General features: G+C 30.5%; 9 protein-coding genes across 18 annotated transcripts; 6 read left to right on the forward strand and 3 right to left on the reverse strand.

Moving 5' to 3' along the window:
• Positions 1–7789: 7789 nt before the first annotated feature.
• LOC129911568 (alpha-amylase 1-like) lies at positions 7790–9471 on the reverse strand. Its single transcript, XM_055989400.1, has 3 exons — positions 9264–9471; positions 8735–9202; positions 7790–8668 (listed from the first exon to the last, which is right to left on the reverse strand). Exons 1-3 carry the CDS (start codon positions 9444–9446, stop codon positions 7847–7849), a joined length of 1473 nt encoding a protein of 490 aa, XP_055845375.1. The 5' UTR covers positions 9447–9471; the 3' UTR covers positions 7790–7846.
• Positions 9472–37710: 28239 nt separating this feature from the next.
• LOC129911807 (peroxisomal targeting signal 2 receptor) lies at positions 37711–38751 on the reverse strand. The gene is made up of 2 exons (XM_055989750.1): positions 37948–38751; positions 37711–37882 (listed from the first exon to the last, which is right to left on the reverse strand). Exons 1-2 carry the CDS (start codon positions 38748–38750, stop codon positions 37711–37713), a joined length of 975 nt encoding a protein of 324 aa, XP_055845725.1. The 5' UTR covers position 38751.
• Positions 38752–48608: 9857 nt separating this feature from the next.
• Positions 48609–50402, forward strand: LOC129912213 (phosrestin-1). Its single transcript, XM_055990359.1, has 3 exons — positions 48609–49701; positions 49761–49955; positions 50017–50402. Exons 1-3 carry the CDS (start codon positions 48843–48845, stop codon positions 50169–50171), a joined length of 1209 nt encoding a protein of 402 aa, XP_055846334.1. The 5' UTR covers positions 48609–48842; the 3' UTR covers positions 50172–50402.
• Positions 50403–54000: 3598 nt separating this feature from the next.
• On the forward strand, positions 54001–61961 carry LOC129909362 (uncharacterized). Its single transcript, XM_055986446.1, has 3 exons — positions 54001–54617; positions 54691–54808; positions 61893–61961. Exons 1-3 carry the CDS (start codon positions 54028–54030, stop codon positions 61959–61961), a joined length of 777 nt encoding a protein of 258 aa, XP_055842421.1. The 5' UTR covers positions 54001–54027.
• Positions 61962–68790: 6829 nt separating this feature from the next.
• LOC129910821 (putative uncharacterized protein DDB_G0271606) lies at positions 68791–74561 on the forward strand. The gene is made up of 4 exons (XM_055988392.1): positions 68791–69097; positions 69167–69262; positions 69363–69494; positions 74025–74561. The coding sequence occupies exons 1-4, from the start codon at positions 68858–68860 to the stop codon at positions 74358–74360; spliced, it is 804 nt and encodes a 267-aa protein (XP_055844367.1). The 5' UTR covers positions 68791–68857; the 3' UTR covers positions 74361–74561.
• Positions 74562–77411: 2850 nt separating this feature from the next.
• On the reverse strand, positions 77412–107152 carry LOC129908706 (PDZ and LIM domain protein 4). 9 transcript variants are annotated; one of them, XM_055985403.1, is made up of 10 exons: positions 106985–107152; positions 97706–97854; positions 97531–97635; positions 97243–97462; positions 82431–82637; positions 82277–82356; positions 81770–81823; positions 78250–78400; positions 77790–77843; positions 77412–77691 (listed from the first exon to the last, which is right to left on the reverse strand). In XM_055985403.1, the coding sequence occupies exons 1-10, from the start codon at positions 107135–107137 to the stop codon at positions 77605–77607; spliced, it is 1260 nt and encodes a 419-aa protein (XP_055841378.1). In that variant the 5' UTR covers positions 107138–107152; the 3' UTR covers positions 77412–77604. The 9 variants fall into 9 exon arrangements, with proteins under 9 accessions (XP_055841378.1, XP_055841379.1, XP_055841380.1 ...); XM_055985404.1 differs by lacking the exon at positions 106985–107152 and adding an exon at positions 102770–103112; XM_055985405.1 differs by lacking the exon at positions 81770–81823.
• LOC129908705 (cell division control protein 6 homolog) lies at positions 86074–87870 on the forward strand. Its single transcript, XM_055985402.1, has one exon. The coding sequence runs from the start codon at positions 86185–86187 to the stop codon at positions 87817–87819; it is 1635 nt and encodes a 544-aa protein (XP_055841377.1). The 5' UTR covers positions 86074–86184; the 3' UTR covers positions 87820–87870.
• A 5384-nt stretch (positions 107153–112536) lies between the features above and the next one.
• LOC129908707 (TBC1 domain family member 13) lies at positions 112537–118560 on the forward strand. Of its 2 annotated transcripts, none has more exons than XM_055985412.1 (7): positions 112537–112797; positions 112889–112962; positions 113023–113441; positions 117414–117612; positions 117678–117879; positions 117948–118070; positions 118128–118560. In XM_055985412.1, exons 1-7 carry the CDS (start codon positions 112667–112669, stop codon positions 118243–118245), a joined length of 1266 nt encoding a protein of 421 aa, XP_055841387.1. In that variant the 5' UTR covers positions 112537–112666; the 3' UTR covers positions 118246–118560. The 2 variants fall into 2 exon arrangements, with proteins under 2 accessions (XP_055841387.1, XP_055841388.1); XM_055985413.1 differs by having other exon boundaries at positions 113074–113441.
• An 854-nt stretch (positions 118561–119414) lies between these two features.
• Positions 119415–121314, forward strand: LOC129912269 (cytosol aminopeptidase-like). The gene is made up of 2 exons (XM_055990451.1): positions 119415–121023; positions 121089–121314. The coding sequence occupies exons 1-2, from the start codon at positions 119518–119520 to the stop codon at positions 121233–121235; spliced, it is 1653 nt and encodes a 550-aa protein (XP_055846426.1). The 5' UTR covers positions 119415–119517; the 3' UTR covers positions 121236–121314.
• The last annotated feature ends 6326 nt before the right edge of the window (positions 121315–127640 follow it).

Consider the following 127640-nt stretch of genomic DNA (forward strand, 5'->3'; position numbering starts at 1 on the left):
TGTAAAATATCTTTCATATTGAAAAAAGAAGAAAAATGTTACATTTGTCTCGTTGTTTTTTATGAAATCATGCAAATTTATAACTTTGATTATAATGAGTAAAGTGAATACGCCTGCTTACTTTCTTTTTTTTTAATGTAGAAAGTGGTACTAAATTACTAACATCAATTCGTTAACAGAGGACGGAAACTTCTAGAACCAGAATTGAAGGGTTATAAATTTCAAAATAAATAATTCAAGAACAAAGTCTTTTTCATTTTTTCAAATAAAAAGTCAAACTAATAGTTTGCTTTGAAAAAAAATTTATCTTACCTGAAATATAAAAGCATACATTTTTTCAAGTTTATATCAAAATCCAACCATTTTTGTTAAATAATAAATATTTTTTGTTGGGTAGAATTCACTCAAATCAATATTTTTCTAAGCTTACCTCTCAGACGAATTTTCTGACCTCGAAAATAATTAAAATGAACACGCTTCATTGATTTTGAAAATTTTTTTCCCAACCAAGTTCTGATTGTGTTTACAAATTTGAATCCTTTGATTTTCAAATCGTTATCATTTATAATGATTTGTTTTATTTATTTGTTCGGTTTTAATTTACTTGTGAAACAGAAATGTATTAAAATTTTTATTTCTATCTATTGTTTTTTCTGATTAAATAAAATAAGCTCTCTTAACTTTTCTTCTTTGTGCTCATTCTTCCTGTCCTTTTTAACAACAATTATAGAAAACAAATCTCGTATTGATTAATAAAATTGTTTTTTTGTTTTGTTTTTATTGTAAATATTATCTCTTTGACTTACCATTAAATATAAATTGGGTGAGGTAAAATTGAAATCACCAATCAATTGAATTTTAAATTTGCATTTCATTTAAATGTTTTTTTCTTTCTTAAAACTGCATAAAAATAAACTCCTCAATGAAAATAATCACATAAAATCTAGTTCAAAATTATTAAATCAACAGAATGCCGTTAAAAAGCATACATTTTTTTAAAAAGTTTGTGCATCAGCTCTTTCGTTTCAAAATCATTCAACTCATATTTCCCAGTAATCTTGCTTATATTCAATTAAAAAAATACTTCGCTATAAGGTGACACTTTGTTCAACAAGTATCACCTGCGAAAACCCTGTTTTTTGTTGTTTGTTTCTTGTCGCTGATGACATATCATACGAAAAGATAAGATCTACATGCTTCTGGATCTACCTTTTGTACCGCACATACCAATGCGTGTAAAACTTCCCAGATTGTGTTACATACTTTCTTGATTTCATTTCAACTTCTTATATAGCTTTCAATAATAAATAGTGAACGTTACTTTTCATGGTTACGTCCGAATGTCTGATCACCCTGAACAATTTATGTTCCACATGCCTTCAATTTGACTTTATGTTGTTGTTTTTTTATGGCTCAATGGATATTTTCATTTCATTTTTATTTTTTTTTTTGTTTTGTTTTTGTGAACTAAATTCCCATCAAGATCTTTCGAGCAGCTCTTGCTACAGCAATAATATATGCACTTCAAACTCATCTTAACAACTCCAAGATATACCTACTTGGAGCCTGTGTATAATAATGCACTCTCGCTCATCACCAAGTTGCAAAATAAAAAAAAAATCCCATCAAGAAAAAAAAAAAAAAAACAGACTTAAGGGTAAACCAGTTGCGGCTTCCACATCGGCACATATGGGACAATAAATTTTCGCATAAAGCACGCGGCTCATCGTTAGCTCGTCAAAGGACAATGCACGTATAATGGTTTGGTGCAGCCCCAAAGAAGCAGTGAAATTCCATTCTCGTTGGATTCCAGTTTTGGTTTGCTTTTTTTTTTTTGTTTTCTTTAAAAAATCTTTTTTTATCAAACAAATACTCACCTGGCGCAGCAAGTTCGGGTTGAAGGAGGTTGAGTCTTAAGAGAAAAATAATGGTGCTCTACAGCCTGCAAGCTCAAAACCGCGTAAGCCACCACGTCGCTTGCGATTAACCTTCAAAATAAATGCGATAAATGATTACAGCTGAAGTTCTTTGTCGTGCGTTGTTTTCACCGCTAAATTGGTCACGATAACAGGGTTGTTATTTTTTTTTTCTAAATAAAATTAAGTGCATTGTAGATCAGAAGAAAAAATCACAAGTTTCTTTGTGTCAATTTTGAATTCTATAACTGGTCGGTCCGGAAGTTTCAGGAAGTTTCTCAATTTTCTATAGTCGGCTGCTGAGTTTCGGCGCTCTGGGCTGCTGACGCTTTTAAAGAGGAGTAGGTTATTGCATCATCTATAAAAAGCACGTTCTAAAACTCAATGAGCTCAGGTTCATCGCGCTTTAGTAAAATATAGAGGAATTTTGAGAGGAAATATCTCCCCCTTGATTTCGTGGCAGCTCATGATACTTATCAAGGTAAGCTGTGATACTTTCAAAAGTAACCTGTGATATTTAGATGACCTGTGATATTGACCAAGGTGTACTGCGGCAACCAGTGATACTTACAGAGGCATCACGTGATACTTCCCGGAACAACTGTGATACTTTTGAGGACAACCTGTGTTACTTGCAGGTGCAACCGGTGGTACTTAAAAGGGAAATCCATGGTTATAAGCGGATAACTCTTGATACTTACAAGGAAAACCTGTGATACTAACCGAGCCAGCTTGTGATACTTAACTTATACTTTCCCGAGCAACCCTGACACTTCAGAGGACGAACTATGATACTAGCAAGGGAAACCTGTGATATTTAGGGGGCCACCAGTGACTGACACAATGTGATACTTACCATGACAACCCAAGATCATTACTTACAGCTTGCCAGGGCAACTTGTGATACTTATAAATGTAAACTGCGACCTGTCATACTGAACAGGGTGAACTACGGTACTCAAGGGAGTGATACTTACAGAGGCATCACGTAATACTTGCCGGAGCACCTGTGATATTTATGAGGACAACCTGTGATACTTACCAGGGCAACCCTTGGTTATCAGCGGGTAACACTTGATACAAACCGGGACAGATCATGATACTTACCAGGACAACCTGTGATTATTGGCAGATAATCCGTTATACTTTCCAGAACAACCTGTGATACTAACCGACACAATATGTGATACTTACCAAGATAACCCATGATCATTATAGGGGTTTTGATAAGCGGATAACCCCTGATACATAACAGGACCACCTGTGATACTAACTGGAGCAGTTCGTCATACTTACCAGGGTAAGTTGTGATACTTACAGTGGCAACCACAGTGATTATTGCCAAGGGACCTAATGATAATCACCGCAGTAACTTGTGATACTTTCAACAAAAGACCTAGATAACTATTAAAGCAAAGTACGATACTTACCAGGACAACCTGTGATACTTACCGACATACTATGTGATATTTACCAGGTTAACCATACAAGAAAACCTGTGATACTTACCAGGGCAAACCGTTATGATAAGTGGAAAACCCTTGGAATTTACCAGGACAGCCTGTGATACTAACAGGGATAGTTCGTGATATTTAACAGGGTAACTTGTGATTACTTACAGCGGACACCACAGTGATACTTACCTGCTAGGGATCCCATGAAACTCACAGTAGGAATTCGTGATACTTACCATAACCCGTGATAACTACCAGAGAAACCTGTGATATTTATCAGAACAACCTTCTACACTTTCGTTAAGAAAATATCAAAAATTGTAAACAGATATTCTTTAACAACACTGCTCATAGGTACTTTTTTTTCATTAAAAAAGGGTACCCATCGCTATATGCCCACATGAGGTAGGTAGGTATGTATAAATGGAACGCATGCGCAATTATCCGACCCTTTCGCGTGCAACATGGATGATTGGACAACGCGAAAACGACCACTGGCAAAAAAGTCCGTTAAGTACGAGTAAAGTGAATGTATATATTCCTGGGAACGGTATGGCTCCACATCAAGCCTCTCCAGTATCCGCAAAAAAGAAATTAATGTTCTTCGCACTTAAGTTCACGTCGAGATTACGATTGGCAAGATGCACCTGCCTTCCATCTTGAAGGAGGTCATCAATTTGTAATATATATATATGAATTTTTTTTTGGTAAGGTTTAAGTTACAACTGTGCATTGCAGGTTTTTTCGCTTAAAAATTGAGGGTGGGTCAAGCATGCAGAATATCAGTTTTAAGTAATTAACTAGACAGAATTCGAACTTTAAAGGTAAAAAAAAAACAAGTTGATATTTATGAAGCTTTCTCTCTCACAAAATTATGGAAGGTTTTATAGCAGATAGTTATAAAGTTTGAACTTATAGCTTTGGAATGAATACACGCTCTCAATATGTGGGTATAATCAGGAAGATGAAAATTATAGCCTTGCTCCTGCTAATTTAGTCCTAATGATACGTAATTTTGATTGCCGAACGTAATTTCGTATATAGAATTTCGGCACCTTGTTTGGAACGGATTCCTGACTCAGTTAACAATCCGCCAAAGCCTCACTCGCTCTCAAACAAGCATCAATGCGAAAGCACGTATCATTTTTACCCAATGATGATGAACTTGTTTATTACGCGTGTAGCGTCTTTATTTCGCTGATGTGCCCGCTCTGCCTTAACGAGACAAGTGTGAGGTTGTTTGCTGCTGCGGCAATGTTTTTTGTGTTAATACAATGAGGCTGCTGCAGCAGCAGCAGCGATATGCCTCTAGGCACTCCCAACCGACAACGACTTCTATTGCAATATAGTATGCACAACATTATTCAACTGTGATTGAAGCCGGAGACAGTCACGTATCTGGTAGAGATGTGAAAAATCACACCGCACTCGTACTTAATTACGCGCTGCCACACTGATGCTTAAAAACATATTCAGCGCGCATGAAAAAGACAGTAATTGGTCAGGCATTGTGTGATTAATTCGTATCACAGTCATAAAGCGTAATTAGAATGCGATTACCAACTGCGGACACATTTACCTGTAATTTGGTAGCACAAATTGAGAACAGGACTGACTCTAGATTGGCCCCAAGGGGGCTTTTTTTTAAAGGGTATACCTACTTATTGTTATATTGTGGTATATAGAGAGAGAGGTTGGCTCTTGATACTTTGCACACAGATACGAGGAGCTGTTTACGGCATCAAATATGGTCAAGTTTACGCTGAGCTGATGCTGGGATATTGCTGCAGATGGTTTCTGTTGATGGAAGATGGCCCCCCTCGGGCGGGTTATATATGCGCATATATAAGACACTTTGCATTTAAATGGATTGTAGGTATATGCGAAGAGTGCGCGGCAGGTAATCTTTTCGGATAAATCTTTGCACAAGTTTTGGGCTATTAATCCTTTTTATTATGGACGTGCTGCCGCAGTTTATCTGGGTAATCAAAATATGTATACAAAGATTTGATCTAAGTATCGTTAATATCACGCGAACAATACAATGTAGTAAATTTATATGGAAAATGTAAGCAGATGAAGTGGCAATATGTAGCAATTGTGATACAGTACTTGAGATTTAGATTATATCGAAATAATTATTGTTTTGTTTATCAAAGGTTTCAGTTAATAATTTGAAGCTAATCTTTAAAGAATTAAATGGTTCGTCAGCTTTTGAGAGATTTTCTGGGGGATAACAAGGCAACCCCGAAGGAATTCTGTCAAAGAAAATGTGCAAATCTGAAATGAAAACTTTTTTTGCTCTGCAGTTTTTCGATGAAAATTTGGTTTTTTTTTTTTTCTAAGCGTCATAAAGATATGGTTATGCTTTTAAATTAAAGCATAGGATGTAGGCTTTCCAGCGATATACAACTTATTATAGGTTGTCATATAAAAAATTGGAAAATTAAATATCTGAAATGAAAACATTTTTTTCTGTTCTGCAGTTTTTCAATGAAAATTTGTTTTTTTTTTTATTCTGATAAAAACCGACCCTACTTAGCATTATCAAATGGCCTTCTGAAAAAGAGTTAAGGAAGGTCTTGAAAACTAATTACCAAGTTCACCTAAGATATATCAGTTTCAGGTCAGATTTCCCGACTTTGTTGTTTTGTAAATTTGGATAAGCCCTTAAACACATCAATTTATTTTTATTGCATCTTTCGAAAAAAAAACTAAAAAAAGAAAGAAATTGCACACGAACCTTTAATTTATTTCTGAATTTTCTCATGTAATATAATCGCATGCAATTAAAAAATTTACTTCCGACTTAATAAAATACAAACACCAAAAAATGTAATGGATGTAAAAAAAGAAAACAAAACAAAAAAAAAATCAATGGAATCATCTTGTTACATGACGTTGTTTTTTTTTTATATGACAAGGAATATTCCCTGAGCAACATCTTCGTTATAAAATCTGGACACGTTTAGCCTACAATTAAGATTCTGTCTAAAGAGTATTAATTATACTTCACATTTAATAATTTTGCACCTCAAATATGCCCGTATATTAATTAAAATTTAATAAAGATACTACCGCCCTAAAGTCCACATGACTTTTTCTTTTATCGTCTCTGATCCAACCGACATACACCGACAACAGCTACACGATCAACCAGCATAAAATGAAGGATTTCGTGAGATTAAATAAAAAAAAAAGAATATAAGAAAAAAATAAATAAGAATACGCACGATTAAACGCACTGTACAGTGGGATAATTTAAAAGGGAAACGGGTAATTTAAGTTTTTTTTTTTTGTTATAATAACTTTTGTGAACTAAGGGTGGGCTAACGAAAAAAAGTGATGCAATTTTTTGGAATTTGCATGGTCAATTGAGAAAAAGTGGAAAAGGTCAATTTTTGAAGTAAAAAATAACAAATTTTGATTTTTAGGAGGTTGATAATTTGAAAAAAAAAATTTTTTTAGTGTACTAAAAAAGAAATCACTCCACACCATTTTATAATTACTGTTACTTTTGAAAAATGTTTGGATATATTTTACTAAGCATGTACCTTTTCTAGGTGCTTAAATGGCAAACCAAAAAAATTAATGATTTTTACACTTGAAAAAATATTTGTATGTTGTGGGTTTTCAGGTAAAATGTCAACTTAAGCTTCTTAACAGGAATGTTATATGGACTGCATTTAAACAAGTAAAAATTTTAATTCAAATAACATTTGAGGCACAATGCAAACACCAGTGGATTTAATTGTTCTTAATTATAAATTTTAAAAAGGTCACTGTGGTGTATGAGTACTTTTTACACTGAATAAAACAAAATTATTTTTTGTGATTTTTGAGGTGAAAAAAATAAATAATTCCGTTATAATTAAATTAATTAAAGGTGGGCTAACGAAAAAAAATCTCGGGCTCTTGGGCTATCCTGGGCTAACCTTGGGTAATCGAATCAGGCAGGTTTGAAAAAAAAATTACCATTTGGGGGTGCCAACTTCACATAAATGAGAGCGAATATGTTAATTCTTAAAAAAAAAATAGTTATATTTCTGGGTCCTTTCTATACCACAGTTTTCTTTCTATCGTATCTGCGAAATTGTGGAAACCCTATAATTTTTTTTTTTTTTTTTTTTTGTTAAAGGAAACTCAATGATTACAAAAATTATAATTATTTTACCGGATTAAATAAACGAATTTAAATTCGTATTAATAAAAATGCCACACACTAAAACTTCCAATGGCTCCTATTTGAGATGTGACTCTCTCATTAAAAAAAAATGCCATAATTGATATGTGATTTTTTTTACTTTTCTTGGAAAATAATTCCAGTAAAAAAGGTATTTTAAATATTTTGTTCCGTTGTTTTGAATGTTTTTTTTCTTAAATTTCCAATATAAGACTTACTTTTGAAAAGAAAAACTAATACAATTATTATACATCACAATGTTCTTTTATTACTTTCAAGTTAAAGATTCATTTTTAAATCCTTGATCCAATATGAATGGCTAAAACACCATCTTCATCGTTGTTGTTAATATTAATCTGAGCTCTTCCATCCTGACCAACATCAATCCGTTTACCTGTACAAGACGATCCAACTTTCTTTCCCGAAATCACATCACAATATGTACCAGCTGGCAAACAAGTATACAAACGTTGATTCAAATTATAATACTCTTGATTAAAAGCAACAAAACCCTTATTGCCACGACAGAATGCAATTTGATCACCACCATTATCCCACCAATTATTGACCGAAGTTCCTGCCACAGCATTTCTAAAACCAACCATGTTGTAAATTTGACGCCAGCGATGTTCACATATCCAACCATTTGCACATGAATCGTCAGCATTGAATTTTGGAGACAAAATATTCTGACCATCACTTGATGGTGGAGCATCATCGGAATTTCTAAAGTCAAAGGAGCTCATCACACGAGGATTTCCATAGGGGAAGGACAACATAAAGGCGACTGCCATCTTGTATTTTTTGGCTGATTTATAATTCAAAGCTTCGGCTCTTTGATTGTCATGATTGTCAACGAAAATCAATGAATATTTGGTGGGAAGGAAACTCCAACCTTCACCCCAGTTTCTCAAATACTTCAACTTGTCACCATTTCTGAACATATTGCCAATCTTTGCTGAATGACGGAACTCTGTAACGGCTCCCAAGGGGGTGTACTCATCACGACTTATCACATCGCCGCCATTATCAATAACTTCTTGAAAGATAAATGGTCGGGAACCAGGAGCGAATCCTTGTTTAGTGTTTAAATTATTAAGGGATTTCAAAATAACCTAAAAATTAAAAATACAATATTTGTTAATATTTCTGTGATCGAAATTAATGTCACTCGTTTTAACCTGCATATCTTGTGGCCACATATGTTTGGCTGCATCCAAACGGAATCCAGCAACACCGATATCAATCAGCTTGTTCATAATATCAATGAACTTCTTACGAACATAGTCCTTGCTTTGATCAAGATCCTTCAATCCTACCAACTCGCAATTGCGGACTTGATTGCGATCATTATAGTTTCTAATTGAACAAGTTTGGTGGAAATCAAGTGATGAATAGGGAACAGCTGGGAAGTTTTTGTTATTAGGTTGAGCTGAGGAACCAGCGGTTCCTACAACATTATTACCAGCACCCATGTGATTCATGATGAAATCTGGATAGATGCGGACTCCAACTTTGTTACAACGAGTCACCATGTCACGGAATTGAGCCTCATTACCGGATCGAGTGTTAATTATGTACGAAACAGGTTGGTAACGTTCCCACCAAGGACGTCCATTGACAACAACATTTTCAGTTACAGGAGAAACCTACAGTAAAATCTTGAATAATGGGTATTCAAAGCTATTTGGGATTTTTGATGAATGATACCTGAACACCAGCATAGCCTTTTGGAGCCAAGAACTGTTCGCACTCGTTGGCAATGTCTGCCCATTTCCATTCGAAAAGATGAACCATGGTATCACGTCCAGGCCAATAATTGGGATTGTGCTGACCATTGGTGGTAGCAACTACCACCGCGATCAGTAAAGCTAACACACTTGTAAAGGTCATTATAGTCAGAACTATTATGGGGCTCAATAAATCGTTCCGCACTATTTATACCAGTTTGCAATCAGTGTTATCGAAAAAATCAAATTTAATTTTTGAGATAGAAACGATAATTTACTATGATTTGTTCAAGATCGATATAAATGAAGCGTAACAGTTGATTGATTGTTATCAAAACAATCAAAAAGATAGGATAAGATAGATAACCACTTATTTTTTAATTAGAATTGTGCCTGTACACACCTTTTTCTTGCTTAAAAGTATGCAATTTTAACATTTCTGAAGTCCACCAACTACTTGACTTTTGAAACGTATGCTTGTTGTTTTTGGAATTTTCTTTCAAGTTGTTTACCACTTTTCTAAATTTCTAAAAACTACTTGCTACTTATGATAAAATATTTTAAAAACAATGCTCTCAAAATATAATTTTAATAAGAACATTGTGCATTTTTTTTTAAGTATGGATGACACCTAGAACAATTTTTTTGTCAGAAGATAGACCTTCTTTGGTTTATATGTACTTAAATGTCTGATTTATAACAGTGTTTCTAATTTTGGCTCTCCTTTTATAGCAAGAAATTTATCAAGTAATTAGGAGGCTTTGAAATTTAGAAAAATATAAATAATAATAAAATAGTTAAAGGCGACATTGATTTCAAACTTTTATAAAAAAATATAATATAAAAATAATAGGCAAAGGCGGTACTGTATGCTAACAACAATAATGTGTTGTTACAGTTAGGCTTTTTCACATTAAGTTCACTCTATCGCAAAATATAATCAACTTTTTTGCAAGTTAAATACCTACACCATTATGCAAATTTAATGCACTTATTTATATTTCAATCAAATCTACCTCTTTGCAAATCAAATTCACCTTCTGTGAATCAAGAATAATTTTCTATATTTATGTGAAACAAACATGCAATAATGTGAGTAATATGGGTACCTACATTTGCAAAAACTATTTTTGAAGTGAAAACTTCTTTAGTATCGTAGTGATTTGAAACAAGATGAAACGAAAACGCGACACGACTTCAACTTGTTATAACTTTTTTGTTTTAATAGATTGATGAATGAAATTTGTACTGTAGATAGGTAATTAAATAAATTATAATTGCACAAAATTTCAATTAATTTCATATTCAAAATTCGGAGATAACGGTAAAAAGATGTTCTTTTCCAACACACGTTATATCTTTTGATCTAGTGCACATACAAATTTGGTTTAACTTTAATACGCATGCTGATAACATAACCTTTTATTTGATATATTACACATAACGTTACGTGCAATACAAGTTACACAATCTTAAATTGAAAAAAATTTAAAAATACCTCAAAACACCTGTGGAGATATGTTGGCGATCTACCAGTGTAGGAAGTACCGTAATCTCAGTCTGGAAATTCGACATGGTTGACTTTAAAAAAATCTAACTTCTCTTGTAGACATCTTTAAAATAAGATTTATACATCATTATACAAGGTGAAACAATAAGCTTTCACATGGTATAAAATTTTTTATAGGATGTCAAACAAAAAAATTGATTTAATAGCATGAGAACATAAAAAGAAATGTTTTTTTTTTGCTTTTTGGATGAAATTTCATCGAGTTTAAAAAATTCTAGCTCTTTTTGTAGATGTCTCATAGGTCTGATCGATATATATATTTTGAGCTAAGACAATAAGCTTTCAGATGATATTAAATTTTTTATAGGTTGTTAGGGAAAAAATGCATTTAATAGCGTGAGAAGATAAAAATCCGTGTTTTTTTCGCTTTTTTTATGGAAATTGATCGAGTTCAAAAAATTCTAGCTCTTTTTGTAGATAGACCATAGACCTGATCGATATATATATTTTGAGCTAAGACAAAAAGCTTTCAGATGATATAAAATTTATATAGGTTGTCATATAAAAAACATGTACATATTTGAAGGTGATAGAATAAAAATAGGTAGATTTTTTCTATTTTTTTTTTCAAGAAAAATGATTGTTTAAGGTTTCACTTCTACCACGTATAAATTGCACACATGATTTGTTAATAATAAATAATCTTATCAAAACAACTTTTATATGGAGTAAGAATGTAATTTTTGAAGATCTCCCGTCTTGTATCATTGGGCAAAATATTCTTAGCTATTTTTTTTTTATAATCACGCAATAATTTGTTTCGCAATTTGTAACCAAGCAAATTTTTATTTCATGATTCCACTTTGCGAAATTATTATTTTGCATTTTTCATTTTGCTATTTTTATCTGATATTGCGCTTTGTCCTCATAACTTAATTAAGCTTTATATTATTTTGCATAGCTTAACATATAAAGTTTTAAAAATATGTGTTGCGTTTCATTCTAGTTAATTAGCAGATTTCCCCAGTAAAATCAAGAATGATTTCGTAAAAATACCAGTTTGGTTCAGTAAAATCACGAATTGTCAGTTTAATCACGGATTGTTCACAGTTTCCTTGGTAAGATCAAAACTATAGTAACATGAAAATGACGTTTTTCAAAAGTTCAAATGCGGGTAGCGTCCTTAAAAATTGTTGTAAACGAGAGCTGTGAAATTTTTTTTTTTTATTTTCTTATTTGACCTTTTAATAATGCAGCCTTATACTCGTTTTACAGATTCACTCTGGATTCCGAGGTATAAATCTAATTTTACTCCACTAATTAATATTTCTTCGATTTAAATCACGGTTAATTAAAAATCACAGTCACAGTGATTGAAAAATTACTCAAAAAATTTGCTATTGAAATTCATGACAAATTGAAAATTTGCGAAGTTAATTTGCGAAGCATAATACAATCATAGTAGTTAGTTTCGAAATAATTTTTGACGAAATTCCACGCTCACATTAGAAACTGATTGTAAAGTAAAAGCAATTTGAATTATTAAATAAACTATTATAAGATGTCAAATCAAACTTATAAAAGTACGACTTAACTTCAAAAACTTTCGTTTATTTGTATCTTTAGTTCAATATTTTCATATAACAATACAAACCAATCTTAGTTAGCAACTTTTAAATTAAAACGAAAGATTTTTTTGGTTTTGAAATTGTTGATTTTGTTCCAAATCTGAAGCATTTTTCCCCAATGTACAATGCCAGATCGTCCATCATCTTCGTGGGACCTCATTTCCTGCTGTGTTACTTCCAATGAGATCGAACAAGATTTTCTTGATGTAAATTATTAGGTTAAGCAATTAATCAAGAAATTCTCTGAGATGCCATTATGCGTAGCGCGTGTACACACAAACAAAAATAAAAACTGTTTTTCGTTATTTATTTTTTTTATTTAACTGAAAATCTGCCGAATTTTTTTTATAAACAACCAAAACCGGCTGAGAAAGTAATTTCTATTTATTCACGTGCGCATTTACATTGCCTGTCGGTGATATAGTCTTATACGCTTGCATAAGAATATTATAAGATAACCCTTTCTTCTTTAATGTCAACTCGACGTATTTTCGTCATTAATCAAATTCAATATGGTCGGTAAAAGTGTATAGTGGCAGGGTGCGTATGTGAGAATATTTATATACGTACTTGCGATCCTTTCTGGTGATATTGATCTGGCGCAATTTTATGCAAATTTAAATCACATTTCGACGGTGGCGGGACCCCAAGACTTAAAATATTATTATGTGCGCCTTTGTTGTGTGTTTGTTTGCTTTGACTTGTCATGCAAATTAACTTTTGCCACATTTATGACATCGTGATAATGAATTGTAAAATGTCAAAAAAAAAAATTACAAAAAAAAAGTGATAATGATAATTATGATCCTGCAGCGTTGACGTGGTATAGATTTTTGTCAATTAATTTAAAACATAATCATTTGAAAGATTTGACAGATATCAATCATTCACGTGGTTTGAAGACCTTTAAAGACAGTTTAGACTTAGCAAAAGGTGAAAAGAGTGAATTTATAATTTAAGGGAATCCTCATTTAACGAAAGTTGATGAGATAAAGGTAGAATTAATCCCACAAAATGCAAATTTTAAAATTCATATTCAAACGATACAGGGTGTCCAAAAATTATATATAGATTTGTTTAAACAAAATTGGAAGTAAATGTAAATTCACTGCATTTTTTTTCTTTGATTTCACAGACAATAACAAATTTTGTCCACACTTATTGGCTGTCTGCCGCCAAATAAACAATTTCCATCAAACTGACTGGTTGATCTGTGTGCAGTCCTTTCTTTCAAGTATTTATCTAAAGGATAAAGTCAAGATTAGCCTCTTGTAGTAGATCAACAGAAGCCAGCACGTCCGTGTCGGTAGTTTCGTGTAGGCATTTATATCCTTTTTGTAAATATTTAGATAACAATTTGCTCTCCCGACCGATTTGAATCTCAACATGTGTCTGGCAGCAAACCTTTTCTGCATATTTGCATTCTTAAATCATACCTCGCTATGGTCCTTCGTCACTTAAATAAACAAAACTACCGAATTTAACGTCTACATCATCCAATACTATCACTAAACCTATTTAATGCCCATTTTAAAGTGCATTTGGCGTCATGTTGTCCTTGTGCATACATTAATATTATTATTGTAACCATTTTAAAAGCCATCTGTCTGCCACGGATGCGTGTGTGTTCCATAATAAGTTTTGTATATAAACTTAAGACATTCACCAACATTATTATCGTAATCATTACATTGGCGCTTATTGCGTGAGAAATTTAAAATACTTTCTGATGTTATATTAACTTGGTCGATATCGGTGAGATCACACAGACACTTCGATCAGAGATAATAGCCACATATAAGATTTAATCACATTGCATTTGCATTGTTATTAAATCTTATAGACATATAAACCAACTGGAACAAGGACCTTGAACACATATGGAAGATAACAACTATGCATGATTTTGATGGGATTTAACCAGTTACAAAAAAGTTGGTTGTATCTATATTCATCACAGAGACAGATCAGAAAGGATTTGTGTATTTTTTGAAAACCACATTTCGTGTGTTAAATGTGGGCACTTAATGTTCAATTGTGGTGAACTTTTGTGCATCACAATATTTGGGATAAACTGACAGTGTGAAATCCAAAAACAGCAGATGTTGAAAAGTACAAATAAACAAAAGTTTTAAGTGAAACAGCATTGATTGAGAGAAAAAATTTTATTTAATTTTAAAATAAATTAAGCAACCACAAATTGAGAGTCATTTATTTATTTAAGTGACCATAATAATGGAAAATGTCCTGAGAATTCAATATTTCGTTGATACCACGTAAAATCGTTAAAAGTATAAGAAATCATTTCATTTTCTAAAATCTCTCGCAAAAATTCTAGATTTTTGAAAAAACTCCGTTTCCTCAAAATAAATCGAGTTTTTCATATTTTTGAGAAAAAAATCAAAGTTAACCCCTTGCCAAAAAAAGTTTCAACCAAACATTTTTTTTTCTTTCTTTCCCTTATAATCTAAAGCCGTTATCTTTTGACCAAAGTCTCGAAATAAGTTTTGATTTACAGATATGAGTTCACAGCCTATGCATTCATTTAAAAAAAATTAAAAATTAATTTTTTTTAAGATTTTTGAGAAAAAATCAAGGTTAACCCCTTGCCAAAAAATGTCCATTTTTAAAAACTTCCTCCGAATCCATCGAGTGAGACATCAAAAGAAAGGTCTATTGACACTCTATTCATAACTGCAAACCAAAAGTTTGTTGGATGTTTGGTTCCTGAGATATTGTTAACCAAACATTTTTTTTTCTTTCTTTTCCTTACAATCCGAAGCCGATATTTTTGACCAGAGTCTCGAAACAAGTTTTTGTTTACAGATATGCGTTCACAGTGAACAGGCTTATACATTCAGTTAAAAAAATTATAAATTAATTTTTTTCAGATTTTTCAGAAAAAATAAAGGTCCCCTGCCAAAAAAATGTCCATTTTTAAAAACTTCCTCCGAATCCATCGAGTGAGACATCAAAAGAAAGGTCTATTGACACTCTATTCATAACTGCAAACCAAAAGGTTGTTTTAGGTTTGGTTCCTGAGATATTGTCAAACAAACATTTTTTTTTCTTTCTTGTCCTTAAAATCCGAAGCCGATATCTTTTGACCAAAGTCTCGAAACAAGTTTTGGTTTACAGATATGAGTTCACAGTGAACAGGCCTATGCATTCAGTTAAAAAAATTATAAATTAATTTTTTTCAGATTTTTGAGAAAAAATCAAGGTTACCCTTGCCAAAAAAAATTTCCATTTTTAAAAACTTCCTCCGAATCCATCGAGTGAGAAAGGTCTATTGACACTCTATTCATAACTGCAAACCAAAAGTTTGTTGGATGTTTGGTTCCTGAGATATTGTTAACCAAACATTTTTTTTTCTTTCTTTTCCTTACAATCCGAAGCCGATATTTTTGACCAGAGTCTCGAAACAAGTTTTTGTTTACAGATATGCGTTCACAGTGAACAGGCTTATACATTCAGTTAAAAAAATTATAAATTAATTTTTTTCAGATTTTTCAGAAAAAATAAAGGTCCCCTGCCAAAAAAATGTCCATTTTTAAAAACTTCCTCCGAATCCATCGAGTGAGACATCAAAAGAAAGGTCTATTGACACTCTATTCATAACTGCAAACCAAAAGGTTGTTTTAGGTTTGGTTCCTGAGATATTGTCAAACAAACATTTTTTTTTCTTTCTTGTCCTTAAAATCCGAAGCCGATATCTTTTGACCAAAGTCTCGAAACAAGTTTTGGTTTACAGATATGAGTTCACAGTGAACAGGCCTATGCATTCAGTTAAAAAAATTATAAATTAATTTTTTTCAGATTTTTGAGAAAAAATCAAGGTCCTTGCCAAAAAATGTCCATTTTTAAAAACTTCCTCCGAATCCATCGAGTGAGACATCAAAAGAAAGGTCTATTGACACTCTATTCATAACCAAAAGTTTGTTGGAGGTTTGGTTCCTGAGATATTTCCAACCAAACATTTTTTTCTTTCTTTTCTTTACAATCCGAAGCCGATATCTTTTGACCAAAGTCTCGAAACAAGTTTTGGTTTACAGATATGAGTTCACAGTGAACAAGCTTTTGCATTCAGTTAAAAAATTATAAATTAATTTTTGGCAAAAATTATAAATTAATTTTTTTTATGCATTCAGTTAAAAAAATTATAAATTAATTTTTTTCAGATTTTTGAGAAAAAATCAAGGTCCTTGCCAAAAAATGTCCATTTTTAAAAACTTCCTCCGAATCCATCGAGTGAGACATCAAAAGAAAGGTCTATTGACACTCTATTCATAACCAAAAGTTTGTTGGAGGTTTGGTTCCTGAGATATTTCCAACCAAACATTTTTTTCTTTCTTTTCTTTACAATCCGAAGCCGATATCTTTTGACCAAAGTCTCGAAACAAGTTTTGGTTTACAGATATGAGTTCACAGTGAACAAGCTTTTGCATTCAGTTAAAAAATTATAAATTAATTTTTGGCAAAAATTATAAATTAATTTTTTTCAGATTTTTCAGGTTGTTTTAGGTTTGGTTCCTGAGATATTGTCAAACAAACATTTTTTTTTCTTTCTTTTCCTTACAATCCGAAGCCGATATCTTTTGACCAAAGTCTCGAAACAAGTTTTGGTTTACAGATATGAGTTCACAGTGAACAGGCCTATGCATTCAGTAAAAAAAATTATAAATTAATTTTTTTCAGATTTTTGGGAAAAAATCAAGGTTAACCCCTTGCCAAAAAATGTCCATTTTTAAAAACTTCCTCCGAATCCATCGAGTGAGACATCAAAAGGTCTATTGACACTCTATTCATAACTGCAAACCAAAAGTTTGTTGGAGGTTTGGTTCCTGAGATATTTACAACCAAACATTTTTTTCTTTCTTGTCCTTAAAATCCGAAGCCGATATCTTTTGACCAAAGTCTCGAAACAAGTTTTGGTTTACAGATATGAGTTCACAGTGAACAGGCCTATGCATTCAGTTAAAAAAATTATAAATTAATTTTTTTCAGATTTTTGAGAAAAAATCAAGGTCCTTGCCAAAAAATGTCCATTTTTAAAAACTTCCTCCGAATCCATCGAGTGAGACATCAAAAGAAAGGTCTATTGACACTCTATTCATAACTGCAAACCAAAAGTTTGTTGGAGGTTTGGTTCCTGAGATATTTCCAACCAAACATTTTTTTCTTTCTTTTCTTTACAATCCGAAGCCGATATCTTTTGACCAAAGTCTCGAAACAAGTTTTGGTTTACAGATATGAGTTCACAGTGAACAAGCTTTTGCATTCAGTTAAAAAATTATAAATTAATTTTTGGCAAAAATTATAAATTAATTTTTTTCAGATTTTTCAGAAAAAATCAAGGTTGTTAAAAAAATTTCCATTTTTAAAAACTTCCTCCGAATCCATCGAGTGAGACATCAAAAGAAAGGTCTTTTGACACTCTATTCATAACTGCAAAATAAAAGTTTGTTGGAGGTTTGGTTCCTGAGATATTGTCAACCAAACATTTTTTTCTTTCTTTTCCTTAAAATCCGAAGCCGATATCTTTTGACCAAAGTCTCGAAACAAGTTTTGGTTTACAGATATGAGTTCACAGTGAACAGGCCTATGCATTCAGTTAAAAAAATTATAAATTAATTTTTTTCAGATTTTTGAGAAAAAATCAAGGTTAACCCCTTGCCAAAAAATGTCCATTTTAAAAACTTCCTCCGAATCCATCGAGTGAGACATCAAAAGAAAGGTCTATTGACACTCTATTCATAACTGCAAAATAAAAGTTTGTTGGAGGTTTGGTTCCTGAGATATTGTCAACCAAACATTTTTTTCTTTCTTTTCCTTAAAATCCGAAGCCGATATCTTTTGACCAAAGTCTCGAAACAAGTTTTGGTTTACAGATATGAGTTCACAGTGAACAGGCCTATGCATTCAGTTAAAAAAATTATAAATTAATTTTTTTCAGATTTTTGAGAAAAAATCAAGGTTAACCCCTTGCCAAAAAATGTCCATTTTAAAAACTTCCTCCGAATCCATCGAGTGAGACATCAAAAGAAAGGTCTATTGACACTCTATTCATAACTGCAAAATAAAAGTTTGTTGGAGGTTTGGTTCCTGAGATATTGTCAACCAAACATTTTTTTCTTTCTCTTCCTTAAAATCCGAAGCCGATATCTTTTGACCAAAGTCTCGAAACAAGTTTTGGTTTACAGATATGAGTTCACAGTGAACAGGCCTATGCATTCAGTTAAAAAAATTATAAATTAATTTTTTTCAGATTTTTGAGAAAAAATCAAGGTTAACCCCTTGCCAAAAAATGTCCATTTTAAAAACTTCCTCCGAATCCATCGAGTGAGACATCAAAAGAAAGGTCTATTGACACTCTATTCATAACTGCAAAATAAAAGTTTGTTGGAGGTTTGGTTCCTGAGATATTGTCAACCAAACATTTTTTTCTTTCTTTTCCTTAAAATCCGAAGCCGATATCTTTTGACCAAAGTCTCGAAACAAGTTTTGGTTTACAGATATGAGTTCACAGTGAACAGGCCTATGCATTCAGTTAAAAAAATTATAAATTAATTTTTTTCAGATTTTTGAGAAAAAATCAAGGTTAACCCCTTGCCAAAAAATGTCCATTTTAAAAACTTCCTCCGAATCCATCGAGTGAGACATCAAAAGAAAGGTCTATTGACACTCTATTCATAACTGCAAAATAAAAGTTTGTTGGAGGTTTGGTTCCTGAGATATTGTCAACCAAACATTTTTTTCTTTCTTTTCCTTAAAATCCGAAGCCGATATCTTTTGACCAAAGTCTCGAAACAAGTTTTGGTTTACAGATATGAGTTCACAGTGAACAGGCCTATGCATTCAGTTAAAAAAATTATAAATTAATTTTTTTCAGATTTTTGAGAAAAAATCAAGGTTAACCCCTTGCCAAAAAATGTCCATTTTAAAAACTTCCTCCGAATCCATCGAGTGAGACATCAAAAGAAAGGTCTATTGACACTCTATTAATAACTGCAAACCAAAAGTTTGTTGGAGGTTTGGTTCCTGAGATATTTCCAACCAAACATTTTTTTCTTTCTTTTCTTTACAATCCGAAGCCGATATCTTTTGACCAAAGTCTCGAAACAAGTTTTGGTTTACAGATATGAGTTCACAGTGAACAAGCTTTTGCATTCAGTTAAAAAATTATAAATTAATTTTTGGCAAAAATTATAAATTAATTTTTTTCAGATTTTTCAGGTTGTTTTAGGTTTGGTTCCTGAGATATTGTCAAACAAACATTTTTTTTTCTTTCTTTTCCTTACAATCCGAAGCCGATATCTTTTGACCAAAGTCTCGAAACAAGTTTTGGTTTACAGATATGAGTTCACAGTGAACAGGCCTATGCATTCAGTAAAAAAAATTATAAATTAATTTTTTTCAGATTTTTGGGAAAAAATCAAGGTTAACCCCTTGCCAAAAAATGTCCATTTTTAAAAACTTCCTCCGAATCCATCGAGTGAGACATCAAAAGGTCTATTGACACTCTATTCATAACTGCAAACCAAAAGTTTGTTGGAGGTTTGGTTCCTGAGATATTTCCAACCAAACATTTTTTTCTTTCTTTTCTTTACAATCCGAAGCCGATATCTTTTGACCAAAGTCTCGAAACAAGTTTTGGTTTACAGATATGAGTTCACAGTGAACAGGCCTATGCATTCAGTAAAAAAAATTATAAATTATTTTTTTTCAGATTTTTCAGAAAAAATCAAGGTCAACCCCTTGCCAAAAAAATGTCCATTTTTAAAAACTTCCTCCGCATCCATCGAGTAAGACATCAAATGAAAGGTCTATTGACGCTCTATTCATAACTCCAAACCAAAAGTTTCTTGGAGGTCTGGTTCCTGAGATATTTTCAACCAAACGTTTTTTTCTTTCTTTTCCACAAAATGCGTGTTTTTTTTTAATAACTTTCCGGTATTTTAGCAAAAATTGTTGACAAAAAATTGATTGACAACGAACGCTATAAATTTTCACCTGGTAATTCGATTATTGTTATGAATTATTTTCCCTCAGTAAAACCAACCTTTACACTTTTGATTTTTTATTAAATGATTAATTGTAAGTAAATTCATTAATACTCATAATAATCCACCCCTATTTTTGTGATAGAGATTCGCACCACAACAATGCACAAAAATGTCGCTGATCTCTAATGTAACATCGACTGTTGGTGTTTTGTTTACCCTTAAATGATCTAATTTGCATATTTGTCATAGCTTTCTCTTCTAAGGGGAATCTTATTTATTCTATTTACTAACTATCACTTATTCATCAAATTGCACAATGACATCAATCACGAAGGGTAGTAGTGTTAACTATGAATTTCCTGTCAACTTATCATGATCTTCATCATTTCGGAAAATTTATACAATTTTTTCTAATTTATTTTTGTGATAAATATGCAAAGTAGGTTGTGATTGATGAAATAAGAAAATTTATTTTTTTTTGTCAGATTTTTTTACCAACCAAACAAATAGGAAAAGGTCAAATGTGTCACTTAAACCCATATTCATTATTAAGCGCCCTTGTCTCTCCTCATCAAGTGGACACAGAAAATATAACTTTATTAAGAAGCTCTGACCAAAACATTGAGCAAACCAACAAAAAACGAGGAAAAAAACAAGATAACGATTATGTGAAAGGATTACTGCAAATTAAACATTAAGTGACGGGAAGCCCTGTGCTGGTCAAGGATGCTGTAATGCTGACTGTGGCGGCAAATCATTTTTATCTTCTCTTTTTTTCTTCTCAACAAAAGTGTGTAAGCCTACTTTGCCTCTGCGGGAATATGGACAAAACAAATTCGCAATCATACAATCAATTTCCTTGCCAGTAATCCTCTTAGCAAACTTTTTTTTTTTTTTAATTTTTATCTAAAAGGCTCTCTCTATACAGCATCCAGTTTGGACTGGGTTTCGGTCCAGCAGCGCATGGCAAATTATACCGGTTGTGGTCATTCAGATCATATATACCTACTCGGGCGTTACCAAATGCGTTACCTTTTTTTTCAAGTCGATTTGGGGTCCTACAGGTTTTTAACAAAAGGTTTTTTTTTGTAATTTTTTAACCAAAACTCATTTTCGCAACATGACGTCTGTCCAATTCGAGATGATATATAGGAGCTGATTCGACAGGATTTCGGTAGTAATTCCTATAGACTCCTGGTCCATTTAGGATGACTGAGCTACTGTGACAGCTATCAAATTGATACATCGACACAATCGAAGTGACAATTTGAGAACTCATTGTTGTGATCGGCGATTGGTTTGTTTTTGGGTTTTAAATTCACCCTTTTAGACTGAAAAAGATATTAAATTAAATTAATCCTTTGTGAATCTACGTAACCACACGTGTTAGATTGTCATTTAATTTATTTTGAAAAAAATCCTTTTTTGCTTTCGAATGTTGCAGCTGTCTTTTCGTTTGAGATATCATTGACCAAACATTGTTTGATGTTTATGCAAATCGCAAATGACAAGCCATGGATGGAGGAGCTGTCAATCCAGACAGAGCCTATCAGCTAATGCAAAAAAAAAAATAAGAAATACAAAACAAGAAATCTATAGAAAAAGGGAAAATACTGTAGAAGGTATTCGACTGCTTCCACCGCGAATATCATGATGATGTCTGCAGACATTTATATATGCAAATCCTATTCTAGCGAGGCGCTCATGTGTCGTGCGACAGACAAGTGTGCCTGCCGGCCGGTGTGCGCTGTGTTGGAGCGCACGAAATGAAAAAAAAACTGAAGTCTTCCTTTTAAAGATTATATCCAAGAGAAGCTCCCAGAGGCTATTAAGGTTTGTAGACACCATCGCGCATCGCCACATCGCACACGGGCACCATTCAGTCGTTTTTTTTTTTTTTTTTTTTTGTTAAACAAAGCATTCTTCTATTGAAAGAGCCTGATTTTGCATTCATTTCATGTTGTGTGAGCTCGCTGATGATGGAAGCGAGTTGGTGTGTCGTTTTAAATGAATGGAATTGAATGAATGAAAGAGTTGAATATGAAGACTTAAGAAACGTTTATTTTTGCAAGACGGAGCGGAGTCGCAAGGAGACAAGAAAGAGGTGTTTAGAATTTGGCTATATATTTTGCCATTGGAGAAAATTCCAAGAAATTTCTGTGGTTTGTGATGTCTATATCATAACGCATGAGGTCGATCGCACTACCAGTCAAGAGAGTTACAGTCACCCGGGAGATATTAGCATAACAGAGCGGATGTGCATTTTTGAATGAAAAAAAAAAAAAAAAAAACAAGAGAAGTTTTACGCTAAAACGTAGGCATACGTTCTTAGTCATGCCAATGCCATTTTTTAACACTGTCACATAAATAATTTCCTCTGAAGAAGTGTGACAATTCATAGAACAAATAATTAGTGTTATGATTATTGATGGTCGATGAAAGAACTGTTGTGGAAATGTTTGGACGAAATCTGGACAATCCATAGAAAATCCAACGATTCAGCTGGAAGATAGGATCTTAAATAGATAAAATGACTTTTTTTTATAGTATGAATCACAACCATTTTAAAAACCAGTTAGTCAGCTAATAATTACACAATTTGTCAAGTTCGCAACGTAAACTTTTTAACAATGATATTTGCTGGTAATCCAATGTGGTAGGTTAAAAGTTACTGCCGACAATATTCGGAGATTTAATATTTTTTCCGAATTTGTGGAAAATGTTTAAACGATTTCTTCGCAAAAGGCAATAAACTGGAAGAGTATGCTTTATGTTATTCATATAGTTTTTGGGTCGCTGAATCCAGATTCGAAGTCAATTTTACTTTATCACGTCAGGTTCCCGAGATATCCTTAAAAAAACGGCAAAATAAAAAAAAACAAAAGTTCTTATCAGGGGATGCGAATATGTTAATCGTATGTTTTTTGGGTCGCTAAAACCAAATCCGAAGTTTATTTTGCCGTATCACGTCAGGTTTTTTAGATACCTATCCTCAAAAAATATCAGATATGAATTTTTCTGGTTTTGACATTTTTTGAGGATATTTCAAGAAACTGACGTGATACGGCAAAATAGACTTTGAGTTCGGTTTTAGCGACCCAAAGAACATACGACTAACATATGCGCATCCCCAGATAAGAACGTTTGTTTTTTTTTTGGGTTTTGACATTTTTTTAAGGATATCTCGGAAACCTCACGTTATAGGGCAAAATTGACATCGAATCTGGATTCAGCGACCCAAAAACTGTATGTTTAACATTTTTTTGTGACATTTTTTGAGGTTATCTCAAAAACCTGACGTGATGACTATAAGAAAAACATAGTCGCAACCCCAGGTCAGAACTTTTTTCTTTTTTTGTGTGGCTGTGTAACTCTTACACTTGACTAACGGCAAAAAAACATTATTATTAAACAAAAAATATGTAACTACGAAAGTATTACTTTTTTAAGAAAATTCAGTAGGAAAATGATAATTTTCAATCAAAATAATTTTAGCAGATCCGATTTAACCAAACAAGAGTTTTTAGCACACTTCCATAAGCCATAACTCAAAAACTGAAATAAATACCAACTATCGCCATTTCTTGCAACTTAGTTTCCGAAAACTCTCTATAGACTCCGAATTGATTAATTGATTATTTAAGATTAAATTATCTTAAAGCAAAATGGCATGATTCACTGATTGATTGTTATTATTTCTAGATCCCTACAGTCGTGTTGAGAACATCTACGCCATTTTGGGCAACGTTCGTTTAGTACAATTTTTAGTGTTATTTCAAATTTGCAGGATATTTAAGTCTATTCACAACTTTAATTAACCGTAAATTATAAATTTGAATAATAACAGATGACTGCAGTTAAACTGTATTCTGAGTCAAAAAGTCCAGTCGATTAACTGTGCCCAGAATGACTACAGTACCTACCTAAAAAAAGACTGTAGTTATAACAACGCTGAAATACATTTACACGCTGATTCTGAAATATTGCTACGTTATGTCAAACAACAATTTTGAGTGAAGAAAGTATCATCACATTAAATTTTCAGCGTGACCAACATCAAAATAACAACTATCCATAACCAAAGTGGTGAAATGTTTGGTAAGATAAACCTTCAATTTTAAGACTTATAACTATACTGATTCTGAGTCTATATCCAATTACAATACCACCAACTAAATGCACCGTGAAAAAGATGCCCTCTTAGGGTTGATTGTTTCGTATTTTGAAAATTGTCTGGTTTGCACATTCCTGTGAAAGGACCTTGAATATTTGTTCAATTTCAACACAAACATTATCTTCTATAATGTATGTGGCCAATTTGTTGGTTACGCAGCAGGAGAGGTTTAGGTTTTTTTTTGGTATTTTTCTTTTCATTGCTATTAGTTTCTTGTTTTTGGTGGTAGTAGTGTTTTGATATGGTTCGCGATGTTTTAACAAAGAAATGTTGCTTTGAAACTATTTTAACAAGAATCTTAAAGTCCTGGAAATGGTAATAGGTCTTTTATCTATCTTTTATAAGCTATTGATAGGCATAGAAAAAATAGTTAAAAAAGGCTAGCATGAATGAAATGTGACTATTTGGAACATTCCATCAAAATTTGACGAAAATCCCACCAACAATAAAATTTGAAGGCTTTAGTAATTTTTATTTTTATGAATGATAAAATCCACCTGAGTGGCCAATCACTTAACATCATACAAAAATTCACATCAATCGTCAGGAAGTCAATAAAACTTTCGAATATCCTCCAAAAATCAGTCAGTATGTAGATCTAGTGGGCGCATATTTTAACGGCTGGTACTTAAACACACACAAAATTCTATGAAATTCAAAAGAATTCGTGGGTGATTGTATTTTTCATTTTTCCAAAAGAATTAATAATAAATAAATGCGCATTTTTGTATATTAATCGCCTCCAAAGCTCCCACCATCATCAGCCGACCAAGACCAACAATAACAAAAACCATCAGTAGCGTCAGTACCACCTACCCACCTATATGTCACACAACAGAAGCAGAGCACGAGGCTCATCATTGACGCACCTCCCCATACCCCATACATATATCTCGTTGTTCGTTGTTCAGTTTTGCCGCCGCGTTTTCGTCGCTTTGGTCTTCTGTTCTAGCAGGCAGCTATAACAGCCATCAAGCCCCAAAGTCGAGTCGTACTATTACGCTAATCTATATTTAGGAAATGCCTCTCGGATAATATTGGATGGTATTTTTGGGATTCTCATGGGCAATTTGTGTCATGAATGAAATGTATCTAGTTTAATTCTTGGAGTGCGCGTTAAATATAGACGCGCGGGGGTATTTTTGGCTCGGCATGTGATCGGGCATCAGAGCACTGCTGGTGGTGGTGGGGTAGCTCTGTTGGACGCTCTATAGGTTAGGTTATAGAGTGCATGGGGCTCTTAAAAGCGGACTATTTTTGGGTGTTCGCGTAATTTTGGTTCTGAAAGTGTGTGTTTATTTATGTGCCTCGCATTCCGAAGATGGCAAAGTTGATGACGTACGCGTTCATATATTTGTAATTTGTTTTTTTTTTTTTTTTTTTGCTCACATGAGTTTTTTTGGGGGAAGAACTTTGTTTATTTTGTTTGTTTTTTTTTTTTTTTCTTCTCTTCACCCGTAATATTTTTTTGTATTTATTTATGCGTAAGTTAATTACCTATGGCACACGAAAATAACAAACAAATTCCAAATCATAAAAACCAACAAAACAGAGTGTTTTTCTGGTGAAACAAAAAATTATCATAGACAAAGTAAAAAATCAATATTTTTAAAAACGCCCACGAGGACATTCTTTTTAAACAAAAACCAACCTGCTCTAATAAAAACACGTCGGTCGAAATTAGACTGGGAATGTGTGTTTTGTTGTCATTTCTTAATTTAATTCTGCGAACTAATACCTACCTGGGGGAACTTGGACATTTTAGTTGAATTTTTAGATTGTCCACTTTTAAAGGTCATAATTTATGTTTTCTTTTTTTCTCGTCGTCATTCTTTTAGGATTTATTTTCCACGTTTTTAAGGAACAAAAAAGTTGTAAAAACTTATACATATACAGGCTGATCCTTGAAGATAGAAAATGTACAATTTTTTTTTTTTTTGAAAAATCCCCATTAATAGGAAAGATGTAGCAGGGTCATGCAATATTCTTTAAGACTATAGCGAAAAAAAAATAACGATCAGCGTTACGTAAGTGAGAACAAAGTAATTTTATTGCATAGCAGTTAAGCAATAATAAATATCTCTCTTTGTGTGATAAAGACGCGAAGATTTGTCTAAACCTCACACATCTAGATATTAGGTACCTGAAGGGAGAGAGTAGACTTAAATAGCATTCATTATTAGGTAAATGGCTAAGAAAGTTGTAGAAAATTGGCGTGAAAATAAGCGAGTAGTAATTAATTCTAAGAAATGTTAATGCCCATCTTTATTTATCAAAGAGAAATAAATAAATTAATGGCATTTAGGTTTTACGGAAAGAAATCAGTTGTAGGTACCTACCTAACTTGTATTTGAAAATTTTAAACACCAGCAATACGAGCTAGGTGATTTCAACAAAAACAAAAATTATGCCAATTATGTAATCTATATGTGAATTTTCAAAGCAATTTTTTTTGTTTCATTTAAAAAAGTATTTTTAAAGACATTTACAAGATTTTTTTGTTTACCTTTTTTTCTTGTCAGGACTCGTGGTATGATGATAAATGCGACTAACAGAAAAAAAGTTCACATATGAAGATTTTGCGGAGTTATTCTCTTTCTTAGCATAAAAACAATCTTTAAAAATCTGAAGAATAAAACTTTTTAAAGCGTCGATGGGCACACGTCAAAAATAAGTAAGATATCCATATGCATACTTCGAGCGAAAATATGAAATCACTTTCTTGCATTATATTACAGGGAGTGCAATTTATTGGTGAAGTACCTATTTTTTATTGACCTAAAAATTGAGCTGAATGACAGATAGTAAATTTTTCAGTGTAAAATTTCTATTTCTAATTTTTCAAGTTTTATGTTTAATAATTTTTATTCTAGCCAAACCCAACTTACAACAATACTTAATACCGCTTCTTTAGAAATCCAATTAACATCTAGCTGTTTAGATTACTAAGAGCCGATTTTTCAATCTTCTAATAAATAGTCAGTCAACTGTTCGACGAATAAAATTATAAGGCTCAGAAACAATCAGATAACAACATTGAATTTTTTAATTAAGAAAAATCTTTCTACAGAATAACAAAAAAAAAAAATAAATAAAATGCACGACTGGGGTCGCATGTACTTGCTCCTTTAAGCATAAGAGCAAGTACATGCGACCCCAGTCGTGCATTTTATTTATTTATTTTTTTTTGCTTCAATGTTACAGCTTTTTATTCAAGAAAATTAGGGAAAATTAAAAAAAAAAATAAAATATGTTTTTATAATTAAACAAACACCGTTTTAAATGATCTTTTACAAACAAAAAAAAAACAAGTATGCCATTTTATTTATTTAGAAAAAAAAAATCTGAAATAGTTTTTTAAAAAAATAATTTTTTATATATAAAAATTTTCTAGTATTAAAAAAAAAAAAAATTTTTGGTATGCCATTTTGAAGAAATAGTTAATTTACACATAAATACGAAATGTAAAAATTTTCATAAACCCGTTTTCAAAGAATTGATTTTTCAAAAAAAATTTTTGAAATATTTTTTAAAAATCCAAAAATGTATTTTTTGAAAATTTTCTAAAATTTTAATATTACTTTAACTTGAACGCTTTTGTATAAAAATTTTCGTTGAAATTAGGTTAGTCTTGTACGAGGTATTCATAAATCAAAGAAAAACCGTTCTATGACAGGTACCGTTAATAACGGCACAAAAAATATTTTTTTTATTTCAAAAGTTGGCTCTTATGTGTAAAAAAAATTTTAATCAAAATCGTTAGAGCCGTTTTTGAAAAAAGTTAACTTTTCTATTTCCGTTATATGGCAGGTACCGTTAGTTTTGGTCATAAAAAAAATTTCAATTTCTCCTCTAGGGAATCACCAAAAACTGCTAATTACCAAGTTTGAAGAAAATCACTCCTTTAGTTTAGGCTGCAGCTCCAGGTACTTACTGACGGACAGACAGACAGACAGACAGAATTGCCGGACCCACTTTTTTGGCATTCTCCATCATCGTAATGTCATATAAAATTATTATCTCAAGTTCGATTTTTTTACGAATCCTAAACTTGCCCTATAGTACCTATATCGCAAGTAAAAATGTCAAATTCATAAATATTCAAAATTAAACGTTTTTGTTTTCCCGTGTACCCCTGTATTTTGTATCGATAATTTTTTCAAAGCAGCTTTGACAGTTGACACAATTTTTTTAATTTTTTTATTCGTCTTTGAAAGATAGTTTTATTTCTGTATTTAAATGTTTTATTCTAGGAATAAGCTACATACATACATATGTATATCTGACTGTTGAAAAAATTTTTTTTCTCTATCTGGTTAATAAGTACTAACTGACTGTTTAACTGACTATTGAAAAATTGGACCTAAGTTACATTTAATTTATTGAAGTTAAAATGGCGCCCGGGTGACTAAATATGTTATATTTTTACTTTTTATTAATTTCTTATATTAAAGCAAGAAAGACGTATTTTGCCTTCTTCTTTAGATTACGTTGGTTTTGTGTTTGTTTAAACAAACTTCATTAAAAGAAATCCCTCCAGACCGATCAGACTCGAAATATGGAATTAACTTAGAAAATAACCATCCTGATCCAGTTCTCTTTCAATTCATCCAGATTCACATAAAATAAAAACAAACAAAAACAAACATCAAATACAGGATGTCCAAAAAGAGAGCCTCTCAAAGACGCCTCCAAAATCAGTGCAAAAAAGCCAAAAACTAACTACCAATTTTGGTGCGAATCTTCACAGTTCGCAAAAGTGTTTCTCAGAAATGTTCCTTTTTGCACCTGGAAATTGTTTTGGAATCTTAACATATAAGTAAATCCCACACCACCATCGTCACTTAAAAAGCAAACATCACATCTGAATGATCCTTCTTTACCAAGAGATCTGCGAGTTAACGTCGGAAACTTGTTGGATCAAGTAAAGTAGGTAGTATCCAAAATAAATATTTGTTTTTGGATTGGATAATATCTGACAGGAAAGTGGGAGATTCAACACATCTAATTGAAGGTTTCGTCAAGAACAAAAAAAAATTGCTATAATCCCACCAGAACGTATACCAAGAAAAAAAAAAAAAAAATATCAACTTAACCTTTATAGCAGTCACAATTTACCATGTAATTTTGGTCAAGATGCGAGAGATGCGAAAATTTCAAGAAAAAAAGAAAAACAAGTCAGACTTATTTTTGTTAAGAGTTAATTTTTTGAGCTTAAGTTCGCGCCTCCTATATATGTATTAAATCACTCATCTTTAGGCTACTCTCATAGAATGCAAAATTTACAATATAATTGCACACCACAGCCAAACTGGCCAACTCGGTAATTTTGCAGTCGAAAGTCATAATTAATTGAGAACATTTTATTACCAGCACGGTCCGCCATTTCGCAGCAAAACACTACCAACCAGACTCGTCATAAGGTTTATCGCAAATCGGTGGCTTCAGCTTCAACTATATCCGACAGAGAGTTAGTTAAGTGTAAGTTTCTGAAGAAGCACAAAAACGAATGCTTAGCGCTAAGGCGCGGTTTTAAGGTAGCCTGCAATAATTCACCCGCTGGCGTTTTAAGCAAATTTACAAAACAAAAAATATTATTAGCTCCCGTTGGATGTTCGAACTTCAACTTGACCATTCATATGGCAGTGGCATCAGAAGCTATTGATTTGCTCACACACTTCACTTCATTTGTGAGCGCAGTGGATACAATATTTTAAGGTCTTATTAAAATTCAAACTTTATGAGCTTGTTCCCCATATATTGAATGCCAGTGAAGCCAGCCCACTTGGCCAACAGAGATTGACCGAATCGTGTCGGTCGGTCGATATTCTTGACTTAAAATTGGCTTTGTCTTTTTTTCTGTTTGAACGAGTTTCCGCGAAATCCGTATTTAATCTGGTGTGCAGATCCGTGGTTTTAATAACCCCTTTAAGCCAAAATTTCCACATATTTGGCGTTGCTAAGTGCCAAAAACTGTTAATGATTCTACACGCGCTTAAGTTTTTTTTTTTTTTTTACTGTTCAGGCAGTGAAACGTGGCAGGAGGAGTCACACAGAAAAATAAGGGAAACAAAAAAACTGAATTCCATTTATGCAAGTCTTGAGTCTTGACTTTGATGATCGTTACTGATGATCATGCGGTCGTTCTCGTTATTGTCCTTCATTCATCCGCTTCGACGACCGGATTCGAGAGAGAGGCGTGCGACTGAGGCTATAATTCGTTTCGTTTAACAAAACAAAATCGGCGATTCATAATGGCAATGATCCGCTGCCGTCTTTTCCGCCGCCGCGCCAGCTTCTATGGAACTCATCATCGGAGGCCGAACTGTAAGGCGATTAAAATTAGAAGATATGAGAAAATATTGTGAAGTGATTTGGTGTTGTCTTTTATTTTATTTTTTTAAAGTTTTTTGTTGGCCTTGTTGCTAGCATTCGCGGTCTCGTGATTCTCCTCTTTGTAGACTGCTTTTAGGTTATACCGCCTTTGATTCTTAATTCAAATCGCTTTGGTGGCTACTTTTTTTTTTGGAATTGTGATTTTTGTATTCAAGTTGTGGGTTCCTTTGTTAGAAACAGTAGAGCAGACGTTAAACAAGTTATCGATACACACGTCAATGTCGCGTCTACACGGACTGTCCGCTGCCGCCAGTCGAGTAACCTTAGCCTCTCATTAGGACCTGGCAAATTATGATTAGTTTTTTTTTTAGCTTTTTTTTTAACCTTTATTTGATCAAACCGTAGGATTTGGACTTCAATTTGTAACTTTTGAATTCTGAAAATGTGTTTTTAAAATATTAGATGGTATGTAGCTGCATTAAGAGCTTCTTAATGTGGTATAGCTGATTAGGGTATTGTTGAATTTGTCTTTCGGCTGTCCTTGAAACTTGACAGCGATTCGCACCTTATTTGAGTAATCCTTTTAGTCATTATCAAAAGGATGTTATGAACAAGAGAGAAGGGCGTTGGTAATTGGAAGCCCAAAAAAAAATTACTTCTTGAAAAACTCAATAGGATAAGATTGATGTTTCCACACTATTCTTCTTGTTCATACCGAAAAAGACTTGACCTTTCAATTCAAACACCAAATCAATGAAAGAAATATTGAAAAATGAATCCTTTGTCTCTAGAAAATGAAAAAGAAAAAAATGTATAGGTATCCTTCACCGTTATGACCGGAAACAATTATCTCACGTAACTCAGTGGTTTGCTGTATTGCTGCTGATCTTTTTTAAGGAAAAAAGGTAGGAATCTAATGTTAATCAATAATTTTGTTTTGTTTCCCTTTCTTTTTGTTCGCATGCTGAGCATGGGAACAAAATTAATAGAAAGTGATTGAATCCACCCCTAAATTGAACAATGATATCCTATCACGGAGTACACAATGTGGTCAACAAGTGGTCCTTTTGCTGGACATCAACAACGGAAGTAGATGAAAAGGAAATCTTCACAAAACAAGTGGATACTGTTTCATCAATAACAATAATGGTTATGGCTATTCTTTTATGTAGTTGTGATCTGCAGAAGATTTGTAACTTCCAAGTCCAGTCCAGCGTAATATGAAACAGAAAATTTGTTTGATATTGGCTCATAATGTTTTTTACTGTAAATTGAAAAATGGGGTTTTATAGTGCACTGAAATAAACATCTAGGTACTTGAAACTTTTCACTAAAAATTGAAAAAATATGACTGAAATAATTCTAAGGGCAAGTCTTTAAGTAGGTAATAATTTACTCAAAATAAGGTTATCGTGAAAATAAATAATTAATAAGCGTTTTTTTTAACTTAATAAGCATTTTTTTCTGTAAAAGAGAGTAGGTACATAAAAAAGAAGGTAAGTAAACTATGAATAAACAGAATTCGTAGTAGTAAATCCTGACTTAATTCGAAAATTTAGATGAGATAATACATGATATGCATATAAAATATAGTAAATGCTTTTACTTGAAAAAGTACCTATGAACTTTTTATCCACATTTTGTGCATATCGAACCTAGTTTATATACTTATTAATTTCATATTGCTAGTATTTACTATATTTTTTATGCATACGGGCCAATGTGAGGAATGCAGAAAGATGTCAGGGAATCAAATTGAACTTTACGAATATTTTCGTTTTAAAAAACCTGGAAAGTTGAATGTCACAAATTGCAAGAAAATTTTCGTTCAAAGCCATAGATAAAAAAAAAAATAAATACCTAAGCCTTTATTTATTTAATGTACACGGAGATAAAAAAGGTACATGCTAAAAACAAACGGAATCTGTAATAAACTAAGCGTATTTCTGCATGATTTTTTGCCAAAAATACTGCCGTGTTAAAATTAGTGGACAAATCTTCTTAAAACCGTGTGCAGAATGTATGCACAAACAAAATTGAAATAACAGAATCCTTTTAAATACAGGTCAACATAATAAATTTCAAAAAAAATAATTAAAATTAAAAATTAACAAAAAATCATTATGAAGAAAATTCTTATAAAAATGAAATTACGCTCATTTTGATTTTAACAGAGTTTAATTTATTTTTATTATAGAAATCTTATCATTTTAAGAAAATGGGATTTAAGAAAAGCATCATCTTGATGTAAACTGCCTTATTTTTTTTCTCCATGTGGAAAGGAAAGAGGCGAACAAACAGACGTAAAATTGTTATCTCGGGTTCGACTTTTTGTACGAATCCTAAACATATTCTGTAGTGCCTATTGTCTATGTATATCGCAAATGAAAATTAAAATTTTAATAACTGAAGCAATTAAGTAGTATTTACGAGCAATGTTTAGATGAAATATGTAGTTATTTGTTATGATACGTTGCCCAGTCATTTTAGTCATTTTTAAGCCCAATCTGCGGAAAAATTCCTACTGGGCTGAATTTTGGTATACAGCTTAATGACGGCTTTGTTATAAAGATGTGAAAAATCGACATTGATATCGTGTCCGCGTTAAGAGTTATAGGGGTCAAAAGGTCACAAAAACTGGTTTTTCACGATTTTCAGCAAAACGGTAAGTCTTATCAAAAAATTTTCAATGCAAGAATTGTAGACTAGATTATTATATATAATAAGTGTCATGACACTTTTTTTCCTAAGACCCACCGTTTCTTAGGTATAACGATTCAAAAAGTTGAAGTTTAGTTGTAATCGTCATAATCCTATTCCTGAAAAAAAAACTCCTAACTGAAAAGTTCCTGAAATTTCATTATTTTTTTAGCTTGAATTTCGTTCCTCAACTGTTAAGAATATGGGGAAACCAAAAAAAAATGGAAATTTTCGCCATTTATCCGATTGGGGCCCTTCTCCCGAAACCATTTCCCTGGGAATTTTTGTTTAGAATATGTCTGAAAATATACAGGGTGTGCAATAGAGAATGGACAACCCTAAAACGGCTTATAGCTACACTTATGATTGTTCTAAAAACAGATAGAAAAAAGTTCTATCGCAACCAGTTCATAAAATATGGACTTTTTTTCGTTCAGTGTATTTTAAATTTTATCATCTTATGTTTTCGTTCACTACAACCACGAATGAATGAATTTTATTTATTTCTTTTTTTATAATTTTCTACAATAATTGGATGAGTACATAAACACTTTAAAAATTTCATAGCTATTGCACATTTTCGTAAAAAAAATTTTGAAATCTGTTTTTTGATGCAAAATGTAAAAAAAGTATTTTATGAAAAATTTTAAACACCTGTGGTATAAAATAAATCTATAGAAACCTAGGTGGCCATCTTTCTTAAAAATATTCTCCTTATACCAGAAACGGTGGGTCTTAGGAAAAAAAGTGTCATGACACTTATTATATATAATAATCTGGTCTACAATTCTTGCATTGAAATTTTTTTGATAAGACTTACCGTTTTGCTGAAAATCGTGAAAAACCAGTTTTTGTGACCTTTTGACCCCTATAACTCTTAACGCGGACACGATATCAATGTCGATTTTTTACATCTTCATAACAAAGCCGTCATTAAGCTGTATACCAAAATTCAGCCCAGTAGGAATTTTTCCGCAGATAAAACCTAAAATTACTGGACTAACGAACAAACAAATTTAGTAACATTCGCCTAGAAGTTATTAACCGTTTCTTTCAATTCTCTTGAAGAACTTATTTGAACAAAAAGTTGACTAATCTGGAGATATTTTTTTGTTTTATTTGCTCTTGTTCATAATTCAGTTTAGTTACCATCACAAACACGCTCTCGCTCCATTGTTTTGGGCAATGATTTATTCTTATTTCGGGCCGCACGCGAATTTTTGTGCAATCTTTGAAAAATAATACCTCCAACCTTATCCGAAACCCTCCAGAGATTTTTATCGCATTTTGAAATGTGAATGAGGTCTGCACAGATTATCTTAGTATAAAAAATAGTCTTTTGCACCTTCCCGAACAGCGTTCTCCCTCAATATTGGTCTGTGAAAAAGACAACCCAAAAGAGTTTGGTAAAAGGTAGGTATATCTACCCTCCGTTCAAGTGTTATAAATAAAATATCTCAACATTAAGCCGATTAAGTACGTTTCCATGATGATGATCATGATACGATCAGACATGCCGCTCACATGATGATAACGATGTTCTTGCTGATCGCCAAAACAAAAAAAAAGGACTCTATATATCTAGAAACCTACACTCATTTCTGCTTCTCTCTTTGGTGGTTTTTTATCTTATACATTCAATCGAACTTGAACGCATTTTACGCAAACACTTGTCTTATGATTTTTTTTGCAAAAAAATAAAAATACCTTGAGACTAGTAGGAGCATTCATTCTGCTTTTGAAGGCTTAGAAACTTGATACTCTCGCTCTTTCTCTGTCTTGATGGCAGATCGTTAAAATATTACGCCTTTCGAATTAATTTCTAGATCCTGGGCTAAGAAGAGCTTAAGGTGTGATATTTGAACCAACCAACCGTTCGCTCGTGGTAAAGTTTATAACGGGAATCTTTTATTTAATTAGCGAGTTTTATGTTAACTGACATTGATTTTTTGTTTCTCACATATACATGGCATATCGTCTTTCCTCGTTCTTATCCGGTTGTTGCTTCCTTTTTAGATTGCTTAAGGTTTGTCTTTTGTTTGAAACTTTCTTTTTGTTCGAACCACATAACCCTAAGAAAAAAAAAAAACAGATAAAATAATTAAGAGGCGTTACGCCTTATGCATAAAAATTATTCAGCAAGGATGTTTTCGTTTGAAACATCACAAGCGGCATCTTCATGGTATTGTTTTTCGGGTTCGTGCTGCTGACTCTGCAAAATGCCGCATTGAAATCCTGCTGTGTCCGGTGGCCCACAGTACATGAAACGAAACATGTTTGATGCAAGTGCATTTTGACATTGAGTCGATACGTGTTAGATACTTAAATCCTAGAAAATGTAGAAACCCGAGGAGTGGGCGATATGTGAGACATTTGTTACGGTAAACCCTAAGTAGTTTTAGGCACTTAACAAATTTGCCGACGCACGGTATAATATGTACGAACTTGAGCAATTTTCTTGTTTGCAGATGAGTCAGGAACGTGTGAAGGTCCTTATTAGGAAAAGGCCACACGTTTTTTTAAAAAAATAATTGTGTTGTAGTTACTCCACTGAGGATTCCTTAAACTGTGATCGTTAATTTATTTTTAGATTTGTAGTACGGAAAATAATGTTATTCGGACATGCAACCAACACAAACAGTTAGAATATTTTAAACAAAGAACTAATCTTTTTAAGAATCTGCTTTCGAATCCATCTTTTTTCTCTTAGCGATCATAATGTGTTTAGAATATTAAGGATAATGGATAGATAAATCAATAATCTAACTCTAAAACCATGAAATGTTTGAATACTTGCGCTTGAATTAGCGGTAAAAGGTTCTGTGACTCTGTTCGTTAACTTTATTTGAAAGTCACTGCAAACAAAATTAAAAGAGCTCAACTCAGACAAATATTGAACGAGATTTTTTGGAAAAAAAAAACATTATGTCTCAGACTATGTTAAATTGTGTCCAGTATTTAAAGTTGTAATTTGAAACTAGGAGCACGCTAGTTGTATTTAAGTGCACGTGCTCTTAATTTTTAAGAAACGTAATTTACAACTTTTTGACATTATATTCGGACGAGAATTCATTTTATAAAATTGTATGGAATACATATTATTAAAACAACTACATGTTTTCCCAAACCATGCGTGATTTAGTTTTTTTGTTGTGTTTTTTTATACACTGAAACAAAATATTTTTGTCTATGAGACGACGAAGTCCAACTGGTGGTTCAGCAATCTTCGGACTTGCTTTTTCGTATTTGTTCAGGAAACAAACCATTTAGAATATTAAGTGTTGGAATGCATAGTTGTAAAATACCATTTTTTTATGCATTTGTTTTCCATTACAAATTTAAAAAAATATTTATTGCAAATAAACAAAAATGCATTAAAAAGAAATATTTATTGCAACTGAAAAAAATTTACATTAAAAAAAATTTGAATTGCCAATAAAAATATTTTGCATTAAAAAAATTTATTGCAAATAAAAAATGTCTGCATTGAAAAAAAAATTAAATGCAAAAGTGTGCATTAAATAAAAAAAAAAATAGTCAAAATTTTAAGAAATTAGAAAAAATGTCAAAAGTTAGCTACCAAAAACCCATCAAGAAGGTTAAATGTCATATTCATTACCAAAATGGAAGATGTTATTTTGCTCAAAAGCGGCTTACACTATTTTGATTACAATGCCTGCCATTAAACCATTTTCTTGATTTCTGAATTTTTCGTTAACGGTTAAGGCGAAAAAACAGTTTTTGGACAAAATTAAAATTCGGAAATTATTTTTTTTTTTTTTCAAAACAGGCCCATGAATTGTCTTAATATTTTGTTTGTATGTGTTTATTAATACTTTCTTTACAACGGAATTCCAATTTACGCTCATTAAAACAACTTATATATGTACTAAAATATCATTCATCTCTTCCTTTTTTAATATGATTCCTGGTTAATTAATATAATTATATCTAATACAATTTCATTGGTTAAATTATTTATCATCTTAACTATTTTTTATATCACAATACATCTTCATAAAAATCACATTTCTAAAATCTACTTCAAAATAAATTATATCACATTTCTATAATTAATTTAACTTATCCTTGAGCGACTCTGGTGTGTAAACATTCAAAACTGAATCCCATCCACAATCGGCAATTTGATTAGGATTATTGACATTCCAATCAATACCGTAGACAAATTCTGAATGCTTTGCTATCGTCTCAATAGCATCATACTTCATACTTAAGTCCCAAATCCTAAAAAAAGAATGGCAAAAATGTTTTTAGTTCACGTTTCACAACCATCATTACTATATTTTTACCTTGTTGTAAAATCATAATTCGCCGCAGCTAAAAGTGTCGGCGAACACGGTGAAAATGCCAATCGCCTCACTGCATACTCGCCACTATACAACTCAAATGTATGCTGCCTCAAGTTCCTTAAATCCCAGCCCCTTACAACGCCATCTGATCCTCCAGTCACCAGAACATTCCTATCAAACTTGCTCCAATCACAAGTTAGCACCTCGCCCGCATGGGCTGGGACACTAATCAACGGTTTACCTGAAAAATCTAAAGAATTCCATAAATTCAAATGTCCATCAGTACTTACACTAGAAAAGATATTCGCTAAAAGTGGAGAAAATTTAGCACAATAAATCAAATCAGAATGACCCACAAATGTAGCCACCGAATTCAATCGATTGGAATCCCACAATTTCATCGATCCATCCCAACTGGCACTCAAAATGTGATGATTATTCCATTGTTCACCCCAATCAATGCTGTAGACTTCGTTCTTATGCTCTTGCATAACTGCCATAGGTTTTGTAGACTTTTCTCTTGCTTCTAGATCCCAGATTTGTAAACTTCCATCACCGGATGCTGTTGCTGCCACATTATCCGCATATGGACACCAGGCAACATCGAACAAACCATCTGACCATTCAAATTTACAAATCTCATCGATTTCCGAATCGGATCGTAGCTCTAAGAGGTATAAAGTTCCACCACCTGCAAGTCCATATAGCTGGCTAGAGGCTAGCAGAAGATGATTGCTGTCGAATGGAGAGTATTTTACATTGTAACCATGACGATCGGGGGTGATAAATGTTGAAGAAGACATTCTGTAAATAAAACCTGTAAATAAAAGAGTTGATAATAAAATGTTTATGTTTTGAAATGGTTTGTGTATTAGATTTATCGGTAATAGGTTTTGGTATAAACTATTAAAATTCACAAGTAAAAATATGCAACAAAAAATTTTAATGTGTTCAAAATTATGCAACAGTAAGAATTTTTTCACATACTCAAACCACACTATAAAAACATTTGCCCTTCAACTGTAAATAGGTTTGCATCATGGGTGTACTGTTTTTACGGCGAATTCGATTTTTTTTTAAATTTGACCGTTGATAATTAAAAATTGATTATTTCTGATTTTTAAATACAAAAATGGGCCTTATAGATAAATGAGTCTTTGAGTTGAAAACACATCGCAAGATCAACTAACTCCGAGTTAACTTAGCACCGAAAATCTAGAAATTTAGGTGGAACTTATGGTGGAACGAGCAATTCAGAAGAATTCATTCGTCTTGTCTTGTCTTTTCTAAGGAGAAAAAGCTATGTTACTACACCATACAAAATGTATTGAAACATAAACGAAAAAGCTTGTAATGAAAAATCTGGATCTTGACTTGAATCGCTTTTCTCAACTGAAATTAATATTTTTTCAAACGCTATGAAATGGCCTTCTTGTGCGCCATTCAATTTACAGTCACAAATGTCATTTTAACCATGACAGAATAATCAAGAAGAGAAAATTAAGCTTTAAGATTTTTCTGTAAAAAAAAATTACGTATACACCACAGTGACCCAATAATTTTAATCTTATTTAATCAATCGCTAAATAATGAAACAAACTAACTTTTGTTGACTAGTCACTGACTGTCATAATTATATATTTGTAAGGTCGAAATTTTACATTTGGTGGTCTAAGGCAAAATGGAGGGAGTTACGGATAGTACGAGAAATGAGTGGCAAGGAAATTTTGATACACACATAATTGTACAGAACGTTATATATCAGAAAATGGGTCTATTCCGGCACTTCCCGACGCGAGTGTAAAACGCAAAATTTTCAAAAACAACAAATTTTTTAAAATACCCCTTTTTACAAATCGAAATATTTTTAATAATTTTTTCAATGCTGTTTCTAGTGAAAATAGTCCAGTAAGTAGTTGATTTTGCCCATAAAAAGGGATTTCACTCCAATTTGTTGTATATATTGTTTAGAAATTGGTTCTTATGAAAATTCCATTTTCAATCAAGGATGCACAAATACGCATTTCATCAAATATCTCGGTAGCAATACATTTTACGAAAAAAAAAAATTGTTTATGTCCATAAGGAGAAAAAGCTTTCTGAGTCACAGTGAATAAGATCAATTTTTGAGTGTTTAGTTAAACCCGAATTAGAAACAAAATAAACCCGAGCTAAGACCAATCCTCAGGGGTCCTGATTGCAGAAGCTTTTTCGCACTGACTATTTTAGTCAGAGCTTTCTTCGTTAAGCTTTAGAATTACATCTTAGCTTACTCCTCAAAAGTCCTAGTTTTTTTCAGTGTGAGATTAAAGTTAACCTTGAATTAAGGATTAACTAACTTTGAGTTAAATCGTGGTTAAGCCTAATACAAAGATAGTTTCGCACTAAAAAATAATTGATCTTATTAAAATAAAAATTCTTCTGCTGAAAATTATAAATTCAAGCTCTGTCATTTACATAAATCAATCATTACATAAACGTAAACGTCAAATTATATCTTGATATCTTTTATATATCCATCAAGATATCCAATTTATAAATAAGAAAATAAAATATGTAATATCGATTCGTATTTCTTTTGCATTTTGAAACTTAATCACCTAATCGAAGGTTGCGTCTGTCTATAAACAAACAAAAAACAGACACCATCTATACCAACGCCAACGGTATAATACCTGGCCAATTTTTATGGTTTGGTTTGGTGGTATATCGATTTTTTATCTAATTTTTAATTGAAAACAAACAAATAAGTACAGGAAAAAAATAAAAATAAAAAATAAACAGAATAACTTGCATACGTTAAAGAAGCCATTGATGTGGTGATTGTATCTTTTAACTCAAGTGCAATCCGTAAGTAAAAAAAAAAAAAAATTATCGCATTCACACTGGCACCACCACAGTTTGCTATAGTCAACACAATACCTGCTCTAATATTTCCACATGGAGGAAAAGAGAATTCGAAATAAATAAAACCAAAAGAATGTTATAAAAGTAAACACGGAAATATGTTTTATATTAACCACCACATTAAGGGTTGATAGATAGACACACTTAGACAATTAAATATAACAAGTTAGTTTAGTTAGTTTCTAATAAGATTAAAGAGTTTTTTTTATGCGTATAAAATAAATCAATGGGGCGCATGCGACAAAAGGCTATGTTAATGAATAGCTACGTTTTTTTTTCAATTTTAGTATTTTTGCTGATCAAAGAAAAAGTCCTATTGCGGGGACAAATCAATTGTCCTTCTATATAGGTCGCTTTCATAAAACTTTTAAAATTTAGGCCAAGTTCACACCTTGCAGAATTCCTAAATATACCGACATAGCAAGGTTTTGATAAAGCTGAAGCTTTCAAATAAGGTGTGTTAGCTAATTGCACCATAAGGAAAAATATCGAAAAGGATTGCAATGAAAAAAACTCTAGATCATGGCTTTAATCGCTTTTCTCAGCAGGAATTAATATTTTTACACACTCTATAAAGTAGTCTTCAAGTGCACCATAAAATCATGCAATCACAAATGTCATTATTTTATCCATCACAGAATCATGAAGAATAGAAAATTTAGTTTTAAGATTTTTCAGTAAAAAAAAGTTACACATACACCACAGTGACCCTATAATTTCAATCTATTTTATTTACTACCTAAGTAGTGAAACAAACTAGTTTTTATTATATATATAGTTTCAAAGTCGAAATTTTACATTTGAAGTTCAAAGTTCTCGGAACCAATCGAAAAAAAATCAAAAATGAGGTAACGCTCATATGTAAATTGAATTGAAATCTTAAAAATCATCTGTGTAGGGCTCTGAAGGTTATAAATTAGCTTCAAACTTCGTCAGTGACTTTGAAATCGAATAATTTTTTCAAGACTGTTTCTAGTGCAAGAAGTTCAGCAAGTGGTTAATTTTGCCCTTCACACTGAAAATAATAAATTTCGTAAAATTACGAAAATTGTTTCATACACTACATTTTCGTTGGCCCAACGAAACTTTCGTTGGCTCAACGAAAATATGTAATTTTTCGTAATATGAAAACCTTCATCAATTAATGAAAACGTTTCATACACTTTTTCTCCCTTTTTAGTGCCAAAAAATCCAATTCAATGAAAAGATTCATCAATTAACGAAAAATTTCATACTCATTTTGAAGAACAAAAATAAGAACTTTTTCGTTACTTTATCAAAGTTTTAATTAAGTAACGAAAAAATTCATTAACTTATGAAATTCAACATTAACTAACGAAAATCTTCATAAGCTTATGAAAATTCTTCATATACTAATGAAATATTACATTGGCTTATGAAAAAATACATCAGTTAACGAAAAAATATCGTTGCCGGGTGCATTTCTGTTTTATGGACTAAAAATTTAATCTTGCTGGATATAGTTCACATTAGGTTTTTGTTTAAAAATCTATGTAAGTTGAGCTGAATATAAAAAATATTTGCGTTTTGACAAGGTGTCTCACGGATAAGTCAAGTGATGAGTCCAAGTGAGCTCTACCGGGTCGAAACGCCAATTTTTTGTTTGGACTGTTAATAATTTAACAAGGCCAATAAATATATACCTGCTATAATCATAAAAAAAAAATTATTAACACAACGAAAAGTTTCGTTAGCTAACGAATATTTTTTCGTAATTTAATTGAAATATTCATAAAATTTACGAAAAAATTCGTTAGCTAACGAAAGTTCTTTCATCAATTAATCAAAAAATACATAAAAATATCACCGTGTTTAATTAAATTTTACGTTAATTGATGAAAAACTTTCGTAAAGTGATGTAAAAATTCATTAATTCGCGATCGAAAATTTTAATGAAAAATTTCATTAAAATACGACAGTTTTCGTTAGTTGATGAAGTTCTTCATTAACGTATGAAAGCCATTTCGTTGAGCCAATTAAATTTTTCACCGGCTGAAAATTAATTAAATTTTCGTTGGCTCAACGAATTTTTTCGTTGTATTTACGTAAGGATTTGGTTCAGTGCAAAAGGAATTTCATTCCAATTTTTTGTAAATATTGTTTAGATATTAACTCTTATAAAAATTCCATTTTTTTTTAAGGTCAGTTCACCACTTTGAATCAAGGATTTCAAAAATGCCATACATTTCACGAAGAACGTCTGCCATAGTGGTTTTTGTAATCAGGGAGATTAGGACGTAAGGATCCAACTAATTTGAAGTTGTTTCCCCTAGCTAAATCATTTTTTCAAAAAAACTGATACTTTTGATGCACTTTTTCTTTTCATAGCTCAGATACATGCTGGCAGATGATAAGTTGAAGTGATTTATTTTTCTTGGACTCATCCATTTTGTATGGAATTTTTAGAGTTTGTTTTTATAATCGAACAATACATTTCGAAAGCAATTTTAGAAAATTCACTCATTGTAAAAAATTTAAAAACGAGGTTTGGTTTAATATGTCCACTGTTACTTTAGAAGATGCTAGTTTCTTGGAGAGCTTTCTTTTTAAAGAAAGGTAGCTTTGCTAAAGAGTAAAATGCGAATGGGCCCATCGATCTTTTCATTTATTAACTATCTATCGTTTGCACGAGGAGTTTTCCTGTATTTCAATGAAATAATTTGAAATTTATTGACTTTTTTTATAGGTATAATAAAATTTACTGAAACTAAGTGAATTCTAAAACATCCGAACAAACGTAGATTGGCATGAATCATTATTCTGAATTCCTCATACCGCAATTAAAAAATTTACAAAAAATTAGTTTTGCGCTACGGTCGCTTAAGAATTTTTAAATTAGTTTACTTTGTATTATCATACAAAATTTGGTAGCTCTAAAAAAAAAGGCATTAAAGTGTTAAAAATAAATAAAACTACAAAGCAATAATAGTAATAACCTTCAGTTCACTTCACTTAATAATTTCGCGTAAGTGCTTTATTAGTTGTTTTTAACTGAACTTAATACAAAGCTACTAAGAATCAGCACAGTAACTTTTTATCTCTCTTCTTCTAAAAACTTCAAAATATTGATTTCAAACACAAGTATCCAAGTATATTTCTAAGCGTGTGCAAACTCTAGAAACGTATTTTGTTTTTTCTTAAATTTTAATCTTGCAGTAAAACAAGTTCTTTTAAAAATGCAGAAATATTTTGCCAAATGTGTGTGCAAAATCTTTAAAAGAAAATCGAGACACTATATGGAAATCGAAAACAGATGGCGCCACTATTAATATTATCTTTTAATAGTAGAAGTAGCGATTTTCATTTTCATTAAAATAATGCCTCTTAGATAACTCGGCTTATGGATACGAGTCTAAGTTTAAATATTTCGCTAAACCAAATAAGCCCCCAGTCAAGAAATCGAGCGTAAGGAAAAACTAATCGTCATTCACTTCGGTACAAGATTACTTATAAAAACGTAAGACTTTTTGCAAAACTGCATTTAAAATCCATTGTTTACGCTTCATACCTCTTAAAAAAGGTTTAAAAAGGGGTGTTTTTTCGACAAGAACTAGTTTGTGTGCAACAAATTAAGGCTTATAATAATATTCATATAATCAAAACATTTAACAACATTAAAACACAAGTTCGATTAGAATGTAATTTTCCAACGTGATGTTAGTACAGGAAAGATAGACTTTTTCGTGGAACGAAATATAGGACGGCTGAATTTTTCAAATCTGAAAGAGGGGTATTAGAAAAGCTTAAGTCCTGGTTTTCGGGACGCCACCCCCCTGGCGAAATCCGCCATTTTGGAAAACGCGAATCGCTCTATATCTTCAAAACTATTTGTCCTAGAGAAATGGTTATTAGACCAAAGTTCTTGGAAATTTAATTATCTCTTTCTTTGTAATACATTATTATTCTGAGCGGGCAATAGTTTTGAGGTTATGTTGTTTTAATTTATTTTTTTTCGGTTTTTTTAAGATTTAAACCTTCCCGGTATTAGTTACATAATTTTTTAAATAGTTAAAGTTATAGACCATCAAATTTCCAATAATTTGCTATATTTTTGAATGTCATGCGATGTATGAGTCGAAAGTTATTGATCATAAAACTATAGTCTAAGTACAGGAAAGTTAGTAAAAAAACAGGCATTTTGTGGAACGAAATATAGGGAGGCTGATTTTTTCAAATCTGAAAGAAGGGTATTAGAAAAGCTTAAGTTCTGGTTCTCGGGACGCCAACCACCAGGCGAAATCCACCATTTTGAAAACTTGAATTGGTCTATATCTGCTATACTATTGACTTGACCGAATAAGTTACTCAACCAAAGTTGCAGGCAATATAAATATCTTTTCTTGTACATGCACTGTTTTTCAGCGAGGACAACACTTTTGAGGTTATGTTGTTTTATTTTTTATTTTTTCGGTTTTTAATTTTTCTCAGTCTCTATGATGGAAACATAATGTTAAGCATCATAAAAGTTGGATTTTGACTTAAAGCAAAATATGTGTACCACAATATTCTAAGTTTACCGTTACCCACCTTAATAACTCCCTCTCATATCATTTGTTTCTTGTTTTTACGTTACATAAAAGATTTAGCCTTTTTTTCATATCTTATGCAAAAACATGTTAGTATATTTTTTGAAAATATTGAAAGGGATTGCTCTTAAAATTCCGTATCTTTGGTTTAAAAATATAATCTTCAAAATTATACCAAATTAATATAAATTTGATGTTCTACAACTTTATTCATGCTAAAAAATTATGTTTCTATCATAGATGCTGAGAAAAATTAAAAAAAACCGAAAAAATAAAACAACATAACCTCAAAAGTGTTGTCCTCGTTGAAAAACAGTGAATGCACAAGAAAAGATATTTATATTACCTACAGCTTTTGTTAAGTAACTTATTCGGCCAAACCAATAGTTTAGTAGATATAGACCAATTCGCGTTTTTTCAAAATGGCGAATTTCACCATGGGATTGGCGTCCTGAGAACCAGGACTCAAGCTTTTTTCTAACCTTTATTTCAGATTTAATTTTAAAACGAGTTTTGGTTTAACCCTCTACTGCATGAATTATGATTGAAGTGATATAAAATTTTTTTTACAATTTTTTAGCTTTATTAGGGGTTGAAAAAAGGTATTACATAGAAATTTTTATTTTTTTACATGTATATACATTTTTGGAAACATAAACCATATATGGGTTAGTATGCACCAAGGTGATTTCCAGCAAAAAATTAATAACCCATATATGGTTTAGTATGCATTCAAGGTATGTTTTGTAAAGTATGTTTTTATTACACTGGACTTTTCTTATTCATGGAATTTATTCAAACTCTTTCTTTTATCATTGTAGCAGAAGAACACATTCCATTTTCTACACATTGTGTACGTCTTCAGTCCGCAAATTTGACATATTTGCGTTTTTTTTTTTGCAATTCAGAGATATGGTCGATGTTTCCAGTTGGCACTGAATTCAACGGCTTTTGCTCTTGGTTGTTGTGAGTGAATTGAAGTTTTGGGATAAGATGGGGATGGACTTCCGTGACTTGTATAACCGCCACCCCTTTGTTTTGTTCCATCTCTGCTTTGATCACCTGCCAAAGTTGCAGGTCGTCCTCTTTTTCGTGATATTGTATTTTATCAAGATTTACATATAAGTGCTCGGAGATGGCTTGTTTGATGTTAAAAAGAGCCAGAATCTGAAGCTAGATCATCATCACTTCGAAAGCAATCACGAGTTATAGCATTTACACACTTATTTTTTCTATAGAAAGACTTCAAATTCATTTTACAAAAAAATTAAAAATCGTACACAAATCAGTAATGTATATCGCCAACGCATGATAACCCATATATGGTGTTTTGGAAAAAATGCCAAAAAAAGACAAAAATTATTATAAAAACAAAAAACAAACTTCGTAAACATATAAAAGTATAATAAATACATACGAAACTTATTTTTAATTGGATGCAACTTAATTGTTTATTATAAAAAAACACCGGAAAAGTACACACTTTTATTCACTGATTTGCACTTTACACATGCTCTTGAAAAAATGAGTTTATTTCAGAATCACGACTCTCTTACTGATAATAAAAACCGATTTATTATAAAAAATAGGCGTAGTTTTATTATAGTTTTTTCTTTTTGACATTTGGTGCAATATAACGGAAATAAATCGATATGAAATCGATAAACCATATATGGGTTGGTATGCGGTAGAGGGTTAATATGTCCACTGTTACTTTCAGAAGTGCTAGTTTCTTGGAGAGCTTTCTTTTTAAAGAAAGGAAAAAGGTAACTTTGCTAAAAAGTAAAATGCGAATGAGCCCATCGATCTTTATCGTTTGCACGAGGAGTTTTCCTGTATTTCAAAGAAATAAGTTAAAATTTATTGATTTTTTTTATAGGTATAATAAAATTTACTGAAACTAAGTGAATTCTAAAACATCCGAACAAACGTAGATTGACATGAATCATTATTCTGAATTCCTCATACCGCAATTAAAAATTTACAAAAAATTAGTTTCGCGCTACGGTTGCTTAAGAATTTTTAAATTAGTTTACTTTGTATTATCATACAAAATTGGTAGCTCTAAAAAAAGAGGCATTAAAGTGTTAAAAATAAATAAAACTACAAAGCAATAATAGTAATAGCCTTCAGTTCACTTCACTTAATAATTTCGCGTAAGTGCTTTATTATTTGTTTTTAACCAAAATTAATACAAAGCTACTAAGAATAAGAATCAGCACAGTAACTTTTTATCTGTCTTCTTCTAAAAACTTCAAAATATTGATTTCAAACACAAGTATCCATTATAACTATATTTTAAGACTTGTTTCTAAGCGCGTGCAAACTCTAGAAACGTATTTTGTTTTTTCTTAAATTTAAATCTTGCAGTAAAACAAGTTCATTAAAAAATGTAGAAATATTTTGCCAAATGTGTGTGCAAAATCTTTAAAAGAAAATCGAGACACTATATGGAAATCGAAAACAGATGGCGCCACTATTAAAATTATCTTTTAATAGTAGAAGTAGCGTTTTTCATTGGAGAAGGCTGATTAAAATAATGCCTCTTAGATAACTCGGCTTATGGATACGAGTCTAAGTTCAAATATTTCGCTAAACCAAATAAGCCCCTGGTCAAGAAATCGAGCGTAAGGAAAAACTAATCGTCATTCACTTCGGTACAAGATTACTTATAAAAACGTAAGACTTTTTGCAAAACTGCATTTAAAATCCATTGTTTACGCTTCATACCTCTTAAAAAAGGTTTAAAAAAGGGGTGTTTTTTCGACAAGAACTAGTTTGTGTGCAACAAATTAAGGCTTATAATAATATTCATATAATCAAAACATTTAACAACATTAAAACACTAGTTCGATTAGAATGTAATTTTACAACGTGATGTGTGTTTTCTTTGAAATTTGTTTTCGAGCTGCAATTCCACCCACTTTTTTGCACTATTTTAACTCAAACCCTAGAAGAATTTTCGTTCGGTTCTTTAATATAAGAGGGTATTAGCATTTCAACTACGTCGTCGTCTTATATATTTCTTTTATTCTATACCCATACACATAAGTGTCATTGTTCGACATCTCTTACGCCAGCACCAAATCCACTTAGCCCCAATTTACGCGTTCCCCCCATTATATCCCCTCAAACAAAAACACAAAAACGAAAAAAATAGGAAAAAGAAACCCTTTCAGTGACAAAAGGTATATAAGGTAGTGTCCAGTACCTTTAAGACTGCATTGCTGGTTTGACTTTCGACAAGTTTCAAACCGACAATCTAAACAAAAAATTTACCGCAGACAAAAAAAAACTAATTTCGTGCGCAGGTTTTTCGCTTGGCTTTAATTCCGTCCGTAATCCAATTATTCTAAATTTTCCGCAAAACCACAGAACAGTGAATAGTTTCTTGGTTTGTCAAAATTTGTTAATTCATTAGTGTCGAAGCAAACAGCAAACATGGTTGTATCAGTGAAAGTATTTAAAAAAGCGACACCTAACGGAAAAGTCTGCTTCTATTTGGGTCGTCGTGATTTCATCGACCATTTGGACTATGTCGATCCTGTTGATGGAGTTATCGTTGTCGATCCTGATTATTTGAAAAATCGTAAAGTTTTCGGTCAATTGGTAACAACTTATCGTTATGGACGCGAAGAAGATGAAGTCATGGGAGTTAAGTTTTCGAAAGAATTGATTCTCTGCCGGGAACAAATTGTTCCTGTGGTCAATACAAACATGGAAATGACACCAATGCAGGAGAAACTCGTACGCAAATTGGGTCCTAATGCTTATCCATTTTTGTTCCATTTCCCACCTTGCTCACCAAGCTCCGTTACATTGCAACAGGAGGGAGGTGATGACAATGGAAAGCCTCTAGGAGTCGAATATACAATTCGAGCTTATGTCGCCGATTCGGAAGAGGATCGTCAGCATAAGAGGAGCATGGTCAGTTTGGTGATCAAGAAACTGCAATATGCTCCACCAACTCGAGGTCAGAGGTTACCAAGTTCTTTGGTTAGCAAGGGTTTCACTTTCTCGAACGGAAAAATCAGCTTGGAAGTGACTTTGGACCGAGAAATCTACTATCACGGAGAGAAAGTTGCTGCAACAATGCAAGTGAACAATAATTCGAAGAAAAAGGTTCAAAATATTAAGGTTTACATTGTGCAGCATTGTGAGATCACAATGGTTAACGCTCAGTTCAGCAAACATGTTGCATCGCTAGAAACTAAAGAGGGATGTCCAATTACTCCCGGAGCCAATTTGAATAAAACATTCTATCTAGTTCCATTGGCTTCAAGCAATAAAGACCGTCATGGTGAGTTTGAAAAGTGGTTTATTTTCAGTAGTTTTTGACCTATTATTTCGAAATAAAAGGTATTGCACTTGATGGACATTTGAAGGATGAGGATGTAAATTTGGCCTCAGCGACTATGGTGCAGGAGGGCAAGTCAACTGGTGATGCCATTGGTATTGTGATATCTTACTCTGTGCGAGTAAAACTTAATTTGGGCACATTGGGTGGAGAAATTCAGACAGATGTTCCATTTAAACTTTTGACACCAGCACCTGGTAAATATTTCTTTTTTTACGAAAATTATTATTTTTTTTTATAACTTAAAATTTTGTATAGGAACTGTCGAAAAGAAACGTGTCAATGCAATGAAGAAAATGAAGTCAATCGAACAACATCGTTATGACAAAGGACACTATCAAGATGATGATGATAACATTGTCTTTGAGGACTTTGCTAAAATGCGCATGAATAATGCAGAAGTGAATGATTAGTGTGGCGAAAGTAATAAATAAATTTTATTTATATTAATTAAATATTTTATTTATTATTATTAAACAAAAAAAATTATTAATTGTTAAGGACGAACAAAAGTTCTTGAAGAAAAGTGATATGAAAGGATATTGAGTGAATATATTTATTTAAAAATTATATTTATTTCAAAAAGTACAAGAATAAAAAAAAAACAATATAAATGATAATAATGCGAAACACAACATGTATCTAATGATATTTCATAAATAAAGGAATAAACATTCATTATATATTTATTCATTGTTGTTTATAAAATTCAAAATAATTGAGTTTTGTTTTTTGAAAAAAAAAAATGTCTCTCAAATATTTTATATTATTACATTCTCTTTCTTAGTACCTACCTAATAATAATATTACATCGCGTTCATTTTGAATGTAAGTTATGTTTAGGTCAATATTTTAAAGATGTGGAAATGGAATTATTTTTTACTACTTTAAACAAAAAGTGAAAAACAAACTTTTTACGGTTACAACTCTGAAAATACATAACAAAGATTTTATTTCTAAATAGGAAGACTGTTAAACTTTTTGTTTTATATGTCTTTCTGAAAATATCGATTTCAACGCATTTTTTTTAAATGGAGACATGCGACAAAAATCTTCCCCCCATTTTTCGTCAAATGATTAGTGAATGGGTAATATACCAGTATATTATACCTATTGGATTTTTTTTTTTTTTCAGGTAAAAAAAAAAAATATCTGCAACCGACATACAGTTTTGATTACTCATCTTATTCATAATAGTTTTATAAATGTGAAAATTTGTTTTTCTGTTTTTGGTGAAGATGTTCTGTTTTGTGTGTATTTTTCAGTCAAGGATCTGTTCTTAGTTTCGTAGTAAAATATTATTCACTGAAATTTTTCAGAATTTATAACATATAAAAAAAAACAATGTTGATAAGGAGGTTTGTTCAAAAATATGAAAATATGTAAGAACATAGGAAGGGAAAATTGTTTTCACAAAAACGGTCCAATGTCAATCTGATTTTAAAGCAATTTTTGTACGTATGTTCCCGAATTTCAAGCTGTTTCAAAACATTTTCGAAAACTTAATTTTATTGCAAAGATTCAGTACAATTTCCAGTAAGTTTTTATTGTCAGTCTCTGTGTTAAGATTTTACTGACTGGTGTTCTAAGACTCACGAAAATACAGTTTCTAATATATAGTTTGCAGATCTGCATGAATTTATTTCTGATACAAAAATCAGAACATATTTTATAAAAAAAACTGTAAAAAAAATATTTTCGTAAATCCCAGCAGACTAAATTTTTTCTATTAATTGTATGGGAGCTAAAATTTAGCTCGATCTGCGTACGGGACGTGAAAACTTTCTCACTTTATTTTGTACAGTAGTAAATTTTAAGTAAGCTTTTGGAATGCGTACCGGAAAAATAAACTATCACAATTTTTGAAATATATGGTTGGTACACGGAGAAAACAGACCACATAGAATCAAGCGGATCGCACCTTCATTTAAGCGGATTTCTGTATGGTTTTTTGCTAAGATGACTTTCACCTTAAATTAAATTGAATGCGCAAATTAAAAAAAAAAAAAAAAAACTGGCAGCCACCGGGGATCGAACCTACAACTCTTGGGTTACTAATCCAGTGCCTTACCACTGTGCTATCTCACTGTTGGAAATGAGTATGGATAAACTGCAAGTAAAGCTAAAGTGTGCATATAGTTTTAAAATTTTTATTTTTGGTCGGTTTTTTAAGATGAACATTCACATTAAAATAAGATGAAGTTCATATAAAATTTAACTGAGTTTAAGTGGATTCACCTTATTCTAAGCATCATCTTATTTTAAGGTGACATTTTTTTCCCCGTGTAAATAAAAGTTGAGCGTGCGTTTTGAAATCCACAAGAAATCTATGGATTTTCCAGAAAATGACTCAAAACATTCAACAATGTGATATAGTATATAGAATATAATATCGTCGCCAAAACCAAGAATCTGCATTTTTGGACATTTTCACTTTAATGCGTAATATTACTTTTTTATGGTGCCTCTATTCATTACGTCGATCCGAATCCTCCATCTGTTGCCTGGAAGCAAAACTATTAATTTTTGTTGCACGAGTTTCCATAAGATTGCATGAGTTTCCAAAACTTTGAAGCCGTTTTTCTCAAAACTACAATTATGCAGATTCGTGGTTTTGGCTTTGTGCCCACGATATAGTATACAGAAAATTTTGTTCAACATTAAAATCCTATCAAAAACACTTTCAGTTCATATCATTTGATCTGAAAGGTTTTTTGATAGGGTTTTAAATTTTAATGTTGGACTTCCGAAAGAAGATTACTTCGTAATCGGTGAAAATGAACCCCAGCGCGTGCGGTATCTGGGGGGGGGGGGGGGGGGAAAGAGGCGTCGGAATTATAAAAAATCTCTCAAATGTTTAAATTAACAAGTGCCTATATGATTTACACACCTTTTTTTCTCACTCGGTGCTGGGTTATACCAAACAGAACAATTTTTTTAAATAGATCAACGAACTTTAAAGTTAGCCTAAACAAAGTCTTCAGTTCGCAGACGATAATTTCCGGAGACTTTTTATTAAATTGCATGTATAATTTTGGAAAACTAAAATCACAATACAAATTTTTGTTTTCGATTTCGTTGATAAACTTTATTTGGCATCACTTATATTTTAGTTGGAAAGAAATTTATATTCTTTAAAATAAAAAAACACGGCCGTTGAATAAAATTTAACATTGAATTTGCTTTAAAAACTGAATAAATGGGAATTTTTGACAAAAAACACTTTCCTGAGAGCTCAGAAACAAATATGAACTTATAATTTCAAAATTTCAGTTAGTTTAGTACTTCCAACACGTTTTTTTTTTCACTCACTTGAAGAATATTAATTATAGACCAATTTATAACAACTCTAAAATAAAATACAATATTCAACAGGTATTAAAATGCACTTACCTAAAATAATAACTCAACACTCAAAGTCTAATTAAATTAGCACACAAATAAAATAAAATTTTGAAAAGTATCTGTTCTAAAAATAAAAATAATTCAATAATTAATTAATAAATGTTAATGTAGTATTTTTTCTTATAAGAAAAGTGTTTATCAAATGAAAATCAAAACAATCTATAAGAATGTCTTAAAATATCTTGAAAATGTTTATTCTTGTATCAACTTCAGAAGTTGAAATAGAATTAAAATTTCTTGGACTTGAAAATTCTGATTTCATCAAATTGCTCTTAGAAATTCTTAAGGGTTGTATATAATATTTCCTAGTAAGGAAATTCGTTAAAAGAGGGTTGCAGCATCATGTTATAATAACAAAGAAAATAAGAAAAAATGTAACCGCAGTTAAAATCTTGGCCAATCAGAGAAGAGCAATTACTTCTTATTATTGACAAAGTTTGAAAAAGGGGTGAAATTTATATAAATTTGAAATTCTCTTTATGTGAAACATTCCATCCATTTTAACAACTGTTGAAATACGAAACTGCGAAAAGAATATAGAGAAGGGATAAGGGGTGACCACAATTGGGTTATATAGTACAAAAAAACTGGCCGTTAAAATGCAGATTTAATAAGATGTTTGCCAATCACTGGTGCCAAGACCGTGACCATGCGGAAATTGGACAAAAACTGCGACTCTATTCTACCATGGACCATTGACTACAACAGTAGGTATTTTTTGGTTTTTTTTCTGTAACCGTCAGTTTGATTTTTAAACAGCATTACCTCCTTGTCCTTATATATACCACATTGCAAACAATATTTTTTTCAGTTGGACATTTTGCATTGTGACCCGCGCAACTAAATTACAATTTCAGTCTAATTATGAGTTTCAAAGTCCAAATAATATTAATTTTAGTTTTTTATAAAAAAGTCTCATCGAATGATTTCACGCGTTTAAGTCAATTACCAAAAGTTCCACCGAATTTATCACTTTACAGATACGAAGGAAATTTCTATCCTGTTTACACTGCAAACAAAATAAATTCAAATAATATAGGACTTGAAAAAGAAGAAAAAACTACTAAACCTATTCGATTTACAAGATATCTTAATCCAGTTCATCTAAGTCATCAAATTTATCATCATCCAAATCCCCATCATGCAAACCAACAGGCTTTAAGTAATAGTTATGATGATGATGCAACAGGTAGTGAATATCAAGTGGCAATGAAAGTGCAACCTTTGCAACAAGTTATTTCAAGTGGAAAGCAACCACCACAAAACATAGAAGAAAGTGGTAAGTCTCATCAGGCTAAGAGACAACTAAAAATAGATATCATGTCACCGGAGAAGATGCAATCACTTCGTAATGGCCAAAATGGTTTTTATAATAATCATCATCATGATAAAAATAATGACTTACGGATGGTGATTGTCCCGAATAAAATGGACACTGTTAGCCGACATTATCAGTAAGGCTCTAAGTTTTAATTGGGAAAAGATTGTGTCTATTATGTACGTTCCTTTTTTTTTAATTTGAAATAGTGACATTTTTGTGAAGTATAAATCACCACAGGAATTGGTTTTTGGTCATGTTTTGAGCTGGCCGGAGTTGGCACAAAAAAGACTGGAAAAACAAGGCAATAATAATTTCAAGGGTCAGGTAAGTTATTACTAGTTTAAAATTATTATTTGTCAAAAGTTAAATTAACTATCAGATATGAACTTTTTTTTATCTCCGTTACAATCAAGCTTGCAAAAGAAATTTTTTTTGGTCTGTTCAGAAATTATAAAATCAAAGGTATTTGTTATCTTGATTATCTAAGCGCAATTCCTTTACAAAATTGATCACATTTTTTATAAATCTAATAAGGGAGGGAATATATCTAATTATTCATACATATTTTCGCGGAAGAAATTTAGGATAACATTTATCTGATTAAAGTTATTTTATAGTTTATTCTCATAGTCATCTAAAAACTGTAGGTACCTATATTAATTGAAATTAATTGATTTTATATGAAATTCTTCGCTGTTTTTATTTCCCGCAGGTCCATCCACTTTTTTGAATGACAATTGATAAAATTATAAACTATGTTTCTTAGTAAAATATCGACATTGTGCTGTATATAAATTTGGATACAATTAAGAATAAAAATTGCCAAATAGTTGAAAAAGTACCCTGGTTTTAAATACGAAAGCATCACTTATAATTTTTGAATCACTTTTCATCTTGTATCTTCATTTCACTCATTCAAATATCGTCATTCAAAAACTTAAAAAAAGATAAGATTCCATAGCTGGAGGGAGGGGGTGTTCGATATTTGAATTAAACGGAAGAACTTATTACGTTGCACAATAATCAATAGCAAAAACTTCGTGAACTCATTTTCGGGTGAAGTACATAGATTTATTAGAATAGCTATTTTGATTTATAACAGTTTAGTAAAAAAAGTAAAATTTTTGAAAAATGGCTCCTACGATTTTGATTAAATAAAAATATTGTACTTTTTTCTCATTTTGGTCCATCTTTTGATCAAAACCGATTTTTTTAAGAATCGGCTAAAGCGATAGTCGATAGAAGCCCAATTTTTCTCCATAATTTATCGTTTATTGACTATTAACTATCACGTTAGCCAATTTTACCTCTGTATCTTTAAGAGATGGGCTTTAAAATTTATTTGAATACAAAAATGTTCGGCTTTAAAAAATTGATTTATTTAAATTCAAATTTTCGCAAATATAACAATCATAAATTTTGGTACTCTATAACTTTTAGTTATAGAGTATAATTTTTTATTTTAGCATTCAATGTTTTTACTAATTGGAAGTCATGTCTTTTAGTCTTGGAGAAAATCGAAAATAGCAAAAACTACTTTTGAATAAAACACATATTTCCTTAGTTTTAAAGATGATTAGACTTAAAGGACAATAAATTGATGGACCAACCATATTTTACCCTATTTTGCATATTAAACACCTGTATTAATTTTTTTTACTTTTACAAGTAGCCGTACTAAAGTGGTGCATTTAATTTGTTTGAATATTTTTTTTTTTTTTTTTTTTATAATAAGCGCGCACTAAAGGGATTAATGTACCCTTAATATGGTGAACACAGTACGAGCATTAGGAAAATAGGGAGGGGTTTGAAAGGAGATACCGATGAACATTAGTTTTGAAGTTCTGAGTTTTGAAATGGGATGGGAAAACAGAGGCGGGTAACGCGTTCCACATTCGTGTAGTGCGGCTGAAGAAAGAATCTCTGTATTTGACGGTACGTCCGAAGTTGGACTCTAGGGTAAACTGATGAGCATTCCTTGAAGCGCGAGTATTACGGTTGAATTGTTTCAGGGGAGGAATGCAACTAGCTATTTCATCGGAGCACTGCTTATAAAAATAACGATAGAACAACGTGAGACATGAGACGTTACGACGGTGCTCGAGAGACGTAATTGTATCAGTTATTGATCTATCACCTATCATTTTTATAGCTCTATTTTGTATTCTATCCAAGAAATTCAACGAGGTTATTGGAGCACCTGCCCAGATGTGGGAGTTATATTCAAGCTTTGGACGAATGTACGCCTTATAAATAATTGCTAGATCAGACGGGGAGAAAAATTTCTTGCATCTTCGGAGGAAACCTAAACATTTCGCAGCGGATTTAGCGGTGTCAAATATGTGTTCATTCCACAGGAGGTGGTTTGTAATGCACATACCGAGGATGGAAAGCTTTTCGGTTTCTTCGATGCAAGTACCACTCATGGATAGTGGCATGGGAGACATGTTCCGCTTTAATGATAGTAAGCAGCATTGAGTTTTGGAAGCATTAAATTCTACGCGATTTCTTATTCCCCATTGGACAATGCTATTAAGATCAGAATTTAATGAGTTTATCATATTTAGCCGTTCAAGATCCACTTCTGAAGAACTTGGGCGAGAATCAGGAAACGAATATGAAAAACTGAGGGTACTATCATTTGCAAAACAGTTTAGTGGATTAGAAGTTTCAGACAGGAGATCATTTATAAAAATGAGAAAGAGAGTCGGAGACAGAACGGAGCCCTGTGGCACACCAGCATTTATTTTGTGGGTTTCAGACTTGAATCCATCCAAAACAACTTGTATTGAACGGTTCGAAAGGTAATTTCTAATCCAACGAAGAAGAGATTCATCGACTCCAAAAGCACGCATTTTCGAAAGAAGAGCTTGATGCCAAACTCTATCAAATGCCTTTGAAATATCAAGTGCAACAATCTTACTTTCTCCAAAACGATGTAAAGATTTGTTCCACTGCTCGGTGAGATAAACTATCAGATCACCAGTGGACCTGTTGCTACGAAAGCCGTACTGCCGGTCATTAAGAAGCTTCCGATCCTCAAGATATTTCTTAAGTTGAAAGTTAATCAACGTTTCCATGACCTTGGAAAGAAGGGACGTAAGTGCGATCGGTCGGTAGTTTGAGGGTGAGGAAGATTCGCCTTTTTTAGGGATAGGCTGGACAAATGCTGTTCTCCATCCACTCGGAAAGAGACCTGTAGAGTAGGACAGATGGAAAAGCTTACGCAGTGGTTTTGCCAGCGTGGAAGAACACCTCTTCAGAACGATGGGGGGGATACTATCCGGGCCAGCGGATTTGTGTATGTCAAGATCTTTAAGAACTCTTGCTACTGTACGAGTGCGAAAGAAGATTTGTCCCATAAATCCGTTTACGCGCTCAAGTACTGGCGGAGTCATGACACTATCAGGCAGTGTTGAGTTGGCAGCGAACTGCCTCGCAAGTAGGTTAGCTTTGTCAACAGAGCTAACAAATGGAGTGTCATTGAAGACGAGCGTTGGAACCGACGACGAGGTAGTGTTGCGAATATTTTTTACAAATGACCAAAAATTTTTACTACCTTTGGGACATTGTAGTATTTTTTGCCTTAATTCTTGATCATGCAAAAATTTGGTTCGTCGAATATGGGCGTTGCTGGCCTTTCTAGCTTGTTTGAACTTTTTTCGGTTTTCCTCAGTGGGATTGGCTTTATAACATCGAAAGCTTGCCTCTTTAACCCTGATAACCTCTTTGCAGCTCGAATCAAACCATGCATTCTCTTTCGGTTTGATTGTTTTAACCCTATTCGGGATAAAATTTCTCATTCCGGAGAGAATTAAATTTGTTATCATATCAGCACTGGAATCAACGTCACTATCGAGGAAGCATAGCGACCAGTTAAAGTTTTTGAAGAATTCGTTGAGTCCCTCCCAGTTGGCTTTCTCGTATTGCCAGACGGTTCTTCTTGGTGCTTTTTCTTTAACTGGGTTTGTTTGACACGAGAAATTCGCTGATATGACACAATGGTCTGATGTGCCTAGAGGCGATAATACACTAACAGTGTATTTATCAGGGTCAGAGGTAAGGAACAAGTCTAGAGTGTTTTCAGCTCGACCATTAACGTCCGATATTCGAGTCGGCTCGTCGACAAGCTGAGTTAGGTGGTTTAACTCAGCAAAGATCTCGGCATACCTTCCTTCGGGTGTTGTCTGGCCAGAAAAGCGAAGCCACGAAGAATTGTGTACATTGAAATCGCCCGTAATAACGATTTCAGTGCGAGGATAAAGGGTAACAATCCTTTGAATGGAGTCGGACAGAGCATCAAGTTCGTTAGAAGTTGAATTACTGTCCAGATTGGGGCTCCGATAAATAAAACAGGTATGAATGATGCGCTTATTAACCGTGAATTTAAACCACATGAAATTAAAATATGTGTTTGTACATGGACCGTATTGTGGTTGAAGTTGGTATGCGACATCGTTTCTAATATAAACGGCGAGACCATGGTGGGAAAAGAATAATGGCACCAAGCTATACCCAAATAGATTAAATTCAGAACAGTCTGTATTTTCACCTATTTGCGTTTCACTCAGTGCCAAAACAGCTGGCCTGTTTTGTACAGTGTAAATATACACGTCACAGAAATTGGATCTTAGCCCACGAACGTTGGCATAGTCGACCCTGAATTCGTAAACCATTTCAAAACTCAAAAAACTATCTAAAACCTATTCGGACAATTACCTATAATGATTTTATTTACTAAATCCCAATTAGAACTTCACAAAAACAAATTGTCACTAGTGTTATGCCTAAGTGACAATTTGAGCTGATCTGCCCCTGTTGGCTATTCAGTAAAAAAAAAATCAATAATATATCCGAGTCAGATTTACAACAACTCTGGTACTGCAAGAAGAGTTACCACTCACAATACCACAGTTATTATAAAAAAACTAATTGTGAAAGAAGAACAAGAACAACTAGTGCCTTTAATTCACGTTTCTTTAACATTTTTCCATGACATTACGATGGTAGAGAATGCACAAAAAAGTGGGTCCCAGAAGTCCGTCTGTCTGTCTGTCAGTCTGTCTGTCTGTAAACGAAGCTACAGCCTAAAGGGATGGACCGATTGATGTCAAACTTGGTATGTAGCGTTATTTGGCAACTCTCCAGAGGTGTTTTTGGAATTAATTTTTTTGGACCAAAAATAACGGTACTTGTCATAGACCGATTTTAGTAAAATTGAAATATATCGAAAACGGCTCCAACGATTTTGTTTAAAAAATTCAAATGTTAGTTTAAAGCTAATGAAAAAATTTTTTTTTGAAAATCATTATTAACGGTACCTGCCATAGAACCGTTGTTTTCAAATCCGATTATCTCCGAAACTGCTTATTCGATTACAACGAAACTTTTTGTGAAGAAACATTTATATAATTATAATAATATAAGCCAAAAATAAAATTTTGAAAAAAAAAATTTTTGGATTTTTAAAAAAAATTTGAAAATTTTGAAATCAAATTTTCGAAAACGGGACATTGAATTTGTTTGCAATTTTGTTTTAAGATGTTGATTAGTGATTTCTACAAAATGGCATACCAACTTTATTTTAAAACTTTTTTTCCAAAAAATTATTTATAATAAATTGTTTTTTTAAAAAACGACTCTAACGATTTTGAAATTTTTTTTTCTAAAAATGCATCTTAATATATCAATCAAAACTGCATACTTGTTTTGGAGGACAATTTAATTTCAGATTTTATTTTATTTTTTTTTTTTTAAACGAATTTTATTTTTTTTTCCAAATTTTTATATAAAAAGTCTTAAAAATGTAAGCAACTTTAACTCTAAGAGCAAATTCGTGCGACCCAGTCGTGCATTTTATTTTCTTTTGTTTCATATTTAAAATTTCGTCATAAATTAACCCACACTTTTAACATTTTCATTTTGTTAGGCAATATTTTTAACAAGAGCTGAGCAACTATTAAAATCTCCTTTCTAAGAGCTCATCAAATTCTAACAATTATTTATAACTTAAAGAAAAAATTAATTAGTTAATTTGTTTAAACCTCATTTTAGTTTTTTTTTTTTTTTATTTAAATATATCACCATTACTTATACTCATGAGTGATGACTGATGAGTCATCTATTAGATCCAAAATATAAATGTTTCAGAACTTTTTCAATTTAATTAAGAACTAACTAACTAACTCTTAACTTTGGTAGCATTTAAACTCTCATGCCAACAAAATTTTCTACTGTGCAATTTATTGCTGAATAAGAACAAAACGGGTTGCCGGTCCACATTCCGGCAGTGGTAAGGGTTGCCATTGCCAGGTGGTAAGAATTAAGTTTTTTTTTTGCAGATATACTTCTTCTCCGGAATTTTCACAGAGTGAAAAGGTACTTTTTGACAAGAATTTCAAAAGGATTAACTTCTAGTAAATCTTGAGTTCTTATTGTTGTTAAACAGTTTCTTTTTTTGGTTCTGAATGATTTTTTGAAATGCGTTAACCCTATGTTTTCTATTTTAAAATACAGCAATCTTGATTCTTTGAAACATTTTTCTATACATAAAAAAATATAATATGGACCTCGATAAATAAAGGTTAATATGGATAGCTCTCGTAAGACCCAAAGTTTAAACTCTGCTTAATAAGATTGTCAAATTTTTACCCATGTTTTCTATTATTGCTGTTCATAGTTCAAGCTTACAAAAACTCTAGTACATGTGCAAGCCTTTTCTTATTACTTTAACTTTATAAGGCAAATTACTAAAGTGCATAATATTAATAAACAAACTTAAACTAAAACACATAATTTTAAATAAACCGGATGATTAATCACTGATTAGTATGTATTTCCATTACTTAACTGATCACATAACATTACCATATACCCATATAGCAATTAAATGTTCATTTATATAACGAACTTGTCCGGAACTGTTTTTTTTTTTACTTTTTCTTTATGCACTCTAAAGTGGCTTTTATCGAAATGCGCTTGTGCATTGCGTGTTTTTTTTTTTGTATATGAAAACAAATATGCACTTGCTTACTCTATTGAAAAAAAAAATTGCTGGCAATTATAAGTTCAATGGCGGAGAAAATAAATCCATCATTCATAGTCATTGAAGAGAAAAAGATAATCATGGTGTCGAAGTTATTATTAAGTTTCTCCCTTGTTTTACCTTTAACTTAGAAAGGATCAGGAAAAATACTGATCTTGAAAAGACTCTCGTAAATAATAATTGTCTTATGCAAATTTGAAAAATTTGCATAGAAACGATATGGAAATTCAACTTACTTTCAATGAAATGAGATCTTAAAATATTTAACCCACTCATAAAAAAACTATTAATTATTTTGATGACTTGTGCATTTTATCGATAAAAAAAATGATTAATGATCTATATATTTCTGTTTATTTAAAGGTAATTTGGGCTGATAAGACAGGCGGTTACGGTGAACATTACTGGGACCTTGCTCAAGGAGCTCTGTGAGATAATAAGGAGTCTATGAGATATACAATGTGGTGCTATTTACTATAAGTCCTTATGACGAACGTGACTTTCAAGGATCTTTAAATATTATCAAATGCAAAATTTCAAAAAAAGTTAAGTAATGTACAGCTCTTAACTATTAAAAACCAAAAAAGATAATAAACATCATTCCAATGAAGACACGAACAACAAGCGGATTAAACTTTATATAATGCAACCCTTAATTTACTCTCCATTGTATGAATATGAATCTAAACGAAAGGTCACACACAACACAAGACAACATTTCCTTAGCCATTATCCTTGACTTGAAGAAAATATTCCCACGAAAAACTGGCCAGTCCGGTTTTTTAAGAAAACAAAAAAACCCTCTTCCACCCTTTAAAGGTCATCGTCGTGTCGTTTGCACAAAGAAAGCCCAAGCATTTCTGAAGATCACTAAAAGTGAAACCAGTTGTAATGATGACCCGAGATGTCCTTGTCCATAATTTTATCACACACTAAAAAAAAAAAGTGTCAAGTTGGCCTGCGCGGCGAAGGGTTGTTTGCTTTTATACTCAACGAATATCCTTAAAGGGTTGAAAAAATGACATGCATTGTAGGTCATTAGGATGATTTGCATATGCATCGCAGAGAATGTCCAAAAAACCGGACTTGCTTCCTATGCACACACATTATGTGTGTTTTATGACCGATATAAGGAAATATTGTGCAACATCTTTAAAGAAAATATTGTCCTTGCAGGTCATTCAAATTAAGGATGTCCAGAACCGGTTTAAGGTATAGATATGTCTTTCCTTGAAGAAAAGGGTCACTTTTGTGTGGAAGACATCACACTCGTTGTTGTAACATCTTAGATAAGGCCCTCATTGCGATGTGTCTCTGAAGTTAACCCCTTTTTTCCCATAAAAAAATAAAAAAGATTTGAATAAAGGATGTGAGGTCCTTCGAATGTGTCTTTGCTGGGCATAGATAGAATATTATTCCCATTGCTCGGACTTTGATTTTCTTCTTTTATTTTGTTTAGAAATTAAATTTATGCAAAATTGTATGATGGTTAGTTGTTTGGTGTTTTGAAAGATTTTTAAGGAACCGGTTTGACCGGTGTGTTGACCAAAGATAAATACACGAAGGATCTTTTGATCTATTATTTTTGGTTTCCGTGTATGGGAAGAACTGTGAGATATTTTTTTTTTATTGAAGTGAAAGATTTTTTTTAAGGAAGTTCAAGTTAGGTACCTATTTTTGGATTAATGAAAGTTGTTTTGTCCAACATATATTTTTTTCTAGGGAGGTGATATAACATGGATGTAGTTTGTAATAGTAAAGCTGATAAAGAGAATAAAATTTTAAACCGAAAAAACTTTTTCGTGTTTAGGTATTAAAGTAGGAAATATAAAAATAAAGAACGAATTCATCTAAAGGTTTTGATAGGCATAATCGTTGACAGTTTAAATTGATGGAAATATTTATTTTGATATTATTTATTTCTAAACTTGCTCCATTACAAACGTTTTAAGGTGTATAAAGTGCTACAAATGTTGTGTGCGAAGACTAATTGCCCCTAAGCTACCTAAAATCCAAATCCAAAGACAACCAAACGCCACATTTTTTTTTAAGAAATCTAAAAAATACCTATACCACCTATATTATATTTTTTTTTAAATCATGAAAACATTCTTCAAAACATTAACGGTTCTTTTTTTTGTAATTAAAAAAAAATCTTTTCTGCGACAATACATAGAACTTTTTTTATCAAAATGTTACGGACGCATCAGCAAAAAAAAAAAGAAGAAAACTAATCACTTCTGTTAAATGATTCTATTAAATTTTTTAATGCACGTGAATTGTACATTGAATTTATTTTAAGAAAGTTCTTTGGTTTTTACTTGCTCTGCCTTTACTCCTGTTCAAAAATCCAACTCTTAAAAATTCTAGTTTAGACAGAATTTTTGTGTGGTTTCTTAATTTATAACAAGTCGAAAAAATGCTAAATGCTTCTTTGAAAACACTTTAACACTATGAGCTGGGACATCAAAACAAATTGTTGACTAATTTTAGGGCTTATTGGAAGATATCAGTCCCATAATTTTGTCGATGTCGGTCTGTCTCTATCTTTCTTAAATGGGAGCCTAACACTGAAGCGATTCCTAAGAGGCGAAATTGAAATTTTATTTTTAGTACAAAATTAACGGTACTAGACATATATAACGAAACTGAAAAAATCTCTTTTCTCAAAAATGGCTCTAACGATTTTGTTTGAAATCTTTGTGATTTATGGCATCATCGTATGTAGTTTTGAAATAAAAAAATATTTTTTGTACCCTTATTACCTGTCATAGAACTGTTTCCTTCATTTCTACCTGATATTTACAAAAAAATTTATTCAAAGGGAGATTAAGGCCCAATTTATTCAAACTCCATTAAATTTAAAGTCGCCATTAAAAAAGGGAAATTTTAAAATTTGTATGCGATCTGACAGTTTTATAATTTTTAATGAAGCTTTTAAATATAATGGAGAGTGAATAAATTGGGCCTAACTTTAGTATCCTTAAAATAACAAATAAAATAAAATTAAAAAAAAAAGAATTTTCGAAAAAAAAAATGAAGATTAAAACCATTTAAGTAGTAGATAGATTTGTTTCCTCCAATAACACTGTTCTACAACAAAAAACGGTATTGATAATTGCGAATGAGTAGTGTAATACGCACACAAAAGTAATTTTTGGGTACTTGTGACGTTGAAATAAATCGTAGTCTTATTGTATTTACTTCGTTGCTAATTAATTTCTAAAGCATAATGGAAATACAAATGTATGATATTTCAAAATTTGAGTGGTACCTTAACATAAGCCCATAATATAGTTGTCAATTATAATTATTAATTAATAATTACTAATTTGGTAATTGATAAATGTTGAATTTTGCACTTGCAATCTCATTTTATTAAGAACAATGTTTTAAACAAAATTTACCAATATTATTACAATTAACGATAATCTTCTTATTCTTAATGATGAAAACCTTTAAAAATTGAGTTTTTAAACATTGAATTAAAACTTTTATCAATTGATAATAATTGTAAAAGGGGTGACAATTTTATAATTCTTGGCAGGAAAACCCGATTTTCAAATTCTGAATTGGATTTATGTACACAAATTAACATATATTACAAAGGCACAAAAAGGAATTTCATTAGTTTTTAAGGCTTTATAGCGGAAATAGTAATGAGGATGGCTGTAAGTCCTTATTTATAAGAGTGCCTAATATTATGTGCTGCATCGTTCATATACGTAGTTACATTAATGCATAAAGCGAATTAAAACTTCTATGGCCAATAATATTATTAGTCCAGTAATTTTAGGTTTTATCTGCGGAAAAATTCCAACTGGGCTGAATTTTGGTATAGACCTTCGTTACGGCATTTTGATGAAGATGTGACATGCGACATTGATATCGCGCTTCTATAACTTCTAACGCCGCGCCGCACAGTGGAACGAGTGTATGGGAAAAACGGCAAAATTAATATCTAGGGAATAATATAAGAAATTCAGCCAAATATGCTTGAAATAGTATTTTATCACTTATATCTATGATTGCAACCTAAAAACAAAGGAATTGATACACTAAAACATATAAATCTAGGATTAGATTAGATTTAGATTAGATTCTTCCTTTATTCATTAGATAAATTACAATTTTTTTACTTGCGATATAGGTACTATAGGGCAAGTTTAGGATTCGTAAAAAAAATCGAAGTCGAGATAACAATTTTACATGACATTACGATGATGTAGAATGCCAAAAAAGTGGGTCCGGCAATTCTGTCTGTCTGTCTGTGTGTCTGTCTCTATCTGGAGCTGCAGCCTAAGCGAGTGAAGTGATTTTCTTTAAACTTGGTAGTTAGCAGTTTTTGGTGATTCCCTAGAGGGGAAATTGAATTTTTTTTTTTTATCACCAAAACTAACGGTACCTGCCATATAACGGAAATAGAAAAGTTAATTTTTTTCAAAAACGGCTCTAACGATTTTAATTAAAATTTTTGTGTGTAGTACTACACATAAAAGCCAACTTTTTAAATAAAAAAAATATTTTTTGTACCGTTATTAACGGTACCTGTCATAGAACGGTTTTTTTCGTTTCTGAATATCTCGTACAACCTTAATCCGATTTTAATGAAAATTTTTATACAAAAGTGTGTAAGTAAAGATAATATTAAAATTTTAGAAAATTTTCAAAAAACGCATTTTTGGTTTTTTAAAAAATATTTCAAAATTTTTTTTTTAAAAATCAATTTTTTGAAAACTGATCAATGAAAAATTTTTAAATTTCGTATTTATGTGTAAATTAATTATTTCTTCAAAATGGCATACCAACTTTTTTTTTGAAAAATGTTAAAAAATTTTTATATATAAAAAACAATTTTTTTAAAAAACGGCTCCCACAATTTTCGAAAATTTTTTTCTAAAAATACCTTTTTATACAAGAAATAAAATGGCATATTTGTTTTTTTTTTTTTAAGATAATTTATAACGGAGTTTAATTAATTATAAAAACAGATTTAATTTTTTTATACTACTTATGAAATTTCTTCAAAATATCAAATTTTAAATTTCTTGAATAAAAAGCTTTAACATTATAGTATCTTTAAGCATAAGAGCAATTACGTGCGACCCCAGTCGTGCAATTTATTTTATTTAAAAGAGCTGAGCAGCGAACTTGTTTTTATTTTAATTTTAATTTATAATTGTTTGCTTATGTTTTGCTATCTAGATTACATTATTTTAATTGCTAAATAAATAGTTAAGTAAATTTATACTTCTATACATAAAGTAATCACCATCACTTTCGGAAGAGTTATGCATATTACTAAGATTATTTATTGCTATGGGTCGTTCCACTGTGCGCCGATATCAATGTCGATTTGTCACATCTTTATAGCAACGCCGCCGTAACGAAGGTCTATACCAAAATCGAGCCCAGTAGATATTTTTCTGCAGATTGATGCAAAAAATGCCTTAAATTACTGGGCTACATGTTAATTTTAATATACAATTCTATACATTTAAATCAAGTATCATAGATATTTTATTCTAATTGGTTTCATTTGAATCTTGAAATTAATTTAAAATTGAATAAAAATTTCTCACCAATTTAATATTCCTCTACATCTCAATTATGGTGATTATTATCTTTAATGTGGGTTCAATTATTAAATTTTGTTTTGGGGCGGTCTAATTTAACTATATTAATCTGTATTTATCCAATCATAAGTATGTATCATTATAGGGAACATACCTACAAAAATACGATGCTTGACCTTCTTGATTCTCCCATATGGATATAGAAAAACCATTTCGAACTACCTTGCCAAAAGCCAATCAATTTATTAAAGAGTTACAGGAAAATCAAATAAAAATAATGACCTAATTATGCACACCATCTCATTTGTATTTTCTTGTTTGATTGGGTTAAAAAAAAAATGTTTATAATCTTTTCTATTGGGATTATTGCAAACACTTTTTTTTTTGTAACGAAAAACTTTATGGTTGGCAAGAAAAATACCTACACATACATTTAAGTGATTAACAGTCAGTAAAATTTTAATTTGAAAGAGTTCTAATTTTTTTCAAAAAAATCATACAATAAATTGAAATTGTGTTAAAGTGAAAAATCGTATAAAACTTATTAACAGTTTTTCACCTGAAGTATCTTTTTACTTATGTATCTTTTTAATTTAACTAAATACTAAACGATTAAACCATTAAAGATGTTCACTCAACTATAATAGGAACTAAATATAACAACTTTATTAGTGCCATGCTCCATTTGTACAATGCGGTAAATCTTGAATTTAACTCCAATAGAAAAAATTCCTTGCGTGCTTTGTAATAAACCTATACACAAATAATGCAAAGGCATCCTTCCATGCGAAGAAGAATAATCGTTAGCCTTTCATCTGATGTAACACATTTGCAACTCTTCACATAATAAAACAAAAAACCAAATAAGTTCAAATTCAAAAACCCCAAAAGTCACGCAAACACAATAAACTCGTATTCAATTACACGTAAGAAAAAAAAAAGAGTTAAGGTAGGTACACACATCAATTGTATACAACACGTCTTACCTGAATTATTCAATAAACGTCAAAAAACGAAAAAACAAACTAACCATCGGCAACAAATTCAATGCCGTAATCATATTGAACTCATAAAACAAATCTACAAATTTCTTATTGTCTTCAAATTTAATACTAAAAACCTACAAATCATTCAGAATGCAAATAAGTATATCTTGGTTATATAATAATTCGAATAGAACACAAAATACCCATAACTACCACAAGGTCTCAAAGAAATGAAAAATTAAAAAAAAAATTAAAGGAGAACTTACCACCACCTCCTCTTTAACCACAATACAATACAAAACAATACCTCCAACAACTGACGTCATGTCAGTTGGAGCAATCTTACCTACAACAAACTCTGCAATGCAATACCTCGTGCAGACAAAACGAAAGTAGGTACCTACCTAGCTTCAAGATACAAAAAAAGTATATGCCAACTACATGTCATGTGGGTTTATTACCCCCTACTCAATGCCTAGTACTTACCACCACTCAATCTTGCAGTACTCGAAACTGGGGGGCTTCGCCAAAGCGATCGAAACCCTCATATAAAAGGCCAATACCCAAGCGGCAGATCACATCTCTGAGTGACTTTCGGTCGGTTGAAGCAATATCAAAAAATCTGTGCTCTTGCCTTACACAGATACTTTTTTTTTCTTTCTTTCTTTTTTGTTCCTCTTTTTTAAAAAAGAGGCCCTTTATAACAGTTAATTTTAGTGGGTGTAAAAAGAAAAGTGAATTTTTAACAAAAAAAAATTATATCAAAATGCGTTCGTTTCAAAAAGTGATCGTTGTGTTTAGCGCCCTCTTGGGGGTTAGTGTAATTGCCCAACAACAACAAGCTGTTGATCCTGCATACTTACGACAATATTACCAGCAGCTATCTTCACAACAATCTGGTGGTAATCCAGAAGCCACTCCTATCTATGAACAAAACGAACAACAACAACAACAATATGTTAGTCCTGGACAACAAATCAGGGTTAAGGATAATGTACAGGAACAGGTAGGGTGAAGCAATTTCAAAAGAGGGATGAAAGACGAATTATATTCATGTACTTCATTCAATTATTAGATAAGAGCACAACAGCAACAACGTAATTCACAAGCCTATGTGGCACCATCTGTAAGGGATTATTTGCAACAACCACAACAGCAACAACAACAACAAGTAAGTTAAAGAGTTTCATTAGTTTTTTTGTTCCAAAAATTTCTGTCAATTGGAGAGTTCCGATTAACACGATCAATTTTTCTATATTTTCAATTTCAAGTATCAGCAACCTCAACAAGTTGTTTATAGACAATCGCAACCAGCTCCAGCCCCACGTCCACGTCCACAACCAATTCAATATCAATCTTCAGCTGCAAAACTTAAGCAGCAAGAGGATGAGGAATACGATGATGTGAGTCAATGCAATAAATTTATTTTAAAGGAAGTTATATCAGTTATTTAAGACTTTTTGATGGTTTAAGTGGAGTTTATCGTGAATTTTATAGGAAAACATAGAAAACTGACGGATATAATATCAGTTTGTGAAAGTTTGCAATGGTTTTTTGCTGACCCGTGCAATTTTCGTAAATGATTTAATAGGTGGACGACGTTAAAATTTTGGTGAATTTTGATTTGCCTACAAACTTTGATGTAGTGAACAAAAGTGATTAATTGCGTTACTTGGTGAAAATATTTCCCTGCTCTTTCTGCTATTTGGAATTGTGCAACCTATGTAGCTTGAAAACGAGCAATACAAAATTGCCTGCAATGTTTGAGCAAGTTACATTATCAGTTTTTCTGATGGAGTCCATCTTTTTCTGTCCCTTTTTTCGAACTGTTTTCTATTAATTTTTGTAAAATTTACATTGCAACTATTTTAACGTTAGCTGCAACTGGAAACAACTCTCGTCAATACCATTATTTTTTTTTTTGTTATTTGAATAGTTTTATTGACAAGGACAAATAACCCATTTAACGCAAAACCATGAAATACAGTTTAGTGCAATAATTTCTGTATAACTTTGTTTGCTAAAAATACGCACTTCTTTACCATTTTCACACTAAAGTCTTGATTTTGATATTGACCTGTTCTTTAATGATGAGCTTATTGCTATTATTAACATAAATTGGCATCTCTGCTTTTGCATCACAACTTTTTGTATGAAAAGAAAACACTACCTTACCTACAAAGTTTTTTTTTTGTTTTGTACAAGAATTTTTTGTGATACAAAAGCGTAAATCATTAATGAATTCACCTTTCTTTTTCATTTAATTGATGCATTCTAGGTAATATAGTTCTTCAGCAAGAATAAGAAACACCTTATCGACCACAAACAGATCAAACTGAGAAAGGTAGGTAAGGTAGTTTTGCAAGGCTTATACAACTTGGCAGCGAATTTTGATTGGGTCTAGAAAAATTACACTCATTTTATCAATCTTTATATTGAGTAAAATATTAGTATATAATATGCAAATGGATGATAAGGTAGTTTTTTTTTTGAAAGGAATGGCTGAATTCAAAAACGCAATACTTTTTTTGCATCACACCTTTTTGTATTGAAAGAAACCACTACCTTACCTACAAAGCATCACGTTTGCACCTTAAATATTTAAATTTTTGATGCGGTAATGAATTCACTTAAGTCAAATTTTAGAGTCGAGTGCGAGAACTAAATGATATTTAACTTGTTCAAAATCGAACTACCTTATCATTTTCCACTTAAGTGTTAACAGGCCCCTTAAATTCGAATATTAGCCTCTTAGGTATCATTTATATCGACTGTTAAAGTAACGAGTCATCTTATAACAAAGGAAATAACTTCAAAACTTTAGGAATCCGAAAAAAAAAACTAATCAAAAGTGAGGATTGATTTTTATTAAGCTCATAAAGATCATTATATAACAAAGGCTGTAAAGGTCGCTATAAATATTGCACAATCGAAAAGCAAGCATCTATAATGTGCCTATGTCCTAAAAACCAAAAGACGAACGAAATTCCAAATCAATGAAAAACAACGCCGCCACACAAATCACATCCATCAATTTGTTGAAACAATACCGACACACACACAACATAACAAAAAAAAAAAACTCTAACAACACAATTGCCTGCTGTTTAACATTTAACAAATGGCCGCATTGGAATGAAGTTTAAGTCCAATCGCAAAAATCTTCATTGAATCTTAGATCTATTCGAAAAAAAAATAACCATTAATGCGCAATGAAGAAACTTCAAACCAAAAAAAGAGGAGAATAAGTAAAAAACGAAATGCTGTTGAATGGTATTTTTTTTTTTTCTTTTGCTATTGGTCTTCAATGTAGCAATCAAAGGCCAAATTTTACTCATGCGAAAAATCGGTACCCAGACGGGTAATTTTACCACAGTGTGGCAGCTCCGTGTGTACACGTAATAGTCATAGCATGAATCGAATGCGACTCCCAATGTGATAAAAGAAGTATTATAGGAGATTTGAAAAAAAAAAATTTCCGGAAGGAAATTTTGAATTTGTTTATTGCTGCTGCATGCAATGTACAGCGCACTACATGACCAGCACACACTGGTGTCGAATGATTAAAGAAAGTCTTTATGCAAGTTCAACAAACTTGCAACCAATATGCAGTCAGTTAGTAGTGACGCAATAGTGATGAAAAAGTAGATGTTAAAAAAAAAAATTTACATAATCCAAAGAAATTGAAAGCTAATTACTTTTTATGGACGGTTTTGTGGGGATTTTCATGTACCATGTCTTTTAATTATTCCTTTCCCGTTTTTTATTTTGACGTTTCAATGAGAAAATCGTTTTATACATGACACGTTGTTGGCTATGCAAATGTGAAATAATTTTTGTTGCCAACAACTTTCTGTTGAACAAAGTTCAAGTGCATGATATTATAGGAGCTAATAAATTTACCGGCATATTTTTAATGTCAAGAAATGTAAGATGTTGCCAATGAAGTTTGCCAGCGCAAAAAGTAACTCGACAATGTAACGCACATTAATGACAATGACAATTGTCACGCAGCAAATACTTTTTTTGTGAAGGGATGGTAAGGTAGTGCAAATTTTAATAAATGAAGTTTAAAGCTGAGTCCAGATTATGTTGAGTTTTGTTAAGTGTGAGCGAGTAGCATGCTGGTCAACAAAGAAAATAGTGTTGATCGATATAATTATGGAAACAGCTTAACAAGTAAGGATAAGTTCGCATTTAGTTCCAAAGTGAAGGGATGGTAATGCAGTGTATATTATTATTTCAACACTTTATATTATCCCACTTGATCCATATAGATCAATAATAACACATTAATTAAATCTCATCCATTTGCACAAAAGACCATTCTTAAATGAAAGTACTAGATTAATGTTTACATCTTTATGAGTAAGGTACTTCGCCACCTCCACTGTCCTACAAAACTCTAAACACGTTTCAATCGCATACGTTCAGGAGGTTTCAAATGTGATTTTCTGTAAAATCAAAAGACATCAAGTTGTAAATCTTTTTGTTAACTATTTTTATATACGTTCCATTGTTGTCATGCATTAAAAGCATTCTTTTGGTTTATGTGAACCAAGACAAAAAAAAAATCTGTCCAATTAAAGGTACGTAGCCACAATTTAGCACATTCCTTCTCCTGTCAAGTTGTTCATAACCAAAAAAAAAATACAAACCACTCATAACAAGTTTGTTGAACTTAATCATATGTACCGATCTTTTTAAAAGGCATAAATATTACACAACACCAATCTCGCGTGCGTAAAGAAATACACTTATATGTTCATTGCGTATATATAGACGAGGCGACTCAGACGAAAATTGATCGCATTAATTATGAAAGTGGAGTTCAATTGCAAAGCGTCTATACCTAGATTGTGTGCGGTTGGTTACTGGCAGCCCATATTTGTTATGGAGCACCGCACAAACTGCATTTAGGCGAGGAAACAAAAATTGCACAATCACTAAACCGCGTTGATGTTGATGTCGTTGGTATATAGATGGATGAAATCAAGAAAAACGGCAAAAAAAAACGGTTAAAGAAGTAAAAAAAAAATATGTCTGAAAAAAAACCTCAATCAACATAGTTTTGAATCACTTTTCCTCTCTTCGATAAATAAAAGTGAATGAGCCCAACCCAAAGAACTGCCTTAACCTACTTTTAGAGCAGACAGCAGCCGTGCTGCAGTAAGTTGTTGTTGAAGCCGCCCTCAAGACTCGTCGCAACCTTTCGAAATACTTATACCCAACTGTGTACTATCGCTAAATGAAAATGTGATTGAAATGCAATTGTTGAAGTGTTATGCCCGTTTATGATATGACCTTCTTCCAGAGTGACTGGTTTTATATTTTGGAATGGGTGGGTGTAATATATTGGTTTATAGGATGCTTATACAAGTTCTTTTTTAACTTTTGTGTCTGGATATGAGAAAGTGCCAACTTAAGCTTGGGTAAGCCATAAATATGTACATTATAGTGGCCGGTAATTTGAAACGCTTCCAGGTGGTGTGTCTTTCAAATACACACACACACATCTCAAGTCCGCGTCGTCGCGGGATCGTATTTAAATTCACCATGCGTATTGGGTATTCGGTTTCGATTGCATAACAATCTGATTGTCGTTAGTGACTATTTTGCTATATGGCGACATAAAATGGGAAAAATTTGATCTGATTTACTTTCACTTGAAACCAGTTAGACAGCGTGGATGTTTGTTTTTGTACATTGCAACTTAAACCACAGAGCCATGCAACAAAACGTGATGCTGCTTACCGTGTGCGTTCAATATTACTTTTTCAGGACACTATAACCATCACAACCGGTCTTAAAAAGTAGTTATAGGCTTTTTTATTTTTTTCTAGGCAATACACTGATTAAATAAATAGTTCAAATGCATGTCGATACTAACTTAGTTAATTTATTTTTGTATTTTCCTTTCACATCATTTTCAGCAAAACTCATCATACCAATTTGGATTCGATGTTAAGGATGACGAGTTTACCAACTACCAAAATCGTAAGGAAGTACGTGATGGTTCAGTAATCAAGGGTAGTTACTCGGTTGTTGATTCGGATGGTTTCATTCGAACTGTTAAATATACTGCTGATCCTAAAGAAGGTTTCAAGGCTGAAGTTATTCGAGAGCCAACTGATATTGTTGTTAAAATACCAACACCTGCCCCACAACAATTATTGCGTCAGCCACAAGGACAAAGTGGTCTAAAGCCACAGGAATATACTAAGGCACAACAATATCAGCCACAACAATTCCATCAATATCAACAATAAGCTGCCACAATTTAGATGATTTTGGATGCTATATTAGGAATGCAACAAGTCGCGAGCAGTCTGTAAATAGGATCCAAAAACGAATAAATTATGCGAAATTTTAGTCTGACAAAAAACTTTTCGGATAGGTAATGCAAATAGAACATTTACCTTTTTTTTACTATTTGTTAATGTGTGTGTAAATTTAGTTTAAATAAATTATAAAACAAAAAAAAACCAATAGAATAAAAAATAAAATTAAAAAAAAAATATTTTGATTGTGTTTGAATGAAGAAATCTTGAGGTTAAAGTTATTGCTAGATATCATCACTCTTGAGTATCTAACAATATCAAGCGTTATTCAGAAGCTAGTTAACAAAATTACCCAGTTGTAAGTTTTAAGTTGGTTATCTGATGCATTGGGGAGACCATTCTTTTAGTTCTCTAAAGCATGCTATTTTTTAATTATTACCCAAAAATTTGTTGCATACGTTAATACAATACACAGTTGGGTTGAATCTTATCTGCTACATTTAACAGATATAACTCTGTATTTCTTGCAAGATGATACAAAGATTTCTGCATTAATATCACCACTTTTTAACCTTGTTTCCACATCGGAGGTGAAGACACATAATGTATTTTTAGTTTGGTGCTCATAAGTGAGTTAATTTGAAGTGTTTTTTTTTTAATTAAAAATTGATTTTTTTCTAAATTAGATCTTAAAAATTAGGTTATGGACAATATTTTGATACCTTTTTGCAATACTTTTTTTTAATGTTAAATCGTTAAACCTCAATTGAATAGTTGTATTTTTCTTTGCTTTCAAATAAATTTATATAAGGTATGGTATTAGTTTATTCCTCCACCATCTTCCGAGTTGAAATGTTGTCTTAATCCTAAATGAAAGTCCTAACTTTCAGAAAAATATTATTTTAGCACCCACAATTATCCACTTTGCATTTTCCTGTTACAGACGTTTTTTTTATTTTTGTTTTTATTTAAAACTTTATAAGAAAATGTTTATACATATATGCACAATTGGGTGTCCGTTATTTTCCAAAGTGATATTTTTGGGGGAGACACCACCTAGGTTAAAAGCTTAGGCCCTAGATAAGGATGATTGAACAAAAATACTATCCCTTTAACTTTTACCTCAAATTTTTTTCTGTTGAGATAAATCATATACATATTTTTAAAATGTTTATTCATTGTGCCTTAAAAATATAATTCTTTTGAAAGACCAAATTCAAAATTTCCCGTAGTAAAATGTTTTTATCTTTTATTTCAATTTTTAAAGTTAATAGTTGTTTTTTTGTGGTCTTTATTTTTAGATTATATGAGGCTATGAGAGCAATAGTGGCGTAACCGGTTTTTTTTTTCAAAAATGAGTTTTTCATAAAAACTTGGTCTCTTAATATATCTACTTTATTACAAAAATAGATTTATGCAGCTTGATACACTCAGAACAAGATGGCACTCAAAAAAGTGTTGTTTTGAAAAACCCTGTATCTTAAATCACTCGTAGCTCAAAACTTCCTTTTTGTGGCTTACGCCACTATTGTTCTCATAGCCTCATATATTCACAAAGTTAACCATCTATCACAAAAAAAAAAGAATGTTCTTAAAATATTGCAATCACAAATGTGTGTATAAATCAAAAATTTTAATACGTTTACGATTTTCAAATTATTGTTTTAACTTTTTGGAGTTTTTTATAGGGTTTTAAATTAATTAATTATTTCCTTAAACAACAAAGATTTTTTTTACAATTATTTCATTGAGTTTTTTTAGTATTCAGCTAAAAATAAAATTTAAAAATTTTTAAGAAAAAAAAATTGAAGTATTTTATATAAGTTTGTTTTTCCTACAAAATTTTATAAAAATTCTTTCCTAGACCTTCGAAGCCTCATCTCCCTCTCCAGGATATTTTCACCACTTTTCTCCTGTCTTGATACGTATACTCTCCCTTTGATTATCTTGTTTTACGTTGAAGCATCTTTCGCCCCGTCAAAGTCTTAAACTTGTACTTGCACCATATCTACGTCTCATTAACAATGGTATAAATATGGTAAATTAGTGTTTTCTGTCAGACAATCCGACTCAAAGCATTTCGAAATAAACTTTTTAATGGTACACTGGGGTGTATGCGTACTATTTTTTTAGTAAGAATTTTAAATTTGTTTCTTCAAAAGCAGCAACCCTTTCTCGCAAGAAATCTGCTTCGTACTCTTAACGGAGGCATGTTTAATCACTAGGAAAACATGTTTAACTCTCTATATATCAATATCTCAAAAACGGGCCTTGGTGAACATCGCCATCTTGATAGCAAAAGAGCAAATTTTCTTGAATTATGTTATGCTTTTTTTGAAATTGATTCTATTTTTGAATTTGTGTATTTAAGGCACAGGAGTAAAATTCTTCAAAGTAAATAAATTATTAACTATTCGTTTTCGGAAAAAAATTTTGTTGTCCCAGAGAGTGCTTTAATCAGGAGCCACAGCTGATTCTTAACTTTGTGAAATAATAAGCGCTTTTTAGTATTTAAATTAAGTTTTTATTGAAAAATGATTTCTAAATATTAATGTTTTTTTTTTTAAATAACGAAATTCAATTGCAAGTAGTTAAGTACATAATAATCTATTACCAATTATATATTTTTTGTAAAATTTGATTTGACTAGATTTCACCCATTTTCTATTGCCATACACACATATGGATGACAAAAAGATTATTTAACACCTAAAATTTAATAATAATAATATTAATAAATAAAAATAATTAAAAATAAAGCTTTATTGTTTTTTTTTTTTTTTTGTTCAATCAAATTCAATAATAAGTTTATAAATGAATTTTATAATTAAAATACAAGAAAAATAAAATAAAAAGTTTAATTTAAAAAAATAAATATATTCTTGTATATCTCTGTAATTTGATTTTTAATTTAAAATAAAGTAAAAAAATAAATGATTCGTTTTGTTTTTTTAATTTATTATATCTATAAAGAAAAGTTTTTTTTTGGTTTTAATATTCGTTTTTTGTTTTTAATACAATAAATAATTTAACTCCAGGTTTCCAACACATCAGTAAAACATTTTCATTACTATATTTACTTTACTGTAAATAAATTCAATGTTTGATTGTTATTTAGTTACAGTTTCTCAATTTTGTTTTTTGTTTATTTTTATTTTGTTTTGTGTTCATGTTAGTTATATTTTTGTGTAATTATGTAAATTATAATTTAAAAATTGATTTGGTTATTATTTTAGTAATCAGTTGTTCCTAGAACGCTGTACATCAAGCGATTGAATGATCCACTTTGGCGGATTGAATCGTCATGTGAGTTTACCACCTGTCAAAATAAAAAAAAAATAATAAATGTTAATTTATTTTATTTTCAATTAAGTTTATTAAAATATTAAAAGTACATTTATTTCATATTTTACTTACATTGTACGGCGAGGCACTTGAAACTGGCGCTGGATGGGGCGAGGAAGGTGGTTTCTATAAAAACACAAATTTAAGTCAGTAAATTTTAAACAAACTATTTTATTTTTAAAATCTCTTCAACATGGATTTGTTAGTAACGATCACTATTAACGTATAAATTCTACTTAAAAATATCTAAAACATTATAAATAAAACATACATTTGTATTTGTTTTTCTTGTTTTGTTTTTTTTTTTCTGTTTTTTTAGGGACACAACAATGCACTAGAACACAATTTTTTAGGTACATCATAAAAAGACTTATCACATGGAGCTTAGGCTTTTTTTCAAACAAACGTCAAACTTTACGATTAAACTCTTGTCAGTTTTATTTTTGTTTTTGTGGTTGTTTTGTCTTTTGTTTGTTTGTTTTTGTGTATTTTATGCATAAATAAAACATTCATCAAGCAACATCGATCTTACCTTTCCCGGAACCATTCTATTTGGATGGAAGACCTTTGGTTGCACTGGATTCGACAATTCAGACGCCCTATCGCCATATCCATAACCTTCTTCTTGAATTGCTCTGTATGTTTCACTTTTTGATGGATCATATTGAAGTGTTTTCTTGTAACTGTCATAATTTTTTTTATTTTCCAAATTTATTTGATTTTTCAAAAATATTTTCCAAAAGTCCACATCGTATCCATATTTTCATCCATCATTCAATGTTGAATTATTATTTTTACAGTAAAGTTGGTTTTTGTTGTTATGTGGATCAATTTTAAATATTATTTTGTTTATTTTTTTTTTTTTTTTGTTTCAGTATAATTTTTGTTTATAAAATTGCCAACAAAAAAAAAAAGTGAAGAGAGAGAGAGAGAAAATGTGCACAATATGTTAGAATTAATTTTAGGTTTTTTTTTTCTTTCTTAAAATTGAAAAAAAGTGTTAAAAATAAAAATGTTATAAAAATGATTAAAAATGAAAAAGAGAAGTAGATAATAGTGAAAGTTCAAAATGTCTTGTCTCATAATAATGTGTGTTTTTTTAATGAACAAAAAAAAAATATAATAATAAATATATAAATCTTGTGCTTGTAAAATTTTCTATAGGAACTTTTTATCACAATTTATTAATTTTTTTTTTTAATATTTTTAAAAACAATAGGAAAGATAAAACTTGATCACAATTTTGGTTCAAGGCGTTATATTAATGTAAGCTCGTATTAAAAATCTAAGAATAATCTAATTTTCAAGCCTACAGTTATAAATTGTATATGCTTAAGATTGTTATGTAAATATATTTGCATGGCATTTAAGCTTTTCTGACTAAACAAGGCCATGAGCCAACCTGGCAGTTTGCTACTTTTTGTATTTCCGATTAAATGGAGTTTTAAAGGAGTTTTATAGAATCAATAAACTGACAGATTGGTGCCTCTAAGACCAGTAAAATTTTCTAAGTTATAAAATTATAGCAAAATAAAAATTTAACTAAGTTTATTTACATTTGAGTAGTATTTTCGAAGGATTTTTAAGTGTTATTTAGTATTTGTTAGTAATTTAGGATAAAAGTTGGTAGGTATGGGGAAAACTTTTTATATTTTTTTTTTTTTTTTTTTGTTTGATTTTTGTTTTTTTTTTTTTTTATTGTAAACGTCTTTTTCAGTTGTGATGGAAACGATGTTGCTGTTGGCGCTGATTTCGTTGCTCTTGTTCATGTAGTTGTTTTTGTTTTTGTTGCTCCAGGATTTTATGTTTTTGTTCCAGGAAAGATAGATCGATGAAAATTCTAATATTAATTGTGCAGCAATATTCTTTTTCATTTATACTTAACTACTTTTATCTTATAGAAAAAAACAAATTAGTTCAAAAAAAAAAAACATCTAATTATTTTTCCTCTAGATTAGTAGTTTTTAAAAGGTTTTAAGTTTTTTTTTATTTTAAAATTAATTTTAAAATCGAAGTTAGCTTTAAAATATTAAATTATTATTTCTAATTTTTTACTTTCGACAGATTTAAGTTCTATATATACTTTTTTACTTTTTGAAAATTTTACAAGATTTGAATGTGATGGGCTCAAATAATAAAAATGATGTTGTTGTTGATGGCGAGATTTGATATGCATAAAAGCAACTTTCAAAAGAGTGCACTGGACGATATATAGTAATGATGATGTGTGTGTTTAACACATTTTTGCACATAAAACGAATACGTGTAGAAACGGTTGTGACATAGTTGTGATTTGTCAAAAACAAAACTGAATTTCTCACAAGGAGCAACAAAAGCCTAAACAAATACGCAGCAAATTAAAAAACATAAAAGTTGAATTTAAATTACATATATTGTATTTAATCAAGTTGAAAAACTATTTTGTTTGAAAATTGACATTAAAAGCATGTTTACACTGGACATCTCGCGAATTTTGATACACAGACTTTTCTTTTATCGGTAGATATCCTATACCAAAGTCATTTCAACCAATTTTTTGACAGATTTTGATAAAAAAAAAAATATAAATATTGCTATGCAGTAACCGTTCATTTATAAGTTGAAAAAAGTTTGACATAAGTTTTCATCCCGAATTCTTTATATTGATAAATAATTAACATTTTTTACTCATTTTACAGTTTACACCGTTCCTCATAATGTATCTTAATGCTGAACTAACACGACTAAGAACTTGTTAGAACTTTATCAGTTTACTCAATGAACACAGAATGCATCAATATTACAGACCTGGTTCAGTATTGGTTAAAATTTTGATGGTATAAATGTTATTTAACTGTTGATGAACCCTGTATTTAACTATTTTAAAGCTAATCTAATGTAATGGACCAAAGCTTTACTTTAACTAAACCACCCATTTTACGGTGTAACTGACCGGCTCATTTTTAAAATTCAGCTTTTACATCCCAACGCAAGAAACATAAATCTCTTGGAAATTCACGACACAATTTTTGTTTCGCATTAGTTCATTCTCGAAAACAGTAACAACAACAAAAAAGACCGCACAATATGATCCATGTTTTTTTGAATGTGCAAAAGTACTAGATTTCTCCTTATAAGTAGTCTACCATCTCCAAGTCAACACAGCTAATCTAGTACCAACTGCAAATATCCGTCTACTACAGCAGAAGTACTAGATCGATTGTAGGTGACGGTAAGCTTCTCAAGAGTAGATAATCTATTACATTATGCCCTTCTTCACGAGATTATAGAAATTGCTTTGATTAGCTTGAAAGTGCGTTCATTGGAAATAGTTTGTAAAAAAGTACATAGTTAACCATTTCCAAAGGAATTACAAGTAATACAAGGATAAGTAAAATGTAATTTAAAATTTAAATTAAATATAGGTGAACTTATTTCTCTACTCTCCTGAAGACAATTTTAGACAAGTTTGTTAGTCGTGTAAATTCAGCATTAGGTAGAATATCAAAGTATATATTTTCTTTATTGAAATAAACATTTAGCATACACATAAACATAAACGTAACTATAACATTTAAAGCACATCAAACATTTAACTCAAACACAAAAAATATTGGGACAACACACAAAAGGGATAACGTTTTGTTTGAATAAAATTTGTTTCAAACACATTTTTTGTTTGTGCATGCTATGGAACAAAATACTGTGTGTGATGTTTCTAAATGTTTGTTTTGTGTTTTTGGCTTGAAATAAGAAAATTGTTTTTGTGTATAATTGTGTGTTTATGAAAACTAGAAAAGCATTTTTCCATCAATTTCAAAATTGAAAGAAAGAAATTATTATTATTACAAATTTTTGCTAAACATTTTCGAAAAAGAAAACTAAAAATTTAATAAATTAAAACGACATTATAGTGCTGATGATAAAAAGGAAGAAAAAAATAACCGTGAAAATGTGACGAAAAAAAAATTAAAATAAATAAAAATTAAGAAGAAAGTTTAAAGAAATAGGAAGAAGAAGAAAAAAAACTAATATAAAAGCAAACAAGTTTTTTATTTTTTTATTATTTTTACCGGTCAAGCTTTGATGGCAAGGGACGATGTAAAGGACTACACCATTGTCTGTCGCTTAGGTTATTTTTAAGTTATTTTTCAAAGAAGAATATAAATATATAAATAAAATAGTTTTTTTTTAATTTTTATAAAAAGTAAACAAATAAAGAAAGAAATATTTATTAAAAACATTTTATAATGATTTTTTTTTAATATGAATGTTTTTCTTTTTATTTTTCTAAGCGCTTTGAAAAAAAAAAATACCGGAATCATTTATTTTTTTGTTTAATTTCATTGCTTCCTAAGCTCAAGCTTGTAATATTTATAGCCATACAATATTAAGATACAAAGCTTAAGCTTAAACAGTATTATAAATATTATTATTTACTAATCTAGTTGAATAAAATTTGATTTTCAATTTAATTTTATTATACAAAATTTTTGTTTTATAGATACATTATGTATAAGCTCAAAAGATTTTAGAATTTTTTATTTTGTTAAAAAAAATAAAATCAAATTGAAACTTACGGAACGGTTTGCCTGATTGTGTTTTCAATATTGTTATCTGAGTACAAGCCAATTGGTGAGTTGAATTGTTTATGAAAGACCTTCAAAGTATACAACAACACGAAATTCCATGAAAAAATGTTCTGTAAACATGTATTTACCGATTATTATTTACCCTTCCGGTGTCGGCGTCCCTGCCAACAACTTTGTGCAACATTGTATCAGCAACACGTTGCTTCATTAAAACATCATTGTAGTTGTATTCATGACCGGGTGGGGCACGTACAGCTGGATTTGGGTAGTGTCTCAAGTAAGAATCTGTTGTTGGAGCATCCTTCTTTACTTTAGCACCGGGAAGAACCAGTGGAGTTGTTCGGTATGGCTAAAATTATAAAAACAACAAAAATATATCTTAAAAATCTAATCATATATATCTTTTTTTTTGTTTGTCATTAAAGTTAATTTTTTTTTTATATAAATAACCTTGGACAGAAAAAAAATAAACTTATTTAGCGCATGTTGTTGTGTATTTGTGAATTTTGCCAAAGCTTTTTTTCTATAAATATAAATATAAATTTATTTATTTTTCTTTTCTTCTTCTTTTGCAATTTGCCCCTCCCTCAATAAGAATCTTAAAATAGATAATTTAACTTTGTGTCATAAAAAGTCTTGGTATTCTTCGTATCAAATTTAAATAAATTCTTTTGCTATAGCTTCGGATTCAGATAAAAAAAAACTCATACAATGTATGCTTGTACTTAAAAAAAAAAAAACATTAATTGTTAGAAGTTATACCAAGTAATGGAAAAAATCTGGAAGATTGATGAAGATCTCCACAATATTGAAGAAAATTCATCAGAATATTTGTTTCAATTCCAAAATATACTCTGGGATATGTATGCTTATGCTGTATTGGTTATTTTTGGATGTTTACATAATTTGTGTTTTTTGGGAAATATTTGGCACATAACAATATATTTTCAGTTTTAGCTTTTGGAATCTCTTGGAAGGTCAGTGATTTTTTTTTGTTCCGTTAAAAAACAAACAAATAATAAGTTAATTTGGTAAGTTATTCTGCAAGTTAGGTTGTGACGTTTTATAAATTTAATAGTACTCCACGAAGGGAAATCTATTCATTACCAACATTTTTAACTAAGTAATTGACTGCCCCGTTAAAGCTTGTTTCAATTCTCCAATATCCTAGCTTGCTTTGAGATATTATATGAGCCTTAACTCATATAACTATTTGATTTTCACCCAAAAGTCCATAGAAGTATCGATATGAAATAAAGAAGACAATTCCCAACAGCTGTGCAGCTTGTTAAGTTATTTCAAAGACGGCCTTGAGGCGTCTACAAAACCTCTTCGGTGTTCATATTTAAGTTGTATAAACTGTTTTATATCAAATGGGATGAAAAAGTACAGATTTTTTGTCACTGCAAAATGTCACGTTGATTTGAAAGATTCTCTAAGTAACATTTTTGATATTCCAAATATCAGTCTCTTCATGATATTGGATCACCTTTTCGAGTCATCAATTTTACCAACATCTGAATTTAACAATCGATAAAGGTTTACCCCAAGCCCAAGAGGATTGGATAAATGACTGCTTTTAAACATTTTACAATGTAAAGAAAGAAATATTTTAATCCATCATTGATGCTGATCATAGACCCGCAACTGGTCTATTAACTCGTTAAAGAGGTTATAAATTGGCAAACCTAAAATATTTGTTTGTCAATTGAAATATCAAAGTTTTCGTTTCGATGAATTGTATAAAAACCCAAGAATTCGAATGAAGAAAAAACTTCTTTCAATATTGTTTTAGTAAATTTAAATGGTTGAAAAGTTTCAAATTAGTATTGAACAAATTTTCTAACATTTAAAAACCAAGGTTTAGATGCGACTTTAGACTTTAGAATTTCCTTTTATGTGATTATTAAGATTGAAGTATCTTTTTCAAACACTTTAAGAGATGGCCTTAAAAGTTTTAGAACTTTTGGTAAGAACCTTTTAATATTGTTGAATTTATTAAAAATACTCGTGTATATTTTCTTATACATTTATACCGTGATCTTTGAATTGTTAAATTGGTCTAAATTTTTATTTATTTTCCTATCCAAAATTAAATTGTATTAGTTTAATTTTGTGATCCCTTTAAAAATATCAAACTAAAGAAAAAATGTTTATCTAGCAAATCCATTTTTCTTCTCAATAAGTTATAAATTCAAATGCAATATTATTACACATTTTGACAAGAGACTGTAAACTGTACAGAAATTGTACACAAATTATATCATTTCATTTCACAGTCCATTTATTGTTTTCTCTATATGACTCATTCTGTTATTCATCTCTTTCAATATCTGTACTACACTTAGTTTTCGTGCCTCATATCCTAAACTAATTAAGAACTTATTCACAATGAATTGAAGGATGTGTTCGTTAAAATGTGATAACCGAGCTAATTTTGTGCAAATGAGGTAGACATTTTTCTCATTTCTAATTAAAATTGTATGTGGTATACCTATTGAATAAGCTTCAACCATTTATAACGAATTACAACACAATTATCTTATTTTTGAAATTGTGTATAAAATATACGATGTACGAACTTTTTTCTCATAAAATTTAGATCATATAGCCTTAACTACATTGGCCATTTTTTTGCAAAACTACAAAAAATAAAAATATTTTTTCTCTCTCTCTCTTTAACGCTACCGGTTTGTGAAAAAATTAGTTTTTTTAACCAAAATCTAAACTTTCTCTATTTTCCAGTCGAAAAAAAAACATCGAAAAACACGTTTTAAAATTTTCACTTTTGCATTTTTTCACTTCATGGGCCCTTAATGCTTTATTAAGGTCTTTTTTTGACTTTTTGCAATTTCTTCTAAGGCTTTATAAAAGCAAAATTGTTCAAAAACGACATCTAACAAAAATGTTTACTTTTGTTATTATGCAAAAGAAAGTAGATGTTGTTAACCTTAAGATTTTAAATCAGGTCTCTTCTATTTTAAGGAGTTTAGGAGTATATAGCCTTTTCCCACCAGACTCAAAACGTTGTTTTTTAAAACCAGAAATTTTCAGGTTTTCGTTTTACGTTTTAATTATTTTAATTCTGCAACACTTCATTCCCCTCCAAATAAATGGCAAACAAAGTAATTATTATTTTATGGCCTTTTCTTCCAAACGTCATAGTTCAAGTCAGTAGACAACATCTTATTCTTGTTTCGTGTTCTTTTAAAAAAGAAAAGGACAAAGATAGTTCAGTTCATCCAAATTAATTTTTAGTACACCGCAATAGAGAGCTGAATTGTTTCACTTTTCAGTTTTTGAGTGGTTTTATTATGAAACTTGTGTTTTACGAACAAATCTGGTGGCAAAAATTTATGTTTAAGTTTTGGAGGTTTTTGATAACTTTTGGAGTTTTATAACTTTTCTTTGGCAGTAGTAGCAAAATATCTTTCTTCCATAACTAACCATAACTAAACTATGCACTTTGACTTTAATGAACATCAAGAATAATGTTCAATTTCTAAGCATTAGTTTGCTAATAAAACACACAAAAACACATAACAACAAAAAAAAAAAACAAACAAAAACTTGTGTGGATTTTGTTTGAATTTATTATTTTCTAAGTGCAAACTGCACCTTAAAAAAATGTTTGTTTTTCATGAAATTTTATCACTTGTGTTTCCAGCTTTATGTGTTGCTCACTTCCATTACTCCACACTACCCTACCGACTAATATAATCTGTCATTAAAACTGTCAAAATCATATGTGTTGGCTTCTGCAGCTGCCAAAAAGTATAAAAGATTCCTCCATCCAACTTTTGATTCATGTTTCGCGCCTAAACTCAACTTAAATTTAACAAAAAAAACTTATAATTTTTATTAATAAAAAGACTAATTAATATAATTTATAAAAAATGTCCTCAACCCGCAGATCAACAAGACTGAATAGCATAAGTAAAACACCAACAAAACCCGACAACACAAAGTGGCGATCAACAACAAAAAATCAAACAATTACAATCGACAGCAGTGACGACGAAGAAATTGAAAATCGTAACATGAATTATACACCAAAGTGTCTTTTAAAAAGTCCCAAAACACCTAAATCTAAACCTAGACCGAAATCAAAAAGAAAAGTTATAGAAAATTCCTCTGACAGTGAAACAGAAGAATCTTCTGTTGTTGGTGTTTCGCCACCGAAACAAAGTCGTATCCAGAAATCATCTAATAAAGATGATTTACTTAGTCCATCGAGACTTTTAGATCGATTAAGTATTGACGATGAAAAAGCATTTGAAGAAGAGCGAAAAATTGACGAAGCTAAAAGAAATAAATTTCAAAATGCTCGACGTGTTTTAAATAGCGCCGAAACGAATTTCTTACCTGGACGAGAGAAAGAACTCGAAGAACTTCGTGAATTCTTTCTTGAACATTTGATAAATGAGAAATCTGGTAGTTTGTATGTTTCAGGTCAGCCGGGAACTGGCAAAACTGCTTGTCTATCGAAATTACTTAAATCTGACGAATTTGCAAAGAAATTTGTTAAAGTTTATATAAATTGCACTTCGATATCGACAATTGGTAGCATTTATAAGAAAATCTGCACCGAACTTAGTCTTAAAGTCGTTGGGAGGACAGAAAAAGACCATTTAACTGCTCTTCGGAAGCATTTAACCTCAAATCACAAAATGATTCTGATGGTTCTTGACGAAATCGACCAACTTTGTGGTCAGAAACAGTCTGTTCTTTACACGATCTTTGAATGGCCATCCATTGCCAACTCGAAGCTTATTCTAATCGGGATTGCCAATAGTCTAGACTTGACTGATCGCATGTTAATGCGACTGAATGCAAAATGTGAACTCAAACCACGTTTGATGCATTTCTCGCCTTATACAAAGCAACAGATTGTGGATATATTCAAATCCCGTCTGGAGGAGGCACAAGTTCTTGATATCTTTCCTCCTGTGACAATTCAACTACTCGCTGCCAAAGTGTCGGCAATAAGTGGCGATGTTCGAAGAGCCCTCGACATTGGTCGGCGAGTAGTTGAAATTGCCGAGCAGCAAAAAAGAACTGGAGGAACACTTAATCTCTCCGAATTTGGGATTGACACTAACTCCGAACAACAGCAACAAAAGCCAGTTCAAGTAACTCAAGTTATGAGTGTATTGAATAAAGTCTATGGAGCATCTCAGAATCTTAATGACGATATTGAGGAGTCTTTTCCTCTGCAACAGAAAATCATTCTCTGCTGTCTAATGTTGATGTTGAAGAAAGAAAAGAATAAGGATATTACAATTGGACGACTTCATGATGTTTATAAGCGAGTCTGTTCGAAAAGGAATATACTCGCAGTTGATCAAGCTGAATTTGTTGGATGTATGGATTTGATTGAGACTCGTGGGATTATTCGAGTAATTCGAAGGAAAGAGCCGAGATTGAATAAAGTCCAGCTGCAGTGGGATGAAGAAGAGGTTAATGGAGCTTTGCAAGATAAACAATTGATTGCGTCGATATTGGATGATGCTTCGTGTTTGGGGAGATGAGGGTTGGGACATTTTTGAGAAAATAAATAAAGATAAATTATATTTTTTAATTAAAAAGACTGTTGTTTTCTTTTTATTCAAAAAATGAAGGTCGTTCTTGTAAATTTTGGCTCAACTTTCCTTTAGGTGTTTCCTAACCTTAATATTTTAAAGGTATTCTATTGAGACCCTAAGCTCACTGTAAAAAATAAAATCAGAACTCTAGGTGTGCACCCTTAATGGAAAGTCGCCTCTAAATTTTTCTCAAAAAAAATAGAATTTTTTCTTTGTTTTAGCTGATGATGACGGTTGTTATTGTTTCTTTCCATCACTGACCGAAGCCGATGATGGGAAAATAAAAATAGTTTTTCTATTTGTTTGTTCAAATTCTAGCAGCTGTATATCGTCATTGTTTTTTTTTCTTATTTGTGCAGAAACAAACAAAAACGTTTATGTGCTGGTTGATGGGGGAAAATATATAATGTAAGTTCTCACTTTTTATTGGCTCAGAATATATTTTTCGGTTGGCACACGATACAAATGTACAAGTGTCGATGAGTATGAGTAAGTATAAGATGGCATTTGTGGTTTTGATGATGATCTTATGAAATAGGGTTCTTAAATTTTGATTAATTTAAAAAAAAAAAAAGTAAAGAACAAAGGGAAAATTATAAGAAGGTGAAATCCTAAATATATTTTGGCCAAATTTGGCTCTACACATACATAGTTGGCATATGTGTTGTGAGACAAAAATGGAATCGAATATTTAGATGGCGAAATTAAAAAAAATATTCTGTTCAAAGGTCAAGATTATCGATCTAGACACAAAGACTTTACTAATTCATTTAAGGAAGTTGTTTTGTAATTTTTTTTAATGTGAATTTGTCACGTTTTGGCAATAGAAACATTTCAGACATGCTTCAATATAAAAATCATAAGTGTGTTGAAAGGAAAAAAATAGAACAGAGCTAAACCTACAAGTACATTGCATGAAACTATACGGATAAGCGATTAGGTAAAGCTGAATTGATCGTTGCATATAATTTTGAAATCTTAATTATTGTAAGCTTAATTTTCAAGATATAATTTTTCTATCTTACTTGTGGAAAACTAATAAGCTTCAATTTAATAAATAATTTTCTAACGGTTTTCGGTACTTTGATTTCGTATATAATATTCTTTGTAGTACGCTATCATACAGTATTTTCTAGTTACTAGAATCTCAAAGTATTGTTTGGTATGCAAACGATTAAGACAAATTCAAAATATTTTAGGGCTAACACTAATAACTGAAAATTTTCAACAAAAAACGAATATCAGATAATAGTAAAATCTCTCGAAAACTTGAACTACTAGATTGAAAGGTCCTCATTATGAATATTGAATCGAACTTTTCAAATGTTAATTTCTTTTCCACGGCATTATGGGGAGCAGATATTCCCTAATTTAAACACTCGCATTTATTAGAATGCGTTTGATTCGATATTCATAATGAATGCAGTATAGATTCGAAATCAGAGTCATCAAACAAGTGAGAAGCAGCAAATATGAATAATTAACATATATGTAGGTATATGTATTTTATACGCAACCAATTTTTTAACGTATATTCGTAGATTTAATTGATGCCTTAAATATAAATCTACAGGAATATTTAAGTTGAATGAAAAACTTTCGTCAAAAATAGTCCACTAATTTAATTTAGTAATAAAAACATTTGGATTTAAAAGTAACAACAAATTTTATCAAAAGAAAATCCATAATGTTTTTATAAAAGAGCATTGAAACTTCTATGATGCCCAATATAATTTATGTCTACACTGAGATAAAAAAAAATGACATTGCAGGATTAACAAAAATATGTTTTGAATCAAAGTATTAATGGATACAATGTGGGACGAATGCAAAAGTTTTTAAGTCAAAGGAACAACAGTTTCAGCCATTTATTTTTGAAAAAAGGCAGTTTTAAATACATATCGATACTTTCCCGTAAGAATGTATTAAGCGACATTTTTTCGAAAATGACTTTTTGATTTAAAACTATAATATGATTAAAGCCCAACGTTTTCGTCCTGCCCTATCATGCATGCAAATGAAACTAGAATGAAATTAAAATTGAGAAACATACATTTCCTCACTAGAATAATGTTGTTTCCTGAACAATTTTAGAAATTTCTCTTAATACATTCTTACGGTAAGGTATCCATATTTATCAAACAAGTTTCAACTTTAATTTAAATAAAAAAATAGTTTAAATAGGTTTTCCCTGAGTGTATCTATTACTGTGCTCCTATGTCAGTTACTGTGCTCGTATAGATATAAATGTTTAAAAGCTGTGTGTTAAGTTCTTTTATCAAAAACGACATCTACATACCGATAATGTAGATGTCGTATTTGAGATACAGGATCTCTAAAATAACAAGAGACAGTTATATTTGAAAGGACTTGTACAAAACTGTTTCATTTACAGCTAAACTTTGTAGTTTATATAAATTTTGCGTAAATTTTCGTACACCTAATTTGATTCTCACAATGTTATTAACAGGACTTTCTTTGCTTGCTCTTTTAAGTGAAAGCTAAAAAAATACAAACTTGCATATCTGTCCTAACTCCGCCTACTCCCTTCAATTTTTATATTGATTTGTTTCAATTCATATTAGAGAAGTAGAGAAAAAGTGTGAGCAAATTAAATTAATGATTTCTTTGCTCTTCTCCATTACCCATTACAACTCATTTTTAAAATTTTATGTTTTACAAATGTACATGACTCGTTAAAGTGATTTAACATTCGAAAAAATCTTACGAAAAAGTAATTTTTTGTTTTCCAAGAAGGAATAACAAAAAAAATCATGAATTTAAATGATACAAAAACTCTGGTGAAAGCGTTTAATAAAAGTTATTTTTGTTAAAAACCACTAAGAAGTCTATTGATTTATTAAAACCGGATACTTAAACCTTTTTGTGGCTCTACTGCATAGACATGTTGCTGTCAGATTTTGTTAAATAGCACCGATTTGCATTCTATTACATATTTCTTTCAACTACATACATATATTATATTTCTATATTCTTTGCTAATAAGTAAGTTTGAAAATTGCTTGAATTTTAGTTTTCTATAAGAATTTTATTAAACTTAATTTTATTTAAAACAAAAGCATCATATTTTGTTCATTATTTAAAACAAAAGCATCATATCTTGTTCACACATTTATTTTTCAGCCCCATTAAAGAAGAGCAATCTTTTGTATACAAAAATATTATTTGTATAAACAATTTGGTATTTAAAAGAGGCAGCCGTAGTTTTTCACGTATTTTGCGTGGTCAAAAACAACAAGTATACGGCCTTTAATATGGCACAGCCTGTCTATTATCGTAGACACAAACTCGTATAAATAATAATAAGTATATTACATACACTAAGTAAAAAAAGTACGTATACACCCGGGTGTACCATTTAAAATCAATTGTTATGGTTGAGATTGTTAAAGAAATTGTACGTAGCATGGTAAAATGTGTTAAACATTATAAAAAAAATATCAATTATTTATCTTTAACTTCTCCTAAACAACCTATTCATCAAATTAGATTGTAATGGATCTATACAAAATCATTAAAAACACCACAATGTTGTCTTGTTCTTCTGACTTATGGTATTGTTGAATTCTTTTGTATTGTATGCCAGAAAAATGAAATTTTATCGACAACTACTTAATTTTTTAAACTCTTTAAGTTAAGTGTTTAAGTCCGTTATATTTAAAATGTTACCAAAGTTTGAGATGCCAATTAAAAATTCTGTTAAAAATGGAAAATTTGCAGCCTGTTACTTATAATCTTGAGCTTAGCTTTTTGAACTTTTGTAATATGTAAGTTTAATTTTAATTGAGCATATTAATTAATAAATCTCATTTTTACGAACTTAATACAATAAATTAAATGTAATAATTTGAGTTTTAAATGTATGTATCTGCATATTCCTATCTATCTTATAACATCCAGAAAAAGTCCTACAACTATTTAGATAAATCATATTGAACCCAATCTGTCATCCCACTCAACTCAAAACTCTGCAAATTATAATCCTTTCACATTTAGAATGAATTTACGTCGATGAAGCAAAATTTCTCAACCACCATCATCAAAAAGATCACACCAACTCATATCAATGTCACTGCGATGTTTCCTTTCATTAGCATTTAAATAAAGACGTTTTCATAAATCAGCAAGTATTTTCGGGTATGTGAATGTGAACATTAAAATTAATTATCTTTTCTCCCTCGCACCTCTCGTATCCTCAATTCAAAATCCAAGATAAATTTTATATATTTTTTCTTTTAAATTTTCTGCGCCATCCCTCTCATTTTTTCAATAAAAATAAAATGAATTTATCTTATAACGTAAACTTATTAGGTTTCACTAAATACTTTGATCATGCGCATGGAAAAAAAAAGAACAATACGAACGAATAAACGAAGAAGTGTGCTGCTGGTGGCTGTTCTATCCGAACAAATTGGAACAATTTATAAATTAGTCATCGATGGGGCTTTAATTTATTTTTGTATCTATTTGTCAATGTTTATAGAATTTAATAAATTAAAAAAAAAAAATAAGAAAAAAGATTTAACACACTGTTTGTCCAACAAACCACGTCAACAGAAAAGAAAGGCGTTATATAAAAATGTTATATAAACATCATACTTTGTATTCAAATTTTTTTTTTTTTTTCAAGAAGTGAAGATAAATGGAATACGAGTGTTTCAAAAATCACTTGAGCGATTTTAGTTAGATATTCGATTAGTATAGAAGGAGGCAAGTTTTAATCCTTACTTGATATTGGATGGCTTCATTGAAGTCTGGAGTATCTCTGTAGTAGTGAGGGGTACCATTTTTAAATTGAACGTATTCCATTTTTTAATGTGTTTTGTTTATTTTTGTTTTTTTATTCTCTTTGATCAAAAACGTCCTTAAATTGAAGAAAAAAAATAGTCACTTTTAAAAAATGCACTTTAAAAAAAAAAAGAAAAGTTGAATTGAAATTCTATAGAAATCACAAAATTTTGCACAAATTTATTTTGACCTACAATTATAATCGTTTTTTTGTTTTTGAAATTTCAAAAAAATTTCACTTCGAGATCGTGTGGAATTATTATTCACTAAAAGATGATGTTAATTATACAATTTTCCGAAAGCAACTGAATATTAAAACGAATATCGAAATGTTTTGCTTGTTGTTTCGAGAAGGAAAAATATATAATTTTCCCATGTATATTAGAAAAAATAAATAGAAAAAAATCAGTTTTTATTACTGAGAATAATTATATAGGCGGTGCGATGACGCAAAGGGGGTATTGGAACATATCACCTTCCAACAACCCACACCAATAGCGAAAAATATTTATTGAATTTGTATATACATAGTAGAAAAGTCTTTATGTACTGTTAACTAAGCAAAACTTAGACAAGCAAATATTTCAGAAAGAAAAACATAATGAATCTTTCAGGTGAGTGTGTGAGTAAAAGATACAAATGTATAGATATTTTGGAAAATATTATTTGCCTGTACCACAAAAAAATTCCTCCGACGAAAAATCAAAAACAAATGATCTTGAGGGATAGTTTAATTGAATGCCAACCTGAAAATAGAAAATCAAAATAACTGCGTAAGTCAGTGTCCCGCTGTTAAGTATTTTGTACTTGGCCCTTCAAATATTCTCATAACACACGGTCAAACGCGTTTTTGAGTTTTCAAAAACAGAAAATTATTTCCCTAGCCTTTCCTTAGCCACTCTGGTTATCAAGGTTAATAAGGCGAAATACTTTGAACTCATTTTTGTTGTTGAAAACGGTGTTTTTGAAAAATAGAATACAAAAAAAAAATAAATAAATAATAAAAACAACACTGTTGAACGGAAACCATTAGAGGCTGTGCGTGGGGACACTGTTGCATACAGCAGTGGTTATTTTTTCTGATTTTCACAAATGTTTTCGATGGCGACGACGTGTTGTGAATTTTGGTAGAGGAGGGTGTCTACTCTGTCTGCACACTATAAGTTTGGCCAAAAGGTAAATATAAAACACCTTGATTTTATTTTAGTCCTCTATTTTAATGTGCGAGTTTACCTTGATTTTCAAATTTTGATAAATTCATGACAGAGTGCTTATGTTTAGGTCAGTCGCATTATGTGAAGAAAGAGAATTTTATGTTATGAACGCCCTTGACCAAGTATTTTAGAAAGAGAAGATGAATTGATGGCGAGTGTGTTACGTATTGTATAATTTTTAGTCAATTAATGATAATTAAATTGCGGTTTATAAAAATGATATTATATTTATCAGTTTTTTTGCAACGATTGCTGATTTAATTAGGACACACATTTATATGGCTGTCATGTTTTTATGATGACTATAAATTTTTTATACGTATCTATGGATGTAGGTGATTGAAAACATTAATTTTTTTTGTTGACCAAGTTAAAAAAAATGAAATCTCAAAAATTTCAGCATTTCAACAAAATTCCTGGAATGTAATGTTTAAAAGCTGAGGTTGTTTGTTGGAAAACTAGGTTATTGATCATCAACGCGATTTTGGTTTAAATAAAATTAACAGCCAACTTATTGACGATATAATTAAAGTGAAAATTTGTTTTGTAGATTATGTAATATATTTTTTATTATACTGTCAAAATTTACAGTGAAAAATATTTTTTTTTTCACTGCTGCACCTATAGTGATATAATTAAGATAAAAAAAGACAAAATACTAAAAATAAAACAAAAGATTTTTTTGTGATTGTTTTTAATTTTAATTATAATCGATCAAGCCGTTAATTACGAAGAATTATAAAAATATAAAATTTGTTTGTTACCTTTGAAATAACCAAAATTGTAGATTTGCTTGAATCATTTAAAAATAGAACATATTTATATGAATCAAATTGGTGATAAGGCCGATTATTTCGGTGTACAGCTTTAAATGCGAGTTTCAATCGTTTTCACCGAAACCGTAGCCTAACTTTTAAAAATATGCATAAATCGTTTGCGCCAAATTTTAAGTCAAACTGTATGTAGATCTTTCATCCGAATTTTAACTTTATTTATACCCATTTGAAATGGCTAATTGTCTCCACAACAGGAAAATGGTTATAAAAATGCCCATATTTAGGGAATTGCTCTTCTTCATGAATATAAATTATCTCTAAACCATAAACCAAAAATCCATCCCTTACATGTAATTTTCGTTAAACGTTGAATCGGTCTATAAAGAAGACAACAAATTTTCACTTTGTGAAAAAAGTTAGTTTTGTTTTATATGTATGTAACTAAGGCAATTTGTGTTCACAAAATTTATAAAGATACATACATAAGAGTTATTTTTTTTAGGAAATTCCATGATCATTTTTATTCGATAGTAAAAGTCTTTCTCGAAATTTGCATATTTTTGTGACTTTTTGGCATAAACGCGTCGAAAATTTTAAGGTTTTTGGGATTTTTATTGTGATTTTCGTAGGAAATAGCTAGATATTCAACAATTAAATAACATAAAATACAATTATGAACCAATTTCTTTATTTTTTCCTGACAACACTACTTTTACTTAGGTAAGATTCAATTATTTCAACTTATAATTGTTAAAAAAAAATGTACTTTCCTTTAAACAATGTACCTATACCTACGGAAAAATAGTAGGGATCGATTCCGTCTTTTAATGCTCGCAAAACAAATTTCAATGTTTTCAATGTTTTCAAAATCCCCTACAATTTCCTGCACGGAATAATGTTCTAAAAATTCGAAAAAAAATTTCAAGTTAAAACATTCAAATGTGCTAGAGTTATGCTACGTGCAAGATTCTTTATCAGCAAGGATTTTATTAAAAGTCACCTATTTTAAATATTATCTCACTAGCAATATATCTAAGAAGTTTTTTGTTGCCAGGTTTCTATTAATTTAAAAAAAAAATCAAAAAAACGTAATTTAATTGATATTTTTTTAATTTTATAGCTGAATTCAATTTATTTACTGTCTTGTTTTTTCTTAATTCAACACAAACTACACGCTCTGGTTTTTTTGTTAAATCACCCAGTGTAAAAGTATGACTCACACCTATTATATTTGTTGTGAATATCAATAATAGCTGTGTTTATTTTGATCCTTGTGATCCAGATCAGATCATTATATTTATTTGCAAAACAATAACAAAACAAAATCCTGATTTTTTTGTAAAGCTAACAAAAACAATGATCTGATCTATATCACGAGAAAAATAAAATGCAGCTAATGAATCATCTTTCTAAATGAACAAACATACAATTATAAAACAATTAAAGAACCTTTATGGTTAATCAATAGTCTTCTAATACAACAACATTAGCTGTGTTTTTTTGGTATTGTTATCCATACCCGCAAAAAAAAACACGCCTATTGTGTTAAAACATCAAAAAGCAACAAATATTTGATTGTAATACAAACGCGTTGTTGATAATTTGATATATGCAATCATTCATAAAAAGAAAAACTGATATGGATGAAATTCAGGATGTTAAGTAAGTTGGATTAAAAATCCTTTTTTTATACAAGCTATGGCTCAAAGCATTTTTCTTCTAATTTAACGTATTAAGGTGCCTCAGATTCCTTGATTGGTAGTTTATAGAGCTTCAATCCTGCACAAATAAGATATTCACGTAAAACAATTACAAACACTTAACACAAGAGAAATACCATAATTTACAATTTGAAAGCAAGTTTTGGGCTAGTATTCAAAACCTAAATAAATTTCATCATTTACTGAGTTTTGATGCAATTCCCAAAATAATTATTTTTATTAAATAATAATAAATAAAATATAGAAGTTGCACAAACTTTTAAATAACATATCGTTAATTTTAATTTAAATTCAGTCAGTATTCCTCCGAATTTTGATCATGACCAATATGTGTATGTATCATCATATTCTGTTAAGATTTGTGTTTGCCAATCGGTAAGTTTTCGTTCAAGAAATTATGCCTGTAAAAAAGAGTCAATTTTATGCGCATGAGACATTATTATTTTTGTTGTTCACAGGACACGTAGTACAAACTACAAGACAATTAACAACGATTCAAAAACATCACAATTAATGGACATGATATGAAGTGACTCTTCCTCTATCTGGTCAGTATTCTTTTAGATTTCAATTCAAGACTTCAAGAACACTTACTGACAATATAAAATAACACTCTGAGATAATAGGGTACTGTTGCAAAAAATTATTTCACTTCAAACAGCAAATATTCGCAAAGTATCGCAAAGCTTTTTTAACTTAGAAACATACATTAGGGAGACAATTCACAACATTCCCCCAAAAAATATGCAATTATTTTTTTTTTCATTTTTTGTTCATCGAAAACCGTAACAATCCATAATACCCAACATTTAAATTGTTTTTCAAAATACATACAAATAAAACTCTTACCTGATTAACAATGGCTGCTTGTTCTTCTTTAACATCCTGTTGATGATCTCTAGTTGGCATTGGACTAAATCTTTGTGATGCTGATGAATCTGGACGATATGGTGGAACATAACCACCAGATTCATTCAAATTTGGAAATACTGTGTGTGGTAGAGTGTTCACTGGTGAATGCATTGCCCTATCATATGAACCAGGTCCTGGCAGAAATGGTGATGGTCCTCTAAAAAAAAATAAACAAATTCAAAAATGTATAATTTTCAAAATAGGTAGCTTTATTTGTATTCTTACCTATGGGGTGTATTTCCGGTATTGACGGGACTAACTGGTGGAACGGTAGATGAACATCTAGATGATTCATTACTCAAGCCTTGTGTGTAAGCAATTTTACTGTCCCTAGATGATTGAAAACAATTTATTAATTTAATTCAGTTCAAATAGATGACATTTTACTCAAACTTAATACCTTGAAACAACTATTCTAATTTCATTTCCTGCTGTTCGGAATAGCATTTGAGCATCTGAGTGACGTATATCGCGTGAATCATATTCACCAATTTTAGTGACAATATCTCCTCGAAGTACTTCTCCATATGCTGGACTACCTAATTGAACCTAAAAAAAAAACAAGGGGGTGTAATGAATTTATAGATTTTTCTCATATATTTAGAAAAGAATCTTAAAAATGTGTAGGAAATGTCAAATATCTAGCACTATAATCTATGGTAATTTATTATGTATCGCTCTGGCTAATGCCAAAAACAATTGCATTGCATTTCTTTGTGGTATGTGGTAGATATGTAGATATATTTTAGAAAATTTAGATTTTTATTCCAAAAATAAATCTCCGTCTAATAAAAGTGCCAACAAGTCAAAATGGTTTTTGGTCAATTAGATTTTGTATAAGAGTTGATTTTTGTTTTTTTTTTTTTTTTTTATAAATATAAAAATAAATAAATTTAAATGCATTTACCATCTGGAATTATATGGGATATTGGTGTTGTCAGAATAAAAGAATTGCTGACGTACATACATTAATATGCCAAAATATATAAAATATCGAGAGTTAATTAATTTAAATAAAATTCTTTTCACACACTTATGAATTTTATTGAGGACAGACTATGAGTGATCTTTTAAACTTTTGCTGCTATAAATTCTCAGCCAAAGACGAACGGAGGAAAACTTATTTTTTTTTTTTTTTTTTTTTTGATATTTTGTTGTGTTGGTGTTATGGTCTGCTTAGTTAATTGTTGATTCCCAGATTCCGGAAAAAGGTTTTAAGTTTTTATTTCACAATTGTAAAATTACTTAAACTACGACATTTAACAATTTAAAATTGTATCAGAATGAGTTATACGATAGTTTTGCATTCAAGGCATACAAACTCAATACAAACTCACTCCAGAAGAAGTTAAAATAGACGTTTGGACGAACTTTTTACCTTTGTTATAGATAACAACCAGACGTGGCATTGCGTTGACGTTGTTTGCGTCTTAACTTCGGGACACTGTGGCGTATGTGTAACTTTAGTCATATTGAAATATCTAATTGGTTAATACAAATTGTAAAATATGGTAACTAATTTTTGAATTTATTAATTCCAATACCCCTATGTGAGACGTTTCTTTTGATATCTCATTCGTGAATTTGAAAGAAATTTAATTTTTATCGAAAATTCTGAAAAAAAAAATGTAATATTTTTACCTAAATTCATAGGCCTCTGTTTATTGTGAACTCATGTCTATAAACCAAAACTTGGTTCAAGAGTTTAATCCGCAGATATCTGTCTCCAAATGTAAGTGCATAAACAAAATTTGACTCAAATAAATTAGAAACCAGACCTTCGAGAAAGACCTTTCTTTTGATGCCTCACTTGATAAAGTTAACAAAATTCGTTTAAGGTTCAAAATCAACTAATAACAAATGTTTTTTGTTGTTTAAAAACTTTTACATTTTTTTTAAATATCTTATAAATTTCCATAGCTATCTTCCCTCTCCCATGCCTGTAGATTCAAAAGCCCATGCAATGACTGGTATAAGGTATATAACAGTTCTGTAGTTGGTTTTTGTATGCTCTCGCAGTGTACGAAAAATAGGTATGGAGTAGTAAAGACGCACCTGGTTAAACATGTGTGTTTGAACTATCTCCCCATTACCAGACCCGTAGAAGAGGTTCTTCATATTGATTTTAGAATTTAAAAAAACCATAACTTTTATGTTTCAATTTTTGAAAATTTCATTACAACAAAATCGTATCCCAATTTTTATGTGTAAGTGATACCAAAGATTGATTGAGTTTTTGAACCGGACTTTCGATGTATTGTAATGTAATTGTAAATAGAATCTATTCATTTTTCTATATAAAATGTTTTTGAAGACAATTGTTTGATGCATGTTAACAAGATCTATTAATTTATTAGTTCCGTTTTTTTATAAACTTCTTTTTTTGAGTTTTGAATCGAAATGTTATGAATTATTTGAAGTTCTTATACATACATTATACTCTCCATACAATTTCGTTTTATTTTTTTTATAGACGCAACAAAATTTACGATTTTTGAAGTGGGTAATAAATATGAAAGGTAATGCACTATAAGTTCAATTTATCAACATCAAAGAATTCTATTTCTTAATAAATATTGAAAGTATGAGTGAAACAAAAACAAAAAGACTTGATAATCCCATCCTTCTTATGCCCTTAAGTTCTCACTTCATTAAAATGTACGCATTTTTGAAATATTTCTTATCTTCAAATGCATTATAATTTCCCTTGTCAAATATGAATGTTCAATGATTCACTTAATTATCTGACCTACAAACAACATTGAAAACAACACATTGTTTATTCAAAAGTAAAATAAATTTAAAAATGGAATAACAATTTAATTTCAAAAACTCTGAATGCAATATAAAGTGCTTCATTCAAAAAATGACATAGAATAAACAACAATGTCTTTTCGAAAATCTGCCCAATTGAATGATTTATCTCTGTCACAAAATGATAAATCGCATGCAATTTTCACACTTTTACTTTTCAATTCAAAAATATAAATAATACAATAAATTATTTTTACTTCGATAAATAAAAAGAAAATCTCTCTATGTCAACATTAGCATCACCTTTTTTAAATTAATACAATTTATTAGTACAGTGATAATGACAATAAACAGTGCGCAGTTTTAAAGTTAAAAATATATTTTAAAAGTTTCTAAAAATACACTTTACTCTAAAAGTGTATTAAAAAATAGTTTCCTCAAATTGTAACAGAGACTATACAAAAAACACCACATGTTGTTAATGTTTCAAAAAAAAATGATTCACTACATGGCACCATTCAGGCAGGTGAAAATTTACCCAATGTTATAAATAAATTACACCCTAAATCGATTAACGGTTTTTTTTTTTTGTTTTGCTCAACACAAATGTCAAGGCCAGACATTTTGTAATTTTATAAATATAATAAAGTTCTTGTAGTAAAATGTTGAAGATTTATGAGGCAGAAGATTTAGTTAAATCATAAATGTTTCTAAAGTAAATAACTTAAATATTTTCACAACTAATAAAAGAAAATATTTTTTATAATTAAGAAAATTATTTTTATGAATTTTTTATGAAAAATGTTGTTATTTTTTGTAAAAAAAAAATTAAAAAATTTTTTTTCAATGGCAAGTGACAAGTTCATGCATACATCACCAATTTTTTAGTTTCAACTTCAAATAAAAATTTTTCAAAAAAAAAATGTTAAAGATATTTCTTTGTAAAATATACCTTGACCACACACACATGTGTTTCTGTCATAAATAACACTGGTCAACAAGGTTTTTGCCACAACAACCAAAATATACTTTTCTAGTAGTTTTTGATGTGCTGAACTCGAATCTGAAGTCAGAAAATTGTTATTGGCCTCCGTTTTTTAAATATTACCGTTAGAAAATGTAAAAAAACGTAATTTTGGCTGCTTTCGAGGTTATGTTTTTTTGTGGGGTAATACATTGTGAGTAAATTTGTAACGGTGGCTATAAGAACTGATTTTATTCTTTCAAAAAATGTTTAAATCTTTCCGATATCTGTTTTACTGCCCGAGATATTTAAAATTTAAGCAGCGGTCTTTGAATCAAAAACAACACTGGCCAACCAAATTAAACTTTTTTTGCCACAAGAACCAAAATATACTTTTCTGAATGTTTTTGGGTTGCTGAGCTCGAATCCGCAATCAGAAAAATTTTATTAGCCTTAGTTCTTGAAATATTACCGTTATAAAGTGCAAAAAAAAAGGTTTTTTTTATAACGGTTATATTTCAAGAACGGAGGCTAATAGAATTTTTCTGATTGCGGATTCGTGCTCAGCAACCCAAAAACCTTCAGAAAAGTATATTTTGGTTCTTGTGGCAAAAATTCTGTGATCAGAGACTTAATCTTTAAATTAAGTTTAGTTTCTCTTTGGCTTATTAACTGAAATTTAAGATATCTCGAGCAATAAAAGAGATATCGGGAAAATTTAAACAGTTTTTGAAAGTAGAATAACCGTTCTTATAATAACCGTTACAAATTTGTTTCTAATGAATTACCCCACATAAAAACAGAACCTCGAAAAGAGCCAAAATGACGTTTTTTAGCATTTTATAACGGTAATATTTCAAAAACGGAGGCCAATCAAATTTTTCTGACTTCAGATTCGGATTCAGCACCCCGAAAAATACTAGAAAAATATATTTTGGTTCTTGTGGCAAAAAAAAAAGTCAAATTTTGTTGACCAGTGTAATTGACAGCATAAACATGTTGTGCTGTCTTCAAGTCACTTATTGACATAAATCTGACTAATTGCAAAAAAAAGCATCTAGGTGCGTGTTCGGCCTTTTTTGTTTGTGTTTTTTCAAGATGATCTATCACAAGGCACATTTTGCATTATTTAATGTAGAGAGATTGTATCAAAAGACCTTCATTTTTTCGCCAACTAGGCCATGGATCAGGGCATACCAAACGAAATAATTAAAATTATTTCATTACACATATAAAACAACAAATCTAAAAATCTCAATGCATGAGTCTCGCCTGAGATTCCTTGTGTAAACAAAATCTCACACCCCTCCCTTTTATAAAAAAAAAAGGCCCATATCGTTCATCAATCGTTAAACAGACTTCATGTTTTACCGGAAATAGACATTGATTACTCTAGAGATCGCTTGTAAAATTGCAACCACGAAATGTTCTTGCAGATACTTGTAATTTTTAGAAACAGCGGCGCGCAAAAACATTTAAATGCGGTGCCAGAATCAAAAACAAAAAAAAATTTGAAATACTAATGAAACAATGGGATCGAGGAAACTTGGCAGCGAGCTCTTAAGTGGCTACATGAAACACAATTAAATCCACTTATTCAAAATCGAAGAAAAACACTGTCACTGTTTTTTTCTTATTTTTGTTTTTATGTGAAAAACTATTGCGAAATAATTAATTGCCTTTCAGTATAGTCAGTCCAATTATATCGAATTACAATAAAATTTATTGCTTATAAGATTGATTTACTTTTGTTATGATGAGAGGAGTATCCAGATCACTCCCGCCAACCAAACGAATACCCCATGGAGTATCGGGTCCATCGCGTCGAAGAATCACCACGAATTCATGTAATTTAGGGCTCATTTTTTCGATTGCCCAACTTTTAGCCTTCGCGCGTTTCTGTTTCACACGAAAAGTCCAAATTTATCGAACAATAAATAGACGGAAATTCGAATTCGTAATATTGTCGTTAATTACACCAAGAACTTTTTTCTTTTTTTGAAGCTATTTTATGGGCGGCACTTTACGGTTTTAACGGTTTGTTCGAACTGAATGCTGCTGAAATACTAATTTTAAATCTACAACAAGCATTGGTTCTGAAGTTCTGATACGATGTACAGATTTGTTGTTGTTGTTGTTTGTTTTTTCAATTAATTTTTTTTTGCAGCAGCAGAAAAGTCCGTACTTTTGCCTCTCATTTAGTTCTCCCCAAAAAAAAATTCTTCTTGGTTTTTCTAGTTAGCGATGATGGTGTTGTGTTTTTGCCATCCTTTGCTCATTGCCGAATAGTGTTTCTTTTGTTGCTGTTTTTCGAAATATGCAATTTATTGGTAATAAAACAAACAAAGGTTTTTTGTTTTTGTTTGTTTTATTTTGGTGCAATCAATCAATTGACTGACTAATTAGTTCGAAATTCTTTATGGGTACATTAAATATAAATCTTTTAGGCATTGGTCTACATTTAAGTTGTCATCATTCAATGACCCTCTACTGTATAATTGTAAATTTGGTTTTATTTTATTTATTTTATTTAAATTTTATATACACAACAACGATTGCCAATTTGTTTACGATGAAAGCATCATGCCAGCTGATTGAGAAGAAAACTCATTAAGTTTGCTTGTTGTTAGCAATTATGTTCATATAAACAATCAAATAAATTTTGTACAAAATAAAATAAGCTTTGGATCTTTCAATTCAATTATATAAAAGATTTAGTTTATTAAATTAAACCGCTTCCTTCCAAAGTAGGTATACACAAGATACAAGATACCAACACAGTTTATTAATTTTTTATTAGCTATAAGATCAAAAAGAATGAACAAATTATTATGATATCATTCGGTTCATAATAAATTAATTATCCATGGTTCTGTTGCCAAGAGTTGCTCTAATATAAAATGTTAGTGTAAAGTAACAAAATATTGAAGATATTAAAACATTATGGTCAGGAATCTATTTTTAAATAAATATTGTGTATAGACTTTTTTAATACACCAATTAAGTTTACTTAGTAAAGTTATAGCTATTAAATGACGTATAACATATACGAGAAAGTGTAAATCGAGTCTGGAAAATTTTCTTTTTTCTTTTCTAAATTTTAACATATTAACTATGCTAGGGTTTGAAATAGTCAAAAGTCGGAACTAATCCATTTGATTATTTTTAGGATACTTATTAATTCTTACAATACTTTATAAATATATGAAGAACGAAAGCGGCCGGAACTTTTGCAAAAGGCGCCCCTATTTTTAGTTCTACACTTTTTGATAGAGTGGAACTATCTTTAAATTTGTACATAAAAAAAGTTAGAGATAAAGGTAATCTTACCAATTGAGCCAAAGATGGGTTGGGGTCAAAATTCTGCGGGGGTCAAAATTCTTTTGTCAAAATTCTGCTTTCAAAATTCTGTTTTTAAAATTCTGATTTTCAAAATTCTGTTTTTCAAAATTCTGTTTTTCATAATTCTGTTTTTCAAAATCCGCAAAAAATTAAAAAAGGGTTTGAAAAATGTTAAAAAGCGCGCGCTTTTTTAATTTTTTGCAGAATTATGTAAAATCATCTTCTTGAAAAATGATCTGCTTATTTGATTACTTACCTTAGTAATTTGTCATTCTTTGAATGCATATTAATTTTTGTTTTATAAATGAATAAATTTGAAAATATTAAGAAAAGGTTTTTAATACTAAAAATTTCCGAAAATAATTCAAAATTTTTTAATTTATCAAATAAAGATGAATTATTCAAAAATTTGAATAAGAAAAGGAATATTTTGTATCAAATAACATCGGTTCCAATAATTTATAGAATTTATTTAAAGAAAATCAGTCTATGCATTTTAAAAAATATTTGCGACACTTAAACAAAAAAATTTAGGAAAGTACCAATGTTGAATTACATTAATGAGGTGTATTTTTCTTTAGCCAACGCATATGCTATAACAAAAAAAAAACAGAATTGGCAGAATTTTTTTGGTTAAGTATAATAATGGCAGAATTTTGAAAAGCAGAATTTTAAAAAGCAGAATTTTGAAAAACAGAATTGAAAAAAACAGAATTTTGAAAAACAGAATTTTCGTTAAAAAAGCAAAATTTTGAAAAGCAGAATTTTGAAACCAGAATTTTCACCCGATCCTGCCAAAGATACATGAACACATAACTTTTTTGTAGTTAAAAGCTCATATTTTAATAAACTGCACTTTGTTCCATAAAAACATTAAAAGATGTTATATATGTAGGTACATATTTGCAATTGGGTTTTTTCGTGATATTGAAAAATTTAAAGAAAATTAAGTTTTAACTCTTAGCGAGGGTGCCGCGTGAAATCTTGTTCTGGGGCGCCGATAGTGCTAAAACCGGCACTGGGCAAGGATCTTTCTGACATATACCTTGAATATATGTACATTGTACAGCCAGCTGGCCAATGGTAATGTATGTAATGCTTTTTCCAATCATAAAGATCCTTGCAATTTTTCTGTGCGAATCGTCGGTTTCGATATACATATTGAAACTAATGAGGTTTTTCGAAGTAATGGATACCCCACAAGAGCAAACATGATGGACACTGGGATTTGTGCTAACAATCAACGCTTCTTCAATACGATATTCAAATTTTTGCTGAAGTCTAAGCTTTTTTTCAGATTTGTTCCCATTTACTGAACTTAATACACTGATAGAAAATTTCTCATGAGAATCCGACGTCAAAAGAGTACTTTTAAATAATTTATACACTAGTGACATAAATGTAAGGGGTATGGCCACCATATTGTCAGAAAAATAGTTTGGGTGAATAGGTGTTTTTTTTTTTTCTGTTAAACTGAATTTATATTGGATTTTAAAGGTTGACAAATATTAGTATCCTATTAACCAATTAACACCTCTCAATACTAATAAATTATTATATTAAAATTCTATATAAATTGAAAAAACTAACTAAAAAATTAACTAAATGGACCAAATTTGTTTGCTAATTGCTTTTTTTAAAACTAAAATCTAGAATTTGTGTGAATAAAAATTTTGATTTCAAGAATTTAAAAATTTCAACCCAAATGACTTAGTTCCTGGTACTCAATATGAAATGTCGAATCTGTTAAAATTAAGATTTGGGGCCATTTCTAACAAACAGAACCAAAGGCCAAATTATGAAATTAAGGGTCAAAAGGCACGATCGGGAACATTATGGCATCGTTTTTTTGTGAGATTGTGGGGGAGACTATATTTGGAATATGCCTCATTGAAAATCAAATAGAGATGTAGGTACTAATCCGAACAGGGAGTTCTACTTTCCTAGTAGTCCTGTATCAATGTGAGTCTTTAGTTTAAAAGTATTAATATTTTTCAAATACTAAAAGATAGTTGAATTGCATTTATGTTTATGTTTAATCTGCGTTGAATAAGACATGATTCCGTCGTAAGTTATGACGTTCTTCAAACACTATGTTAAACTTTTCAAACTCTTGGATAGGTATGTAGAATAGACGAATTTGTATGATCCTTTGTTCAAAGATTTAGTCACTCTCTTTCTTGAAATAATAGATATACTCGTATTTTATTATAATCCTTTTTTTTTTGTTGCTGTTAAAATTTTTTTTATTTTAATGCCCATTAATTTCTTTCAGATTATTTTAAAACATGGCGTGTTAAAACATTGTATTCAATCTTTGAATGAATATTATATTTCAATTTTGAAAATAACATTCACTTTATTATAAAAATAACACAATGAAATTTCTGCAAATAAATTAATTTATCAATATTTTTTAATTAAATGAGGACACACACAAAAATTGTCATAAACATTTTCGATTTCAAAAACCAACAAATTCAGGTCATTTACACTGACGTATGCTCTTAACAACGAGTCTAACATAAACATGTCTATGTGTCGTCGCACATGTTACTTATAAATTACAAATTATAAATCCTGTGTTATTAGCAGCACTCTTAATTTAAGAACATGTACCTCATCAATGAAATGGACCCGTTTTTTTGTATGACGTTTCTTTGGAAGACACCCCCATGTATGCGGGGGAGGTTTCAAAATGTTATCCTTTGCACCATTACACGTAGCAAACTTGGACCAAAAGGGCGGACGACTATACGACAGTGACGACATCTATTGGTGTTTGATGTTTTTACGGTTATAAATTTAACAAAACAAACCAAATCATTCTTAAGATTAAGAAAAAAAAAAAAAAATAAGAATATTTTTATTTAAAAGATTAATAGCACAAGGTGAATCACGACGCACTAACGGTTACGCGCACACGACCCATACGCCACTATGGTTCAATGAAAAATCACATTAGTTTATGATCGCACAAAAGTCTACGAAACGCTAGGCTTTTCAGGAGCAGGACGGACCATGCTTCTTTTTTCTATACGTTATTCAATATTTTCGTGCTACACATGAAAGCGAAATCGTCAGGAGGTATGTACGCCAAGAAAAAAAAAATGTAAGAGAAATGGAAATCTCAAGTAAAAATTTATTAAAGTCGAAGCAAGACAGCACAAAGCATATACATTTTCAAGACTCGCAACAGCACTAAGAAATTTAATTTTAAATTTAGATTCCTCCACTGACGTTCTTCAAGTGAAATCAGATAAAAGTTTTGTAAAACACACAAAAAAAAAATTAAACACAAATTGCAATGCTGTATCGTCAAGTCTCAAGATATTTCCATTCGGCTTTTTGAAAACAAATTACCAAAGATTCATGTTTTTCTCGGTATATGTATTTATTTTTTGTTTATAGGTTTTGTGAGGAAATAAGATTACATGAAGTCGGATTCGGATGACCCTGAGCGGAAATAAGTTTGATATTACAACGATTTTGGCGATTTACAAGTAATAAAAAAAATACTTTCCTTTTCAACATCATCATTATGCAAAAAGAGCTTAGGGTTTAGAATACATAATTAATTAATGTTATAAAGTGTTTAACATTCAAAAATTGATGTTTGTTTACTTTTTTGTTTACCCAAAGAAATTTTGACCTCTTTTTGAAATCTCGATAGTTTGCTTAGCCACTAAGTGTACAAACAATTTTTTTTTAAAGAAAAATTTGGCCGTTATTTTTGTATTTAAATATTTTTTTATTTGTTTAACTCACTTTTGATCTTACCTTCCGTAAACTGAGAAAAACGAAGAAATACAAAATTCATTGAAAAATATTTTTGTATTAAAAAACAAGGATGTTCTGTTAAATATTAACAAAAAATTGTATTTCTTTTTTAAAAGGACTGCAGCTGTAGTTTAGGTTTTTAAAACAATTTTTTAATAATTAAATATTCTTGTATTAAAAAATCAATGAAGACGATATAGTGTTTGATTTCAATTCTAACGAAGATAAATTTAAAATTTAGGTGGCTAGGAATTAGCTAGTTTTTAATTCTAATTTCTTTTATTTTACAACTTTTGGTTAACTTTTGATGTTTTAACTTGCTCTACTGTAGCCCAGGTATTGGTTTTGTGTTAAAAAAAAATTTACTATAATGTAGAAGTTTTGTTTTTTTACATCTCGCCGCCTCGTACCTCCAATAAAAAAATTTCAAGTTAGGTATACCAAATTACTTGAAAACGGCTCTAACGATTTTAACTAAATCTTGCCTACGTAATGTTCAAATACAAGTTTAATAAGATAAAAGTGCTTTGAACTGCAAGAGCAAGTACGTGCAACCCAGCCATGCATTTTATTTGTATTCAAAATAAGGTTTTTAATACAAAAATATTTGAAATTAATAAAAAAATGTATTTAAAAACTGCAATATTAACAATTAATTTTTCTATATGTATTGAAAAAGACCTAATTTCAAAGACTGTCTTAAAAACTAAAGTTGTAATTTTTTTTAAAACATAATAAACAAAACAACAACAAAATTTCATTGAAAAACAAATTCAACAAAATTTTGATTCAAAAGATCCGCAAATAGATATAGAGTTCATCTGTTTAATATTGAATGGGACATGGCAATACTTTTTACATTACAACTTTTAATACTTTTTTAAATTTCATCGGCGGAAAAAAAAAGTTGATGTTCTTCATACCAATGATTTGCAAAGGAAAGGAATAATTTTTCTTTCTACCGACGATTTCTAACGGATATATGTAGGTACTTTGAGCAAATTGTCGTATCGAAATTCAGATTCTGAAATTCTATAAATCTAAAGTTCTGTACAACTTCCAAAAAGCAAAAGGCAGTGATACGGTAACATTTCATTAAGCCTTAATATACCAGTGTCAATCCGATTTCAGGGCAAAAGAAAATATTACCCATCATGAGGGTGGTGAGAAAATTTAGCATAAATGTTATATGAAATTGTTCGAAATTGAGCGAAAAAATGGGGTGGGTGTCAAAAACGTGTTTTCCTACGATCTATGTCAAAAGTTGCAAAAAAAATTATAATACAATATTTTACAAAAAAAGATGTACAAATTTTACTCAAATCGTTTTTTTTTTTTTATATAACCGCAAAAATAGTAAGAAAATACAATATATTGTTTTTTTATACTTGATTAAGGTCCAATTTATTCACACTCCATTAAATTTAAAGTCGCCATTAAAAAAGGGAAATTTTAAAATTTGTATGCGATTTGACAGTTTTATAATTTTTAATGGAGCCTTTAAAAATAATGGAGAGTGAATAAATTGGGCCTAAAACTTTCTTTTTTGTTTTTTACCTAATTTTATTTTTTTTTTTTTTTTGTATTTTTGACCAATTTAATTTGAAAAGAAATAGTCTAATTTTCAATAAAAAAATTTAACGAAAATAGATACTAAATTATACTTAATAGACTTTAACCTTCTGAATTCGAATCAAGTATCAGAAACAGAATTGCTGTAACGTCAAAAATCTCAAAGATATCGAATTTAAAGTCTATAGATTAAAAATTGCAGCTGTTGCCGTTTTGATTTTTTTTTAAATTTAATTGAAGATTTTTGTGAAAAAAAAAGATTTGTTTTTAAAATGTTTGCGTAAATTTCATAAATGAATTGATGCCAAAAGGTTGTCTAGAAATTAAAGGAAAAAAAATATAAAGGAGTGAAGGACAATCTTCCATAGTTTAAGCGATAGATGCATTTAATTGACTTCAAACACAAAAAATAAATATTTGAACACAACGGCAACATCTATAATATTTTAACATACATTTTTAAAAAGGTAGAAGCTTATTCATATTTGTAAAATTAAAATTAAGTAAATTGAATGAACAGTTTGTGAAAAAAATGGTAATTAAACACATTTTTGAAAAAAAAAATTATTGAACAAATTTTAACATGTCGTTTTTAAAACTTTTTCGTAATATAAAATGCATTTATTTTATCAAAATTTGTTGGCCACATTTATTATGATTTAAAATTGTAAAAGAAAATGTCAATATGTATTACAGTTTATGAAAAAAAAAAAATTAAAAAGTATTTCATTATCGAAGAAATTTGTTTATATGTATAAGTTTAAAAAAAAAATTAACTTATTTTTTTTTTAAGTCCAACATTTAAATATAAAGTTATTTTTAATTCATTTAATAGCCCTTATAGTTGAAAATTAAATAGCAAAAGTTTAAAGCTCTTATCTGCCAAAGTCTTTAAGAAAATCAATTATTTCAATGCATACATACAGTTTTTATAAAAAAATCTAATGAAATTGAAGTAATTTTTAATTTTTTTTTTTTCAAAAGTGTGATATATGTACCTACATATATGGCCAAACATTTTTTTAAAAATAAATTCATATTTTATTACGAAAACGTTAGGAAAAAAAGTTATTTTAAATTTTTTTAATACAGTTTGTTTTTTAATTCTGAGTTTGAGGACAATTTTTTTAAAAACTCTTAATTAGATTTAGTGAATTTAAATTTAAGAGATAAGAATGAGCTTCTGGCTTTTTAAAAATGTATTTTAAAATATTGTAGGTGTTGCCGTTGTTTTCAAAATATTTTTTTTTTTTTTTTTTTTTTTTTTTTTTGAAGTCAGATTGTGAGGAAATTGCATTTATCGCTTATACGATAGAAGATTGTCCGTTACTCCCATATATTTTTTTTTTTCCTTAAATTACCTAGAGAATCTTTTGGTATCATTTATTTTATGAAATTTTAGCAAATAAAATGCACGACTGGGGTCGCACGTACTTGCTCTTATCGTAAAAGTAGATCTTATCTTAAAGCTTTTTATAAAAAAATGAGGCAAAATTATAATTCGATTTAGTTAAACATTTTCCATAGTGTAAGAAAGTACATAAAATCTGTTTTTATAATTAACAAAAAACACCGTTTTTAAAAGTTTTGATCACAAAATGAAGTATGGCATCTGATTTCTTGTATGAAAAAGAATTTTGAGAAAAAAAAAATTGAAAATCGTTAGAGCCGTTTTTTTTTTAATAATTTTTTGTACCTATATAAAAATTTTCTAACATTAAAAAAAAAAAGTTGGTATGCCATTTTGAATAAATAATTAATTTACGCTTAAAAACAAAATTTAGAAACATTTCAAAAATCCGTTTTCAAAAAAATTGATTTAAAAAAAAAAAAAAAAATTTTAATATTTTTTAAAAATCCAAAAATATGTTTTTTTTAAATGTAACATTTTAATATTACGGTCAACTAAAAGCCGATTTCGTTGAAATCGGGTTAGTCTTGTAATAGATATTTTAAAACCAAAAAAACGGTTCTATGGCAGTTACTAACGAACCTTCCAAAAAATATTTTTTTTAAATCAAAAGTTGGGTCTTGTTTGTAAAATTATATACAAAATTTTGTATCAAAATCGTTAGAGCCGTTTTCGAATTATTTGGTATAACTTGAAAAATTTGTATGAGAGGTACACTTTCTAAGTGAGATATAAAAAAAAACAAAAAAAAAACCAACTTTCAGAATTCTATAAAAATCATCTGTACCAAATTTGAAGAAAATCCGTCCACGCGTTTAGGCTGTAGAAATGTGTACAGATGGACGCACAGACGCACAGATGCACAGACGCACGGACGGAATTGCGAAACCCACTTTTTCGGAATTCTCCATCAACGTAATGTTGGTTTTGATTAAAACCTCAAATTTTTTTTCTACACGAAACCAATACTTGCCCTATTGAGCAAGTAAAATATGGTTTTGTAAAAAAAAAATCTAATTTTAATTAAAAAAAAAAAAAACAATATGTCAACAGCGGCAATTTCTAACCTATAGACTTTAAAGTATTTTTAATTACCGACGTTTGAAAAACAAAATGATCATCCAAAATCAGAGCTGTTCTGCAAGGTTCCCTAATAATTTGCTTTAGTTACTCCACTAAAATTGAAAATTTTGAAACTTTCTATGTATATATATCGATTTCCGGGAATGGAACTTACAAAAATGATGTAGAAAGTTTAGATTTAGATTAGCTTTGAAAAACTATTTGTATAGTATTTTTCACAAATCAATAGCGCTATAGCCAGAAATAAAATATTTTACTTTGTGCAAAAAGTGACCAATTAAGTAAAGGCTTAAATGTTTAATAAATCAGTTAAAAAATTTTAATTAAAGTTTACTGAACCAAAAAGATTTTAAATATTGAACCTACCAACCGCCACCGGAAGCGAAATTCAATGGCCCCTAAACTGTTATTCGGTATATACTTCCTCCTATTTCCGAATTCCAATTCGGAGTAAAATGACAGTCAGCTGCTTTCTATCAAAAATTATATTTATTTTTTTTTTTTTACAAACCACACACAAATCAAAATCAACAAAAGACGACCAGGAAAAGAAAGAATCTAAACAAATGTCAATTTTTAAAGCAAGGTATTTTAATTTATTTATTAATTTATAAACTTTATTAACTTAATTACAAATGAATAAAATAAATAAATTCCAATGCATCAAAATATTCCAGAGTTAAAGAGTTTGAAGATGCTCTTTCACAAGAAGAACTGGAAATGAAAAATTTAAGAAATTTATGCTTCCATGGCAAGTAACTTAAATAATTAATAAATTTATAATCTCTTATTTGTGGGTGTGTGCTATTAGGCATTCCTGATGTTAATGGCTTTCGCGCTTTATGTTGGAAAATTCTCCTAGGTTATTTGGGTCCATCTAAAAGTTCGTGGACATCCACACTGGCTAAAAAACGAGCTCTCTATCGTCAATTTATTGATGAACTAGTTGTTCCGCCCGGGTTAATTGATATGAACGAATGCCATGACCATCCTTTAAGCGAAGGTCCAGAAAGTGCATGGAATACATTTTTCAATGACAACGAATTTTTACTGCAAATCGACAAAGACGTTCGTCGACTTTGTCCAGACATATCATTTTTTCAACAACCAACCGATTATCCATGTGAAATTGTTGTAAATAGCAAAGGAGAGAGAAGACTCCATCAACGTGTTGTTCCATCTGTACTGAATTCGGCAAATGTGGAACGTAAAGGACTTGGAATGACTAAGGTAAGAATAAAGAGGTTTTCTTTTTAAAGATGAATGTAAATTTAATGATATAAATATGGCTTGTTGATTTATTCATGCTTCTGTTGATAACCCAGCAAGTAAGTTAGTATAAAATTATGTTATTTTGTTGTATCTATTATTTTTATAATTATTTTTTATAATAATGTAAACTGTTACTGTAACAAAAACAGCTAAAATTTCCTTCTAATATAAGGATAGTGAATCATTTACAGCTTGACTACTCACAGCTCACATCTTTCTTTATTCTAAAAAAAAACCCAAACTAACTCAATTCCAGCAAATGGACACGTCATTATATTACTTTTAGATTTTTTACTATTTTATCGACCTGTCCCGTGTTTGGTTAAATTCAGCTAAAATTTTAGACCTTCGATTAGAAAATATTTGGTTGGAGCACTTTTTTTTCAAAGAAATTGATAAAAAAATTAACCATTAGACCTGTGAATGTTTAGCCTGTAATTTTGTTTGTACATTATGTATAATAAGTCCCTCCAAAAAAAAACATGTTTTCTTTTAAAAACAAATGTGGTCAAATGTAACAAAGGCCAACAAGACAAGCAAAACAAATTCGATTCATTTATCAAGAAATTTCAGTCAAGAATTAATTCCTGAGTGCTTAATTGTGTGATCTGGGTAATGTAAACAATTCTGAAATACAGGTCATCTAAAACGAGGAAGGTTTCATACAAGTACTCGAGATTTAAACGGAACGCAGACCCATATTAAGTTAACGACACTTTCGGATAGACGTTTGTACCTACATAATGATAATAATGTACCTACATAAAAAATGTATTTCAATAAAAAGAATAATTTAAAAGAACGTAGTTCTTATAGTGTCTTTTTTTTTTTACTAAAATGCAACTCGCAATATTTTATCATGACTTATAGGCAAGTCCGAGGTATTAGCAAGAGTGTAAATGATTTCCCGGTCGAGAAATTTAAAGATCATCTTTCCTGACTTGGCTTTCCTGACTGGCCTGACTTGGCTGTCACTTTTAGGAAGATCGAACTTTTTTTGGTACTTCTTCATCAAGAAGTGTTCTCTTGCTTATTTTTCCAGTTCCGGCATTGCATTCGTCATTTCAAGTGTTTTGGGTAAATTTTTAAAAATCGTTCCAATCATTTTAATGATTGGAACGATTTTGAAAATTACATAATTAATAAATTAACAAAAAACATTTTTCAAGCGAAACAATACCCAAGAAATTAATAAATCTGGCAGATTTCTCTTAAAAAGAATCAAATTCATTGCTTTTTTCAAGTACTAACCGCTAGACTACTGATTTTGAGGTCTTAACAAATTACGAGTCCTAACTAATACTCGGTACCAATTTGACAGTACTTACTAGGGCTTAGTACTTTTGTGAAGAAATAACTTGGTACCGATTTGAGTACTAACAATTGGTATAATAACCAGGTACTAGTCGATTTTGAGGATCTAGCTAGGACCAGGTCCTAACTAGTACTCGGTCCTAAACTGACAGTTTTAGGACTTAGTACTTGGGTGAAGAAATAACTTGAAAGCGATTTGAGTACTAACTTTAGGACTAAAACCGGTATTAGCGTTAGGACTCTGTGAAAAAATTGGCCGTTAGTCGATTTGTATAAGTTGTCCTCAAGAAAAGTCGACATTTAAAAAAATTGTATAACGAGAGTATTGTAATTTTTTGTTGTTTAAAAAAACGCTGATGAGCGTTAAAAATACCTTTCACAGTGAAGGGCTACAAACTGCCAACATGAATAAATTTTTGGAAAAAATATAAACTAACAATCTTCGAAAAATAAAATGTACCAAAACCCTGTGAGCTAACACATTATTTGAAATTACAGGGATTTTACATTGGCAAGGCCAAATCGGCAGCGCATATTACAAAAAAAAAATTACAAAAAAAACTGGCCATACATATTTTTAAAAATTATTTCCGTTGAATTATTTTCCTTTTCCACAATACCTACGATTTTGTTCTAAAACCCCGTGGCCCTGAAGTATGTCGAAGAATAAACAAAGTCTCCAACTGTATGATTTTCATGAAAAAGTGCATCTCTGCTTACCCGGTCGGACTCGGTGGTTAATTGTAGGTACTTTCTATTTTTGTTCAAAATAGTTATTCGAACTTGATCAACTTGTTGTCGAGAAGCCACAATTGAAAAATATTGAAAAGAATTTTTTCAAGTACAGTCTTGTTCACGTTTAACTCATAATAAGACAAATTTTTAAATTTCTAGTTTACATATATAGAGATTTGAATTAAATGGATTATGGGCCATATTCATAGAAGCTGTCTTAGTTGTTACTAAGAAAGACTAGAGTTTATCCTATTCAAATAACATTGAATAAACTCCAGTCTAAGATAAACTATGGTCTAAAACGTCTATGAATATGCCCTATTGCGTATAAATTGGGCAAGTCTTAAAAAGAACTCAAAAGCTAAATTTTGAAAACGGCTTTTTTATTTACAAAAAAAAATCAATTTTTAGAAAATGCTATTTTTGTATAGCCAAAAATATCAAATATTTTGTTCTCTAGATACTGTTTATTTTAAAAATACTTATTTATTAAAACAAATTTGCTTAAAAAAAACTATTATTAAAGATCACAAATCGCATAGGAAGGTTCAAAATGTGGAATAATGGATTAAAAATGTATTGGAATATTATTTGTTTGAAAATGTGATAACAAAAATAAAACAATGCAGTACTAATGGGACGTTAGTAGTTCCTCATATCATTTTATACATCTTTTTTAATGTTTGCTTAGATAATACAAAGGAGTGTAATAGCCTCTTTTTTTCACTAGAGCCAAAATGAAATAATTTCGCAAATTACCTAATTGCGTATGTCAAATCGTATAGGAAATGTTTAAATTTGAAATTCAAACTTAGCTTATTTGCAAATATGCCTCATTTAGGCTGTAGTGAAAACAGGTTATAATAACAAAAAAAATAGGCCCCAATTCTATTCATATCATATTTAGAATCGCCACTAAAAAATATTAATCTGTTTAATCTCATTTTTTTTTTTTAAAGGGACTATGTGAGGAGTGTGAATTAATCAAGACATTAACATATCGCTTAGATAAAAATAATAACTGTTTTAAAAAATTTAAAATTATTTTAGAATCCAAAAATTTTCCTTTTTTGTACTATTTTTGTATAAAAAATAGTTGAAATTAATGGCGTTTTCGATTGGCAGTCCGGAAGCGTCCGGAATCATTCTGAAAGCGATTTATTCGTACAAAACTGACAGTTTTGTGTGAATAAAATTTTTTCAGAATGATTCGGGACGCTTCCGGACTGCCAATCGAAAACGCCATAAGTAAATGAGATATATACCGTTAAAAATTATTAAATATTTTTTTTTGCACTTGCTAATCGTTATGTCATTTTTTATTTTTATTTGAAGTTTTTACGCTGTGGCATTTTTAGCCTGTAACCAAACTGCCCAAGATGCAGATTTGCAGAAACGACCGTAACCCCTGGCCAATTTTAAATATACATATGCCATATTTCGATTAGAAGGAGCCAGTGAAGCGCTGTCTGAAACAAGGTGTCCCTGGATCCTCTAGTTAGAACTCTTATTTTGTTAAATTGTAAGCTCACAGCAGTCTTTTTTCCGCAGAAATCGAAATCCACTGCAAGTTGTCTATTTACAGTTTTAAAAATTAAAATATATTCGCTAGGTTCAATGTTAATTTTTCGTGTGCGAGTATAGTAAATTTATTCGTATGTGAGTTGTATGGTTTGTAACTCAGATGCCTACATTTCAGAAATTTTATGTACTGCGTATTCTTTAATTTTTCCAACCGTTGCATTCTAGATATCAGAATCCTTCGCTAAATTGATTATTCATTCTTCTTTTATGTTCTTCTTTATTAGTTAACAGATCACATTACAGAATACTGTCAATTTTTTCAACTATAAAATAATTTTTAAACTATTTTCGGTTTAGATAAATCTCATCACAAAGCGTTCCACCGAAAATTACGAAGCGATGGAAGAAGGTCAAGAAGCGCACTGGGAAGTCGTCCAACGAATTTTATTTTTGTATGCCAAACTTAATCCAGGACAAGGATATGTACAAGGAATGAATGAAATAGTTGGACCTATTTATTATGTGATGGCATCAGATCCCAATATAGAATATCGAAGTTTGTTAAGCAAATTACTGCTATTTTCAATTTAACAATAATTCTTACGAATTCGTCCCTTTCAGAATATGCCGAAGCAGATTGTTTTTTCTGTTTCACATCGCTTATGGGTGAAATTCGAGACTTTTTTATAAAAACTCTCGATGATTCAGACTGTGGCATAAAACATATGATGGCCAGATTATCAACTATGGTCAAACAAAAAGATCCAGATGTTTATGAAAGATTGAAGGAACAAGAATTACATCCACAATATTATAGCTTTAGGTACCCTACATTTTTTATTTATTAGAACTTTAATTTGTTTTCTCGAATAATATGAATTTTTTATTTAGATGGATAACTCTATTGCTGTCACAAGAATTTCCACTGCCAGATGTGGTTCGTATCTGGGATTCGGTATTTTCCGATGAAAATCGTTTTGATTTTCTCATAAAAGTCTGCTGTGCAATGATAATGTAAGTCGAACTAAACGAACTTTTAATAAATCTAATGATTGTTTTATTTTTCTTTAGAATTTTACGTGAACAAATACTAGAAAACGATTTTGGTTCGAATGTGAAACTTCTGCAAAACTTTCCTCCTTTTGATATTAATGTAGTCCTCTCTAGAGCAGTATCGCTGGGTGACTAAACTAAATTTTATATTTGAATCTAAAGATCTGTCTGTATATTTTGCAATCCCTTGTCAATTGTACAAAATTTAGCCTCTAAGCAGTTTTATCGAATAAAATTTTTTTAAGAAAACAAAAAAAAAAAAAAGAAAACAGAAAACAGAAAACACAATCAAAATTTAAGATACAATCCCCAATTTTATAGATTTTAATACAAATTCTCATTTTTTGCCAAGTATAATTGCTTTTAGGTATGACATTTTATATGAATTTATACCGCCTATGAAATATTTTTACACTATGGGACTAAGAAACAAGCGAAATAAGTTTTTAGAAATTAAGAATGTATTACTTTGTTAAGAACAAAAAAAAAAAAAAAAACAAGAAACAAACAATAATTATTACAAATAAATATTTTGCTTTTTATTATATTTTATTCAATAGTTGTTTTTTTTTATTACTCCGCTAATTCTGAATCAAGTCAACAAATGCAACAAACTTTGACGAATCGTGTTCACTCTCGATGTTGCTTCCATGCTTTTGCATGGAATTAACATTGGCTGAATTGGATCTAAATCACATTTTGTAAATGTATCACATCATTAAATGTTCTCAGAAAAGCCAAAAAATGATATTACGCATATGCCACAGTGACTAGAAAATCGATTGATTTTGTAACTTCAATATCCTGTCTTTGAAACTATATCCATCAAGTAGTGTCGAATACTCTAACGTAGGGTCACTTTTTAACCTTTTTTAAAACTTTGTACCACGAGGGAGCGGAAAAATGTCCGATTTCATATGAATAACGCTTCGAGGTGTCCTTCCGACAGGTAAAAACTCTTCGATTCGTATGAAATCGGATAAATTTCCGCTCCGACCCATATCTCGCTAGGGCTGACAATTTTTGATATAGTCTTATAAATCGTTGAACACTGGTTGCAGTCACGAAAAAGTGTGACTCATGCTAAGTTCCACCTGAGCTTGTTAGAAGTGTGGTATAGATTAAAATTTCATCGTAAAAGCCAAGTCACATGAAGCCAAGATCAACTTAAGAGTCAGCAGATCAGGGAGTTAAGCCGTTGAACGATTTGTTTTTTATCTTAAGCTTAACATTTTAAACACTTGCGTTCCAAATCTCTTAAAGTATTTTTTTCAAAACCAAGAAACTTCGACTTGGCAATCAAATATAAAAATTCATTAAAAACTTATATTTTCGAAAGGGAACATTCGAAAAACAATTTATTTTTTTTTCTTTCCTGATGGAATAAATTCATTCTGGCTATATCACCATGTTAAACAATTTAAGACTTTGCTTAAATCCGTTCTCAAAAAAGAATTCATATACTCGTGTGCAAAATTATGCCAATCAAGTGATTTCCCATTTGCTCCAACTGCCGTCCACAGAAATTTGTGCTGAACCTAACCAAAGAGGACTCGTTTTGGGTGTGTATGCCGATTCAGAAAATAAGAACGATAACGGTATCCTTACTCCGGCGGCATGGCGGTACAATGTAAAAAGCACCGAAGGAAGAATGTTAGAGGTTCTACGGATGTCTGGTCCCCTGCCGAAAATTGGCGAAGCAAGAATTCTATTTTGTGTTGAACCTAAGAAGATTCCATATTATTCTGCTGTAGCAGTTGTTGGCCTCGGTAAAGAATGTCTAGGTTATAATTCGTATGAAATGATTGACGAACGCAAAGAAGCTATAAGACGTTCTGTGGCAGAAGCTTGCATGAAATTGAGCGACTTATTTATCGACCGAATTGAAGTGGAAACTTGTGGACATGCCGAGTCAGCTGGAGAAGGGGCAGCATTGGGCATCTGGGCCTATCAAGAGCTCAAAGATAATAAGCAACGTCTTGAAGTACCAAGTATTGAACTGCACACTCACAAAGATGAGATTTGTGATTTGGATGGCTGGCGAATTGGCTTACAAAAAGCTGCCGCTCAAAATTTTGCTAGGCAAATGCAAGAGACGCCAGCAAATTTCCTCACGCCTACAGCTTTTGCTGAAAAAGTTGTTGAGGTGCTGTGCAAGTCCGGCGTAAATGTTGAGGTCAAAGTTGAAGGCTGGGCCGAAAGTCAACAGATGAATGCTTTTCTGGCTGTAGGAAGAGCCTCTTGTGAAGCTCCAATATTCCTCGAGCTCACTTATTATGGTGGAACCAGGGACGACAGACCTATTGTTCTGATTGGCCAGGGGATAACCTACGATTGTGGTGGCCTTAACTTAAAAAATAAAGAAGAGCTAAAGCAAATGCGAGCTGATATGACTGGAGCTGCTGTTGTTGTAGCTACTTGCAAAGCTATTTCAGCACTTCGTTTGCCTGTCAACATTCGAGCTCTTATACCACTATGTGAAAATGTTATTGGATGCAATTCATTCCGACCGGGTGATGTAGTAACTTGCATGAATGGCAAGACCATAGACATCCAAGGTACAGATCATGAAGATGTCTTAGTATTGGCAGATGCCCTACTTTATGCTCAGAATTTTTGCCCAAAATTTATAGTTGATGTGGGTACCACATCGGGTGCTATGCGTCAAACATTAGATGAAGCAGCTAGTGGAATTTTTACGAATTCGGAAATCCTTTGGCAACAAATCAAACATGCTAGTATTCATACGGGTGACCGAGTGTGGCGCTTTCCGTTATGGAATTATTACACTCGGTTGGTTACTGGCTGTGAAGCTAGTGATGTTCAAAACTATGGCATGGGAACTGGAGGAAATCCTTGCAAGGCAGCCGCATTTCTGCGACAATTTGTTCCATGTGGACAATGGATGCATATAGTGAGATGATATATTTTTATATTCATATTTTTATTTGTTGAAATTTATAAATCTACTAATTTTAGGATGCAACCAACGTCATGTATACCAGCGGAAAAGATTTCCACTACCTTCGGCCTGGAATGTCTGGCAGACCAACGAGAACTTTAATTGAGTTCATAGCGCAGACCGTTTGCAAGGAATCTGCTCCAAAAATTAATAACCAGAGGTAGAAGGAAATGTATGTTGGTTTTTGTTTTATTTTTTGTAAAATATCGATAAAAAACTTAAGTTTTGCGAAACTATGAACAACCTTTTGTTTTTTCTCGTTCGTACGCATAGATATTAAGTTGCTATATGTAGGTACTTCCATTGTTCCAAAATATGTATAGTTTCGGTGTGATCATCTATTTTTATATATACCCCTAAAAACATTTCATATGCCGAGAACTTGCAGAAGTTTTTTTTACGTGGCTAAAATTTCTTAAAAGGCATATAACATCAAAAGTGGTAAAAAAACGTTTTTTTTGCATTTTCTAACGGTAATATTTCAAAAAACGGGAGCTGATAGGATATCAGCACACCGAAAACATTCAGAAAAGTATATTTTGGTTCATGTGGGGAAAATCTGGTTAACTTCAAATTAAGTCAAAAACGGGAGCTGATAGGATATTTCTGACTTTGATTCGAGTTCAAAACATCAAAAACCTATAGAAAAGTATATTTTAGTGTCCGCACCAAAAAATAAATTAAATTTTGTAGACCAGTGTAATGTATGTATGTATATCAACATTTGAAGCTGCCTGTGCAAAATAAGCTAAACGATTAAAGTTAAGTAGAAAAATTAGAACGCCTGTTTTGGGTTATATGCGTACAGTTATTGTATTTCGTGGTTCAAGTACCTACCATTGCGCACTGTTAGTTGAAAGATGGGAGACCGTCAAATCAACTGCGCGCTGTTGTCATGTGTTCTTTCCATTTTTTGAAGTGAAAACTTCTTTAGTATCGTAGTGATTTGAAACAAGATGAAACGAAAACGCGACACGACTTCAACTTGTTATAACTTTTTTGTTTTAATAGATAGATAAATGAAATTTGTACTGTAGATAGGTAATTAAATAAATTATAATTGTACAAAATTTCAATTAATTTCATATTCAAAATTCAGAGATAACGGTAAAAAGATGTTCTTTTCCAACACACGTTATATCTTTTAATCTAGTGCACATACAAATTTGATTTAACTTTAATACGCATGCTGATAACATAACCTTTTTTTGATATATCAGACAGCATGTTACGTATTATAGGTTGTCAAACAAAAAAATTGATTTAATAGCATAAGAACATAAAAATAAATGTTTTTTTGCTTTTTGGATGAAATTTCATCGAGTTTAAAAAATGCTAGCTCTCTTTGTAGATGTCGCATACACCTGATCGATATATATATTCTGAGCTAAGACAATAAGCTTTCAGATGGTGTAAAAATTTGTATAGGTTGATAGGTAAAAAATGCATTTAATAGCGTGAGAAGATAAAAATATGTGTTTTTTCGCTTTTTTTGATGGAAATTGATCGAGTTCAAAAAATTCTAGCTCTTTTTTTTAGATGTCTCATAGACCTGATCGATATAATATTTTGAGCTTGGACAATAAGCTTACAGATGATATAAAATGTATATAGGGTGTTATATAAAAAAACATGGATTTGAAGGTGATAGAATAAAAATAGGTAGATTTTTTCTATTTTTTTTTTTGCAAGAAAAATGATTTTTTTAGGGTTTCACTTCTACCACGTGTGAATTGCACACATTTTTTTTTTTTTTTTTTTTTTTTGTGTACCTGCATGTAATTTGACCTAAAGCTTACGGTTCATTGGTTTACGTTAAAATAGAAAACCTCTATATGAAAAATACCAAACGTTAAAAAACGATTTTTGAAAAAAAAAACGTTATTTATCCGTACATAGATAATTTTTTTTTAAATATAATAGGTCTTGTATTTTTATTTTAAAAAAATTGGAGGAGTCGTTATAAAGGATGTATAGGTACTATTTTTAAGACCCATTTTACTGAAAAAAAAACATTATCTCCAACTACTTATTAATCGACCAGAAATTTTTAGTTTGTCATTCAAGGGTCGACATTAGAGTAAAGTTGATTTTCCTTTGTTACTCCACACTCATTAAGAAAAAAAATGTTTTTATTTAAATATTTTGTTTTATTAAATTATTACAACGTATTTCTACATTAATAAATTTTTAAAATTAAATTATTTACAATTTCTACTAAATAGGTTATCTATAGACTTAAATTATCAAACTCGGTTTATTCTTAGAATGTTGTTGTTTTTTTTTTTTTTTAATTTTATTTATTATTTTTGTTAAAGAATCTAGTTAAAGTTTAATCAATTAAATAGAGATACATATAATTTTTAAAGGCGCTTTCTAAGGTAAGGTTTCTATCAGAATAATTAAAATAATTCTACTAATAATTTAAGAATTTGAGCAATAATTATTTTTTTTTTATATATATATAGATACAGATATATATGTATATTAAATGTATAGTATTTCATTTATAATAAATTAAAGCTATAGATTATGAGTATGTGGAATATTTAATTAACTTTATTAATAATAACCAATACAAATTTTGGGGAGGTACATTTTTTTAGATTTTTGTTTTAAAATTTGAGTGAAAAAAATGAATACTACATACATTATGGTTAATTTTAAAATAACTTTAATTTGAATAAGTAACAGCGAGTAGTATACTCTATTTTGTTATTTAAATTTTTTAATACATTTTCATTTTTATAATCTCTGTTTAATTTTATATAAAATTTTTATTATAATAGGTATTGCCATAAATTATTAATTTCCCTTGTCTAAAAGATATGCTATAGTTGTTGTACTCTGGAATTCAGAAAGTTAACTGTAATTTTCTAAATTTGTTTTCATCTACCTATGGATTTATACCAAAAACGATTTTTTATAAGCCTAACGCAAATTTTTTGGTGGTGGGATATTTCTTCTTTGATATATTTTAATTGGGTGAGTAACAAAAGGAACAAAAAAAATAACTTACATTGTTTTCCAATTGCTTGAACAATAAATAGAATAATAAAGTCGATTAAGTGTTGCAGTGTTGGACTTTCACTTTTCCATTTTTTAAAAGTCGCACTTAGGTTTTTGGAAAATTTTAAGCACATAGTGTGTCAGCACCGTGGCAAGTACGATTAATTTTGAAATTTAATCAATCGATTCCTATTTGATGCCAATTGTTTCTTTTGGAAAGTTAAATCTTTCAATTATTTTAATAAGAATTGCATAAGTTTTTTTTTATAAAATGTTCATTGCAGGATAAAAGGTCTGGAGATATACAAATATTCCGGATACTTGACATCTTTTCAAGAAGTCAGGATTTCAAAGGGAAACAAAATTGAACTATTTCAAAAAAGTAAAGGAACAGTCTCCATCACCAGAGACATCTTTTAGGTTTTTGAATTCAGTGAATTAAAAAAACTTGATATATTTTGCGAAAGTTTTTGGTATAGCAGTTTTATGGTTTTATTTTTCTTCGACTTTACTGACTGTGAAAATATATGTATTAAGTCAAAATTTCAATATATAGTTTAGACTTTAACACCAACACACACTCACCTGACTTTAAAATATATTTTTGTTAAAAATTGAATGCAATTTTCACGGAGCGGTGCATGTTTAGCTAGAAATAAACAACAACAAAAAACAAATATTTACAAAACTCTGATTTTACCATTGTTGAAATCATGTCTTTTATATAATTATTATTATATTATATAACATTTGTGGGATTTAAATTTAAAAATATATATGTTTTTCTTATTTTGTACAGAGAATCTGACATGTGAATGTGACTACTCGCTTTATGGTCCATTTTGGTATTTTTTTTTTATTTTCTATTGTTTTTACTTTTAAATTTCCATTCGAAATATCGATATGTTTTTATTTGATTTTAACAATGGATTTATTTTATACAAAAAAATTTAAATCAATCACTGAAAGTGAGTGATAAAGTGTAAGAGCACCTTATATATTTTGAACAATATATTAAATTCTAGATTTATTGTTTGTTTTTTTTTTTATATATATATAATGTTATAATGTATAGATATATTTTTAATGTAAATAGTTTCAGGTTAATTTTTTTGTTTAAGAATTTTTAAATAACTTATGTTACACTCTTTGTTAACATTTTTTTTTTTTAATTATACAATCATCAAACACAGTCATTGGCATTTTTGTTTGCTTAAAAATGGAAGCATTGCAGCACAGTACCTGACGGTTTTTTCATTTATTTCGAGGCATACTTTTTTAAAAAACTAAATTAAACAATAGCTTTAAGTGCATATGATAATTTAAAACTTCTTTTAGTACCCTTCAATTTGAGAAGTTTACAGTTAAGTAGTATCTTGACTTTTGCTTGAAAAAAATGGCCAAGGCCATTGCACCATTTCATGGTATAGTTACTTTAAAAAGTAGAGTTAATTACCGGGGGCTTAAAACGATTTTTTCGGGAAAAACGAGCTTGAGTCATAGCCGCTATCATTTTTTTACCGAAAAACAAGTTGTAATGAATTTATCGGCAATTTTTGACAAAAATAATTAAAAAAAACATGTAAACATTTTTCTTTATAATTTTTATCATAATTATATTTTCGAATTAATCATATTTTTCCCCTATTCTGCTTATATTTTAAACCCTCTTTAGGTATAGTTTTTAAGACCAAATCAATATGAGGATATTTTTGGGGGTGAGAAATCTAGCTGCGATGATAGTTTAACTTTAACTTGTTTTTCGTTAAATCCAAGATGGCCAACCTTGAAACATCCTTGAGTACTTCACTCTCAAATAGAGGCGTATGTCACCAAAACAAATATTCCTGTCTTTTTTTTTTTAATTAAAAATAAGGGTTTTCGTCAAATTGTATTTGGAGATTGGTTAGTTTTAAAAATTTGAAAAGTTCTGAATTTTTTTTAGATTTGTTGCATTGAACGTCTTATGTCGTTTTCTATTGACTTTTGAGATTTTTGTGTAAAAATTTCAGATTTTCCACTGCAAATAGAATATGAAATCTAGTTTTGTAATTGTGTGCGAAATCTGTGTGTATAAAAAAAATAAAACAACAACAAATGTTCACACAAATGTCAAACAGAGGAGTGTGTGTGAAAGTGCGTGTGTTTGTATGCGTGAATCTTGATAAAAATCCAGAATCAGATTCTTGAATCTCAGATTCATTTTTTTGTCATTTTTTTGAATCTCAAGACGCAAATAGATCATGAAATCCGAGATTTGTCCACTATTTCCCCTCTTCACCCTCCCTTTCAGCTGTCAAATTCACAAATCTCATTCTGAGATTCGTCAATAGAAAACGACATTAAATTCAGAGTTTTATTGGAAGTGGAAACAAAAACAATGACTCTCAATTTTGTAAATAAAGGGTATGTAATGTATGCCCCAGCTCTCAAATGATATTCGATGAAAATCACTTCGACTTTAACCAAAGAAGTGTTTTTCACAGAACAACTAACTAGTTCACTTGCAAATAGGCAATATTTACTGAGATATCGTATCGTTATAAATAAAAAAAATTTAATTATTAAAACTTAATTTTAACTTAATGCCATTTCTTTAATACATAATTATATATTTCGTTCACTTTCGGTCTTTTTATGTTATTTTTACTGTAAAAATTGATTTCATTCAAAAAAACAAAACTCTCAACATGCTAAAACTATTCAATAACTTCATCATTCATGCAATTTTTTTTTATCAAAGCGTAAAGATTGTTCTTACAAAAATAACAACATTATTCAAATCTACATAAAAATCTATTTATATTATATTGTTTGACATTTTGTTTAATTTCTTTTTTCTTCAAATTAAACCTGTTGTTTATACATTTTTGTTATAGGAAGGTTAAGGTAATATGAATTTGACATTATATTAAAACTACTTTGATTTTATTTTGTTGTTGTTATTTATTATTATTTATATTAAATAACTATACAAAAATGTACACTCTCCTAATTAATAAATAAATTACCCTTTATTCTAAGAACATTTTATTTTTTCTTTAAATTTAAAATATATATTTATTTATATTTATACTATAACAATTTTTATTTTTTTTTATTTATTTTTTTTAATAACAATTTATAATAATAATAATAATAATAGGTAGAATGGCAGATATGGCTTGAAAAAAAAATTGAGTCATTCGAACATTTTTTTGTTTTGTTTTGCTTTTATTGACGACAATTAAATTTTGAATAATAGAAAATTTGTCACCAAAGTGTAATCACAAAATAGTTGTGACTGTTATTGAAGCGCCATCTGGATTAACATACTGTTCAGTTTCAACTTTAGCGACAAAACTTTCGCTTATAGGAATGGGTTCGGTTTGGAGCTCTGTAATTGACGTTGTCATTGTCGTCGTTGGTGTCGTCGTTTCCAGAGCAGGTGGACAGCAAATACTGTTGCTTTCTTTCACCTCGACAGGTGTTATCATCTTATTCTTTTCACCATGATGATGTGAAATGTGTTTTGACGTTGACGGTCCGGGCATATAGATGATTCCATCATCGTCTTCATC

This window comes from Episyrphus balteatus, chromosome 2 (assembly GCF_945859705.1).
Source record: "Episyrphus balteatus chromosome 2, idEpiBalt1.1, whole genome shotgun sequence".
Lineage (NCBI taxonomy): Eukaryota > Metazoa > Arthropoda > Insecta > Diptera > Syrphidae > Episyrphus > Episyrphus balteatus.

What these genes read in the sequence shown, in the direction of transcription:
- LOC129911568 (XM_055989400.1), bottom strand. Translation starts at nt 9,446, where the DNA reads ATGACCTTTACAAGTGTGTTAGCTTTACTGATCGCGGTGGTAGTTGCT. An exon ending in AAGGCTATGCTGGTGTTCAG is followed by an intron (nt 9,203 to 9,263) that starts GTATCATTCATC and finishes ATTTTACTGTAG; the next exon opens with GTTTCTCCTGTAACTGAAAA. An exon ending in TGTGGCCACAAGATATGCAG is followed by an intron (nt 8,669 to 8,734) that starts GTTAAAACGAGT and finishes TTTAATTTTTAG; the next exon opens with GTTATTTTGAAATCCCTTAA.
- LOC129911807 (XM_055989750.1), bottom strand. Translation starts at nt 38,750, where the DNA reads ATGTCTTCTTCAACATTTATCACCCCCGATCGTCATGGTTACAATGTA. An exon ending in AATTATGATTTTACAACAAG is followed by an intron (nt 37,883 to 37,947) that starts GTAAAAATATAG and finishes TTCTTTTTTTAG; the next exon opens with GATTTGGGACTTAAGTATGA.
- LOC129912213 (XM_055990359.1), top strand. Translation starts at nt 48,843, where the DNA reads ATGGTTGTATCAGTGAAAGTATTTAAAAAAGCGACACCTAACGGAAAA. An exon ending in AAGCAATAAAGACCGTCATG is followed by an intron (nt 49,702 to 49,760) that starts GTGAGTTTGAAA and finishes TCGAAATAAAAG; the next exon opens with GTATTGCACTTGATGGACAT. An exon ending in ACTTTTGACACCAGCACCTG is followed by an intron (nt 49,956 to 50,016) that starts GTAAATATTTCT and finishes AATTTTGTATAG; the next exon opens with GAACTGTCGAAAAGAAACGT.
- LOC129909362 (XM_055986446.1), top strand. Translation starts at nt 54,028, where the DNA reads ATGAGTTTCAAAGTCCAAATAATATTAATTTTAGTTTTTTATAAAAAA. An exon ending in ACTGTTAGCCGACATTATCA is followed by an intron (nt 54,618 to 54,690) that starts GTAAGGCTCTAA and finishes AATTTGAAATAG; the next exon opens with TGACATTTTTGTGAAGTATA. An exon ending in ATAATAATTTCAAGGGTCAG is followed by an intron (nt 54,809 to 61,892) that starts GTAAGTTATTAC and finishes GTTTATTTAAAG; the next exon opens with GTAATTTGGGCTGATAAGAC.
- LOC129910821 (XM_055988392.1), top strand. Translation starts at nt 68,858, where the DNA reads ATGCGTTCGTTTCAAAAAGTGATCGTTGTGTTTAGCGCCCTCTTGGGG. An exon ending in AACAGCAACAACAACAACAA is followed by an intron (nt 69,263 to 69,362) that starts GTAAGTTAAAGA and finishes TTCAATTTCAAG; the next exon opens with TATCAGCAACCTCAACAAGT. An exon ending in AGGATGAGGAATACGATGAT is followed by an intron (nt 69,495 to 74,024) that starts GTGAGTCAATGC and finishes CATCATTTTCAG; the next exon opens with CAAAACTCATCATACCAATT.
- LOC129908705 (XM_055985402.1), top strand. Translation starts at nt 86,185, where the DNA reads ATGTCCTCAACCCGCAGATCAACAAGACTGAATAGCATAAGTAAAACA.
- LOC129908706 (XM_055985403.1), bottom strand. Translation starts at nt 107,137, where the DNA reads ATGTCGTCACTGTCGTATAGTCGTCCGCCCTTTTGGTCCAAGTTTGCT. An exon ending in ATTAGAATAGTTGTTTCAAG is followed by an intron (nt 97,636 to 97,705) that starts GTATTAAGTTTG and finishes TCAATCATCTAG; the next exon opens with GGACAGTAAAATTGCTTACA. An exon ending in AAGCAGCCATTGTTAATCAG is followed by an intron (nt 82,638 to 97,242) that starts GTAAGAGTTTTA and finishes TTATAATTTTAG; the next exon opens with CCATACCGAACAACTCCACT.
- LOC129908707 (XM_055985412.1), top strand. Translation starts at nt 112,667, where the DNA reads ATGACAGTCAGCTGCTTTCTATCAAAAATTATATTTATTTTTTTTTTT. An exon ending in ATGTCAATTTTTAAAGCAAG is followed by an intron (nt 112,798 to 112,888) that starts GTATTTTAATTT and finishes AAAATATTCCAG; the next exon opens with AGTTAAAGAGTTTGAAGATG. An exon ending in AAGAAATTTATGCTTCCATG is followed by an intron (nt 112,963 to 113,022) that starts GCAAGTAACTTA and finishes GTGTGCTATTAG; the next exon opens with GCATTCCTGATGTTAATGGC.
- LOC129912269 (XM_055990451.1), top strand. Translation starts at nt 119,518, where the DNA reads ATGTTAAACAATTTAAGACTTTGCTTAAATCCGTTCTCAAAAAAGAAT. An exon ending in GTGGACAATGGATGCATATA is followed by an intron (nt 121,024 to 121,088) that starts GTGAGATGATAT and finishes TACTAATTTTAG; the next exon opens with GATGCAACCAACGTCATGTA.